The sequence below is a fragment of the Rhipicephalus sanguineus genome, chromosome 2 (assembly GCF_013339695.2).
Source record: "Rhipicephalus sanguineus isolate Rsan-2018 chromosome 2, BIME_Rsan_1.4, whole genome shotgun sequence".
Taxonomy (NCBI): domain Eukaryota; kingdom Metazoa; phylum Arthropoda; class Arachnida; order Ixodida; family Ixodidae; genus Rhipicephalus; species Rhipicephalus sanguineus.
This window is the reverse complement of record NC_051177.1, coordinates 52,261,390-52,405,568: the sequence shown is the minus strand read 5'-3', so window position 1 is coordinate 52,405,568 and position 144,179 is coordinate 52,261,390. Positions and strand designations below refer to the sequence as shown.

The following is a 144,179-nucleotide window of genomic DNA, read 5'->3' as shown; positions in this document are numbered from 1 at the left end:
GGTCAGGTTTATCTCTGGAAAGTGTTACGAGTGATGACCAGCATGTTCGAGCGGTTTTCATTGCCGTACTGCGTGCGATGTCTTGGATACACCAGCGTTGATCAAGGGACAGCGATTTTCTCAGCCCTCATTGTTCCATTTGGAGGTAAGTTGCACTTATATATTTCAAGTGTAAGTGAACATTTGTCCCGACTGTTTGTGGGCTTCGTTATCACGGTGTCATGTTACCCGGCTGTGTGTAATGTTTATATATGCGCGAAGTACACTACAGGCCGGTTTGCGTAAGCAGCCTTTGTCTCCGATGGCCCTGTGCCGTGCAATGCTTGTACCTAATGGTGCGCATGCGTCTATGCAACAAACGTCAATAATTACATATGTTCGAGTGAATTCATTGGACGTCTATTCGGAGTAGTTGAAGGTCGATATAAATAATCGTTACATAGCACCTAGAGTATAAACCGCAGTGCTCATCAGATCTTGTTCACCTTTGCTTTTTACATTGCATTGATTGTGTGTTGTGGTACTGTTTTTGAAAGCGGTATTGATGCTGTTCATGTGATTTGGTAAAACTACACGTTTGCTAGAATTGCGTTTTATGGGTCATTGTGGCTTTGATGTTCCCTCACTATGTATAAATATTCTTTTCAGGTGGTGTACAAGGACTCATTCCACATCTCAAGATATGTTCCAATACTTGCTACAAGCGCTTAAATAAATGCTGTTAAATTTCACCACCATGTTCTTTGACTGTGTGCAGTTCACTGGATGAACAGGTCCTGTAGGAACCGTGCTAAGACGCATGCGATAGCAGCGAGGTGAAATCTGGAAATTCTTCCATTTCCAGCTGGGTATGAAGAATTGCAACTGGAAATTTTGCCATTTCCTGCTAGAAATATTTGCTGGAAATATTTCCATTACCAACTGGAAATATTTCCATTCCCAGCTGGGTTATGGAACCTGGAAATTTTTCCAGCCAGATTATTTCCCAGCTGCAGCCTTTCTGCTTTCCAGCTAGATTATGGAACTGGAAATGTAATCCAGCTGGATTTTTTACCAGCTCCTTTCCCAGCTGGAAAAAGGTCCAGCTGGGCAAAATTTCCGGTTCCATAATCCAGCTGGAAGTAAAAACTTTTTCACGTGGGTTCAAGGGATTATAACGGTAAAAGCGTACATTTTGACAGTTGGTGTGAGCCAACCATCGCTCTAATATCTGGATCACACGAACAAGTACAACAACCTTTCTTTTTTTTTATTTTCCCGTCGCTTTGTAAATGAGATATGAATTATTAGAATGGAAGTTCCCTCTGACTACAACATCACTCCGTTATTGTGTAGAATAGCACTGCTTCTTTTAAAGACACTCCTATATTCTCTTGGGCTTGAACGACGGTGCCATCTTTCGGTGCCAGAAGGAACGCAGTCGCGCACGAGAATGTGGCAGCCGAGCACCACGTGGCGTGAATCCGCATTGATCGCGCTTACTGAAATACTTGCACCACAGATGGCGACTCCAGCGCGTTATCGGCGTGAAGTGAATTTACTCAAATTGTGACTATGCTTTTCGCGGTTCGACCGTAATTTTAGCTGCTGGAGCATGCGATATTACGTTTGCCTCGTCAAATTTGCAGGGCACGTCGTTTTATTAAAGGTTACCTGCTCGCGGGATCGAATCCCGGCTGCGGCGGCCACATTTTCGATGGATGAGAAAATGCTAGAGGCCCGTGTATTTAAATTTAGGTGCACGTTAAAGAACCCCAGGTGGTCGAAATTTCGGGAGCCCTCCACTACGGCGTCTTTCATAATCATTTAATGGTTTTGGGACATAGAACCCTAACAATTATTATTTTAAGGCGACAACCACAACAATTATTATTTGAAGGCGAAAGCCTTAGATGCCTCTACAATCGCGAAAATTGATCTTAGGCGTCCCGCGTCGGCGGCGTCAACACGAGTGACGCAAAAAATCATCACGTGATGACGTGTCTACATGACGTCATCTTCACGTCACAGATCGCCACATCTTATGACGTCATCATGACGTCGCAAATTTTGAGGCAGTGCGAAACCACTCTAGCTGCACAAAGCTGTCGGAGCCAGGATGGCGGGGCAGGATCAATACTCTGAATGAGAAGAAAACGAAGATAGCTTTTGCTTTCGAGTAGTCTTTGGTGACCGACTAAGGGACCCTTTGACATTTATTTAAAAGTTACATTCATTCGTCTGAGCACATTGGGCCCTGTGCAAGCTTATTGAGGAGCTTACCTTTGAGGCTCAGCTAGCAGACGAAAGCCAAGTTGGTCGACAAATGTAATACGGCACTAGAACTCATGAAAACTCGATATTTGTCGCAGGAAATACATCGGAAGACAGCTGTTTGGCGTCATTTGATAATGCGATCACGGTAAACGTGAAATGCACGCGTATCGTAGCAGTAATATGAGTACGGATTACACTGCTCACTTATATTCTTTAAGCGATGATCCCCGTTAACGCTGACGTCCAGATGAAAAAAGGAAGGAAGGAAGGAAGGAAGGAAGGAAGGAAGGAAGGAAGGAAGGAAGGAAGGAAGGAAGGAAGGAAGGAAGGAAGGAAGGAAGGAAGGAAGGAAGGAAGGAAGGAAGGAAGGAAGGAAGGAAGGAAGGAATAAACAGGCGGAAGCACTGATGGCCGGCAGCTGGTCGCGCTTAGCTGCTGGTCACGCCAGGGCAAAAAAAAAGAAAAGAAAAACTAATTAACGCGCGTTCGTGTACGTAGCCACGGTAGTGCATGATTCTACCGTAAATTAAGGTATAACTGCCGGGGCGGACTATCCAAGGTTAAAAGGGTTCAAATGAACCGGGCCTTCCGGGCTTGGGGGGCCCCCGAGGGCTCAAAAAGATGGCAGGCTTGAAGGTATGGTTTGAAAAAGTTTAAGCCTCCAGCTAATTTCCTCTGACTAAAACACAGATTATCAATTTTTGTAATGAATGCTGTCAAAAGGCTGTTCCTTGCATAATGTGCGTAATCCTGAAGTCAGCTTTCAGTTCTTCAGCCTGAGGTAAAGACTTTGCACCCGCCCAAAACCATGCATCGTGTAGAGTGACGGAGCTGGCCCTGCTGATGGACACAGAGCAGCTAGTGTCCAACAGTTTCAGAACGCGCAATGCGGAGGCGCATAGAGCGCGGTTTTTGTTTGAAATGTCATTTAATACACTGAAAAAAAAATAACCGGAAGTAATCTGACGCAAAGGTTTTTGTGCCAGGTATATTATGCGTTCGTGATAGTGTAAACAACGCCCAACGCCTCCAGGGAATTGACCTCGTGAAAAGCATCCTTCTGATCTGGCTGGAGTGGGTGCCAGCCAGATCAGAAACACATACGAAACTTAGACTGCACTTCTAACGGTCGTATTTATTTCTTCATATCGCCTTCTTCTCGCGCAGTTTACCCTTCTTTCAGTATGAACCAACTAGCCTGAAATATCTTAATGCTCTCGATGTGTCTTCGTCTCCTGGTATAGTTCACTTCCGACGACAATCTCTCAACGTGCTCTGTGAGAAAGTAGACGTCCACACGATGTTCATGAACATTCCGGCGATTCTTCGAGTAAATACGGCATTTGTTCTCTATAGCGAATTCTAAAAAGCATTCAGGTCCTTAAAAGGGCACTTAAGGCAAATGTCAAGTCGATGTTGACTGCTGTAATAAACGCTCCGGAAACCTCGTAGTGCTTGTTTCGTGCCAAGACAATGCTTATTTTGAAAGAAAATCCCGTTATGTGGTCCGCGCAGCGTTAAAGCACTTCAAATCACCCGCCTCAAAAGGCCTCCTGACGTAGATTTTGCCTTGCCCAGTGTTGCCCGCTTTTAGTGCCCGGCAGCCGACGCTGCGGTTTCTGCTCTTAAGGGAACTTTACAAGCGTTGCCCAAGTTGCGGTTGATCTCGTAATCCTCTGCACGAAATTGCAGCGAGCACACACGCAAATTTCTTGGTTTTTAACACACTCTCGTAGAGGCGCGGCACTCAGCCACTTCGGCGTGGGTTTATTTGCGACACCCATTGGAAAGTCACGTCGGTTTCTTTGCTGCAGCTGCTTTTGCTCAAGCGGCGCCCTGCGGTGCATTGATCCGGCAACGTAAGAGGGACGCGGCATTTTGTCGAACTTTCTTGTTCGAGTGAATTTCATGAGTGCATAGCACACGCAACAGTACGCGATAACGAAACTACCTCTGAGACGCGACCGCGTGAGCGAACAGGAGCCCGGCGAAAACGGAACATTTAGATGCGCTGTTCTCCTTGGTAACGCCAAGTTCTTTTTTCCATGAGTGAAACAGAAACGCATAAGCAGCAGTTTATTATGTCCCGCAAATGTACAGAATGTTATTTTTTTATTACAGGTAGTTTGAGCGCTAGTGATTAATTGTACTCGGGACTCTTGACGTCATCGCAATCATTCCAAAATACCCCACTGGTGTACGACAGCGGAGGACGACAGCGGCTTCCTCGGAGTTCTCACTGCAACTGACTTGATCGCACGACAACACGAGGACGCCGAGATTCGCGCAATCATCGACAATCTAGAAGGACGCAACACTCCCGTACCACGACACCTTTCTCGCAATCTCGTGTCATTCTGTCTGCGCAGTGGTGTCTTGTACAAGAAAAAGCCGACAGATCCCACGCATTGTGGGAATCGATGTAATGCGAAGCAGCCAGCAAAGAGCTGCATACATCGTCTTGTATGTCATTCAGGAAAATGCGTGTCATGGTTTTCATGTTAACTCCTATTATTTATGTTCGTCACACAGTAACGTCGCGCAATACCAACTTGGGGGTCGATCAACCTAGAGAAACGGCCGCCAGGGCACCATGAGCGTGGCACGTAAGTCATGCTGTACATGACATGTGTGTCATGACTTTCATGTTAACTCGTGTTATTTATGTTCGTCACACAGTCACGTCGCAAGATACCAATTTTGGTATATATCAAGCTAGTGAAACGGCCGCCAGCGCACCATGAGCGTGGTACGTAAGTCATGCTGTACATGACACGCGTGTCATGATTTTCATGTTAACTCATGTTTTTATGTTTGTCACACAGTCACGTCGCGCAAGACCAAATCCGGGGTAGATCAAGCTAGCGAAACGGCCACCAGCGCGCCATGAGCGTGGCACGTAAGTCATGCTGTACATGACATGCGTGTCATGATTTTCATGATAACTCGTGTTATTTATGTTCGTCACACGGACACGTCGCAAGATACCAATTTTGGTGTATATCAATCTAGCGAAACGGCCGCCAGCGCCCCATGAACGTGGCACGTAAGTCCTGCTGTACATGACATGCGTGTCATGATTTTCATGATAACTCGTGTTATTTATGTTCGTCACACGGTCACGTCGCAAGAAATCCATTTTGGTGTATATCAATCTAGCGAAACGGCCGCCAGCGCCCCATGAGCGTGGCACGTAAGTCATGCTGTACATGACATGCGTGTCATGATTTTCATGATAACTCGTGGTATTTATGTTCGTCACACGGTCACGTCACAAGATACCAATTTTGGTGTATATCAATCTAGCGAAACGGCCGCCAGCGCCCCTTGAGCGTGGCATGTAAGTCATGCTGTACATGGCATGAGTGTCATTATTTTCATGTTAACTCGTGTTATTTATGTTCGTCACGCGGTCACGTCGTTAGAGACCAATATTGGTGTATATCAAGCTAGCGAAGCGGCCGCCAGCGCACCATGAGCGTGGTACGTAAGTCATGCTGTACATGACACGCGTGTCATGATTTTCATGTTAACTCATGTTTTTATGTTTGTCACACAGTCACGTCGCGCAAGACCAAATCCGGGGTAGATCAAGCTAGCGAAACGGCCACCAGCGCGCCATGAGCGTGGCACGTAAGTCATGCTGTACATGACATGCGTGTCATGATTTTCATGATAACTCGTGTTATTTATGTTCGTCACTCGGTCACGTCGCAGGATACCAATTTTGGTGTATATCAATCTAGCGAAACGGCCGCCAGCGCCCCATGAGCGTGGCACGTAAGTCCTGCTGTACATGACATGCGTGTCATGATTTTCATGATAACTCGTGTTATTTATGTTCGTCACACGGTCACGTCGGAAGAGACCAATATTGGTGTATATCAAGCTGGCGAAACGGCCGCTAGCGCCCCGTGAACGTGGCACGTAAGTCATGCTGTACATGACATGCGTGTCATGATTTTCATGATAACTCGTGTTATTTATGTTCGTCACACGGTCACGTCGCAAGAAATCCATTTTGGTGTATATCAATCTAGCGAAACGGCCGCCAGCGCCCCATGAGCGTGGCACGTAAGTCATGCTGTACATGACATGTGCTTTGTGATTTTCATGATAACTCGTGTTATTTACGTTCGTCACACGGTCACGTCGCAAGATACCAATTTCGGTGCATATCAATCTAGCGAAACGGCCGCCAGCGCCCCATGAGCGTGGCACGTAAGTCATGCTGTACATGACATGCGTGTCATGATTTTCATGATAACTCGTGTTATTTATGTTCGTCACACGGTCACGTCGCAAGATACCAATTTTGGTGTATATCAATCTAGCGAAACGGTCGCCAGTGCCCCTTGAGCGTGGCATGTAAGTCATGCTGTACATGACATGCGTGTCATTATTTTCATGTTAACTCGTGTTATTTATGTTCGTCACGCGGTCACGTCGTTAGAGACCAATATTGGTGTATATCAAATAGCGAAGCGGCCGCCAGCGCACCATGAGCGTGGTACGTAAGTCATGCTGTACATGACACGCGTGTCATGATTTTCATGTTAACTCATGTTTTTATGTTTGTCACACAGTCACGTCGCGCAAGACCAAATCCGGGGTAGATCAAGCTAGCGAAACGGCCACCAGCGCGCCATGAGCGTGGCACGTAAGTCATGCTGTACATGACATGCGTGTCATGATTTTCATGATAACTCGTGTTATTTATGTTCGTCACACGGTCACGTCGCAGGATACCAATTCTGGTTATATCAATCTAGCGAAACGGCCGCCAGCGCCCCATGAGCGTGGCACGTAAGTCATGCTGTACATGACATGCGTGTCATGATTTTTATGATAACTCGTGTTATTTATGTTCGTCACACGTACACGTCGCAAGATACCAATTTTGGTGTATATCAATCTAGCGAAACGGCCGCCAGCGCCCCATGAGCGTGGCACGTAAGTCCTGCTGTACATGACATGCGTGTCATGATTTTCATGATAACTCGTGTCATTTATGTTCGTCACACGGTCACGTCGGAAGAGACCAATATTGGTGTATATCAAGCTGGCGAAACGGCCGCCAGCGCCCCGTGAGCGTGGCACGTAAGTCATGCTGTACATGACATGCCTGTCATGATTTTCATGATAACTCGTGTTATTTATGTTCGTCACACGGTCACGTCGCAAGGAATACATTTTGGTTTATATCAATCTAGCGAAACGGCCGCCAGCGCCCCATGAGCGTGGCACGTAAGTCATGCTGTACATGACATGTGCGTTATGATTTTCATGATAACTCGTGTTATTTACGTTCGTCACACGGTCACGTCGCAAGATACCAATTTCGGTGCATATCAATCTAGCGAAACGGCCGCCAGCGCCCCATGAGCGTGGCACGTGTCATGCTGTACATGACATGCGTGTCATGATTTTCATGATAACTCGTGTTATTTATGTTCGTCACACGGTCACGTCGCAGGATACCAATTTTGGTGTATATCAATCTAGCGAAACGGCCGCCAGCGCCCCATGAGCGTGGCACGTAAGTCATGCTGTACATGACATGCGTGTCATGATTTTCATGATAACTCGTGTTATTTATGTTCGTCACACGGTCACGTCGGAAGAGACCAATATTGGTGTATATCAAGATGGCGAAACGGCCGCCAGCGCCCCGTGAGCGTGGCACGTAAGTCATGCTGTACATGACATGCGTGTCATGATTTTCATGATAACTCGTGTTATTTATGTTCGTCACACGGTCACATCGCAAGAAATCCATTTTGGTGTATATCAATCTAGCGAAACGGCCGCCAGCGCCCCATGAGCGTGGCACGTAAGTCATGCTGTACATGACATGTGCGTTACGATTTTCATGATAACTCGTGTTATTTATGTTCGTCACACGGTCACGTCGCAAGATACCAATTTCGGTGCATATCAATCTAGCGAAACGGCCGCCAGCGCCCCATGAGCGTGGCACGTAAGTCATGCTGTACATGACATGCGTGTCATGATTTTCATGAGAACTCGTGTTATTTAGGTTCGTCACACGGTCACGTCGGAAGAGACCAATATTGGTGTATATCAATCTAGCGAAACGGCCGCCAGCACCCCATGAGCGTGGCACGTAAGTCATGCTGTACATGACATGCGTGTCATGATTTTCATGATAACTCGTGTTATTTATGTTCGTCACACGGTCACATCGCAAGATGCCAATTTTGGTGTATATAAAGCTAGCGAAACGGCCGCCAGCGCACCATGAGCGTGGCACGTAAGTCTTGCTGTACATGACATGCGTGTCACGATTTTCATGTTAACTCGTGTTACTTATGTTCGTCACACAGTCACGTCACAAGATACCAATTTTGGTGTATATCAAGCTAGCGAAACGGCCGCCTGCGCACCATGAGCGTAGCATGTAAATCATGCTGTACATGACATTCGTGTCATGATTTTCATGTTATGACTTGTCATTTATGTTCGTCATACAGTCATGTCACGCCATACCAGTTTTGGTGCACATTCGATTAACCAAGCGACCAGGAGAGCACGAAGTCGTAGGCGGCTAGATAGATAGATAGATAGATAGATAGATAGATAGATAGATAGATAGATAGATAGATAGATAGATAGATAGATAGATAGATAGATAGATAGATAGATAGATAGATAGATAGATAGATAGATAGATAGATAGATAGATAGATAGATAGATAGATAGATAGATAGATAGATAGATAGATAGATAGATAGATAGATAGATAGATAGATAGATAGATAGATAGATAGATAGATAGATAGATAGATAGATAGATAGATACGGTCAAAGTCGCAGAAGTTCGCTAAGAAATGCTTCGCATTTAAAACTTGAACGGCAACGGGAAAGCCTACCTGTTAGTCGTCCCTTCTGACATGCGAGACGACATTCTTCTTGCCTGCCATGACGAGCCTACATCCGGCCACTTAGGTTCTTCACGAACCCTCGCCTGAGTTAAACAGGCGTACTACTGGCCCAAACTTCCTGCATACGTGAAGCGCTACGTAAAAAGCTGCCGTGAGTGCCAACGCCGCAAATCTCCGCCACTGAAGCCTGCAGGCCTGCTGCAACCCATCACACCACCTAGGGCGCCGTTCGATCGAATAGGAATGGATTTACTGGGGCCATTTCCGCTGTCATCTGCCGGTAACAAGTGGATCGTCGTGGCGACAGATTACCTAACGAGATACGCCGAGACAAGGGCCCTACAACGAGCTACGGCTTAGGATGTTGCCCACTTTTTCATCGACCAGATCGTTCTTCGGCATGGCGCCCCGTCGTGCGTGATCACTGATAGAGGAACAGCTTTCACGGCCCAGCTTATTGATGACGTTTTCAAATTCAGCTACGCGAACCACCGCAAGACGACGGCGTATCATCCGCAGACTAACGGCTTGACGGAACGACTGAACAAAACCATCGCCGACATGTTATCCATGTATGTGGACGTTCAGCACAAGACGTGGGATCAGGCCCTGCCGTACGTAACATTTGCGTACAACACTGCCATCCAGGAAACAACAGGATTCACGCCGTTCCGTCTCGTCTACGGGCGTGAGGTACAAGCCATGCTGGACGCTATGCTGCCACACGACTACGACGCTTCGCTTACACCTGAAGCTGAGCAGCTTACTCAATACGCCGAAGAAGCTCGCCAGTTGGCACGACTCCACATCACGCAACAGCAAACTGCAGATGCCCGTCGCTATAATCTTCGCCATCGACACGTCGAATACCACCCGGGAGATCAAGTTTGGGTATGGACTCCGGTTCACCGGTTGTCCGAAAAGCTCCTGAGTCGCTACTTTGGACCATACAAAGTGGTGCGTCGCATGAGTGATGTGAATTATGAGGTTGTCCCAGATGGAACCATGTCACCCCAACGTCGAAAGCACTACCCAGAGATTGTTCACGTTCTACGACTCAAGCCGTACTTCACGCGTTAGTGCCACTGTGCCTCGGCCTTCTCATTTTTTTTTTTTTTTTTTACGAAGTGCCCACACTGTGCCCGTTTGGTCATTTCTGCTTATGCATGTCCGCTTGCACGAGCATGGGGGTGATGCTTTTTTTTTCAGTGGGGGAATAATGCCACCTGGATGATGAACTGCGGCGAGCACGAGCCCGCGTCGAGCAAAAGCAAACGAAGAAGTCGTTTGGGACAGCGTGCGCTCTTGCTCAGTCTTTGTTGGTTTTGGCGCGGCCATATTATTAGACCTGCGTCAGTCTTTCTGCCAGCGTGGTATTTCTTGCCCGGGGACCTCCTTTTCGCACGTGACAATATGAATAACGTGAAAATCCGGTCGCGTACGTCATCAAACCCTTTCCTCCAGACACGTGTGGCACATACCCTAGACCACAGGCCACAGTGAGTGGGTATGCGCCACAGGTGATTCACAGTTGGTCTTCCTAGGTTCGGCGAGAACAAACATCAGAAATTTAAATGCGATAGCATTAAGAAAAACCGGCATCGGCAGTGTGTACCCGACGAATACAAAGAATACAAATCACGATTCCAGCAGGAATCGAAACCAAGCATTCTACTACAGAACCAGGTATTCTACTACAGAGCCACGCCGTGTCTTGAAACTGCTTTGGAAAAAGACCCTATGCAGGCGTTATGTTGGTGCAGCGTCAATTGTGCTTGCAGTGCTGATAGCTAATTTTATAACAAAGGAATAAACATTGCATATTTATCCTATATATATCATACAGGCGTCATGCCAGGCTAACGTCAAGCATGGTTCCAGTGTTGCCTCCGCTTTTACAGAAGTCTAATAAACCTTACATATTTATTGCTATGATTCAACAAGCTATATTCAAGCGTTGCTCTACCCCGGAGGAATACGCTAACGAAAGTTACCTATGATATTCACATCCTCGCACCGTAAAGTGCACTTCGTTTCGATAATACTGACGTCAGTGCTCTAAACTGAGTGCGGAAGTTATGTCATACCATAGGTTACCCTTTTAACGCCCGTGTATTCGAGGTGCCTGGTAAAGCCGCGGTGGGCACAGAGCTACTGAGATAGACAAAAAAAAACATGGTTGATCCCTCCGTCATAGGAATCGGAATAACACGAAAGTAAAGCGTGCCCTTACATAAGTAACTGAATGTTTACTGTACACTGATATCAGAGAGTTGGCACAATGTATATTGATGTCTGGCAGCTAATGACACCGTTTAACGTGTATGCATCCGCTTTGATGATCGACGGTACATCTCCATCCCGACGACTAACGTCCATGTTAAATGATTAAACAAACCCTTGTGGTAGCTGTAGTAGTCACAACAAGGACTTTTCTCGGGGGGAGCACGTGAGCGGGAAACGCGGTGTCACAGCCAGGTGTGGCAGACGCGCGTCACAGAGCTATTTTTGGTTTGGGTTAACGTGATGCTATGAGCGAGCCCGACGCTTTTACCACGCTTGGGCCAATGTCGCCACCTCGCGGTGTGTTAAGGCATTGACAAAATTGAACTTCTATTGAAAACGCGCCGAATGGGACGGACGTGTAACGCGTTGCAGGTGTTAATCGCGGAGGTCATAGTAATGACGAATTACTTTACCTTACCGCTCCCAGAGGGCAACACCACCCCGCCGACCGGGAGAGGGGGTAGATATAAAAGGCGTGTTTGTAAAGCCTCTAGAGTCTGTGACGTACTGCAGCGTACTATCAAAAAAGATTTCCCCTTAGACCCCCCTGGAATTCGATATCTCTCTGTCGAAAGTGATGACGGGATACCTTTTGATCTGGTAATGTTGATTACACTCCACAGCATATGAAAGTGCAGGATGGCCATACGGCACGCTGATGTGGACGCCCGTCCGGCGCGTCAATACTTCAAAGAGATTGTAACCCGTTTTGTTGAAGAACAAAAACTTCTTGAAGATGTTCCTGATTGGTTAGATCGCGTAGAGCTTCTTTTACAAATGAAGGAGGTTTAGAGCGTCCTCATTAGTCCCAGTATGGCCTTTCCTTTTTTTCCTGTCGGTCCCTCTCCCTTTTTACGCAACCAGTGTTTGTACTGTAAATAGCGTTTCTTCCTGTGCTTGTTTCTTGTCAAAAGCAGGCAATAAAGAAAAAAAGACAAGACCGTGGCGCAGTGGATAGCGTGCCCGGCATGTGTTATTGCGGATCGTGCGGTTGCGGGTTCGATGCCCGGTGACGGAACCTTTTTTTTTCTTTGCCATCTGATTGTGTACCTTTTTGCGACGTTATTTCCGTGACGGAAATACGTCATTGAAATCTTGGTGGACCCCGGCATAAAACACTTTCGTGTTAAAAAAAAACAGCATAAGAACCTACTCACTGATTGATTCCCACACGGTGTGGGATCTGCCGAATTTCTTTTTGTTGTTGCTTAAAGGAAGCCCGCGAAATATGAAATCAAATGACTGCGCTTATGCGCTATCGTACTGCCGCATTCTCAACCGTGCTTTGAGCATAAGAACCAGGCGCGCGGCATATGCTTGTCAAAGACGGCGATATGTCTTTTCCACGTGCCGCCGTGGAAGGCGCTGACACCCTGTGAAGCCGATGCCTACAGCCGCGGCCACTCAAATCGCCACGGCCCGTGCGCTCGGTTCTTGCCCAAACTGTGAGCAGAGCGGAGGCTTTTGTTGAGCACTAGTCCTAGCGAACTTCCGCAACGTAACCACAAACTATGTGTCATTTCCTTCCGTTGGAAAACTTCACCTATAGGCATCGACTGATTTTGCGAAAGGGGTCAAATCTAGTCGTGTTCGTTCGCCCCCCCCCCCCCCCCCTCACCCCCAGACTCCACCGAATAATCCTTTGCTTGCTCAGCAGCGAGGAAACTATCGTACATATCTTGTGTCAGTGTCCTCAATACATATCGCAGAGCTCTCAGCACCGTTTGCGCGCCTCGATGACCAGCCGCTTTCTGAGCAATCCATTCTGGAACACCGGACAGCTCGAGCTTCACACCAGGAAGCCAAGATGTTCACTAGGGTAGCTGCATGGGCTTGTTGGTGCGACATGACACAGGGTAATTGCGCAGAAGACGAAGGCAGGGAAGAGGCCTGACACACACTAGCGTTGTGCACACACAGCGCTCGCGTGTGTCAAGCCTCTTCTCTGTCTTCGTCTTTCGCGCAATTACCCTGTGTCAAGCGACGTTTCTGCAAGCGACCCGCTTTGTTGAACGATTATGACTTTCGTGTGTGTGTGTGTGTGTGTGTGTGTGTGTGTGTGTGTGTGTGTGTGTGTGTGTGTGTGTGTGTGTGTGTGTGTGTGTGTGTGTGTGTGTGTGTGTGTGTGTGTGTGTGTGTGTGTGTGTGTGTGTGTGTGTGTGTGTGTGTGTGTGTGTGTGTGTGTGTGTGTGTGTGTTTGTGTGTGTGGGTGCGTGCGTGCGTGCGTGCATGCGGGCGGGCGGGCGCGCGCGCGCCTGCCTGCCTCCCTCTCTCGTTCTTATATTCCTTACTTATCTGTCTACCCTTATTACCCCTTCCCCAGTGCAGGGTAGCAAGCCGGATGTTAACGTCCCTGCCTTTTTGCGCTAAATCCCGCTCTCTCTCTCTCTCCCTCTTTCTGTACAAAGCAGAATTTCCTGGTTGACAGTGATCTGACAATTACTTTGTCGATAGTTGTTTATACGCAAATGTAATTTCATGAATTTTCCGAGTTTGTATTATACTTGAATTTATTGGGCTCTTATAAACTCATTTAATTTTTGGTGCATGTCCTACAAACCCGTTCTCTTTTTTTTTCACTTCGTTACGGTCATCTCGCAGGGCTTTGTACTTTCATAATCGTATTTTTTCTTTCCTTTTATTAGCTAAAGAAGTGAGATAACTGGTGCTTTCTTTTCTGTGTCCTGTGGCAAAGCTTCACCTGATTCTCGTGTAATAAGAAAGACCGGGTTAAGAAGCTTCCTTATTGGTGGTTCTTGCGGAAAAACTTGCGTGTTATTAAACGGAGGAGATTACATTGCCTCCTTCTGATGACCAACCTATAGCGGACCAGCCTATATTAGTACGCATCATGCATTTTTCTTCTTCTTTTTCAACGTGTGCTTTGAATGAGCGAGAAGCTAGTATTTTTTTCCAGTTGAGGCGCTGACTGACAGGCTTTTGTCGCGAAGGTCTTTGCCATGAAGATGTTCCTGCCTTCACTTTCTTCGTTCGTGTCCTTTGTACGCTGCAAGTTTCGCCATGTGTCACCACCAAGCCCATTCTTGCACCTTTCAAGATGTTCCCCTGGCCAGAGTCTGTAATATTCCAAAATATCCGCGAACATTCATGACTCAGCAAAAAGCACAGCAAGAAAAGAGTGCAACCACCGCAATATAGCTCTGTGGCGATACGGCGTTGCGCTGCCCAGCACGCGGTAGCGGGCTCGATTTCAGCCGAGCCGCGCTTTTCTTTGCAAGACACGCGCGTTCCATTACCGATGCGAAGTGCTTGGTTAAAACCAAGCACTTCCTACAAACGTCGCTGCAACATCGATAAGGACTCGTAACCACTAACGGCCGAGACGCGCTCAAAGCGTGCGAGAGCGCTCACTTCGTGGATGCACACCGGAAGCGGTACACCCGACATAGCGGTATGCGTATCGCAAGCAAACTTCCGCCTTGATTGTTACGAGGCACTTCCGGCGCTTCCGACGCCTGTTCCGGGATAGGACATACTTCCGACATGCCTTCGCTCGTCGCCAGTGGAGGCGTGGAGGCACTACGTTCTGTTCCTTCCGGCTGGCGAAAACGCTCTGCAAGCTACGAAAAGTCAGATAACAGGGTCGCACAAGAGCGTCTTTTCTCCTGGATGTCGCACTTGGTTGACAGTGCTGAATTTCAAAAACAGCAGTTGCGACAGTCTCCTATTATCACGCAGAGATTATTCGATGCGATTCGCTACTTATCAGTAACTGTATATGTTGATTTGGGTCTGTTGGTTCTTGCAGAGACATGTGTTGTTCATAAACGTGAACAAAATCAGCGGGTTTTGTGAATCCGCTACGACGACTCGAAGGCGCCTTCGCGCCTTTCATTTTTAATAAAGACATACAGACGCGAGCATAAGTATACGGACCACGGGATCGCGTGGCAGAATGGATCAACGCGCCATCTACCGACGCGGCGCATGTTGTCGAGAGCACCACTGAAGTTGCGGTGCGCATGCGCGTCCTGTCATATCAGGTGGCCTCTGGTGACGCCATACGGCGTCACCAGAAAACTCAGCCCTGCTTGCATTTGCCGCGTTAAGCGAAGTTAAGCATAGATGAGCAAGTTAGGCCAAGTATAGCCGATAATAATCATGCCTAGTTAAGCATGGTATCACCTAATAAAGCCAAGCATAAGTAAGTTTAATTAAGCTAATTCTAATCAAGCCTAGCCCAGCTTGCTGTTGCTATGTTAAGCAGGAATGAGTTGAGTCAAAGTAAGTATAGCCAAATCTAATTAGGCATAGTTGAGCATGATATATCCTAATTAATCCGACCATAACTAAGTCTAAATAAGCCAGATCTGTTAATATATAATTAATCCAAGTCGAATTATTCTTCAGCCTAGCGAAGCCAAGCTTACGTAGGTGCTTATTACCACTGAACGAGCCGATCATAATTAGGCTCTGTTATACTTAATTGGGGCTAATTAAGACAGATTTTGATCAGGACTGATTACGTTGTGTGATATTGAAGAAATTGCACTCGAGACTGATGAGTTTCATGCGGCATAGTTATGCTATTTACTCCTAATTCAGACAATTAGGTAGAGCCATGCTTATTATAGATAAATCCCAATTAGCATAGTTGAATATGGTATTAGGTATATAATAATCTGAATATATTGATGTCTAATTAAGCCAAACCTAACTAATCCCTATTATTCCAAGCAATCCAAGTCGAACGCTCAATGAAGCCAGTTAAGCCACGCTCACAAAGATACTGATTATCACTGACCAAGCTGAACCTAATTAAGCCCGAATAAGTAATTAGTGCTACTAACCCTTTTTCTCGCGCTAATTAATGAGGGTTGGCTTAATTCGATTTATATATGCTCGAATTAATTGGGCGATACTATTCTCAACTATAATAATTAGATTTTTCTGTAATTATCGTGGCTTCGTCTAATTATATTCATTAGGTTAAATAGCGTAAGTCTGTCAGACAAAACAGGTGTCTTTGGCGTGTTTCGTTTGATCTCGGACAACTTAATCAGACCTAAGTCAAATTTGCCTTAATTGGTGCTAATTAGACTTTATTTAGCTTTATTAGGCTTGGCTCGGTCAGTGCTAATTCGTATCTTCGTGAGCTTGGCTTCAGTACCTTCACAGAACGTTCGACTGGGATTCTTTTGGTGCAATCGGGATTAATTAGGTTTGGTTAATTAGATATAAATATGCTCGAAATAATAAGGTGATACTATTCTCAACAGTGCCTAATCAAATTTAACTATTCGTACCTTGGACTCGTTTAATTAGATTATTTAGGGAAATTTGCATAATTATGCCCCACGACGCCCAAGTATCTTGGGTGGATTTAGTTCGGTCTCGCACTATTTATTAAATTCTTATTGGGTTTATTCTTAATTAGCAATAACAGCTTAATTGACCTTAAACCATGCTCGATTCAGTTAGGTTAGAAGTAATAGACCTTTTTCAAGCAATCCCAGAACCCCCCGCGGGCGCGCGAAGCACTATGGGAAAAGTGTGTACGGTGAGCCCGCCGGCTGTTCCGTCGCTCGCTGCTCGTTGACGCCGTGGGAGCACCGAACGAAAAAAAAAATAACGCGTCGCCGCCGGTTGACTATTATTAAATCCTAAATACTACACATGTCTGAACGCACCTGTATGTATCTCTGAGCATGAAATGCGAAAGGAATGATGCAGTCAGTGTAGGTATTACCGAATAGATGTATACCAGATGTAGCAGTTAAGCGGCATGCGAGTTATCACGTGCCGATACATGCAGTCAAAACGTGTTATCGTGAGCAATGTGAGCTGGAACACCGAATTCGCATTTATTCAATGATTACTTGTTCACAAGCCGCTATGATATATAATGTCATAGCAGCTCATAACCTCGTTTATCCAAACCGAGAGCTGTTACAGTGTTCAGGTATACAGATGATTATTAATTTTAATTGACAAGTCACGCGCTGTATAGAAGTGAGCACATTCTAAACGTGTTTAAAGAAAAAGGGATGGGACTAGAATTCACTTGCGAGATGCCTGGCTCTGATAATTTGCAGTTTCTTGATATATGCTTTTAAGTTTCACTGCGGAGCATGTTTGTGGGCAGTACAGACCGCGTTCAGCGAAATCAGTGTTTAATTTCGCGTCGGCGCATTTGAATATTGTTAAACGAGGAATTGTGATGTCCTGATTACGCACGGCATTGAAAAAAAAAAAACTTGCGCACATAAGATGAGCAGTAGTTTCCAGCTGCAAAGTGATCAAAGAGGCGGGGTATCCTGCGTATCGTTGTATCGGTCTGCGAAAATCTGTTCGCATGGCAAAGAAAGATTAACACAGACGTCATCCATTCGTAAATAATGAAGAAACTATAAATACTGCAGTTATTCCACATAAGTCGCATGCCCTGAAGAACGCCCCGCCACGGTGGTCTAGTGGTTATGGCGCTCGACTGCTGACCCGAAGGTCGCGGGATCGAATCCCGGCCGCGGCGGCTGCATTTTCGATGGAGGCGAAAATGTCTGAGGCCCGTGTACTTAGATTTAGGTGCACGTTAAAGAACCCCAGGTGGTCAAAATTTCCGGAGCCCTCCACTACGGCGTCTCTCATAATCATATGGTGGTTTTGGGACGTTAAAGCCCAGATATTATTATTGCCCTGAAGAACGTAGGGAAGCGATGTAGGGGTGAAGTTTGTGTTTGCCGCCCCAAGTAAGCTTAGTCGCATTAAGGTCTCAGGGGTCTGTGATGGGCAAAGAAAAATGAGGTCAGAGGCATGCCAATTGTTTTGTAAATTGTGTAGGAGTTAACCGCAAATTTCTCTTTCTTGTGTCCACATGTACATCGGCCAGACTGGTCGATGTATTAATACGCGCCTCAGCGAGCATCGAAATTCATTGAATTGAGCCGTCTCATCTGGCATCGCTATGTCAGTCATGAAAATGTAATCCCTTCTTCGAAAGCACAGTAATTTTGTGCCATCAATCCAATCAGACAACGCGAGAAATTTTGGAGTCATATCATATCACAGACAACGCCACACTTTGTCAATCAACCTTCTCAGTCGTTACAAGACAAGGAATTCAGCTTTAATAATCGACTGTAAGCACGTGACTTGGTTGTTTGACTTTTCGTGCCTCGTTATGACACGCGCGATGAGCTCCCGTTTTTGTATATAGGATTTTTTTCACGCGTGCAATAACTTTCAGTTTTGTGTGAGCGCTGGTTTGTGCATTTCCTTCCTTGTACTGCTCCTTTCTTTTTTCACTCTAAGTATTATTCCAACATGTAGCACCAACGAAGGTTAGTGGGCACTTATCATTCGTTACATATATGGTGCGAGCGACGCAATGAATATATCTAATTTCCCCAAATGCCGACTACACTTTCTGGTGTACTCTTTAAATATCGGAACCTCACACTGTACTCGTCGACAGTGTCGATGGACGTTGATTCCAAATGCATCCGCGAATCATAGACCGCTTCTGCACTTCATAGGCAACCGAGTTGGTTTTTTTTTTTTCATTTATGCCGTAAGGAGCACTGGCGCGAAAAAAAAATTGAGTAAAAGGTGACGCTTCTGAGCCGCTCAACTGGTCCAACAGTGGGACAGATGGAAATCGTCGAGAGGCCGTCGCAGCTAAACACAGAAGTTCGTGATTAAATTGCGCAGTAACATGTTGCACCTTGCCAAGTTCACTGTGTCTAAGAGGTCCTGGCACGGCGCAAGCGGCAAGCTACAGCGCGAGGGCCGCGCGCTCGCCGCGGCGGCTGCTGCGGCGTACACACAATTCTCATGAGCGCTTGCGCGCCCCTTGGTGGCGCTCGTGTGCTTGAAAAAGGTCTATTATCGTCTTCATGAGCTTGGCTTCTCCGGCTCATGGTGAATTCGACTTGGATTAATGGGCCACAGTTAGGTATGACTGATTTTGACTTGATTATACACTGCTTAATCATGAGATATCATGCTCAACTACGCTTAATTAGATTTGGCTATACTGATCTTGACTCAACTCATCCAAGCTTAACATAAGAGCAAGCTGGGCTAGGCTTGAATAGGATTAATTTATTTAAGCTTACTTATGCTTGGCTTTATTAGGTGATACCATGATTCACTAGGCTTAATTAGGGTCGGCTATACTTGGCCTAACTAGCCTCATCTAAGCTTAGCTTCATTAACACGGTAAGGGCAAGCAGGGCTGAGTTTTCTCGTGACGCCACACGGCGTCATCAGAAAACTTAAATAAATATGCTTGGCTTTGTTAGACTATGGGATGCTATAGCTATGCTTAGTTAGGCTAATTAGCCGGTGTAAAAAGCGATGCGCGCCAGGCGCTCGAGCCGGCCTCGCAGCAGCCGCTACGTAAAACAACGGCAAAGATGCGATGGAGCAAGGAAAGCGAGACATTTTGTCTACGAGCGCCGTAACCACATCAGACAAAGCGTCATGAGAGGCCACCTGATATGACAGGACGCGCATGCGCACAGCAGGTTCAGTGGTGCTCTCGACAGCAGGCGCCGCGTCGGTAGGTGGCGCGTTGATCCATTGTGCCACGTGATCGCGCTCACGCCTGTACACACATAACGTACTTTTACCATCCACACTGACGTTGATGTCCTATTAACTATCACTAATATACTTCGTAAATTAACTTCAGTAATTAACGTTCGCTGATTAACTGTCACTTATTAAATTTCACTAATCACTGATGGCTTTGTAATTATTGTATCGATCACTGCGATCATGATTATGTGTGTCTATTGTGCTTTGGTCAGCTGTGAAGTGGTTTTTTTTACCTGCCGGAGACTCCACGTGACATTTTCTTTTTTTACTGCTTGGTGTCGTCACCTCGGTTTTTCGTTCACGGTCTCACGTTCGAACGAGACATACAAGTCCTTTGCCTTAAAGGGATGCTAAAGTGAATAAAGTAATCTCTCTAGATTGATAAGTTGTACTCTAAGAACTCTAATGATGTTAATTTCACCATCATACGTTTATCAATAGAGGACAAAATCAAGGTAAGAGCTTCATTATTAAATGTTGCACCGAAATCACCGCACCTGACGTCATGGATTTCAAAGCGCATTTTTCGTGTTTTCGCGACATTGCCTCAACGAAATTTCCACAGACTTGGCACATTAAGTATATGGAGGACAATGTACTTTATCTTTACTCGTTAGGAACTGCGTACGACATAGCAGGTGCCGTCAAAATATATTACGTCATGACGTTTGTTTCGGAAATTTCGTTTGCGACTGATACGGGAATGGGGGAATGCTCTCGCTCACCATGCGTCTTCTCGCGGCAAGCGTGGCTCATTTGTAATTGTGAAAAACTAATTTACGAATATGAGAAGAATCGTATTTTTTCTTAATGTCACTTTAACAAACGCGGAGACATAAGTAACTTGCGTTTGTGCTATTGCGGCGCAGTCTTTTCGTAAGAATTACTTCTTTTTCACCAAGATTCACGAAGCAACGACTAGGCGTGCGTAGCCAAGAGATGCTGCTCCCCCAACCAACCACGCGCTTCTGGCAACAACTCGCATTGTCGCGAGCAATGAAAACCTTTCAGTGGGCCAAATGGCAACCCCTGGACCGTTAAAATATGGGGAAGTTCGTTGAAAAATATAATAATAATTGATGAGGTTTAATGTTCCAAAACCACGATATGATTATGAGAGGCACCGTAGTGGAGGACTCCGGAAAATTCTACCACCTGGGATTCCTTGACATGCAACTAAATCTAAGTACACGGGCCTCAAGCATTTTCGCCTCCATCAAAAATGCGACCCCCGCGGCCGGGATTCGATCACGCGACCTTCGGGTCAGTAGTCGTGCGCCATAACCACTAAACCACCGTAGCGGGCCTGTGAGAAATAACCTTCGCAATCTGCATAATAAATAAAGCGTGTCGGAGACTTGCGGGACCGCTTGAAAGGATTTTCGGATTCCCATAAATAGGCACAGCCTTAATTCAATAAACGCACTTAATTCAATAAACGTAAATTCTAAACGTACGATTTTACCAAACCAAGTTAAATCAGGGTGATTACCTTGCGCACGCTGTGTTGGCTACATTTTTTTACCGCAGAGGCGGCGCAACGGTTAGGCGTCAGCTTACAATGCGTGAGGTACCGGGTTCATTCCCGAGTGCCGGCCGGATTCCCGCCCTTTTTTTACCAAGAGTACAAGCGGGATTTGGGGTGGTGCTAGGGCAATGAGAAGCTTTAATCGCTTGGAGGGCTCCGACATTTCTGGCATATGATGACTAGGAAACTATATCTTTCACGACATCGCTTTGAATCTCGTCGTCACGTGCTTGATTCATTTTATAGGCCGCTGTAAATGATAGAACAAAACATCGGTAGCACTGTTTGGGAGGGCAGAGGCTTATATAAAAAAAATTAACGTGAGTGAGTGAGTGAGTGAGTGAGTGAGTGAGTGAGTGAGTGAGTGAGTGAGTGAGTGAGTGAGTGAGTGAGTGAGTGAGTGAGTGAGCGAGTGAGCGAGTGAGCGAGTGAGCGAGTGAGTGAGTGAGTGAGTGAGTGAGTGAGTGAGTGAGTGAGTGAGTGAGTGAGTGAGTGAGTGAGTGAGTGAGTGAGTGAGTGAGTGAGTGAGTGAGTGCAGACACCAATTATAAAAAAAATAGAGACTAAAAAGAACCTGTAATATTTACTTCCGAATTATATACAGTCCAGAACGTTCCAAAGATTAACGGAATTAGAAGAAAATCAATATGTCTAGCAATATTCCATTAGCGTCGGTTGCGCGCGCCTTTTCCCGTACCTACATTTGGCTTCAGGTAGAACTGAATGCACATATACCGTGCAGTCTTGAACGATTTCTCCCGCTCTATTCTTTAATTCAAATATTTTCTGAAGATCTTCCCATGTTTCGTTTTCATAGCGACGAAGTTATTTTTGGTTCTGGATCCCATTTGTGAACACATGCTTTTTAATGTCGGGTTTGTACAATTCCGCTCTCGCTCCTTCTTCAAGAATGATTTCTGTGTTTCTGCTCTTCTTTTTTCTGTTTCCGCCGCTGAAAGGACACCTTGGCAGTCTGTAATTTTCTCATGCAGGCGACGAGCACACTTATTTGTTGTATGCAGTCATAACGTCATCTTACAAAATTTTGAGGCGATTTCTGGTCTTTGTTGCGAAAAAGCATTCCTATAACTATTACTTTGTGAAGTGCTCGCCTTTCTCGTAAAAAAGAAAGAAAGACCGCGTCATATCCGGTCTTTTTTTTTTGTCAGGCTGCCATCTCATTTTACGCCTTGAACTCAAAGTGCGATGCACACGTGTGGTACCCTGGATTTTTGCTTTCTTTCGGTCCGCCTGTATCCAGTTCGATTTTATATGCGCAAGAATACGAACGGCGCTCTGATGCGAACAAACTGTTCGCTCTTCGTATCAATTTCAGGCAACTTTTGCAGGCATATCACACGTCTCCTTTTGTGCCATGGGCATTTTTCTCTTGCGTTTATTTTATTCTTTCTATTCACCCCTGTTTCGTTCCTTAGTTCGATCGTTCTTTTTCTACTGATTCGAAATCGCACATAAAGAAACACACACACACTAGGAAGCTGCGGGAAGAGATATTTTTCTTTGCTGGCGTTTGCGTCAAATACGCGAATGGAAAGAGGGGAATGAGAGACGCCGTATTTTGCAACGGCAGCTGTTGACGGCAATCTACGGTCTGTCTTCCATATATAGTTTTTGAGGGTATACGATCTTCCTTTTCTCGCCGGCATGTCTCTCGAAACAGTCGACGAAAGAGACATCTGTTAGTGACATAAGCTCCAGGACAATTTCGCCTTCTGAAACAGCCTTTTAAACTGGCTAACGAAGGCAAAGGAAGATTTAAAGACCTTCAAACGTTTAGTACCGTTCAGCTGGCGCAAGGTTTTCAGCGAAGATTAATATTTTTTAGGGTACTCCTACTCCGTAATGCGCGTATAGGTAAACAAGCTGGTCACGTGTAAGATAAGCTTACTATACCTCAGCCGCATAGTTTCTCAAAGTGGGGTTCGCGGAACCCAGAGGTTTCGTGAAGGGCATCTTATAGGTTCCGCGAGCGACCAGTACGAATGCAACCCGCTCCTGTTTTACCCCGTTAGCACCAAATTCATTTACTTTGACAAGAAAATTTGCATTTCATTCTGTATTTAACGAAGCCATTGCACGCCGCATCCGCACATCGAGTGTCTGTGGGTAGCGAGAGACCCACGTGGTAGGCAGCACTAAAGACTCGTCTAGTGCGCGCCATGAAACTTGCACGATTTGTGGAACTGCGGTGACGGATCGATACCCACAGTTTTCTCCCTTCATTCGCGCAGAGCACGGGTAACTCATGCTCGTGAGCGCAGTCTCTATATCAAGTGCGCGGGAATCAATTCCGTAATTTTGCAAGCCAAGATACGGAAGGTGATATTGGCTTCAACGGGCACCTCGGCGCTTTATTCATGGCCCATGGCATATCGGCGTTCACGTGGCACAGTTTTCTTCCACGCGGATTTGCCACTGCACTATGTCGGTTCTGTAATCAAAACGTGCAACGAGCGCCTTGGTACGCGCAAGAGGCATCCCTTCGTGCCGGCTGTAGTTATACACGAGCATTTAGGCTTAGCCTTACGACCGGTGACGGCCATCCCGCAGTGCGACTGGCATGCCAATTACGTCTATGCCAAGTGAAATCGCAAGTCTATATATTATCGGGTGTTTTATATTAACGGCGATGGCTTTCGATAATAAAGATAACCGGCCAATGCCGGTAGTGGTAACGCTGTGGTTGCGCGCGTGGAGAAGCGTTATCACCTAACAGCAACCCCCCCCCCCCCTTCCCACGCGCGCGCTTACGATTGTTTTTGTGCTAAAGAAAGATAAGGGGTTCCGCGGCACTCTGGAAAAGAAGTTGGGGTTCCCCAAGGCCAGAAAGAGAGTCTGGGAACCCTCGCAGGGCCTAGTGGATACGTAGCACGTATGCGTACATAGTCTCTGATAAAATACTTCGTTTTTCGTTGTAAACGTCGAGGGTACTTATGCCTGACCAGAGGGTTCCGGGGGGCGTCACGAATATGCTGCTGCTGCTATGGGCAGACAAAAGGGTCTGTAGACCTCATATTGTTTAGAAACCAAGTTTACAGAGAGACTCTGGGGACTAACAGCAATACGGAGTCAGAACAGCCACCCGCACTCATTTGACTCCTATTCACGGATGTAATCGCAATTTTACATATCAACATTTTTTTCAGCTATGAATGCACATGACTCGCCCTGCGGGCGAAGCTCCCGTTTTTGAAAAAAATCACAGTGCCTGTGGTAACAAGTGGTTAGGCTCTTCTTGCTCGATTCTGGTGCGACGTAAACCACTCTCTTGACGTCTTTAATAGCCGACTTACACGTGGCACATCTGCGCGCTTTGCTGCAGCAATGCATGACTCCCGAACATAACAAAAATATCGAGCTAAATGCTCGCATAAGTATAGATATGCTGACTGCATACGTTACGTTTCTAGCATAAAGACGACTGGATTGTCCGCGAACGCAAGCACGATCGTTTCACTCACTTTCAGTTCTTTCAGCAGTTCAGCAAAAGCGCTATGCACAGCGTAACTCATGCGGTTCGTATAGCTGGCCTTTTCGTAGGCGTGGAACGTGTTCCGCATGCAAATGTCTGTCCCGCCCACTCTTTATTAAGACTACGCACATGTGGTGTGCTATATCCACTGGTGATGCTCTGCAGACACGGGTATACGTGTACGGAATATTCGAATGGTGGTCAGGGGCGTGGGCACCGTGCAGCTTCGCGAGTCGGCACTAAGTACAACGCAAATGAATACGGAGGCAGAGTGCCATGCGTTGCTCTTAATTATTGATCATGCAGCCATTACGCATTGTGTCGTTCGCCTGTTGTTCTGCGTCAAACGAAGAATGTATCCGATATTAATGAGAACTAACAGACAATAATGCCAAGGAAAGTATAGGGGGTGTTATTTGTAGCATTAGAATATAAATGTGAAAATAGTAAAATTGACGAAAAGATAACTTGCCACCGGCATGGACCAAAACCTGCAACCTTCGAATAACGCGTCCGATGCTCTACCACTGAGCTACGGCGGCGGTCATTCTCTCGTCCACTTTATGGGGTATATATGTGCATTTTAACCTAGGAGTGTTAGTCAGCGCCGATCGCAGCCATTTTTGCTGCCTGTTGGCGTCACGTAGCACGTGATCTTTTTACGAGCCGGCAGCTGACCAATAATCCCTCTCATACTACCTGAAGACATCAAGTCTGCCAGAACGAGACCCTCGCTATGAATGAAGGAAAGAAGGTGACTTTAAAGGGCTCGTTTTTCTTTGTTAGACACGATATTAATGAGAACTAACAGACAATAATGCCAAGGAAAGTATAGGGGGTGTTATTTGTAGTAATTAAAATATAAATGTGAAGAAAGTAAAGTGGACGAACAGATAACTTGCCGCCGGCAGGGACTGTAGCGAGGGTCTCGCTCTGGCAGACTCGATGCCTTCAGGTAGTATGCGAGGGATTATTGGGGCGCTGCCGGCTCGTAAAAAGATAACATGCTACGTGACGCCAACAGGCAGAAAAAAAAGTGTTCCACACTCGCCGCCATGGCTGCGATCGGCGCTGACTAACACTCCTAGGTTAAAATGCACATATATATCCTTTAAAGTGGACGAAAGGATGACCGCCGCCGTAGCTCAGTGGTACAGCATCGGATGCGTTATTCGAAGGTCGCAGGTTCGGTCCCTGCCGGCGGCAAGTTATCTTTTCTTCCCCTTCACTTTCTTCACAATCCTCTCTTTCTTACTTTTCTGTCTCCCTTTACCCCTTCCCCAGTGCAGGGTAGCAAACGAGATATGTTTTCTGGTTAACCTCCCTGCCTTTCCGCATTACATTTCTCTCTCTCTCTCTCTCTCTCTCTCTCTCTCTCTCTCTCTATATATATATATATATATATATATATATATATATTCTAATTACTACAAATAACACCCCATATACTTTCCTTGGCATTATTGTCTGTTAGTACTCATTAATATTGTGTCTAACAAAGAAAAACAAGCCCTTAAATGTCACATTCTTTCCTTAATGTATCCGACGACACAGCAGTTGTACGACGCTCTGTCCAGGCTAAGGTTGGGCTGTCTCACGGCACTTCAGCAATTAACAATTATTGCTGATCGTGCATTGCTGATCTGTTCTTTACAGCGAAGCTTTCTGAGCCTACCTTGTGCCGTCGTCACGGCAGGGGTCGTCGTCGTCCTTGTAGTAGTAGTTGTGGTAGTAGCAGCAGCGGTGGTGGTGGCCGTGGTGGTGGTGGTCGGCGTCACGCAGGTCACGTGAGCAGAGTGGGAAGTCAATAAAAATATAAAACGAAATTATGGTTATGTTGCTAAATTATTGTTAAGGTGATGATACTCGAAGTGATCATGACTGCGACTATGGTCATCATTTGGAGCGCTCTGAGGCGCTTTGACTTTGACCTCCGAACGCGACCGAGATCTGATCACGCGTCTCCCGCACCTCGTCTTTTTGCAACAGATTATACGGTGGTGTTTTTCCTCTTCCGGCCTGCGATTGCTCTGGCGAGAGGCTGCACGTTCAGCTCGGACACGCGTTCTGTGGCTCGGATCAAGAGCGTGCACCGCATTGTTGCAATATGAGTCAGAGCGTGGGGGCGCCCAGTCGAATGTCCCATAAGTGAGAAGGCAAATAAAAAAAAGCAAAAGAGAAATAACGCTTATGTTAGACTAGGGCGGCGCACATCGAATACAAGTACAGTGCATATCAGAAAGAACCACAAGCGCTTCGAGCGCTTGTCGTACTCGCACGGACGACTAGCCCGCTGGTAAAAGAAAGCTCATCTGCATCCTATCCAAGTCATAAAGAACGACGAGTGCCACTATAGGACTGCAGCGAGAATCCGCCCCCCCCCCCCCTCCGTTTTATCTTCTGATCACACCCACACCCGAGCCGTGGTAAAGTGTAATCCGTAATACCAGCCTTTAGGTACAGCTCTGGGCCGTACAACGAGCCGAGGAGGTAACGCCCAGGCACTGGCTGATCAATATTCCTCCGTGAAAAATACTTTTTTTTTCGCTTCAATAAAGTTGTTTCTCTCTCTCTCTCTGCGCAGTTGACGCTACTGACGTATAGCTCGCCGTAGTATAGCGACTGTTTCCTCATTTTAGCAATTTATTATTATGCATCTAAATAGAGCGACTTCCGCCGCTGCTCGTGATCCGGCATACCTTCGTGCAGTCGTCGCTTCCCCCTTGTCCCGTGTAGGGTAGCAAAGCTGGTGCAATCTGGTTAACCTCCCTGCCTTTCACTGGCCTCTCTCTCTCTATCTCTCGACAGTAATTGCTACCCAGTTATCAACGCCTGTCTGCTTTGCAGAACGCCAAAGAAGTGGCAAGTACTAAGTGGATCACCCATGCATTGTGACAGACGTTTTCATTTCCCAGGAGCCAAGCTCAACATGGGATTTCTACTGAGTGAATGACTTCTCCGGTTTTTTTCTTTTGATTTAGTTAATGTATATTGAAGAACTGAGGTGCAACTAGTGTACGCATACCTTTCATTATGTAGATACTTACCTTAATACTAATAAGTACAATTCTAACTAACTAAGCTTTGACAGATAGCTAGCACCACCTAAAAGAAGGAGCTCGTGCATTTGCGTAATCTTGCCGAATCGTTGCTTTCCCTCTCCCAGTACCTCTGTACTTTGGTGGAGCTAAGGGAGCGTTGGAATGGTTAGCCTCAGTTTCCTTTTGAGATGCCCTCAGCAATTTTCGTTTAACGAGTCTGTGCCCAAATGCAACACTTTGCCTCATCAGCAGAGAGCGATATGTATTCTGTCAGTGGAGATGATGCGCTACAAAAAGTGGCAGAATAAAATCGTGATGAGAACAGCGTAGCAGTGTGTATTGTAAGCGGAACACTGCAAAGAACTGGCAGCTCAGGAGAATCAATCAACGCCTCTTCCAAGCCAAGAAGGTGCCTGTTTCTTGCGACCGAAATAAACTATCCCTAGAACAAAGAGGTTCTCTGCTGTCGTATCCATGGCAACTAGTTAAAAAAAAAAAAGAACAAAGCAGCGCCGACGTTGCCGACCTAAGCTCTGCGGTACCCGAGAGAGAAAATTGCTACGCCAGTGTAATCTCGTGGAGGTGGATGGGGCTTCGCGAAGCACGCTTAGAGAGCTACGTGCAAGAAATGAAAGTTGAGTACTTTCCGTTCTCGCAGAAAGCACCACTGCGGTGCCTCTTCGTCGGAATTCGAGATTACCAAGTTGCACGACTGGCATTTTCCTTTAACTTCTTCGAACGGCCGTCGAGTTTCTACGGCGTGCTTCATACCATTGCGTACGTCTTGTAGCACGTTCGATTACCGGTCGCCACGGCCTCGATCCAGGTGGTTGGAAATTATAGAACGATCGAAAGTCGAGCTCCTTCGCGTACTGCAACGCAGGCGCATAGCGTATTGAAATATGGTTGGCAATACGTGTTCTTTAGCGTTGGTTGGGCGGTCTTTAGCGTTCTTTGAGCATGCGTGCGTAAGTATTCTGCCTTCTTTCTTATCCGGAAACGTACGACTTCTCAGCCGATGGTTGTCGTTTCCGTTGCTCTTCTTATTCGACTTATGTTCGTCTTCACACGTCCGACTTTCTGCGCCACGTTCCTAGTTCGTCTGCACTACTACGCTTCATTGCGTCTCTTAGACCCGTTACACGAAATATTAGAACACTGCAAATTACCGTAATCGCTATCATCATCATGATCACCACCACCAAGACAAAAACAAAATGCGCACTGCAGGCAGGCGCGTGACAAAGATGCAGTTCACAGCTTTATTCACACTTGAGGTTAACACAAATCCTTCCGCAGTTTCACCTGTATATGTAAATGAGGTTCCTTCTTGAAGGGTTTTGTGGCACATTTTTGATTAGCTCTAGGCTAAGGTGTGTCTGCCTGCTAAACGTTTTCTCTCAGCTCATAAGGTCATTTTGCTTGTGTGTTTCTCCAGGTGTCTCTCTCTCTCTCTCTCTCTCCCCCCCTTTCTTTTCTTTTGCGATGTAACGTCTCGCAGTCGAAGCTGTCCTTTTAACATATCTGGAGAGAGCACAATTGTCTATAACATGTTAACTTTTGCACGCGTGAACAATATTTGGTCGTTCACTCTAGTGAATATCAAATTACGGCATCTGCTAACAGCGCGGCGCTTGTGCGAGCTTTCGACAGGCCTACCTGCTAAATATCTACAAAGCAAAGATAAATTGAAATAGTGCCGATTATTAGCGACAGGTTGATATGGCGCACGTATTCAGCAGAACCATCCTTACGTGAGGTAACTTGCCTGTGATGGTCAGGACTTTCAAAGTACACAGCTTTGAAATAGCTGTATTTTGGAAGATGTGTTAGCCATGCAAGAAGCGAGAACTATTACGGCAGAAATCATGGCTTTCGTGCAAACTGTGAGTCGTCACAGCAATTAACCCTCCGCAAACACACCGAATACTTGCCTCCTAAACACGTGCTGTTCTGTCTTTTTTTTTTTTCGCGCAAGTACATCAACATCTACTGAATATCATCAGCATCTTCTGCGCTTTTCGGGATAACTCCGAATTTTCTAATACAATAACTGGATTCCGGGGTCTCCATGAGTTTCAATAGGCATATTTCGCTTTAAACGGTTGTTTGCTCTTTTCATCCTTTCATTTTCTTTTATGTGTGTTTAGAGACAGAATTTGTTGCGTAAAAAAACTTTTAGCGCGTTTCACAAAGGCGACGCGAAGCCGAACTCAAGAAGTCAGCGAGCAGAGCGTTCGTTTCTACATGCTGTTACGTAGTGCTGCATTCGCAGCAAATTTCGCACAACCTCAACAAGAAATGTTGCAACGGCGCTTTCTTTCTGTCTTTCTCTCCTTTATTTTCCGAGCCGACTTAGGAACTTGACGTAAACTTAGCAGCGTTATTCATATAATATATTACCATAAGTTAGCTACACTCAGTAGAAATGCGGCCCCGCCCCTATGCCATGATATCCCCCTATTCCGTGACCAATTCCATATCCCAGACCCGGAGCTACGCCGTGGGCAATGGGTCTGGCAAGAATCGGGGCCACGGCTTGCGTGGCTCCGTAACCGCCGTATCCGCGGTTCAGCACACCCCCGTAGCTGCCCACGCCTCCGTGTCCGTAGCCTCCGTATCCCTTGCCCTGCTGCGCTTGCGTCCCGTATCCGGCCGCGTGTCCGTAGTTGTTGATGCCCTGGGCACCTTCGCCAAACGATGTGCGTCCGTGCTTGCCGTAGTTGCCCTGGCCGTATCCCTTGAAGGCGCCGTACTGCTGGTTGCCGTACTGGTTCACTTTGTCTTGCTTGCCGAAGCCTCCCTGACCCGTGAAGCCTCCCAGGTTTCCGTAGCCCAGGTTGAAGGCGTCTCGGTTGCCATTCTGGAAGCTCTGGTCCACGGCGTACACCTTCTCCTTGGCGAAGATCTGTAGTACGGATGGGCAGAAAATATACAAAATAAAAGCTGTAATATTACCTTTCAATCTCTCTGTTCCAATCTCGCTGTGTGGGTGAGTGAATCAGGGACACGCTTGGTTAACTTCGTCGATTTAATTTTCTCTCGTCATTATTTTACATCTGATACATATTTTTTTACAATGCCAAGTCGTGTTAACTTTATGGTCCATTGAACGCTTTCGCGTACCACTGGCTCTTGCAGCACAGCACTCCAGAAGAGAAAATTGGATGAGTTGGTTGTAAATAATCTTTAACATACATAGTGCAGGCTTCGCCTAAGGAACCTGGTTATAGTAGAGTTCGAGGAGCCGGACCACAGATGATGGAACAACTATCACGTGGAACTCGCACTGAAGGCAGGTGAACTAAATTCACTTTGTATCATTTTGACACTGCAGACTACTGCTCGTAAATAAGCTTGTCAAGCTTGACTAGTGAAAGGGGTCGTTTATTTTCAGATTCCTACAGTACCCATTTTAATGTAAACTATGCGTATATTTGTGCATTATGTCAAATCTATTATAAATAATAATATCTGGGGTTTTACGACTCAGAACCACGATATGATTATGAGAGACGACATAATGGAGGGCTCCGGAAATTTCGACCACTTGGTGTTTTTTAGCGTGCACTGACATCGCGCAATACACGGGCCTGTAGCATTTCGCCTCCATCGAAATGCGACCGCCGCGGCCCGGATCGAACCCGGAACCTTCGGGTCAGCAGCCGACCAGTATAACCACGGCTCCACCGCAGCAGACATGAAATCGATTATGAAGAATCCCGCAGGCAGAGGAAAGCTCAGGAATGGTAAAAATAGTTATCAACCCGTTCGTAGCCTCAAGCTGAAGAAAATTCCGTACCGGTGTATGGCAATTATTCTTTTCAATTTCACGCTGAACTTACGAATTAATATGTAAACATAATACTGCACGAATATGTCGACATTGGCACCCCAATATTCTATGGTTGCACCCGAGAGCTTCTAGTCGAATTACTTGCTCTTACGTTTAGATGCTACATGACTCCTGCGTTAAAGGAATGTGACACAGCTGCCGCCGTAACCACAAGTAAATATGGCTCACGAAAGCTGACATAATTGGGAAAAATAAACAGCCGCCGCCGAGAAATTCAATGTTGGGCTTTTTTTCCCACCGGCGACAACTTGTCTTTTCGTCCGCTTTCATTTCTTCTTTGTTGTAACCTTAAAGCCACAATCCTGTCATTTCTTTGCTATCATTTTTTTGTTGGCTTGTCATAGTCGTGACTAAAAGAGAGCAAGCTGCTCAGCCTTCCCTTGATCTCAATAATTGTTTCCACGGTTTATTATATACTGACGTACCGTCCGTTGAAACTCAAGACTGTAGCGAACTAGTTCGCTCGCTCCTAGTCTAGTTTATGAACACCGTTCCACGTGCTTAAAGATGCGCATGTCCGGAGGAGCACTATGCCCGCCTAAGCTAACTCCGTCGATGCGCAAGACTAAAGCTCGCGCAATGCCTAACGTTCGCGTGTATCTTCTTTATGCCTCGGAGAGAGCACTCTCGCAAGTAAGGTAATCACCTCATTAACTATTCGGCGCCGCAAGTTGTTATGCCTTTGGGCATATACTCTCGGCGTGGCATCTTAGCTTTCGCTATCTTAAACGCATCCCTGATTCGGGTATGTAAAGGAAAACTCAATTACCTTTTCGCTCTCGGGCGCATCAAGGATACTGGCTGCGCCGCTCGAAATAAAGGCCGCAAGGAAAACAACCGAACACGGATAGAATCCCTGCCCGTTACTCATGAGAAATAGTCTCGTTAGCGAGATCGATATATCGACCGCGCAGTGCCTTAAGAAACTAAGACCTGTGGCTGCCTTGAATCAGATGCGAAAGTAAGTACGACGCAGTCCGTTCTTCGCAGCGTCATCTGTTTCTTAATTTTTGCTTATGCCCGCTATAAATCCGTAACGAGTTTGGAAAGAAAATGAAAGAGATGAAGAAAGTCGAGCGCAGCTGCTCATTATTGCTTTTCCGTTCTTTCCTTCACTGCAAGTTCGATCGCCTAACGATCGTCTGTAACGGTTGTCACTTTTTCAACTCGCTCGACTTTACTGGCGTCTTTGGCACGATGCATGGGCTTAGTGTTCTGCATATTCATACCTTGAAGACAGTGAGCTGGCTCCTTCCGTCTTATTAAGTCTTTCTCTCGTTTCTATATCTGCTTTCTTTATTATCGTAAGTTAGCGAAACTCCTCGGCACTGTTCGCGGTCACCGTCTGTCAGAACACATAAGATCTCAGTCGGTGTTTCTGATATGAGCGCATTTACTGACATAGTAGTAGGAATCGCTTATAGCTTTCTTGAATTGATCTTTCTTTTTCTCTTTCAATCTCTCTCTGTGTGTGCGGTAAGCAAGTTAGAGGAAGCTTTCTGAGGAAATCATCCCCAAGCAGAAATGAATTCGAAGCTTCCAAGGAAACTCGTCCGCATTTCTTCGAATGACAGCTCTCTCACCCAGCATCGTGGTTATCGGTGAACACTCTGCCGGAATACGTGGAATAGGTGTGGAGAGCTTTAGGAAAGCTGAAGACGTACTGGTGGGAGAGCCGATTATTGTTAACGGAATCTGGAAACACATGACGAAATCTAGGACGATACTCATTAGAAAAATGGGTAAGTGCTGAGTCTTTGCTTTCGATATGCGCGGTTTTACTCCAGGAAGAGCAGAACAATTGTAAGGAAAACCTAACACAAGCGACACCAAAGAGGAAAAAAAAATGATTTTCTCGCATTAGTAAACTACAATTTCACAATACCGAATACACCACTCTTACTGCGAGAAGACGCTTGGCAGCCGTGAAAACGCGCAAAAATAAAATGCACGTTTAAAAAAAAATATTTGTGGCACAACTGAAAAAAGGAAGAAAAACGAGAGAAGATAGAATAGGTAGGGTGCCAAAATACACTGGCTCCCTATCGTGTTTCTCTCATTCTTTTTCTTCCTTGTTCTCAGTTGTGATAAAAATATTTCGTAAAGCTGTGTACAAAGTCGCCCTATTTTTCACTCTGCTGAAGTTAACGTGGTGACGCCGCCTTGAAGTCCCCCTACCAGCTCACCGTGACGTCATAGACTTTGACGACGTCTGCTAGCGTCTAAGTACGCGTTTATCGGCAAAAATTGTTTACATTGTGTCCTGAAGGACCCAAAGTCTTAACATACCGAGTTTCAGAAAATTTCACTGAACCGTGGCAATGTGGGCAAAAGACGCAAAAAATACTGAAATTCGTGACTTCATGGGGACGTTGGTGCGCTGATGTTACGGCACGGATAACAAAAACGATACTTTCACCTTTATTTCCTCTTATCGCAATTAACCTACACGATGGCGAAACCAACAACAATAGGTTTCTGAAACGAATTACTTATCTCTCTAAACAAATTTAATGTTTAGACTTTGTATCCCTTTAAAGCAGAAGAAACCGTTGACGTAAAAATAGGCTTTGCGCTTGGACAACGCAATAGCATGACACATCTATACAATCTCCTATAATCAACATCATCTATATGTTCACTGCTGCATGAAGCGCTCTCGTAGTAATCTTCGATTACTCCTGTTTTGTACTGGGGATAAGCCGAAACGAACGCTTTTCCTTGGCGATAGCCTATAAGTACCTGAACTAGCCAAATGACAGTGCAAGATTGCAGCGCTCACAGCGCCCAAGGTTCATTCTGATCATTAGATCTCGAAGAATCCCGCACTTGCCTTGTTGTGTCCTGCGTTAAATTGGTCCCTCGCGGCTCCCTTTCCGGCAAATTGCTTGTTGACGCCGCCCTGGTGGTTGAAGCCCGTAGCGCCGGAGACGCCGTGCAGGCCGTGGGCGGCCAGGTTGTTGATGCCGCCCTGGCCCAGACCCTGGTTTCCGTATGCCGACACGACGCCGTCACCGTACGAGCCCTTGCCGAATCCGCCACCGGCAAGTGCCTGCGTGTTTCGCCAGTGGTAAAGCTTTCTTTAATTTTGCCAGCTTTCTTTCCGTCTTTTTCATTTAATTGCGTCGCCATGTATATTTGAAATCTCTACTGACTATCTTATCTGTTATTCCTCCTTTCCCCCACCCCACGTGTAGGGTAGCCAGCCGAGCCAAAGCTCGGTTAACCTCTTTACCTTTCCCCATCGTTTCTCTCTCCCTCTCTCTCTACTAAACAACATGACGATCCACACATTGTAATCAGCACGGCCTGCTGCAGCTGTTTACAAGCATGTTGCATTGTTTTACTTCATTAGTAATTTTACGTAAAGGATGATTGGTCTGACTTTTTGTTTGGAAATATTGGGTATCTTTAATATACAACTTGACCGCGTGGATAGGCGCACAATATCGAGCTTGATTATGACACACCCTGTTAGAGTCATTCCTTTAACTGGTTCAAGAGCCAAAACTGCTATTGAATAAATGGCTTTTCTTGTAACCTTTTCTTTTTTTCTTGGAAGTGTTGTAAATGTTGTCAAAGAGGTACCATTATGGCGGCCATGAAATTCGGTACAAGCCAGCTACACACAAACATGAAAATGAACTGCTACAGCCCTAAACAAGGCTGCAGTATATGCAAATAAATTAAAATAGAAATCTATAGGAAGAAACTCACCTTGTTGTTCCCGTAATTCGAGAATCCACCGTAGCCCTTGCCGAAGCCTCCATTACCGTAGCCGCTCTGGAAGCCGTTGACCCCCTGACCCAGGCCGCCGTAGCCGCCGTAGCCTCCTGCCCCGATCAGACCCGTAGCGGCGGGCTTCAAGTCATCGGACACCGCGGAGATTGATGCCTTTGCTTTCGACACTATCTCGGTCATTGCCCGCGATGGAATCGGCAGGCAGGCGATTCCCACTGCTGCCGCTGTCTGCACGGGAAGCAATACCGAGGAAATAGCTTGTTTGCAAATGACGCGTCTCAAGCAAAACAAAAAAATCACAGCATATCCACGGAGTGAATGATGATGAGTGGGCGAAGCTGCGGAGGTTCATCGGTAAACCGTGAATCTTCCGTGAATTCTGCCCAGTACATCATCACCGACGTGAGATCGGGCGCGTTTATACTAAAGGTTCGATGAGAGTTATGACGACTTGCAGCTCACTTTAATTTTACATGTACGCTGTGAATTTTCATTGTTTAATCACGCACAGGAGAAATCGCACACACTCACTACCTTGGAGGTCAAAATCCAGTGCCTATATATACGGGGTGGTCAGTGAACGGTTGTGCAGCGCGAGCGGTCGGTTTTTTCAATCAAGACGCTGCCGCGACGCTGCCTGCGTCGGCGCCGCTGCGCCGCGAGGCAAGATAGGGGGGGGGGGGTGCGTACGAGAGGAGAGGGCGATGTATCACGTACTGTCGCAGCGCATTGTCTTTACGGAGCCTTCATGTGTGCACGCCCCCTCCGTTTTTAAGACTGGTTACACACTACTACGAGACGAACGGGTGCCGCTATAAGGAGCTTCGCCCCTAAAAAAGAAAACATCGTACATTGTCATGGTCGTCATGGTGTAGGAATTCTCTAACTTGATCACCATCGTACATTGTCATGGTCGTCATGGTGTAGGAATTCTCTAACCTGATCACCATTTATTTCTCAAACGCACTAGATTATTTTCTTCACGCCGATTCTCCACATCTGTTGCAAGTTTTTTTAGATGCGAAGCATCTCTTGCTCGGGGGTATGTCCCGCGGTGGACTAGTCCGCACTCAGGCGAACCGGCCAAGTGAGTTTCCTCTGGGCTGCTGTCCGCAGGAGAGTCAGCGGGGGAGCAGGAGGGCGGCGCGGTGTGCTTCTAGGGGGGCGGGACGTCTGAGGCGGGTATGACCCGCGACTGCTTGTCTCACTCTCCTGCTGTGGGGGTGCGAACGGGTTTTAAAGACGATAGTCTTTCTTGGGCAACTTAAACGCAGGAATGTTGGTCTGCCTCTTACCTGATTCATCCACCCCGCCAAAATTGAACCACTTTCCGAACGCCCAGCCATCATGAACTGGTGGCCAGGTTCATACTTGTGTACATTGTCGATCAAAAAGCAAACATTACGCATATGTGAGGCGCAACATCACTAGGTAAGTATTAGGTGGTGTGTTCCTTTAATAGAAAATACATAGATACGTAATTCTAAATATCCTTGTTTCTTAACCCCTTAACTGCTTTGGACGAGCAGAGCTCGTCCTGCCCAAACTGTCCCCAAACTGCTTTGGACGAGCAGAGCTCGTCCTAGCGGAATAGGTACTCCCCTCTAGCGTTCAGAGCAAGAGGCGCTCTTCTACAGCTTAGATTGCGTGTAATCCACCAGATGGCAGCATTTACTTGGCAATTTATTTTTCTCCTGCGGAAAGAGCGCGGTTTTTGTGTGAAAAGATGGCTTGCGGTGGCGGGCACCTATGCATAACTGGCTCTTCAACACAAAAAGCGGCTTTTCGTTTTCGTCATCTTCTTCGAGTGATGATCATTCGGATACAGATGTTTATCTTGTGCCCGGAAGTGAAGACAGCGGAGGCGGTGAATTGAGCATCTCCTCCGGTGATGATGAAAACAGCTCGGCAGCGAACATCGCGAGTTTTCGCCAGTGGATCCTGCTTGATGCGGACAATCCCCCTGTGAAGCCTCCTCGCTTTCCATTCTTGGTCATTCCAGGCAAGACTTTCAACTTGTCATTGCCAGATGACCTTATGGAATATATTCAGCAGTTTCTTCAAATGTGCTTCGTTTGCTCTCGGAAGCGAGGAGGAAACGGGAAAAAATTGAGAAAAGAAACTGGCTTTTGGTGCAGGAGCTGCAACAGGCCGCCTTGCGTTATTCCGTGTTTTGATTTGACTAAGTATGTGGTACAAATATTTTTTTAACATCGACTAGCTATTTTTTAGTACAATCAGATTCGAAATCAGCAATAAAAAAAATAGGCACTTTTGGTTGGGAAACTTTCAAAAAAATAAAGCACTTAAGGGGTTAAGCTGTACTGAAAATACGGCTGCGCTGAAAATGCCACGCTGTGCACGCCGACGAAAGCCCTCTGCCACGGAGAAAGGAAAGAACCTCCTCCGTGCCCTCTGCACAACATGGCCTCCTAGATGGCGGGCGCGAAACCCGCCGCGCGCCCGCCATCTCGGAGGCCATGTGCACAAATTCATGTTTCGCGACGTATTGCCAGATGGCGTCCATATCCCACGCAGCGCTAATCTATCGTCTTTCGGCGACATTTGCAGCGAAGCACGCAGATAGGCGGCCAATTTTCTGTCCCGCTGTGTACAGCATTCCTCCCGGTTGCTGGTACTTGCCGGCTCCGGAAGCGGGTTTTGAGGAGAGGGTTTCTAGCTCTCTGGGTGCCTTTGCGACGAGGCTGGCGGCGAGATGGCCGCGGTTGTCTGCTGGGCCAACTTTCTTGAAAGGGATGAAGGAGGGGTATGGGGGAGTGCTGTCATGGCGCTCGCCTGACCCTTCCTGGCTTTGCCTGGCTGTGGTGCCTTCTTCGGGGCGGTCAGAGCCCTGGTGGCCTTTCGGGTGCGTGTGCGGTAAGCATGCGCCACTATCCTCGTTCCCTCTCTCCAACAGCTGCGCGTTACTCTCTTCACTTCTCCACCAGCCCCTGCTTGCGCTTCCCCTGCGTTCTCGCTTCTGCTTTCGCGGTGCAAGCGCTACTCTCCTCCTCTAAGCGGGTAGAGCGCAGCGCGAATTTCAAGATCCACCCACTGCACCGCTGAAGTGAACCTCACGGTTCACTTCAGTGACCACAAAGCCATCCTCACCAAAGCAAAGTGCACACCTCAAGTAGTACACGCTGCTCAATAAAGACCTTCATAAAGGCCTATCCTAGAATATGCTAACGTCTCCTGGTTTCCACATACTAATAAACTAATAAAAATGTTAGAGAGAGTACAGAGAGAGGCAATCAGATTTATTTACAATGAGTATAACCTAACTTCCTCACCATCACAACTAATCAACAGAGCCGGACTACTAACTCTAGAAAATCGTGCCAAACTAGCTCGTATGAAAGTAATTTATCAGCTTATGCATAACATGCTGTCTATAGATAGCTCCCGCTACCTGTCCAAATTTGAAACAAGACAGACCAGGCACAAACATCCCCACACCTTACAAAACTACCGTTTTAGTACCAAATGCTTCAGATTTTCATTCTTTCCACTCGCAACTACAGAATGGAACAACCTACCCTCTCATATTGTCCTTAGTCCCACGTTAGAAACTTTTTTGCACTCTTATGAGTTTCACTTAATCGCGTCGCAAATATGACTCTGTGGCCTTATTGCATTGTGTAACGAATTCTACTAATCCTTATTATCGTATGTTAAATCATTTACTCTTTGTAAAAATTGAATACCACATGTATTAAAAAAAATCTGTAACCTATTATCATATATCGCACCCACTGCGTTTTGTGTATGTTTGGTTTCCAATGGTGTACTGTTGACTCTGTAGTGTTGCATGTTTCCTTCTTTCTTTTTTTATATAGCAGTGTGTTACTTTCCCAGAATTTCAAAAATTTGGGTGCCTGTATAATTTTGCTTTTTGACTGTATTTATGTATTGTATATTCTTGCCCTCCCTGCAATAATCCCTCTTGGGATTGGCAGTATGATTAAATAAATAAATAAATACAACATTAATAACACCGTTAATAACGATCCGAGGTCGGTAGCATGCCCGATGAACGCTAACGGAACGCGATCGTGCAAGTGTTCCGGCTTCACATCGCCTCATGGTCCCCTTTAGCGGGAGATGGTGTAATTTTTTGTTTAGCTGTATCCTTGTATTCATGTTATTCTTATTTGTTTTTCTATTTTACTAATGTAGTCAGTGTTAATCCCTGAACAGCCTTACTATGTAAATCTTTCGGGCCCTTCAGGTGAAAGCAATGAAGCGAATGAACGTATCTATTCGGTCCAGTGCTGGGCAGTATCGAAGATACATGTATCTTAGATACTATCTTAGATACTCTATGGGTATCTTGTGTCTGTATCGCGATACTTCTCGAAGGACGAGTATCTGTATCTGTATTTCGGATACATTCGATAATGTATCGTGTATCTTAAGATACAAGATACTTCTATCGCAACACAACCGTTACTAAACAATCGCTGGCCAAGCTCCGCTTCTCAAGCTGGTACTGTTGTCACTAAGCCATCTGAATAAGTCTAAGGGCAGTGGCGTTATTTTATTTTTACGCCAGAGTCATCCAGTGAGGGTAGGAATTGAGGAATACAAGCACGCGGACGTCGACGCCTAGCCCAAGCACCTTTTGTTTTCTCGATTTCTTTTCTTTTTAGTTGCGCCAATGCCGTGACACTTGCTCTTAGCCCCTGCACATGCGCCGCGTACTCCACTGCGTGCGGCTTCTATCGCGCAAATTCTGATGTCGTTACAGTGTCGTTATTGAAGATTCTCTTGCGTCTTGCTCCGTAACGAAATGTGATGCGTGCAAGAATGGGGTTGCTTTGCGTCGCGTGGATTTTACATATCAGCGATTTGAAGGATCTCGTGGATGTAAGTTTGACTTGCGTGCAATGAATTAACTTATATGCAAATAAGACTCTAACAACTTTAGCACCATTGGTTCTCATGCTAGATCAAATAGAGCAAGCGTTTACCTAACAGAAAATATCTTGGCGTACCGTATTTTTCACTTCCATCTATATTTATTCAACGAATTTATGAAATCGTAGTTTGTTTATTAGCACAAGTGCTTTCTTAGCTGTCATTTTGCATCACATACATTACCTAGGTCTCTGTACTGTTTTTCTGGTCTGGTCACTGCAATATGTATTTTGTAACGCGCTTACAAAATAAGATTTCTGCTTTATTCTTCTGTCTGCTTTATTCCTACTACTGTTTACGCATTTAGACGTTGCCAAGACGACCTTGAAAAGAAATATATTATTATGTGGGCGTGCCTTGAGTGTAGAGTACAAAATATTCTGCTTACCGCTTAAGAAAATAGCGAAATTGCGTTTGCATTATAATAATGAAAATCATTAGGAGCCATCTTAAAGATGTTAGGAAGGGGATTCGTGAAACGTTGTTTTACTGAATGCTCCGTTTTACTCATGAGCGTCCCAACGAGCCGGTCCAGGCAATTTTCCGTAGGTACTGAATTTTCTATTGTCTCAACAGGTAAGTCTACGATACTTCATGATCTTAGCTATTAAGGGCGCCCTCTGTATTGTGTTTCTGTACTCATTCAATGTGAATCTTGGACACACAACCACCTCTCTATTTTGCTCATATTTGTTTTCCTGTTTTAGGCAGTCTTAAATATTTTTCCTATTACTAATCGCCACGTAATAAGAGAGAGAATAAGAATAAAAGAAAGGCGGGGAGGTTAACCTGGGCTGAGCCCGGCAGGCTACCCTGCACTGGGGAAGGGGGGAAGGGGAAGGAAAGTTAGAGAGGAGGAAATGGGAGCTATAAGCGCAATAGTGCGAATAGCAGCAGTGTCCTGCGACGCTTTGTGCAACTATAAAATACGTCTGAGACGTTTCTGTGTTGCACATGTTCTCTCGTTGAAGAAAAATTGCTAAAAGATTGCAGGTTAGTGAGCATATCAACAAAGAATCCCTTACGCCAGCAGCTAAGTAGAACTACGGAAATTCATTGAAGTTTTACGTCATCTACGTATACACCAGGGGTCTCGCGAAATTTAGCTCCAAGGGCCGGGACAGTGAAGATGGTGGGGTCGGAGAGAGTTTGAACAAAATGACGTTGCCATTTGAAAGGATCCCATATCTCATATATAAGTCATTTCTGAAGGAGATTCGGAGTCAGGATTCGAGAAACATCGATACCGTTGTACACAACGAGTGAAATCTGGACGCGGATTGAAATGTAAATTTTTTGTTCCAAGGTGTTTCAGCACATGGTGACCACATGTTCCTCACGAAAGAAACGCTTAACAACTTTCATTTTTGTGTAGCTCACGAACATACTTATTTGGAAAATAAAAACAAATGGGACGGAGACGGTCATGTATGCCGGCCGGGCCGCAAGCGAACGGTCTCAAACCCCTATTATACACCATGCGTTCCCCCCTCCCCCCTCCTCAAAAAAAAGAAAGCCGTTACCAGCGCTATTGCTGCTGGTGTACGCCTGTTCGGATATACGGTATTGTGCAAACCTCCTTTTACGGACAAGGTAAAAGTCCACACCGGTATTTGCGCCGTCGTGCGAAGGCTTCCTATTGACGTTATTGTGATTACATGGCAACCCGCTAGCTGGTCGGCAAGCTGAGCAGCGTCTCCCATCAAATGCAAAAATGACAAGCAAGAACCGCTGTCAGCGAAGTGTATAAAGAGTTGTCCTGTGAAGAAGCTAAAACAAACCCCAATAAGTTGTTTTGGAAGGAATCTAATTCACTTTGAGCAAGAAGTGCAAAACTTTTGAGGTAATAACAGGCATTTCATTCAAGTGAAACAAAATAGGTCACAGTTAAGAAATTTTCGAGCAGACATTTTCGTGCATAGGCGTTTGCTGCTGCATTATATGGATCTATAATAACAAATTTGAGAATGTATCGAAGTATCTTAAGATAAAATTACCAAGTATCGTATCGGATACAAATATTGCGGCAGTATCTTGTATCTGTATCTCCAATACTTTTTGCCCGAGTATCTTGTATCGTATCGCGATACAATTTCAAAGTATCTTTGCCCAGCCCTGATTCGGTCATCAGGCACCGTTCACAGAACAGACAGTCGATTATCTGTTCTTTCGCTTTCCAAGACCAACTTGTGCATGTTATTTTTTCTAAATCAAACATAAGTTCCGCCTTGTGAATGCAGTGGACAGAGCTATATTATGATCTATATTATGATATATTATGATATATTATGATATTACAATGCGTACCATATTCATTGTATATACTTTGGTCATGCAACACCCGACACCTGGAGTAGCAAGCAGAGCGATGGACTTCTCCGGGGTGAATTGGTTGGTTGAAAAACTTTATTAGGGTCCTGCAAAGGGCGCGTGGTAATCCTTAATTAAATAATATATATCTATATATATCCTGATTGGTCGCTAAGTTTATTATGTCATTCTTGTCTTTGTTTTATTTCTCATATGTGTCATATCTTATAGATTATTCCATAACTTTTTGTATTTTTTTTTTGTTAATTTCCTTCGACTGCAGAAATGACAGCTCTCGGGAATTAGCTCAAGTTTCCTTTCCTATAGACTTTTTCATGGGTGCTTTTTCCAACGGTTTGAGCTCGCATTTTTCACCTACATCAGCTGCTCTTCTGCCCCATTTCGAAACATGGTACACTTCTGCGTGTATATTCGTTATATCTTTATAATGATTTAATTAACCAATGGTTCTAGAGAGTGATAAAATAACCATTGCAAATACCTTTTCTCACTCCATATGAAGTTATTTTTATACGATCATCATCGGGATTTCATATCTAGTATTAATCTATCCTTATGCTATCCTGTAAATTGCGTCACAGCCAAGATTAATCACCACGTAATCGTTTTGTACAGTAGTGAAACAGACTTTCATATGCAAAGGAGTTAATGACGCTCTGAAGTCCCAGCCTCAGAGACTGATTGTACCCCTGTGCCCGCGCCGGGCTCTCCTTCTATCTCTTCCTCTTTCTCATTCCCTTATTCCCAGTGCGGGATAGCATACTGGACGTTCGCGTGGTTAACATCACTGCCCTTCCTCTTCTCGCTTTCTCTCTCTAACTGAATGTTGTAAAGTTGAGCATTTTTTTTTTCTTTTTACTCCCGCCAATTCAAGTGTTCCTTCGACCGGTCCAAACTCTCATCCACTTCTTCCCACCAAAAAAGCTTGGCATTGACAAGGCCCAGTAAATAATGGCACGAGAGTTACTTAGCAGACTTAAAACAACGGCAAGTGTGCTGCGAACGATGCTAAGTGTTCTCCCTTTTACAAAGGATGGATAACTATAAGTTCATGTGTTCCATTTATTTTACAAAACCAGTCGCAGAGCTAAGAGAAGGCGCACACATTCCTGCCAACAGCGCCGTCACCTAAAGAGCGCTCGCACATTGTCGGTAACGTTTGAGCACTTTTCAATCCGACACACCTCGTCTTCTTTAATCCCGTATCGATTCGTTTACGTGTTTTATAACCAAACCTAAGTCGCGCAAGCCTTGGACACTCTCAGGACACTTTCTGTAAAAAAAAAAGATTATTTGTTACTTTTTCTGATGAGCCCTGACTTGCCGCGTATATAAGTGTCCTTAAAACACACGTTAGCTCTTTTTTGCAGCTCATTATACCCTCTTCGGGGAATCTTGGGAGGACTGATTCTAGAGAGTTCATATGTATCTTTAAAGGGTGTTATATGCGTGTCAAGTCATGACTCATCTAACGAATAACAGGTAAGCATTCTTTTTTTCCCCTAGAATGCAGATGGTTAGAAATAATGCCTCTCCTATTCGCCTCAGTCACTTTGCATCTAAGAAATCTCGCGCGACGACAAGCTGCGGTGCTCTGAAGTTTTCCGCGAACGGCGGCATTTCCCAGGAAGCCCCTTGCCAGAAATCACCGCGCTTACGACTGTCTCTGCAGGTACGCAGGGCTCCAAGGAAATAAATTGATAGAAGGAAAGTAGGCAGGAATGAAAAAGAACGAAGAAAGAATATGCGGACAGAAGAAAGAAACCCAGCAAGTAAGAGCGGCGTAAAGCTGCTTCGCCTGCAACCTTGCAGCTGTTGTTTCGTTTTCTGCGTGCTACCCGAGTGGCTGCGCGTGTGTAGGGCCATATACGTCCGCCTCCTTGAGACATATTGACTGGTCATACAGCACACGCCATGCAAGGACGTACTCAACCCTTTTCCAGATTTCTATGGCGCATCTGTGCGTCGTTCCTTCAGCCGGAGCGTCTGGAAAGAGCCGTCATATTTCAATGTTACCTGGCTGCCTCTACCCACGGATTTCGGATTCCTCTTTTTTTTGTTCGGCATTGCTGTACCGAGCTTCCGACCCACGAATTCTTCCAGGAAATAAACGTCCACAAAAACAGTATAATGAAACAGAGGAAGAATGAAAATGACGACTATAAAGCACCAGATAACAAAGAACCGAAACGTAACAGTACACCTTGGGAACGTAAATCTCACTCGCTTTTTTTTTCTTATATCCCGTCATCGTGCATAAATCATGCACGCTTTGCCCACGCCAAAGACTCGGGCGAGGACGATTCAAATCCTCTCCTTTCATGCACCGTTTCCTTCGCCGTCGTCTCAGCCTGGTGGAGATTTGTGCTCGCGTATTTTTTTTTTCGTTTTTTTTTTGGGGGGGGGGGGGCAAACTTGATGGTTTTCAACCGGCAAACAAAGCGAGAAGCAATCTCAAATGCGATAACGACAGCCCGTTTGAGTGCATGATTTAAGTCTTTCGACTGTGCCGCTCTCCTAAGTGCGACTGAATGCTCGAGTGGAGCTGCTCCGTAAATTTTCCGCTGCCAGACACGCATTTTTTGGAACGCTTGCGTGGAATGCAACTATAGCGTTACGAATAAGTAAGCTAATAAATAATCGCAGTATCGGCCTTTAGAGTACGTGGCGCACAAAGCGATAGTTTTATAAAATACAGAGTCTGGACAGTTGTGAGCTTTAGTGTCTTTCAAAATGTGCGCCCAAAATTCTCAAAAGTCAGGAAAATGCGATATTTTTTGCTCGCTGTATTCACAATTGCTTTTTCTGTAGCGGCAGGCATCTCAATATGGTTAAAGACATCACATAGAACAGTAATTAAGAAAGTTAAATTAATGATATTTTTTCATTGGTGGAGTTAGGCAGTTATGCCAAATGGGAGAATTGAAGTTCTTCTTGCGAAGAACCCATCGCAGCTTTGAGATATAGAAAAAGCGGCAGAAAAGGGAGGCATTGCAAGCTTTCTTCACTTCACCTGGTTTTACACTGCCTCCGAGATCGGCCCACCTTTGACCGAGCGCCGATGTCATGTGATGGCGTTATTATGTGACGTCATAGTGACGTCATGATTACGTCACGAATTTTGGCAATTTGTGACGTCATCACGTGTTGATTTTTTTGCATCACCTGTGTTGACGCCAACGCCGCGGGACACCGACGGTCGCGTTTCGCGTTTGATGAGGCATCTAAGAGTTTTGCTTTAAAATGATCGAGTACAGTGTTCGGTGTGAACGTTTAGTAATCCAAGGCGCATGAAACAAATGCCGAATCCTTCCCTACAGCGCGCCCAACAGCCTGTCTGAAACTCATACATACATATATATATATATATATATATATATATATATATATATATATATATATATATATATATATATATAATGTGTGTGTGTGCGTTACGGACGCATCTAATTGAACGAGTGGTGCCGCCTGAGGCGCGCTTCTAGCAGCCGTCAAAGAAATCTTGAACGCATTAATTTTGTAGGGGACGTATTTTTTGGACATTTTCACCGGCTTGTCCGCCTTCTGCTTGGCGACGAGAAAACGGTTCTCAACAGCAGCGTTGGAATAGAATATTTCAATTTACCCCGAGATCAACGTTGCCCCGACTCTGATATTGCTTCGTAGCTTCGTTGAATAAATGTAGGAAGCTAAAAAAAACAAAAAAAACAAAGAAACTTCGGCATCTCTTGCCTCGGCTGCACATTTCCGTAGAGAAGTCGTTCTTGCTACTTTTTAATTAGGTGTCCGTCAATTACGGTCTTCCCCCGCTATCTTCCTTAAAAAGGCTGCTGCAGCGCGTCGACTTCGCCACGAAGCCACTTATTACCCGGAGTGATTTATGGAACGCGCGCTAATTGCGCAATATCTGGGCGACGGCGGCGGCGCGGCAGCCGATGTCAAACATTGGCGCCCCCCTGCGTGCCCTCTCGTGGTGGTTAGCCGTATGCGGCGACGCTTAGCCCTCCCCCTCCTTCACTGCCTGCCATTTTGGTGTGCGTGTGAGTGCACCATCCATCTCTCTGCCCTTGACGCAGGTGTGCCAGCTCGGCCCCGGTCGTTGTTTGCCGTTATGTGACGTGTACACTTCCCTTTTATTCATTCTATTCTGGTTGCGTAGATATATTTGGCTGACTTCCCTGTGTGCTGTCTTCGGTTGAAACGATACTTGCGGTCCACATGACAATCGCTAGGAATATTGTAGTTCAGTGTTTATAAAAGCTGGCGTGATCTCTAGCTTTGAGACACCGTCAATCTCGAGCGACGGCGTATGTCTTTTAACCCTCTATTCTTTTAGGAAGAAACTTATTGAGTAAACAGATATGCTTCTGAGACTCCTTGTGCATAATGCTGCGCATTGGCAGCAATCGTTTTGAACGTTAACTCGTAAGCAAGGGCGTCCGCAGGGGGCGCAAAAGGGCACTTGCACCCCCAAGCCACGCCAACACTTGCCATGCACACCTGCAGCACTAGCACCCCCCTCCCCACTGATAGCAACACGAGTTTCCACCCCCAAAGCAAAATCCCGCCGACGGCCATGCTCGAAAGTTATTACGGAATAATTAAGTTAAGTGAAAACGCAACGTTGAACAATAATAAGCAAGCCTCAGTGTGTGTGCTATCGAACCGGCTTTTCCCTATACTGATGTTTAGTTTCTGGTATGTTACCCGCCACGGTAGTCTAGTAATTATGAGGCTCGACTGCTGACCCAAAGGTCACGGGATCGAATCCGGCCGCGGCGGCCGCTTTGTCGATGGAGGCGAAAATGCTTGAGGCTCGGGTGCTTGATTTAGGCGTGCGTTACAGAGCCCCAGGAGGTCAAAATTTTCCGGATCCCTCCACTGCGTCGTCCCTCATAGTCATATCCTGGTTTTGGCGCTTAAAACCCCAACAATTACTATACAGTGCTATAGAACTGGCGTTTCTACGTACTCATGCTCAGTTTCTAGAATATACCACGTTGACTTTAATTGCTCGGAATGTTCTGCATCGACCCATCGACGCCACTTTAATAACCCGGCTGTCGTTCCAGACGCATAATGCCAGTCAATAAATGCTCCTGAATAGACGACTGTGTGCAGTCTGATATCTCTAAAAAAATACTCGGGGTATGCACACTCAACTTCCGCTCCTTCCGGAACCGCGTAGGTCTATTGTGTTCGTCGATCAAATTGTGTCCGAGTCTTTTCTGCGCAGCCGGAATTCCTTTGTGCTGTCGTCATAGCAACGATATGCCCCCCGCTTAATGTCTTTCTAACCATCTTATTACCGGGTTGTCTTTTCTTTACCTCGTTCTTCTTTATCTTTTTTTTTTCGCGAGGAGGTTTCCTTATTCAGACAGCTCAATGAATCCAAGGTCGGGTGACACGTGGCCTCAGAGATCAATAATGCTCAGCGAGATGAATTGGCGTCGTCGATGTGAGCACTGCTCTTTCTTTCCGGCCTAAAATTATGCGAGGAAATCGAAGACGGGAAATAGAGTCGGCATGGTTTCCAGGTATGCGGACGGGTTTGGAATGATAATCAGGCCAGCGGTTATTGTCTAGAACACCAATTTTGATCGATGTGTCGTGAATGTTTGTGCATCAGGTACATCAAGCCGAATATCTGAAACATGTAACCGCCGACGTCTGCACTTGTAACTTGACCGCTGTTGATTACGTTCAACAAGAGCAAGGATTAACGCCGCTGTAGCATCGTCAACCACGGGGCATTTGACGTTAGTTACACGTGGATTTCATTGCCTCGTAACCGCCGAAAACTAAACGAATGAGTTCTTTTAGAACAAAATTAAAAGAACACGTTACAACCATACTACGTTACCTTGGATGCAGTACACGGTCTGTGTTGCATTTATTGATCCAATCGGCACATATTATTGAAATTCTTCAAAACTGTTTAGCGATTCCCACGCTGCAGACTCGCTCAAAGTCAGCTGCCGTGACCTCCTTCAGAGAATGTGACAGTCCGTTCGGCGGCGGGAACACCGTCGAAACGGCGACATTTAAGGCCTCTCTTGAACTTTGGGAGCAGGAGGAAGTATTCTTGACTCACGTCAGGGTTGATGCAGTCCTGACACAGCCCTCATGTGAGCACGGCAGACTACTTCCTGCTTCCTAATCTCAAGAGAAGCCTGAAAGGTCAACGTTTCGACCAGGGCCGTACCCAGGAATCTTTTTCGGGGGGTGTTTGTGTGTAGAACTGCTAATTATGGCAACTGGTGGTCGCTGTGAAGGCGTGCAAGTATTTTTGTATCGCCCGAAAAGTTAAAGCATGAAACAATTTCGGGTGGTGTCAGAACCCCTTCAACCCCCTCTTAGTTACGGCCCTGGTTTCGACGGTGTTCCCGCTACCCAACGGGCTATATACCACAGTCTCTGAGGGAGGTTACGACAGCTGACTTTCAGGGAGCTTTTGCAGCGGGGCGGTCGCGTTGTACTCGGTGTATCGACGGCAGAGGAAACTATTTTGAAGAATGTAAATAATATGCATCGATCGTATCTATAAATTCATTTTGCCAGCCCGAGTCTCATTACTTTACTGACAGACCCTGTTTGACTTAAAGTTATGTTCATAGTTATTACTTTACGATTATATATCTTATTAATACTTTATTGATATTCTTTATATTATATTATTTGATTCAGATAGTAAGATATGAGGAAGACCAGTGCATATGAGTAAAATGTACGTGTCAGAAACAGCCGAGTGGGAAGAAGATAGTAAAGGAACAAGATGAGACCAGAGCGTGCGTTGAACGAAGATCGTTGAATTCGATAGAACGGAAACGGAACGGCGAGTACGTGTCAAGGGTGCAGACGAAACAACAATATTGACCGTACAGATGTAAACGAAAGCATCGTTTCTCATCGATTCACACGTATACGCGTGAGATACACGAATGCTTGGCTCACCTTACACTCTAAGAAAAAAAAAAGAGTATGTGTTACCCTTTTCAGTGTGTCCTGACTCGACACATATGTCTTTAAAGAGTCACGTTAACTCCCTTCTTAGTCCCACGACTCTCCGATGAGAGTATATGTGTCTCCATTCACGTGTGTCTTTAAAGGGGCCATGACACCCAATTATCGACTATCTTTCTTACGAGGGTTAATCCTTGTGCGTTCACAAACAATATGGCAAAACTTTAGTGCATTTGGTCGCAAGCTTAATTTATAATTGAATACCTTTATAAACATGCCAGTGGCCTGAGATCCGTGACGTAGCACTCGCGAGCCATGACGTAACAAGCTGCTTGCTTTGCGAATGTCTGCATTCCGTCGAACGACTTTGCCCAGTGGTCAGCTGCGCGTGCAGAAGAGCTGTTCCAGCTTTCTTCAGCTCGGCATTAAAATTGAACGATTTGCAGCTTCTGAAACTACGGTAGAAGACGACGGCTCTGATCCGTGTAGCACATGACGTCACACACGCCATGGCAAAATGGCGGTCGCCTCCGGTAGGTGGGGTTTACAACCGGTGACTACTAGAAATTATTTTGCACTGAAGTATACTTCTACAGTTCATTTTTCATATATGTACATGCACGATAGGACCTCGGCTTCTACTTTTCGCTGAAAACCGCATATTGTTAGATGACCGTGCCACGGCCCCTTTATAGAGAATCATATACGTGGCAAGTCAGAAATCACAAGAAAGAGTCCAAGGACTCTTTCTTTTTCCTCTGTCTGAGAGTGTAATGACAAATTGCCGTGTTGATGCCTGAGCAACTGTTGGAGTGACTTCTCCATGACATAAATAGACAGTAAGCTGCCCTCTTATCAATACTCAAGGGTTGAATAACAGAGCTCAGCTAGCTGCTTGGTATTCATGTTAAAGAGACAGGAAGTGTAAACGCGGACAAAAGAGAGAAGTCAACATACCACAAACGCTGGTCAATACACCACGGCGTTTGTGGTGTCTTGACTTCTCTCTTGTGTTCGTGTTTGCACTCAATGGTAAATCAATGCCTTGTCCCCCCTTTTTTAAAAAGGTGATATGTGTGCCTACGCTTGTCACTTCTTTACTTCCGTGAAAACCATAACATTGCGACACTTGGGCGCATCGAAGTTCTTTCTCTCGACAAGGCAATATCTTTGGATATACTACGGCTTTAAAAAATTCAGGGATTCTTGTATTTAAGATTCTGGTTTTTGAATCGTTACGGTGCGTCGTTACTTAAACGATACACATGAGAAATAACAACCGAGACGTCGAGGAGCAATATAAACACTTAAAAATACAAAGTTGCTGATCAAGTCAACATTAACACTGTAACTTAGCAATTTCTCGCTGAAAATTAGGTGTCCATAAAAGTTAGTGAATTCATGCTTTACCACTGATGGCCGTTACACGTAATGCCATGAGTATACAGCAAAATCTACCGGTAGTTGTTGATTGTTGGCTTAACAGATATAATCTGAAGCACTCGGCAAATTGCATTTTATTTTGTAAGGTTTGCTAAAGACAATGCAAAAGTTCAACATAAAAAATTATGCCACTGTACTTAAGCGGGTTGCCATATTTTTGTCTTACATTGCAGTACATCGTGAGGACAAAGCAATACAAGTAATAAATATATAAAGAGATTTTGTATATTGAAAAATTCCTGCATTACGCATGCTATATTTCTTTGCCTTCGGGAGAGTACAAGATCAGAGATGGTGCGGTGTTGAACATAGTTAGACTGATAACGTAACGATCGTGTTTCATCTCTTCGCAATTATCGTTGCGCCCTCGTTACCAACCCGAGAGCACGTTCCTTAGTGACGGCTGATAATAAAGGGTTACATTACAAAAACAAAACGCTATCGTTACGCTGTACTGCCAAGTAGTGCTAGTTTTGTTACGAGGGTAGGACTAATGATGTATGCAAGTAATTTTAGAGCAAATGAACAGAAAGAAGTGCTACTATCACCGGTATTTTGTAGCTTTGCGTTGTGCTTTAATCACTCGCCGCTCAAGAGCGCCTGATCCCGTTCATAGCTTGGGCAGTCCATCGCCCTGACCAGTGGCTAAGGGCGAAAAGAGAGAGAGAGAGAGAGAGAAAAATGTAATGCGGAAAGGCAGGGAGGTTAACCAGAAAACATGTCTGGTTTGCTACCCTGCACTGGGGAAGGGGTAAGGGGAGACAGAAAAGTTAGAAAGAGAGGGATGGGATAGGGAGGGAGGGAAGCACAAACGCACACACACACACACACAGGAGTGTCACAATCGTTCAACGAGTCGGGTCGCTCGCAGAAACTTCATCAGCGCCTTCGTTGCTTTCTGGCGTGAAGCTCGATCGTTCCGACATTCCAAGATTGACTGCTCAGAGAGCGGCTGGTCGTCGAGGCGAGCAAACACTGCTGCGAGGGATTGTCTCTCAGAGCTGTATTGAGGGCACTGACATAAAATGTGTTCAATGGTTTCGTCATTGCCACAATATTCACATGCAGCGCTGTCTCTCATTCCGATGCGGCACGCAAAGGCGTTCGTAAAAGACACCCCAAGCCACATGCGGCAGAGAAGGGTCGTCTCGGATCGGGGCAGGCCAGATGGAATGCTGAGTCGTAGGCATGGATCCAGGCGGTGAAGACGGGTGTGGAGAAAACCGGGCGTGTTCCACATAGACCTTGCGACATCATGCGCAAGCGTATTAATCTTTGCTGCTGCGTCGCTTCTTGACAGTGGGATAGGTTCTATCACGCCATTTTCGTGAGCATTCTTAGCTGCATCGTCGGCATGCTCGTTACCGATGATGCCGCAGTGGCCTGGCAACCACTGAAAAGTTATAGCATGTCCTTCGTCTATTAGTTGATGGTACAGTTGTCGTATTTCCAGCACCAATTGGTCTTGAGCCCCACGACGTAAAGCAGTTCGAAGACATTGCAGAGCTGGTTTCGAATCAGTAAAAATGCCCCATTTTTGTGGCGCTTCTCGATAAATCCTGCGGAGTGCGCTGCGGAGTGCCGCAAGCTCCACGGCTGTCGATGTTGTCTTGTGTGACGTTCGAAACTGTATGTTTTCGGCTCTTGCTGGGAAGATCACAGCTCCTGCAGATCCTCCAACAGTTGTCGAGCCATCCGTGTAAAGTTTAACATGATCTTTGTAATCTTCGTGCAACATGAGTAGAGTCATCTGCTTCAAAGCTGGCGATGAGAGCTCCGCCTTCTTGCGAATCCCCGGCACTGTCAAGAGCAGTTTTGGTCGGTCCAAGCACCAAGGGGGTGTTAGAATCCGTTCCGGAGGCGTGTAGGCTGTTGGAAGGCACTCTCGGTAAGTCAATATTCTCTTACAGAAGGAGGTACTCGGTCGATCTTCTGGAAGCGAAGCAAGATGATGGGCAGGGGCGCGAGCAAGGTGCCTAATGTGAGCTCTAAGCACCTCCAATGTAATGTGCACCGTGGCCGGATGATCTTTGGCAATTGCGATGGTTGCGGCTGTTGATGTGCAGCGTGGTAATCCAAGACAAACTCTGAGTGCCTGGCCCTGGGCGTTTTCGATCGTGCGTATACTGCTTTTGCAAGCGTTCGTCAGAACCGGCAAGCTATACCGCAGGTATCCCAGAAACAGCGTTTTATATAGCTGCAGCATCGCGTGCACTGATGTGCCCCACGCTTTTCCTCCGAGGAACTTGAAAAGTTGTGCGATGGCCGTTAGGCGCTTCTTTAGAGTGGCCACATGGGGACTCCAGCAGAGGTTTCGATCGATCGTGACCCCCAAAAACCTGTGCGTCCTGGCGTAGCATACTTTGCGTCCATCGATGGCGATGGGATATGACGTCATTGCCTTCCGCGTGAACGCAACCAGCGCCGATTTCTCAGGAGAAATCTCGAGGCCTTGTTCTCGAAGGTACGCCGATACTGAATTCGCTGCTTTTTGGAGCCTCGCACGTACCTGAGGGCGTGTTACACCTGACGTCCAAGCACAAATATCATCTGCATAGAGAGATATCTGCACGGAATCTGGTATGCGTTCCACGAGACCGATCAGAACCAGGCTGAATAGTGTGGGGCTCAATACACCACCTTGAGGAACGCCACGGTGTGTGTAATGCTCAGAAGTCGGCCCATCATCAGTTTGCACAAACAGTGATCTCATATGTAGGTAGCAACAGATCCAGCGGTACACTCGTCCACCCAAACCAACCGACTCGAGGGCGTCTAGTATGGCTTCGTGAGAAACATTATCATATGCTCCTTTGACATCTAAAAATAGTGCGACAGATCGCCGTCTACTCATTTTCTGGTGTTGTACGTAGGTCACCAGGTCAATGACATTGTCAATGGAGCTACGAAGACGACGAAAACCGGCCATGGCGTCTGGATATACTCTGTAGCGTTCTAGGAACCACTCGAGTCTGGCAAGGATCATTTGCTCCATCAGCTTCCCTACGCAGCTAGCCAGCGCTATTGGGCGGTATGACGTAAGCTCTAGAGGTGATTTTCCAGGTTTGAGAAGTGGAACCAAACGGCTTGTTTTCCATTCTCTGGGGACCGTTCCGTCTCTCCAGGACTCATTGAACACGTCCAGCAAAGCGCTTCGTGCTCGATCACCGAGATTGCGTAATAGGCGGTATGATATGCCATCCGGTCCAGGCGACGACGATCGATTGCATAAAGCAAGAGCCGCATCCAGCTCTTCCATGGAAAAAGGCAGGTCCATGTGCGGGTCAAGGGAATGTGGCGTGTCATCAGCAGTAAGGGCTCCTGTGCAAGTTGACGGGCCTGCAATCTTCCTACAAAAATCTTCCGCTACCTCGATATCCCTTCTACGTTGGAAAAGGGCCAAGGCTTTAAACGGAAAGCGTTGTTCGGGAAAAATGCGTAGGCCTCGCACGGTTCGCCATATTTGAGAAAGTGGTCTGCGAGGGTCTAGAGACTCGCAAAACTTCGCCCACCGCTGAAACTCCAGTTTGTCCATACGACGCTGGATCTTCTTTTGCATGCGCCTAGCTATCCGCAGATCTTGAATGGATTTTGTGCGTCGATATCTGCGCTCCGCACGCCGACGAATCGCACGGAGTCGCTCTAACTCCACATCCGTTTCTGAGGGCCTTGTAGAACATGTCAGCGTGCGCATCGCACTTTGCGCTGCTTCTTTAATCGCTTGCTCAATGCCAGAGGATAAGCCCTTTTCACAAGCGTGTTCAACGTTAGTTGTGAATGCTGACAGATCGATCCTCCGGACGGTTTTCGGCGGGTGGCCACTAGCAAAGCCTTTGATGGTGAGATAACTGGGGATGTGGTCGCTACCATGTGTCTCGATGTCTAAAAACCACCTAACGCTTGTGGCGAAGCGACGTGACACAAACGTCAAGTCCAAGCAGCTGCTGTACGTTGATCCTCGTAGAAATGTAGGACTCCCATCATTAAGTAGAGACAGTTCATGAGCCGACACAAATGATGCCAGTCTCCGGCCCGTGGCGTTGACTTTTGAACTTCCCCAGATTGGGTGGTGGGCGTTGAAGTCCCCTGTAATTATCCACGGATCCGGGATGTTCGCAAGTATGTCATCCAGTCTTTTTCGATCAAAACGGGCTGAGGGAGATAAGTAGACACCTACTAATGTGAAGGTGAGGGTTTTCTGCTTCACAGTCAGGCAAACATATTGGTTCTCATCATGAGGCGACACAGGTTGAATGATGTATGTAAGCTCCCTACGAATATACACAATGACCTTGCTGCTTTCGTTGCTGGTTTGGGACGGGATTGACTCGTAGCCGGATAGCCTGATCGGGTTTGATAATTTCGGTTCACATATTACGATGATGGGGAAACGGTTGGAAAACACGTACTGACGAAAATCATAAATCCGTGATCTAAGTCCTCTTGCGTTCCACTGGATGACTGATGCTTCTCTGACCTCTTTGCGGAACGATTGTTGATCTCCTGCCATGGCTCTACGCGAGGGAGGCGAGGACTGGGCTCAGCGCGTCCAACACCTGTAGCCCGCTTCGAGCGGTTGGAGTTCCCAGGCTTCTTAGAAGGTCTGCCATGACAGCAACGAGGGATCGCAGCATCGGGATGATCTGTCGATCGACCCTTGACACATCCTCAACAGCAGTAGACTCGGTGGAAGGTGTAGGGCGGGGAGGCCTCGGAGGAGGCTCCTTCTCAGGCTGCGTACGCGGAAGCGTAGGCCATTCATCCGCAGCTGCGAGCTTCTCCACCTCATTTCGCTTCGTGCTTACTCCTTTATTCGTGCTCGAAGGAAAAGGGTTATGCGCAACACCCTGTCTTACATGCCTCCGTCGGCGACTACGCCGCCGCCGTACCCTTTCAGCAGCCTCTCTGTGGGTTGAATTGTCCCTAACCATTTGTTTGATAATTGCGATTTCCTTCTTAATCCGCGGGCATTCCTTAGAGGCAGCATCATGTGAACCATCACAGTTTCCGCACTTCAGACTTGTTGCCCGACATGCGTCTGCAGTGTGCGGCTCAGCGCATCGGGGGCATACTGTGGTGTTTGTACATACACCCTTGACGTGCCCAATTTTCATGCAGTTATGGCACTGAAGTGGTTTAGGGACAAATGGCCGAACAGGATGTCGGAAGTGTCCAACCTTGACATGCGACGGAATAGATTCTCCTTTGAACATTATCTTTACACAGCGGGTGTTTCCGAGGCGAAGTACATTCGCGATGACAAATCCCTCGTTCGCCGGCTTTATAAGAATTGGGAGGTCCGAGTTTGCTATGGCCAAATCAATGTCGTAGATTACTCCCGCCACGCAGGCACCGTCCATTGGAATGACTGGTCGAGCTTTGATGTCTCCCAAATCTGATATTTTGCGAAGCTTGTCTAACGCGCTGGCAGTCGTCGTGTCCACAGCTAGGATATTCTTCCGCGTGTTCACCCGGATATCCTTAATTTCGTTCGGTGCAACCCCCTCAAAGTACATAGAGAGAGCTTGCCTGTTTACTGCTCGAAGGCTGACGGTGGAGTCCTCGGGAATGAATAGGATGGTGTGCGGCCAGCGTTCTTCACTTGACTTAGACGTTAACGTCCTCGCTGGTGAAGACGGCTTGATGTTTCTTCTTTTTGCCTTCCTGCTTCTCACGGTCTCGAAGCTGTCATCCGACGAGTCGTCGCCAGTGGCCGAGTACAGTTCCGTGTCCTCGCTGGTGCTCGAACAGGTGCTTCGTTTTCGCGACGAGCTTGCCAAAGGTGATCTCTGGCCGGACAGCGCCGCAGAAGGCTCCGCGTCTACAGCCATTAGGCAGTGACTCTCACCGTTGGCCTCATCGGTTCTGGGCCAGGCGCGCTGATTTAACGAGGAGCTCGCCATGGCAGACCTCTGGCTGGGCGGACCAGTGGAAGACTCCGCGTCCGTCGCCCTGGGACAGGGAGCAGCGCCTCCCGGAAAAAGCGAAAAACTTGATAAAAATGCTCGGAGCAGAAAGCAGAAGCGTTCTATGAAGAGACACTTCGTCGTCGTCCGGCGAAAAGTCATTAGCTTAGAAAAGTGTATCGATACAGAAAACCGGCCCAACTCGCGTTCAGCGCTTCCCGTTGGCAATGCAGATAGTGTTGTAATTTATGTGCGGAGTATTGGCACGATTTGATAACACTACTGGACGCAGTAACGCACACGAGTGACCTTTACGAGCACACCTTGCATGATCCGCTATTAGGAGGGAGTCCAGACACACGATTCCCGTTTTATTTTTCTTATATTCCTTCTCGTTCGATCTGATTAGCCAGAATAGAGGGCGTGTGTGTTCCACAACTACATACTTAGTTTCACACAAAGGACAAAAAAATTGTGAAGTCACAAGTCCATTTCAGAGCGTATTCCTGGCGATAGGATTGCAGTGAGGAAGAAATTCGCTACGAAATACCGCTTCCACTTTTTGCTTTTTAAAGGGCGCCTCACCACCTCACGTTCAAAGACGAGGGAGTGGTTTCCTCCTCGCCTTTGCTACCCTTTCTACAAGCCATATGTCCCTCTGGCCACTTATTTCTTATAGCATCTTCGACTGGTCGTTTGAGAGCGCTCTGACTGTGTTTGAAACTGTTGAATTCAACGGCTTTAAACCTTTTCAACGAGAACAAGCAGGTATGGAAGTCATGTTTCTCCTTCCTGATCATGTTTTGACCCGATAATGTTAGCAGCAATGGTTAGCTGCTATTTTACATACGTTTTTCAGCACGTGCGGAGCACTTGGAAACGACCAGTCGAAGATCCCATTAAAAGCACGTGTATCATGTCAGCACTAAGCGTTGCCCTATCAAGATTCCGCGCTTGTCGGTTGCACGCTGTTACCTCCGTTTGCGCAGTCGCAAACACAGAAAACAAAGTAAAATCAGTTGATCGCGCACGATAGCCATGCGAGTCAAGGAAGAACGGATGGGCGGCTGCATGGCAAAGCAGTGCAGGAAACAATTCACATATGATATTTCGCGTATATGAAGCAATCGAGAGTATGTACTATATAGACGTCACGGGAATCACTGTTCTGCTTCACAAAGTGCGCCAGAAAGACGAGAAACGCCAACAGAGAATATTGCGCTCGTTTTCTTTTTTTTTTTTGTATTTTCAGAGGGTGGTGAGGGGCCCTTTATTATTACTTATATAGTTAGACTAGGGTAGTGCTGACCTCTGATATTTTGGAAAGCTTACTCGTTTTAACGCGATAACGTTATAGAGCTCGTTTCGCAGAAATTTCGGTCTCGGCGACGGGGACGATGTCGTTTGTTGTGAGCTAAAAATCAGCGTTGTCCGTAAGCGAAAATTCGAGGTAGATGCAAGTAAAGAAATATTCAAAAATATTTGGTACGAGTGCGACCAGGAATACGAACCTGCGACCTCTCGCTCCGTGGTGCCATGCGTTCAGCCGCTCGGCCACCACACATGCATCCTCGAGTGTACTAACGGCGCACTATTTATACAGGATGTCCAAACTATCGCCTAGCATGATTTTAAAAAACGCCAGGCCTGCGCTGAAACCGCAGCACAGTCACAGCAAAAGCTGGAAGAGCGGCGTTTCTAGAGCCCGTCAAGCTCTCTTGGGGCTACAATACAAGTACACTAGAAAGGTACCCACCACGCCATAAATCATATATTTTGTGAAGTTGGGAATCACCTACTAAGCCATTATTTGTCATTCTGCGGAGAAGCGATCGAGGCGCCAGCTAAACGTCTGTAAGGCATTATGTGCACTTTGTTGACACGACGACTGATGACGATGAAGAATTATGGCTAAGCCCTTTGTAATGGGTTGGAATCTTTAAACGGCCCGCCAGTTATGTAATTTGCATTGGGTAACGCCCGGTCGCTATTTCCCTCTCCTGTCATGCTGTATAACATACGTTGACGTGGGAGAGAGACGGGGGGGGGGGGCGAAGAACTTTACTGAGACCCCGAGGAAATGGTTCATGCGCTTATGGGCTTCATTGGCAACCAATACAAGTGCACTTGCGAGGAACCCACTACGCTATAAATCATTGTAATATAACTGAGACCCCGAGGAAGTGGATCATGCGCTTATGGGCTTCCTTGGCAACCAATACAAGTGTACTTGCGAGGAACAAACCACGCTATAAATCATTGTAATTTTTGAGAAGTAGGGCAGCAGGCACTGTGCCATTTTTCGTCATTCTACGGAGAGCTTTGGTACCTGCTAAACGCATATAAGGCAATATGCACACTTTGTTGATGCTGTACCTGATGTCGATGAAGAATTATGGCAGGGCCCTTTGTAATAGGTTGGAAGCATTCAACAGCCTATTCGTTGCGCAATTCGCATTGTGTGACGCCTGGTTACAGAATTCGCGTTGTGCGACGCTTGACGCTTATTTTACTCTCCTACCACGCTATATTGCATATGCTAATGTGGTTCTTTCCCGACATGAAGCCTGTATAGGACCTTTTTGCAACGCAGTTTCAAGCACCGGCATGGCTCAGAGGTTGAATACTGGGCTCGCACGCGGGGGGACCAGGTTCAAACCTCGTTCCATCCTGGAATTTTTTTCTTCTTTCGTTTTTTTTTTCTTATTTCGAGTGATACTGGTTACGTACACCGGCGGTGGCGGCGGCGGCGGACACCTACGGCGCCAAAAACGGCCGGTGAAATGATCTCATAACAGCTTTCGCTGTAAAAAATGTTGCAGTGGCTTAGCTCGGCTGTGCCAGGATATACGTAGCGTTAGCAAAGGTTCAGCTGATTATTCTTAGCTTTTCATGTCTCCGCAGTACGTTTAGCCTTCTTCTGTTCATTCTTCCTACGCTCAACCGCTAATTGCCAGGCAGCTACTTCGGGATCCGATGAGTTATGCTTCTCCGCTCTTCTGCGCCGTTGAGCAGCATTTGCGCTCTCCTTCTCCATGGCTATACCACACTGGTAAACGCCAGTCAGAATAGCTATCAAGCGGCTCCAGCGCAGTGTCAGACGGCGACTGCACAGCGAAGGCGAATAGCTGCGCACGCGCCGGCGCCAGTGTTTCTGCCACGGCTACGACGTGGCAGAATGCGCAGACCGGCGGTGGAGTGCGCGGGAGGTGCCGGCTCCGGTGCGCCGTCTGTGTGACATCACTGATCCTCGCGCATGCGAAGCACAGCTCTTGAGGAGGCGCGCGAAACTGGCTCGGCTAGGCCAGTGTAGCTAACGCTACAAAAAAGGGAGAACGGCGTTGCGCGAAGCAAACCTAGTGGATATTGTTCCCAGTAGACTGGAGTAGCCGCCACTAATTGTTTTCTGTGATAAGATATAATTAATTAGTTATAATTATATTGATAACTCGACAACTACTCACGTAATTATCAAAATGTGAATAAGGCATATGTGGGCATGTTCAAATGGCATCTAACTGCGCTATTTTCAACAACGTACTAATTGCGTGGTCATTTTTTCTGCCTGATAAAAAAAGCCTACGAAATATGAAAAAAAAATCACAGCATATCCACGGGGTGAATGATGATGAGTGGGGCGAAGCTACGGAGGGAATCATCTGTAAACCGTGAAACTCTTCCGTGAAATGCGCCCAGTACATAATATAAAGAGTGTGGAACATCGTGTATATATTAAACATCAAACTTTTATTGTACTGTTGGTTTACGTGGTCCCTTCATTATCACTTGTGATCGGTGAAATGCAAGGAAGAAGTCCGCTCCCGAGCGAAAGAGCGCCAAGAGCGACCGCATTCCCCGCTCGCCCTGTGCGAATTAAAGGCAAGGCTAGAGGGAAGTCAGGACGCGCGTTCCACGACGCGAGGTCGGTAGCATGCCCAACGAAAGCCAACGGAACGCGATCGTGCAAGTGCTCCGGCTTCGCATCGCCTCATGGTTCCATTTAGCGTCCCGAAACCAAATATATTGCTCAAGGTGTGCCTTGCGTTTTTCGTAGAAATAATTTCTTTATCATGTGCATTAAGACGAAAAGTTGAAAGCTCACTAGAGTGTATCGCCCGCAAAGTATGTCTTTTAGTGTGATTTAACTCTCGTACGGCAGGGTCCTCGCGCCGTTGCCGGTCCACCTCGCCCGTTGACGATCGGGCGAGGTGGCTACATGCAACTACTAATACTACACTTTAAGAAAAACATCTGGCGTTCTTTCGTTCTGCTTTTACAAAACATCTGGCGTCTTTCGTTGGTTTATTTCATCAATCAACGGTGTTTTGAACAAAATTTTTATTGTTTAATCACGCACAGGAGAAATCTCACCAGGCACTACCTTGGAGGTAAACAATGGCTGCTAATGGCAATGAGAGACAGAAGAAGTCGGCTTTTAGCTAACACTTACACTTCTACTTCTACTAACGTTTCCTACTGGAACATGCCAATGGCTGCTAATGGGGAATGAGAGACAGAAGAATTCGGCTTTTAGTTAACGCGCACGCTGCGAATTTTTTATTGTTCAACAACGCACAGGAGAAATCTCCCACCGGCACCACCTTGGAGGTCAAAGCGTAAGACTTGTTACTCACTACTACGACCACGACGAGGGACGAACGGGTGCCGCCTTAAGGAGCTTCGCCCCTAAAAAAAAAAAAACGCCAGGCCTGCTCTGAAACCGCAGCACAGTCACAGCGAAAGCTGGAAGAGCGGCGTTTCTAGAGTTCATTGTAAGCTCTCTTGGGGCTACAATACAAGTACACTAGAAAGGTACCCACTACGCCATAAATCACAATTTTTGTTAGGTTGAGAAGCACCCACTAAGCCATTATTCGTCATTCTGCGGAGAAGCGAGGCACCAGCTACACGTCTGTAAGGCATTACATGCACTTTGTTGACACGACGACTGATGACGATGAAGAATTGTGGCTCAGCCCTTTGTAATGGGTTGGAATCTTTAAACGGCCCACCAGTTATGTAATTTGCATTGGGTGATGCCCGGTCGCTATTTCCCTCTCCCGTCATGCTGTATAACATACGTTGACGTGGGAGAGAGGCGCGAAGGGGGGGGGGGGGGGAGAACTTCACTGAGACCCCGAGAAAATGGAACATGCGCTTATGGGCTTCCTTGGCAACCAATACAAGTGCACTTGCGAGGAATCCCACTACGCTATAAATCATTGCAATTTTTTAGAAGTAGGGCAGCAGGCACTGTGCCATTTTCCGTCATTCTACGGAGAGCGTTTGTACCTGCTAAACGCATGTACTGCATTATGCGCACTTTGTTGATGCTGTGCGTGATGACGTTGAAGAATTATGGCAGAGCCCTTTGTAATGGGTCGAAAGCATTCAACAACCTACTCGTTGCGCAATTCGCATTGTGTGACGCCTGGTTACAGAATTCGCGTTGTGCGACGCTTGGTGCTTATTTTACTCTTCTACTACACTATATTGCATATGCTAATGTGGTTCCTTCTCGACATGAAGCCTCTATAGTACCTTTTTGCAAAGCAGTTTCAAGCACCGGCATGGCTCAGAGATTGAATACTGGGCTCCCACGCAGAGGGCCCAGGTTCGAACCTCGTTCCATGCTGGAATTTTTTAACACGAAAGTGTTTTATGCCGGGGTCCACCAAGATTTCAGTGACGTATTTCCGTCACGGAAACGACGTCGAAAAAATGTAAACGATCAGATGGCAAAGAAAAAAAGTTCTGTCAACGGGCATCGAACCCACGACATATGCCGGGCGCGCTATCCACTGTGCCACGGTCACTTTTTTTTTCTCTTTATTACCTGGTTTTGGTACTGTGCCACGGTCACAGACTCTACAGGCTTTACAAACGCGCCTTTTATATCTACCACTCTCCCGGTCGGCGGGGTCGTGTTTCCCTCTGGGAGCGGCAAAATACAGTAATTCATCATTAATGTGGCCTGCGCGATTAGTACCTGCAACGCGTTACACGCGTTCGTCCCATTAAGCGCGTTTTCAATAGAAGTGCAATTTTGTCAATGCTTTAACACACCGCGAGGGGTCGAGCTTAACGCAAGCGTCGTAAAAGCGTCTGCCTCGCTCATAGCATCATGCTAATCAAACCAAAAATAGCTCTGCGACGCGCCTGCCTCGCCTGGCACTAACACCGCGTTCCCACCCTACGCGCTCGCCCCGAAAAAAATTGCGGCCGGGCTACCGGGGCGGCACGACGCTCTTTGCGTTTCCCTCTAGTGCGGCCGTGGTGTTCAATCACATTTGAACATGCCGCAGGATGGCGACCAAGTTCTGCGTCCAATATGCGACGCTACTCTGGCTATCACAACTCGTTCTCTGATTACGCTTTCACCGTTTACTACAGCTACCACAAGGGTTGCTTTATTCGTTGAACATGTACGTTCGTCGCCGGCATGGAGATGTGCCACCAAGCATCAAAGTGGGTGCATCCACGTTAAACGGTGCTATAGCTGCCAGACATCAATATACATTGTGCAAACTCTTATATAAATGTACAGTAAACATTCAGTTACTTCTATAAGGGCACGTTTTACTTTCGTGTTAATCTGATTCCTATGACGGAGGGATCAACCATGCTTTTTTCTTATTTCGAGCGACACTGGTTACGGACACCGGCGGCGGCGGCGGCGGCGGACAATTACGGCGCCAAAAACGGCCGGTGAAATGATCTCATAACAGCTTTCGCTGTAAAATAACAGGTGACTACGCTCCCACCCACAAAAGAAAACAGCGCCCTCAAATAAGTTTACTGCAAGCAGCCGCTTTGCCTGTTGTCAGTTGCCAGAGACAGCGTTTTGCCCTTTGGCAAGGGTACGGGTTGGGCGCCAACATGCGTCACAATCTTGCAGGGATTCATGCCACTTGATTGTAACGGCACTATCATTACTCAGATCTCATGACAGACTGTTCTCAGTGATAACACGGCAAGAGCGCCCTTCTGATTACGGCCTGACTCTGTAAGATCAAAGCAGCGCATTTCTTCGGCCGGAGAATAGCGGATAGGGCGATCCATATCTTTTCGTTCTGCGGTATTTTCCTTTATGCTGGCTACCTCACAGTGAGCCTGTTCGAGGGCGCCGCTTTCTGATGCCCACAACAGTCTAGACACGTGTCAATTTTAAATTTTCGCGGGCTTCCTTCATCAGCCGAAAAAAATGAGCGCACAATTAGTACGTTGTTGGAAATAGTGCAGTTAGGTGCCTCTTGAGCGTGCCTACATATGCCTCATTGACATTTCGATAATTAGCAGAGTACTTGTCGAGTTACAAATATAATTATGGCTAATTAATTAAGCTTTATTAACGAAAGAAATAGTAGTGGCTGCTCCAGTGTACTGGGAACAATATGAGCTAGGTTTGCTTTGTGTAGCACCGTTCCTCTTTCTTTAAATCGCGCTGCGTGATAGTTGGGACGCCCTGTATACATGATTTACCGTCGGTGGTACGGACGTCTAGGAGATGCTTCAGCATGGCAGAGGCTTGACTATCACCCGCGAGATGGCGCAAAGGGCCCACGGGCGCGCTCGCCCAGCCGTGCTTCGTCGGGCCGCATGCGTGGATATCGATGCCGGAGGGCGTCCGTACTTTGGCTTTCCTTGCTGCGCAGTTTAGGTGTCCACTGAGAAGCGAAGCGAGGCTAGCGCTTGGGAAGGCGATACGAACACGGTCTGATTATGCTATCACGTTCTACTCTGGAAAGCGAAGCTCAAACGTTCTCCAAGATTTTCTTGTTGCTGTACATATAATAGCCGGCAACATGTACGCTGTAGGCTAACAATGAATCAAGAGCAGTAAACGTTGCCTGAAAGGCTGCAATAACAAAACTCGAATTTTAGCACTATACATCTTATTAACTGCAGCCACTTTTTCAGCCACTGCTGCATGGCAAGCAGTGGCTGAAAAAGTTGACTTTCCACTCTGCTTACTTGTGGCGTGGCGCTAAAGTGTGAAATCACAAACATCCATTGGCTTTCAGGTCGCATATGTGGGATTACAGGGCAATTTAGATCGAGGCAATCCGTAGCTTCCAAGCGATTTCCTTACTCCCGATAGGTGGAAAGGGAGGTCAAGCATTAAGCGAGCGCTGGTGGAACACCAACATCTAAATCACCTCTCTCGGTCGTTAATCCTCTATCGGGTCTCTTCTTGCGCGCATTAATCCGGTGGTTAAGTGCAGCGCGTAATCCCGGGATCACAACGCGCTTCGTCGAAAGTCCCGGGTGCGGGCTACTGCAGCTAGGCACCAGCCGTCCACTCACCAATATCCTGAGCACGTTCGCTAGCATCGCGGCGTAGGAGCAGTGGCTGCCCGCTGCCCAAAACACACGGCGGGGAACCTTTATCCCCTCGCCGGGGGACCCAGTTTTGCCTTTATATAACCGACCGATTTTCTTACGTCTCGCCATCGCCCTCTCTCGACGCGCGCATTCGCGATTTCTTCACCGGAAATTTCGCTCTCAACCACATAAACCCAGCTCTGTCAATAAACTCTTTAAAAAAAAAATGTGTGTCTGTGTGTCCTCTGGGGCGAGAGGGAGGGGGAAAGCATCGGTAGAGAATCGAGAGGGAAGTGGTATTACGTTAACATCCCGAAGGAATCTTTAGCGGCTCGTTGTTCTGCAAGCTGGGGTTGGTGAGTGCGCGGATGTCGGCGGAATTTTCACCCTCTACGGCACCTTACCTGAAATCCAATGCGGCTAAGGATGAGGGGATCAAAGTTAAAGGAAAAGAGAGAGGACAAACTGGGCCTCAGGCATTGCGGCACCAAAGGCAAGGAGGAGGTGAGTGATGCGGAAGGAGGCATGGAAGTGGTCTTGCGTTAGTATTCCGCGCGAATGCGTTATGGCAATGGATTCCAGGACTGGAAGCCGAGCGGTCTAGAGGTTGGTATTCCGCAGTGGCGGCGACCGCGTTAGAAGCCTTTCGTTTGTCCCTGCTTGCGGAGGAGGCCTTGCTGCATCGCTCTTTTTTTTTTTATTTTTCCCCTCTCACTGGCATTGAGCAAAAAGTCGGCCGTTCCCGGACCTTCTCAAGTTCAGGTTGCTTCCGCACTTGTTTGCACTGCCAAGTGTGCGACATTCGAACGAGTTTCTCGAATGCCGTCCTTTCCTGCTTTTTTTATTTCTGACTCAGCGTCCACATAGGTTCTGCCCGAGTCCCCCTCGCGTCCCCGGATCTTCGCTCTGGAGGGGGGACACCACGTCCGCGTGACCACACCAAACGGCCGCGCGAGGACGAGGCGAAGCCGCGGCGCCCACAGCCAAGTACGGCGTTTTTTTCCCTTTCTTTCCGTTCCGGTTGCATCAGCAGTCGGTTTCGTAAAGTGAGAGTGCAATCCGAGAAACGGCGCGGAGCGGAGCGGTAGACCGGGAAGGCGGACAGCAGGAAGCGGCTTTATAAATGAGCGGAGATTTTTCTTTCGTGCGCTGACCTCCGTGAAGCTTTTCTCTGTCCCACGTTGTTCTTTTTTCCTGTCGCTTTGTCGTTCTTTCGTTATTCCGCGCCTTTACCGTTTTGCGCGTACGCCTTTCGCCTTTTGTGATAGTTCAGCGCGGATGGAGATGTCGGTGTTCTCGACGCGGTCAAGGCTGGGTTTCGTTATCGTTTGTTATTATTGTTTCTTTTTTCTTTCACAGGGCGTGGTTGACACAACCTACGAAGCGGCGCAACAGTCTGTTTTAAGGACCTACAATGGAGTACTCGACCGAATATATGTATGACATACGTACACCACGCAGCGTTTCGGTGGCGTCTGAGGGTCGACCATTGATTGCAAGAAGTCATTCCCAGATCGGAGTTGCTTTTTAAAGCGTGTTAATTATATGAAAAAGTCCGTGTGACTGACTTTGTCCGGAGCGTTGAAGAAATGTTTTGCAATAACAATTATCTATGCTTCATGTGTTTAAACACTGTCAGTGAATCATTGCTTCTCAGCTCACTGAAGTCGAAACGAGAAACACGTAAATGTAAAATTCGGGCTCGTGTAAAGGGCAGACGATAAAAGAAGGAAGACAAGACCGAAGATTCAGTACTGTGTGACATGGAAGTGTAGTATCTGACCAAATTTATCTTACACACACGTGCTTAGGTGGTCCTGTCGCGAGGCTAATAAAACGCAGACCACAGAGAAATGAAGACAAAATCAGAAGTTATTTAAAGCCGAGTAGAGAGATTTTATGATGAAATCTTTGTAGGCATTCCATGCATAGCCATAGCCTTAACTTAGCTGCATGAAAACACCTGTTCAGTGTGAATGCTTCGTGTTGGTTCATTCGTTCGTCTAAGTGCTTACCATAGGCGGGGTTAACCTGCCTGTGTGGGCCAGCAGTTGCTTCACGGCGGTGTGTCTCTTGCTCTGTTCGTGAACCTCCGAGCAAATGTCCAAGTTCAATGTCGCGTAGATATTCCACTAGAAGTCGTGAGACCTCGTCGGGAACTATTCTCGGTCCTTCGGAGAATGCTAGCTGTAGCACACACGCGTTTGAAAATTATTTCATTTGTATGTTGTCACGCACAGTATTGAAAGCGGAGACCCGTACCTGGGTATAGCTACAACATAGGGTAGCGTTCAGTCAATTCGCTCAAAAGCAGATCGGAATGCGTTTATCCGTTTACTGGTCGGTCATATATAGCTGCAACCACAAGGTAGACCCCTACTCCCACTCAGGAAGAAAGGAGGTTGTGGAACTATGCCTGTGAGCAACGTTTGCACTCTATGGCTAAACGTCATATAGCAGTTCTTGATGATGCAACTTCATTCCCGACTACCTGTCTCACTCTGGTACTTAATGTTCGGTATTTGTGCGCGTACTCATACTCTCTACTGTATATCTCCTTTCCCTTCCACAAGGGATCTATGGTAACCAACCTGGTGTGACTGTGGTTAAGCTTGTTGAGGGCACAAAAGGACAGGAAAACAAAGGAAACAGGACCACGATCACAAAGCAATTCGCCGTTTCGTATCGTGGTTGTTTTCTGTCTCCTCTTTTGTGTTTTCTGTTGCCGTCAGAAAGCCACACTAATTGACTAACCCAAAATAATTTTTTGTTATATCCGCTACATCATGATATTTCCGTTGACTTATTTCTGTGAGTAACGTCATACCTGTTTCTGGCGTTTGAGCGCAGTCACGGACCAATGTTCTAGATACAGAGATGTTGTTTTAGAGAGAGAAAAAGAAGAAGAGAGAAGGTAGGGGAGAGATACGGACTTTATTGTGTTGGGAATCTCGCCTCGACTGATCACCTAGAATAGGAAACTGAGGAGGAGGGTGGAAAGGCAGGAAGGTCAAGCAGACGCGCACCCGTTTTGCTACGTACCTACGCTGGACTTGCAACTTCAGCTACTTGGCTATAATTACGGTTTATACGTTGACCACATAAACACACGAATATCATACCCATACACACGCACACTTATACACAAATGAGTTATTCACGAGATTTCGTGTCGAGCTGTCCAGTTCAGAATTAACAGCAACGCTATCTTGGCGCGTAACACGCAGTTTCTGCTTTCCCGTGAGCCAAGAACGTGCCGCAACTCCGAATCGCGTTGTAAGTGTAGTCCTTTCTTAAGAAAAAGTCAGAGGCTGCTTGTAAGAGGCTGCCTCTCTGACGAGCACAGACTGCAGCCTCTTACAAGCAGCGCCTGAAGTGACACGGAGCGTGGAGTAGGTCTTCTGAGGCATTGCGTACAAAACACATTGGCGAGCTCATCTGGTGAATTTCGCTTTTTGAAACCGTTTTGTGTAGACTACGTCAAGTACGGTGCCGTCGAACGCGTACTATATATTGTTTTCTTTTTTTTTTTCAGCCTCGGGACAACTAAATGTTGCAAAATGAATGAAAACATGGTTGTTAACCAGAAAATCAGCTCCTTGGCTACTTTATGCTGAACAGGGAATTAGCAAGCGAAAGAAAGAGATAGCTAAATACACATATTCACCGTCCTCGTTATTTAAGAATAAAATTCACCGACGCACTTGAACTATATTAGCAAAGACTGGCAAGACATCTAGACTTAAAGAACCAGCAACGTTTTCGTAGAAAGAAATAAACATGAAGGAGGGCCTTCTTTCTTGGTTTCTTCCATTATTACGAAACTCCGTCAAGAGATACAAGGCGCTGCCATCGTTTTAGTGCACCTTTTCAAAGGAGGCCACACGACTCTCGAGCATGGACAAAAAGGTTTCTCTCAATCACGCCATTGAGTAACAAAACTTTCGATCGTCGCCCGACGACTAAAAGATTGCTCCACGATTCCATCTCTCAACTCTCTAATTAGGCAGAATGGACGAGTTATTGCTTGCTAAAAGCGAGTCAGAAAAAGATGAAAAGAAGGCAGCATCGAATTTTCGTCGGAGCGAGTCCGCAGAAGCGTCAGTGTGACGCACAGGTAACGCAGAAGCGTCGCCGCTGGTGGTGAGGGCGGGGAAGGCTTGCAGTATTGCACGGGGGAGGCAAAGCGCGCTAGGTGGAAAGCACAACCTTTCGGAAGTATATGGGCTGTGCGAAAGCGGGAGATGGGAAGGGTGGGTGGCGGAAGTGGCAGTGCTGGTGGGCAGTGGGGGTGCGGTGGTTGGGGGAGGGAGGAAGGGAAGGGGGCTGTGTATGCGAAGGAGAGGCGTATAACGCAGCAGGCACGGTCCCCCGCACTGCCTAGATCTGGCCGGGGTTCCGCCAGACGCCTGGGCTCCGGCCGACCCATTATCGATCCCCAGAAGGGCTGCGCGCGCAGCCACCAGGCTTCTTGCTCGGGGACCACGCACTGAAGAGTGTGAGGGGAAAAGGGGGTGGTCTGCTTTTTTCGCGCGCGCCACTCCGGAGCAGCGTCGTCAAACGCGAAGAACCCGCGGAGAGGCGCAGCGCGGTGAGACGGCCCAGCGAGCAGCGCGACAACAGCTGGCGACGACGGCTGCAACAATGTCTTCCTCCTCGGCGGTCGTCGATCTGAACGTGGGCGGTACCACGTACAGCGCTTCGCGCGAGACGCTGTCCCGCTGCCCCGTGCTAGGCGAGCTGCTCGACGGCGGCCCGCGTGACTCGCAGGGCCGCGTCTTCGTTGACAGGGACGGTGCCCTGTTCCGCTTCATCTTGGACTTCCTCCGGTCGGGCCGCCTGCTGCTTCCCGAGGAGTTCCGCGAACTGGCAAGGCTCAAGGCCGAGGCCGAGCACTTCCGCCTCGATGCCCTGGTCACCTGCCTGTCGGCCACGTCGGACGTGCCGCCACCGTTCCCGGGTCAGCCGGGCTATATCACTCTCGGCTACCGCGGGACGTTCGCGTTCGGCCGCGACGGTCTGGCGGACGTCAAGTTCCGCAAGCTGACGCGCATCCTCATCTGCGGCAAGGTCACCATGTGCCGCGAAGTGTTCGGCGACACGCTGAACGAGTCTCGCGATCCCGACCGCGGCCAGGACGACCGGTACACGTCGCGCTTCTTCCTCAAGCACAACTCCCTGGAGCAGGCGTTCGACTGCCTCCAGGAGTCGCGGTTCCGCTGCGTGTGCGCCTGCGGCACCGGCACCTCGTGCGGAGGCGGGAACGAGCCGCTCAAGCCGGGCGTCGACTCCGAGGAGAACCGCTGGAACCACTACAACGAGTTTGTGTTTGTGCGCCCCTAAGGAACACAGGAGAGAGTGTCCAGGAGCGAAGGGGTGCTGCGCAGTTGGGTCACAGTGACGGCGCCAGCCGATTTCCCGACCAACGGAGCATATCATTTGTCTTCTAGAGACAGCGCCGCCTGTTGCGCCTTCCACGGTCACCAGCGCGTGGTGCAATGACGGATGGCTGTTGTTTCATGCTTTGTCGTGCGGATACTATTCCGTCGAACGCGATATTTTATGGCCTTTGATTCCAAAAATAGGTGGTTGATCGAGTGATTCGCATCAGTGGCGTAACCAGGATTCAGTTAAACGGACGGTCTTTCAGCCTGCCCTGATGGTTTTCAACGACCTAAGTCTCCTTCTTATTTTTTAGCAGGGATTGCTAATGTTATCGTGAATACTCTAGCACAGAAATGCAATCTCTGGCTGCGCCACTGATCAGCGTATCGATTGCTCTTAAACAGGAGTCTTTAAGATAACGTAGCACTCATAGTTCCCACAAAACGTGCGTAATTTACGGAACCAGTGGCTTTTTAGTTGTTTCATTTACGTCATTTGTCAGTAGAATAGGGCGATTATGGTAGATATTTGTGTGCAAACCTACCGCCACTATGTTTTCGTGTGACGTGATTCAGTTGAACGTGTACAGAGAAGTGAAGTGTGGTCGGAGTATTTCCTCGGAGATTAGCTGTTGCCAAATGTATAATAACGTGGGTTTTAGTGTGCTTCAACCTGACGTCCCAAGACAGGATGCACCATGTTTAACATTCTGGCAGTTGATACTTTCGTCAGCACTGTGTTGAAGTACCACACTCAGAAATAAAATTCATGAACTGTACGCCTCTGTCAGAACTTTCAAGCCTTCTCTGCCACCTTTCTAATGCAAGATAATTCTGAATGCTGTGAAACTTGCGGGTGACGTAGCGGCAGTTTTTCCATGTCTGTGTTAGGATTACATATTTTTTTCGGTAAGGTGTATGTCTTCGGGCTTGTGCTCAGCATTGGCACTGAGTGATTGCTGGGATGGAGGCAACACGGAGGTTCGCGCTGGTACTCTCTCAACAATGAGGGTTGTTGTATTTCATTCAAAACTGATGTTTTCGTGTCATTTCAGCTGTTCGCTTTATCCACATATATTGAGCAAAACATTTTGCTTTCTGGTCAAAAGAGAGCGTTTAGCATGCTGCTTATCTCTATATACAGCCACCAGCGTAATCATTGTGAATAACGGATTCCTAACTTTATCTTCAAAGCATCTGAAATGCTCATTTCACAGCATCCTTGAGACTTCTCCAAAGTACGCGCTTAGAAGAGTGTCTTACAAAACTGCTAGTTGGTACAACAGCAGCGGGCCTTTACATGCTTGTTGAAAGGGATTCAGTACGTCTGTAGCAGTAGTTTTATTGTAATACATCACAACGTATTGCCTAACATACGTATCCGCCACTCATTAGATTACCTATTAGCATTCCTAGTTTCGAAATCAGATGGCGATCCACGAAGTGTGCAAACCTTTCTTTTTTTTTACGAAAACAACTCCCTTTTTTGTTTTTTGATGTTTTGTAGCCGAAGAAAAGAAGGAGGGGATAAACAAAAATCGAGAATAACGAAACGTACTTGCTAACAATTATTTCAGAGGAATTCGCAGAAGTAACGGAGCTCTTCGATTCTCTCTTGTACTAACAGTGCACATAACTACGCACTGCCGCGAACAAATCGTACGAGAAACCTGTCGGTAATGTAAGCATTACTCCATATGATGTTCAGGTCTTACTTTTTTTTTTTGCTTGTTTTATGAAACACCTGTCTCTTCTCTCCCTCGTTGTACGTAAGGAATGTTTGTTATCAAACTCGAATAGTTGTTAACTGTAAGGAAAGGTTGTTAACCGTCGATATGAATCAACCAGTCCTTCAAAGCGTTATCTTCAAATATATATCTTAGACATCTGTGTCCTTCGCCGTACACCCTCAGCCCTTAAGAAGAAGGAACTAGCCCTTCAATATGTAAATGTTGATATGCACTTTAATGATATTCTGGGGATGTTATCCCAGCTGATTGCTTGGCATGTTTCTTCATTTTATGGATGATAATTATGACAGACACATTGATGAAGTTCTTTTTCTGAAGTGTGTAAAGGTCATTCCTTTGGTCATTCATATTAACTTTACAAAAGTATTTCGCATTTTTACTTAAGGGCAGGAAGCAACTGCAGCTTTTGCCATAAAGGGTTTGTTGCTACCCTTTTCGAGACTTCTTGTTTTGTTACGCCACCAGTGGTGCTAAACATCCGAATGTTTTGTTCATTTTTGTATGTCGTATTGCGACCTGTTCGTTTCGTAAATTAAACTGCTACCAATATTTTTGGTTCGTTAGTTTCAAAACATAGCAGTTCTCAATAACTATTCTATCCGCCATGGTGGTCTAGCGGTTATGGTGCTCGACTGCTGACCCGAAGGTCGCGGGATCGAATCCCGGCCGCGGCGGCCGCATTTTCGATGGAGGCGAAAATGCTTGAGGCCCGTGTACTTAGATTTAGGTGCACGTTAAAGAACCCCAGGTGGTCAAAATTTCAGGAGCCCTCCACTACGGCGTCCCTCCTAATCATAGCGTGGTTTTGGGACGTTAAACACCGTAATTATTATTATCAATAGCTTTTTTGTAAAAGCGTTCCATGCCGGCTTCAAGTTAGCCAACCTCGAGAAACGGCCTTAAAAAATCAAGGACCATTAACCCGCTTTCGCGATTGAAGTCGTCACCATCAAATTGAACGGCGAAAGACAATCCGTTTCAACCGAAATATAAGAGCAAAAATAAATAAATAAAGACAATGACGCCATTATAGCCCCGGATCTCGCACTTGCCATATCTGTAACAAGCGTATCGTTTGACAATTATATACACACTCCGCATGCTTCATTATACGTCATTGTTAATGCGATGCAACATTTCGAGATTTTGACAAGAAAAAGAAAAGAAAAAAAAGGAAAGAAAGGAAGGAAAGAAAAAGGAAGAAAGGAAAGGAAAGGAAAGGAAAGGAAGGAAAGTACGCAGTTTTAACGCAACTGGGAAAAGCGAGCGAATCTGGCAGCCCTCTTGCGTCGTTCAATAGCCAGGCGCTTCCGGTGCCAAGCGGTGTCCGAAGTGGCGTGCTTGTACACGTCACTCGATCATCTGACCCTCTTTGGCCGTGATGGCAGCGTGTCCCGCGAAAAGAGCCTCGTTACCCTCGTCTCTGTCTTGTCTGTCACGTTTCCTCTACGGCGTATAGCTCTGTTCCCTAGAAACCGAGCGTGATCTTTCTTGGTCTTCCACGGCTTGTATTGTCTTTTTTCCCCGTGGATGGAGGATGTTAATTGGGCTCCAAGCACTCTAGCAAAGGGCTGCGCTAGAAGTACGTATATGGTCCATATCGTTGCCTCTGTCCTTCAGCTCGATTTAAAAACGTTTGTCGCGCTGTCGCTCGCTTTCACTTGTAAGTTGAAGGCCGAGGTTTTCTGTTAAGCGAACGTCTCATGCTGTCTACAAACAGTTATAGATAATATCGATCGCTTTGTGAGATCATGATCTTTGTCTTATGGCGGTCTAGTTTATCGGCAGGGACAGTATAGGCGGATAACTCGTTTAGAACTGGCTACTATTGAATGCGCAACATTTCCAGAGCACATACCACGCGAAATTCTTTAAAATGTTTCAGCCATGAAACATGTGCTGTGCATAGAAAAAAAACGAAAAAAAACGTGTGACTCTGTCTAATTATTTGCTACACGCACGTATCATTGTTTACCTATCGAAATTTTAACTTTGGCGTAAATTTGTGCGTTAAACGTAGCAATGTCTACGCGCTGCGTCTTGCTTTCTATATTCCTTTTTCGATGCTTAGGAAGAAACTGGTGCAGAAGCTATTGTTAACTGTCTTAAACTTCTGCTCAGGCAAGTTCAGTACTTCTTTTCAGATAAAATAAACAACCGGCCGCTTAATCTAAAGGCACTGCACTGCCGTGAAATGGGGATTTGCAGGAAATTGAAAAACGAGGAAAGAAAAAAATCAGAGACGATCTTTCATGAACATTCCCTCATTTCTGCACCTTTAGTCTTTTTTCGTTCTTTACTTCGTACGAAAATACGAAATAGAGAAAGGGAAAGTAAACAGTCGTTGTTCAATAAGAGGAATAGAAGGAAAAGTAGTATTGAACGTTGAAAAGCGTGGCTAACGCAGAAAGGGCGATCAGGAGAGTGCGGACGTGGAGACGTTTCGCGAGATGAGATCCTGGAATCGATGGAGGCAGAAAGGCGGGCCGGAACCCGCAGACGTGTGCCATGCAACCAAAAAAAAAAAAGAAGAGAAAATATGGAGCGTCGCGTTGATCAGTCCCGGATCCAGGCTCTGTCAGGACCGGTATTTGTTTTCTCCTCGATCTCGACCATTTTCTGGATAAGCGCGAGCACACTGGGAGCACGACGACCGTGCCGACAACCAGGAAATCGTCGCGTCGAATGCACTACGCGTGCACTGAGTCCTAAAAATACGCGTGCGATAGATTTTCGACATTCTCGGAGCAGCGCGAGTTACCAGATGTCTTGCGTTAAAGGGCTGCTGACGAAGCGAATTTTGTGCTCTCTGTATGTTGTTTTCCATTGTGTTCTGTATATTTGCCTCATCTTATCTACTTCTGCGAATGTTCTTGCTTTGTTACGATATCACGATGGTAGTGTAAAGGTGTGCGTTTTTTAATATATTGCAGCAGCGCAGAGTTCTGAAAAGAAAGGGAACAGAAGAAGCAGAGGGAAGACAGGCGCTGCTTTCTTTCCTCTCTTTCATCTGTTTCCTTCTTTTTTTGAACTTTGCGCTACTACAATGTCTTTAATAAACATCAACTCGCCCCAGAAGTTATCCTGATGTGTGTTTAAGTTTGCACTGTCAGAAAACTAACTTTGTTTGCAACGTGAACAGTGTGACTGTATTCTCAAATTCGTGATGTTCGTTTATTTGATGCCATTTGTTTCCGGCGGTGCAGAGTAAATGGCTAGACCAAAATTATGCTGACACAAGAAGGAAAAAAAAAGCAAAAGAGAGTTGATAGATTCATTGTTGAAGTTAACGAGTAATTGCACATCATAGCAAGGAAGAAAACAGCTAACTGTTTTGACGTTGATGTGGTTGTTGCGCAGATAAGAAAAAAAAACATTACAAGCATAGATACGCTTAGGGTGTTTATATAAACCAGCCCCACTCCCATATCTCATGTTGCACGGGGCTGGCGATACCTGCGGTTGCCGCTAGATAATTCCGTCGCGTTTTCACGCTGGGAAATATTTATCCTGTCTCCAACACTTTCGTGAAAATAGCAGTGCACACGGAACAACCAGGGTTGAAGCTGTTGTTTTTAAAGCTGCGACGGAAAGCCAACGTACAAAAGCGGATGTTTGAGCGCGCACCCGAAAAGCTTTCTTATGTGCTAAGTCAATTAGACTCTATAGAAACGTTCGAGTGAAGCCAGAATCTCGTTTGATCTGGCAAGTTTAACAGATGCGCAAGTTTTAAATGGCTGTTGAAGCTTCAGCTTCAGAAAGAAAAATGAAATGGTCTTTAAAGCGGAGAATGGTTTATGTGTACTGTTGCGAACGTTGATGAAGCTTGCAGCGATGTAATTTCGTGTACATATTTCCCGACAATGATCGTACCTGCTGATGAAAAGCAAGCTTACTTTTGGCGTATTCCAAGGCAAGGTACATGAACTTAAGCGAGATACAAGAACTTAAGTGTTGATTTGCAAATAGTGTGGCGCTTTTAATTAACGAACATGTTTTGCATCCTGACTCAAAGGTTTTCTTAAATTTAAAGGAATTCGTTGCATGATGAGGTGTTCTTAAATTCTTTTCGTCACGCTTAATCAGTTTAATTATAACAAACACGCTTTCTTCTTTCGATCTTCTCCGGTTGCAACATGAAATTCAGTGTTTTGTGCCTGGTCTCGCAGTTTCTCGGACAACTCCTGTACACGCCCTAATGACGTAGTACATTGACATGCGTTGCTTCCCCGTGTAAATAAGACGTTGTAACACGGTGACGTATGTACCACATGTGACGCCACTTTTATCTCGATGAACATGTATACTGATGATACTCATGTGCAACTGTGAACAGAAGCAAAATGTGTAATAAACCTTTAGAACATTGAAATGCTCCACCTGTCGCTCACTAACTCGAACTTCGCGGGATCGAATCCCGGTCTCTCGGGGCCTGCATTTTCGATGGAGGTGAAAATGTTTGAGGCCCGTGTACTTAGATTTAGGTGCACGTTAAAGAACCCCAGGTGGTCAAAATTTGCGGAGCCCTCCACTACGGCGTCCCTCACAATCATATCGTGGTTTTGGGACGTTAAGCCCCAGATATATTATTACTCGTCGCTGACTACAATATTTTTTTTCTGAGGGGGGGTGGGGCAGGTAAAGTTCTATCGTGAAACACCTTCATTACAATTTCAGGGCGCGGAAGCGCTCATGGAGAATTTTTAAAGACGATAGTCTTTCTTGGGGAACTTAAACGCAGAAATTTTGGTCTGTCTGTCTTTCTGTTTGTCGGCACGTCCCTCGATTCAGCCACTCGGCCAAAGTTGAACCACTTGCCCAAGGGCCAGCCGTCTTGAACTGGTACGGCTGTTCATACTTGTGAACGTTGTCGATCAAAAAGTAAATATCATGCATATCTGAGGTGCAACATCACTAGGTAAGTATTAGGTGGCGTGTTCCTTTAATAGAAAATGCATACATACGTAATTTTAAGGATCCTAGTTTGTTAAGCTGCGCTGAAAATGCATAAGAATGGAAGCTCGAGCGAGTTGGTATGCGTTCATCTTTGTTGAAACAGCGCTCACTAGACGACGACGAAGTAAAAGAAGGCACAGGACAGGCGCTGCCTGTCCTGTGCCTTCTTTTACTTCCTCGTCGTCTAGTGAGCGCTGTTTCAACAAAGCTGAAAATGCGACTGCGCTGAAATTTGCCTTCCTCCGTGCCCTTCGCACGAGCTCATTGTTGTGTTTCGGTTTCGGTTCTGTATTGCACTGTACGAATGCCATGGGTTGGTGTTGAAAAACTTTAGTTTTGAGAAGGCCAAGAAGGTGAAAAAAAATATTTAAAAAATGAAAAAGCAGCGTTGTGGGCGGCCTTCAGGCTGCCGGTTGTGGGCGCCGCTCTGGCGTTCCTGTTTTACCCAGGCGACGTGTAAATAAAAGAGTGTGTGGAGAGTACTCGTTGAGTGCGGACGTTTCTCTGCAAAGGTCTTCGCCTGCTGCTGCGCCGGGACTACCAGCACGCAACACAGCACTCATGTTTCCCGACGTATTGCCAGATGGCGTCCATATCTCACACAGCGCCTCTTCTATCGTCTTTACACGACATTTGCAGCGAAGCACGCAGATACGCGGCCAATTTATTTTTTGTATTTGCTTTAACACAGTGGATACATGTTAGCCCGGTGCTATTTTGAATAAAGGCATTTGCGCAATGGTATCTTATACTGCGGTTCCTACAAAGGGAACCAGGGAAAGGAGCTTCGAACATCATTTACAAATCATTATTAAATGTTAACGTTAATCAATAGATGACGCAATCATAATGAATTTTACGTAGAACGCAATGCTTTGTTATGTCGATATCGCTCACTTTTTCAGGAATAAGATAAATGACCTCGCAGAATATTTACTGTAATATTGTGCATTTTTAATTAATAAGTACATTCGACGGTGTAAATACGGATGAACACTTGCCATGGCTTTTATGCACGAAGTAAACGTTTCCTTCTTAAGGATTCTGCTGCCGTGGGCCGGCCCTTTCGGTAAAGACATGTCTAACATTACGATACGCTGCCTACAAGTCAGCACCATTCTCAATGACAAAACAATCAATTGACAAATTCAGCTAATTGCATAAGTCGCTTCATAATTAAAATTTTATGCGAGATATATATAAATTCATTAGTAAGTGCAAAGTGTTTGCCGTAAAGCTCATGTTCCAGGTTGATATTTGTACACCGACATTCGTGACACCAAATTATTTGTTCATTTTGCCCGATTACAAGTATGTACAACACTGCGAAGCGCGTGCCACGGCGGATCACTTATCTGACGCGGATAAGGAGGCGTAAGTCAAGAGCTACACCGGACCACGTGATCAGACATTTTGTCTCTCCCGTGTCGCTGAAATGTAGTATACGCCCGATCGTGAGTTGCGCAAACCTCCCGTCGGAATCAGCTTCTACGAAAGTATGGTCATCTCGAGCCATGCATCGGTCTATCAGAACAACTCTGATTGGAACGCCCTTCCTGTGTGTGCATGTGTGCATTTTTAACAGCGAAGCTGTTTAGCAAATCGTTCCTTGTGAGTCGATCGCAGAAAACTATCATCATCTTAACGGGTATGTGCCTCCGTGCGGCTACCTGAGAACGAGTACAGAGAGAGCGAGAGAGGGGGGAACAAATGGAGATACGGAAAAAAAATATATAAAGGAAATTGTTGCCGGAAAATAATCATGAGGCGGGATTCGAACCCGCGTGCCCTCGATCCGAAGGCGGGCGTCCTAACCACTCGGCTATCCAGGCACGCTAGCAGAACATAGCACAGCCTTGTATAGTATATTGTAGCAAGGAGGTGGGAAACGGAAGTGATGGTGAGGAGGAGAGATGGGATGGGGAGGAGGGGGAAAAGGGTAGGAGAGAGAATAAAGCGTAGCACAGAAAGAATTAGAAAGGGAGAAATAGAGAGAAAGAAATACAGAAAGAAATAGAAAGAGGCAGAGAGAACATCAACGAAAGAGAGAAAGAAGTAGAGAGAGAAGAAAATATAGAAAGAGAAAGGAAGCAAGCATCGCGTCGTCTAGCGACCAGATACCCTACCACCTGGCCAAGCCGCGCATGCGCAGTAGCCAAGCCACGCCCACCGACGGAGACATCGCACGCAACCTCCGCGCTACAGTGCATAGCCTGGCTGCGTACTCCCGGGTGAGGAAGCCGCGCATCTCGAAGCTAGACGTGTCGGCCGACGGGGAGTACGAGCGGCGACGGGTCCGTGCTTTGCTGTGCCAAGCTTTGCGCGGCTTAGCGCAAACTGCCCGCATTTTCTTCTTTTCCGCTTTTTATTTTAGCTCTCTCTCTATCCTCTTTCCGGCCCGTATTTTCTCACCCACGTGCAGGGTAGCAAATTAGTTACTGGTACCTGGTTGACCTCCGTGCCTTTCCTTCTCATCTCTCTCCCTCAAACAGTGTTTTTACCTCACAAAGGCGTTGCGTGGCGAACCGGGCTTCACGGTGCCGCATGGGTAATCAGGGTCCTCATATGCAAAATGTTTCGATCGTATGTGTTCTTTGCCGTTGACTGGCAGCGGCTGCCTTTGCGACATACCCCATCAAGACTGCCGCGACAGTGTTGCACTCTAGGGTCTGCAACAGCAACTCAACTGAGTCATATAAAGATTGTTGCTTTAAAAAAGAAAAAAGAACTCCATTTATTGTTAGCATATCCTAACAACGAATTGGTAAGATGACATGAGCCTTTATTAGTACACTGTGTTGCGGGACTGACCGGGTAACGAAGTGAAGATCGCCTCAAACAAGTAATTCATTATTTCTGATCCGATGTCCGGGTGTTTCATTCATTATACCTATAGTGATCCCGAAGAGCATGTTACAGCTTCTATCGTGCTGGCTTCTTTTTTATTATTATTATCATCGATTAGCCGGTGCATCAATCACATTGGAACTAACGCCTTGGTATATAGCCGCGCTGTTTACCGGCGACTCTGCCAGGCACTCTTCAAATGCTGGTAAATTAATTTGATTTAAAAAGAAAGACCTTACAGGGCCAACTGAAATAGTTTGCTCTTGTTTGGTGCAGTGCGCTAATAAACATAAAGTGGAGATGAAGGGAAATCGAGGGGCAGTTGTCAATAGTACAATTTGTGTGCAGTAAAAGACGTATACATACACGCGAACCGTCGTTGAGCTCTGTTACTCGCCCTCTCCCGCTCTTTTCTTGTTGCCCCGCCACGGTGGTCTAGTGGTTATGGCGCTCGACTGCTGACCCGAAGGTCCAGGCCTACCAGCCTCGAAAGCCTATACCTCACCAACGTGAAGGGTGACTTCAGGTTCCGACATGTCGCCGGCTCCATCGACAGACAAATTGTCGACGAAGTGACCGAGGCATCCTCGATTTCCAACAGCTGTACTATACCTCATACTTCACTACACATGAACCCCTCGTCTCCGCGATCGCGACCGGATCCGATAACAAGTCATGACCAGCTGCTGGTGCTCACTGATCACGGTGATGATGCCCTTGTTCAGGAACTCTCAGGAACTTCTTGCACACATGGACACGGGTTCGTGAAACGTGCGTGCGTTCTCGGGACACGTATAAGCACTACATATCAGCTTACCGCTTCTGGTGTTGGTAATACCAACGTTGCCATTGGCAGCGTTACCCAACCGTAAACAACTGGTTATATAACACATATGCGGCTCTTCAAATTATATTTGTGTGCGTATCAAATTTATACTAATCTTTAGCGTCATTTTGTAACGTGTCGCTCAGTAAAAGGTTACGCCACAGTCACCTACCCGCCGCATGCTTCGCATAACATCGACTCCCACGGTACGTGGGATCTGCCGAATTTTATTATTACTCTTGTTGCTTTCTTATAAATAGCGGAGCTCTTGTTGAAGGGTTATACCAGAGTGCATTTATCAAGGCGTCGTTATACCTGTCAGAAGTGGGGCTACATCCAAGCCCCGACTAGACCATATAGTCATATACGGGCGCAGGGTTCTCCATTGAGGGGGGGGGGGGGGGGGCAATCCCTCCCCCCCCCCTCTGCCTGGGTTTCCTGTGCCCACGCCTATGACCGTATTTATGTGGTAAGCGTCGTAGATTCGTGCTCGATTTCATCGAAGAGACTCCATATAGGTGCGCACGTATCAGACGCTCCACACATCTCGCAACACTGAATAACTGTGTAAATACATGAAGAAATATCTGCGAAGGCCGCTTGATAAATCTCTCCTGAGCCGTTTGGGCAGAAGTTCTAATTTTGTGCTGTCTCGAAGCATATAGGCATAAATATGCATGCTTAGAATAAAGGTAAACTGACTGAGGCCTTCTGTGTCAGCATTGAAGTTCCAGTGCAAGAAGACGACAATAAGCAGGCCAACTGCGCTACACGTGCGCTCATGTTTTGTGTTCTTTGCAACATTGTCTAAACATATTTATCGCTCAAAGCTCAGCTTCACATACTTTAATGATAGCAAGGGATAGTAATTGTATTGGCTGCGATTAATTAGACACCAGAGAAGATAAACACATTTTAAATGCAGCAGCGCAAACCCCTTCAGACGATAATTATGATCGGCATGTCAACGAATGCGCGAAAATTTTCACTAAATTGTTAGAACGTGCTGGACATAAATGTCGTGAGAAAGTTAATGAAGCAGCACGCTGTTTTGTTCATTTGGAAGACATAATTATGATAGTAAGCTATCACAATTACGTAGCAATAAATCCCCTGTTTTCGCGTTGTTGTGTTAAAAGGACAGAGCGATTCGCATGATTATGTGCTTATCAGCTGCACGCATTATGAGAAGTAACAAACAAGTAGATATGTACATACAGTTTCGCCAAAGCTGTCGTTAGCGGCACGTCGAATTAGCCGTCAAAAGTGCCTGTGTCTATAAATGTGGTCTTCTTTACAAGATGGCAGCCCATGGCAAGTTAAATGAACGCATATTGATCATGTAGCGCGTTAAGTTCACCGCGGATGCTGATGATCTGTTGCTTCTTTTACCTCATCGCTGGTAAGAACTGGTGAAAGCAGCTCGCATGCGCTAATGCGTGCGCAGCGAATGCATTAAGTATAGGCAGGAATTTGAGCCGCAGTCGCCGACACCGATTCGATTTCGTGCTCTGCCGTTTCATTTTTGCGTTGTCGCTGTCTGTACCGAATATGGCATGTCAGCTGGCAATCCTACTGTCGACGCTAATTCCACGTATGCAACGCTTGCTTCGGACGCAGCGTCGGTGGTGGCGCACCGCGCACAATCCGCTTATGCCGTTTAGAAGGGCAACACGAAGCGGAAAACGCCCGAGACCTCATGACATTCACGCGAGAGTGGTCCCTCCCACGCGGAAATAAAGCCAACCAAAGCGTGTAGCGCTGCGCTGGTAAAAACGTCGTTGTACTTTGGCAGCGTGGAAAAAGGCAAGTTCACAGTCGTATGCACTGGCGCAGTTTGTCGGTGCTGCTGGTATTGTTCTATTGATAGCGGTGGCGACGCTCTCGGATCGACTGCTGGGTTGGCTCACCACATCTAATGCCCTGGGGCGCTGCAGTGGCGACTTATTGTACTCTTTTACGTCCTCTATTGGCGAAGCCTCTTTGCCTGTCCCTCCGCATTGCCGTAATTGCAGCACATTTCCCTCTTACTTCCACGCTGTGGACTCTAGTTCTCGTTCTCTGTTTAGATAGCCATAACCATAATGTCACAGCTGCAGGGAAAACAAATATCACGTATGAAAGTGTGTTCGTCTTGTAAGTGGGATATATGTAGTCTGCGAATGCGGAGCTATTGTTGAACTGAAGTAAGGTGGCAAATTGGGCTAGTTGGAACATACTCGCCATGTTCAGCGCAAAAAAAGGAACACGAAAACACAAGGAAGTGCACGACACAAGCGCTGTCTAACAACTGAAATTTTAATGGAAGAAACGTGTCATATATAAGCACAAAAAAAACAAAAACAGAAAACAAAAAAGCCACAAAAACCAAACAGAAAATCTTATCCCCCACCAGGCATGTATACTCACGTATGCTGTAGATAGGTAATCTCAGCCTCCGTGAGAGCGATTGAAGGCTGGCTCACGCATCTGTCTCTTGCTTTTATAATTTCAAACGCTTCAGCTATTTCACGCGTGCGCTGGTCCCTGTGCCTCATCATCACGGTGGTTTTGTTTAGCTCGGCTGCGCATCCGCACTGCCGGCAATGGAGGGAAAGATGCGTAGATGGTGTGCCTTTCAGAGAGCTAGCGTGCTCCCTTAGACGGACGTTGAGACAACGACCCGTCTGCCCAATGTACGCACCACCACATGACAAAGGGATGGCGTACACCACTCCGCTCGCGCATTCAGTGAATCGCTTAGAGTGCTTCATGGTGCAACCTTCAGTGCTGTCAGCGGCCTGCCTCTCCTGCGCTCTTTTTTCAACTCTCGCGCAAACAGCGATTGCTTCATCGCTTGAAAAAAGAAAAAGAAGAGGGTATAGATCCAGTGGTTCTACCCTCGGATAAGGGAAAAAAATTCGTTGTTATCCCTTATCTGCACTCGGTATCCCACCGTTTGAAGAAGATTGGTGGTCATTATGACGTGAATGTTGTTTTTCGCGCCGTCAAGAAGCTAGGGAGCGTTTGCGCGAGAGTTGAAAAAAGAGCGCAGGAGAGGCAGGCCGCTGACAGCACTGAAGGTTGCACCATGAAGCACTCTAAGCGATTCACTGAATGCGCGAGCGGAGTGGTGTACGCCATCCCTTTGTCATGTGGTGGTGCGTACATTGGGCAGACGGGTCGTTGTCTCAACGTCCGTCTAAGGGAGCACGCTAGCTCTCTGAAAGGCACACCATCTACGCATCTTTCCCTCCATTGCCGGCAGTGCGGATGCGCAGCCGAGCTAAACAAAACCACCGTGATGATGAGGCACAGGGACCAGCGCACGCGTGAAATAGCTGAAGCGTTTGAAATTATAAAAGCAAGAGACAGATGCGTGAGCCAGCCTTCAATCGCTCTCACGGAGGCTGAGATTACCTATCTACAGCATACGTGAGTATACATGCCTGGTGGGGGATAAGATTTTCTGTTTGGTTTTTGTGGCTTTTTTGTTTTCTGTTTTTGTTTTTTTTTGTGCTTATATATGACACGTTTCTTCCATTAAAATTTCAGTTGTTAGACAGCGCTTGTGTCGTGCACTTCCTTGTGTTTTCGTGTTCCTTTTTTTGCGCTGAACATGGCGAGGAGCTATTGTTGACACGTTCGTGGACAAACATGTGCGATATGCTAGTTACACTGACTGTTTATTTACCGGGTCAGCTATACCCACAATGACGCGCTTGTAGTGAAAACAAATATCGCGAATGGAAGGAGGCAGGTCTTGGAAGTTCGATATCCTCTGTCTGCGCAGAAGGAACTGGGGTGAGCGGTAGCACGTTATTGTACATATATCTACAGCAAGCTAGTTTTGATTGATTGATTGATTGATTGATTGATTGATTGATTGATTGATTGATTGATTGATTGATTGATTGATTGATTGATTGATTGATGTGCGAAAGCACCACATTGTCCAGGAAAGACACCGTGGTAAAAGCTTCGGATGATTATGTAATAATGTAATAAGTAAGAAGACGCAACACACGGAATAATTTCTTTATAAAACCGCCTTACGACTCTCCTGCTTGGAAATATCGCGTTAAAGTTAATGGCATCAGGATAAGTTAATGAAACTAGGCTGATCATGTAGTTACACAGTATACCAGAATTGTCAGGCTTGATCAAGACAATGGACGGAAAGACAGGGTAAAAATGATAAGCTGTAGCTCTGCACGACATCCTTTATCATATTATGTAGACTTATAGCTACCACGTCAACACTTTATATAAGATACCTATCTTTTATGCAATGGCAAGGCGCAGAAAGGAGTTTCTAATTATTTGAGGAACCCAAAGGCTGGCGACAGCGGCTTTTGTCCGTAGAAGCTAAGACGTGATGCGGCTCAGGCGAGCGTATTATTTACCAGCCTACGAAGCTCAAGAGGATTTCGTTCTCGCCTTAATCCTTCGAGTGGCGAGACACGGCGCGTTTCGCAAGACGCTGGCTCGCGTGATTAAGGTTAGAGTCCTTTGTGCCGCATTATAAGGACTTGGTTTAACAGCGGCTCCCAAGTGACTCGTTCCTAGCTCGTTAGTGCATCATCGAGTGCAAGCGAGGCGCTTAAAAAGGGAACAAAAGAAGGAAGCGTAATCCGTATCGTGCGCTAAGGAGATTTAGCACTGTAATACCGAAAACGATATCTGGATTCTGCTTCTCTGGTGGTGGCAACAACCATGATTCATTAGTAAAACAGCACAGATTTCTCTGCTTAAATTTTAGTGCCCGCTAAACAGCACAGCCTTTAAACAGTTGCGCTCGGCGGGAAAGTGGGCAGTCGGAGCCTGCAGCTTGTCCTCTTCTGGCTTCGCCTGGGTTCTTGCTCTCCTCCCACACTATCTATCTATCTATCTATCTATCTATCTATCTATCTATCTATCTATCTATCTATCTATCTATCTATCTATCTATCTATCTATCTATCTATCTATCTATCTATCTATCTATCTATCTATCTATCTATCTATCTATCTATCTATCTATCTATCTATCTATCTATCTATCTATCTATCTATCTATCTATCTATCTATCTATCTATCTATCTATCTATCTATCTATCTATCTATCTATCTATCTATCTATCTGAAATTACTGCGCCCATAGAACTATAGAAACATATCCGTCATGCTGTCAAGGCTGTGCGGAGTCGATTGATCGGAACAAACTGTGGAGTAATTCTTCCCGGAAGCCTTCCGCCGGAAGCCTCATCCTGTATGCCTACAACAGCCGGTGGAAGTGTGTGCTGCTCGAACGCAAGAGAGACAGCCCGACGCCAGCTGCCGCTTTCTGCCCCGCTCCTCGAGGGACCAGATACATACGCTCGTATACGCGATCACTCAACGTCGATACAAGGCGCCGTGCAGAGTTGCGGGCCAACTTCGTCTTCTTTACGCTAGGGTGATCTACCAACGGCACGGCCCGGCTTGTATGCACATTCGCATACGCATTGCCACAGAGTGATTAGGGGGAAGCACTCATGCCTTGTGGCTGTCGGAGCGCGCGAGGAGATGCTTCGTTACCATTCAGGTTCACCGACCATTTCGAAATCGATGAGCCCGGGTTTCGCAGCGGCGCTATAGCAACTATGGTGCACGGGTGTAGTAGGGGAACGCAACATCGTTACGGACTGGAGCGAAGGAAGGGTCGTTCGCGTGGTGGCTGCGGTTGCGGCCGCAGTATAACCGTGGCGCTGACGTGTCGAGGATTCCAAATGACCTCCTTTCAATCCTGTTGCTTTCTTCGCCACTACGCTCACCAACCCGCCTTCCTCAGTATCGTTCAGAACAACCCTTTCATTGCTCCAACCGATCTCTCTCTCTCTCTTGTGTGTGTGTGTGTGTGTGTGTTTCCGCTTGTTCTTCGTGTCCTGACCGCAAGTATAGAGCACGCGCTAATGACATGTTACAAATGAAAATAGACGTATCACACTTACTCCAGTTAAAACGGTGCAGTGAGCTGGAAACGGAGGCTGAATGCGCGCAGTCGACGTTATTTCTCGGCGTTGACTGCGTTGTAGACTGCGCTGAAGGCTGCATTGACTTCACATTTTTCATAAACACATTTCTCGGAGACGCTGATTGTTTGTATTCAACTTTGGTGGTAAACGACCAAGAAGCCAAGTCGATGCACCTGCACGCTCAGCAAAGTTGTCTCTATAAGGGTTCATTCACATTTGCGACTAGCATTGGTCGCGCGACCTACTCGGTACCGAAGCGACCTCTCGCAAATGGCCGCTTCGGTCGAAAAGCGACTGCTTTTGTTTAGACGCTCGCTGATTCATTAACACGACGTACGACTACAGCCGCAAGCCTCTGAACTAATCAGATGCTCAGGTACAGGGCTTCTACTCATTTTATGAGATGACCGTAGTGGGTGGAGACGCGATTTTGACGTGGCGCCGTGTAGGTCGCGGTAGCCAGTGTGAACATCGGTCGCTTTGAATCGCTTCTTAGTCGACCGGTGCAATTCTAAACTGTGAATGAGCATTCACAGTGCTGTGTATACCACTGCCGTTATGAGCATTTGGTTGAAAGCTGGTTGAAGGTTGAAAGCTGCCAAACCATCACAAAGGGCTCAGCCGTAATTTATCGCCCGTAATTTATCATCACCATTATCAGCCACAACATCAACGAAGTGTGCAGCTACGTAGGTGCGCGTATTGCCTTACAGACGCTTAGTGGGTACTTCGCGACTGTAATTGCAGCAGGCGCCCATAGGAGAATGTACAACGGCCAATTACTTCGCAGAGTAGCAGGTACGAGTGCGCACAAAAGTGAATGCGCGAGCACGGCGTAACCTTTTTGAGTCGTTACCCCATGAACCGAAATCGAGGACATCTATAAACTGGTGGAACAAATGTTTAATGAAAGTCACGGCGAAGCTTAGTTCTTTATTGCATGCGCCCACCTATATCGGTGTATATCTCCATGACTCCTGCACTTTAAGCAAAAAAAAAAAGAGTCCTTAGACTCTTTTAGCAGCGGAGCTGTTTAAGGTCGAAGGTTATTACACTCTGACGTCACACTCTCAGCAGCTTCGGCGGCGGCGGTTGTCGGCAGCGCTAGTCCGCGTCGGGGATGCGAGCAATGGAGCGTTCACGCCCTACGGATCGCGGGTGGCCGCGCTAGACTGCAGAAAAGGCTCACGCTGCTGCGTGTGCACGAAAACCATGGCAAAGGCAAAATGATCCCTAGTTGCGAATGGGCAGTCTGAGAAACACAAGAAGGCGGACAAAAATGTGCGCAAACTTGAAAATAACATACACAGACAAACGTACTCGCATGAGGCGTTCAAAGGTTCCACTTAACGCAAAACATAAGCACTTGCTCGCTGCGTCTCATTTCTCTTACGTAAGTGCATCTCGGCTTTAGCCTTGTTTACAAGCGATTTTTTTTTTGCATACGCCAGTAGCAGACCATGATTGCTAAGGCTGGTATGCTATTGGCCTTATTCAGGCGTCTTACGGACTAGTTTGCCTCCGCATGCAGTTTCTTTTTTCGCTTGCGCACTTACAGTTTGTAGATGCAATAGCTGATCGTATTTATATGGTGCGGTTCACAATTCTAATAATAATATCTGGGGTTTAGCGTCCCAAAACCATAATATGATTATGAGAGACGCCGTAGTGGAGGGCTCCGGAAATTTCGACCACCTGGGTTCTTTAACGCGCACCTAAATCTAAGTACACGGGCCTCAAACATTTCGCCTCCATCGAAAATGCGCAGTTCACAGTTCGCCACCAACGTTGTATGAGTGTGCGCAACAGACGTTATTGTCTCGGCTTCCTAATACACCCACTCTGTCTCTACACAAAGTGTTCGTTTTGAGATACGTGTAAACGATTATGTCTTTAACTATTGAAAGACAAAAAAATTGGCCGCGTATCTGCGTGCTTCGCTGCAAATGTCGTGTAAAGACGATAGAAGAGGCGCTGTGTGATATATGGACGCCATCTTGCAATACGTCGGGAAACATGAGTGCTGTGTTGCGTGCTGGTAGTCCCGGCGCAGCAGCAGGCGAAGACCTTTGCAGAGAAACGTCCGCACTCAACGAGTACTCTCCACACACTCTTTTATTTACACGTCGCCTGGGTAAAACAGGAACGCCAGATCGGCGCCCACAACCGGCAGCCTGAAGGCCGCCCACAACGCTGCTTTTTCATTTTTAAAATATTTTTTTTTCACCTTCTTGGCCTTCTCAAAACTAAAGTTTTTCAACACCAACCCATGGCATTCGTACAGTGCAATACAGAACCGAAACCGAAACACAACAATGAGCTCGTGCGAAGGGCACGGAGGAAGGCAAATTTCAGCGCAGTCGCATTTTCAGCTTTGTTGAAACAGCGCTCTCTAGACGACGAGGAAGTAAAAGAAGGCACAGGACAGGCAGCGCCTGTCCTGTGCCTTCTTTTACTTCGTCGTCGTCTAGTGAGCGCTGTTTCAACAAAGATGAACGCATACCAACTCGCTCAAGCTTCCATTCTTATGCATTTTCAGCGCAGCTTAAGAAACTAGGGTCCTTAAAATTACGTTTGTATGCATTTTCTATTAAAGGAACACGCCACCTAATACTTACCTAGTGATGTTGCACCTCAGATATGCATGATATTTACTTTTTGATCGACAACGTTCACAAGTATGAACAGCCGTACCAGTTCAAGACGGCTGGCCCTTGGGCAAGTGGTTCAACTTTGGTCGAGTGGCTGAATCGAGGGACGTGCCGACAAACAGAAAGACAGACAGAAAGACAGACAGACCAAAATTTCTGCGTTTAAGTTCCCCAAGAAAGACTATCGTCTTTAAAAAATTCATACAGTACGAGCTTATAATTCGCAAATGCGTCTTTTCTCGTCTTTTAATGCGGCACCACTGGCGCACTGTCTCTGTTTATTATCAAACGCTACACTGCCTGAATGAATCAGTCACACGGCGAACTCCTTGGCTATGGGGGTGAAATGCAAGGACACCGGCGTATATAGATTTGGGTTCGCCTTGAACCGCAGATTGTCAAAATTCGTCGCGAGTACCCCGACACGGTGTGCCGCATCTTATGTCGTGAGTTTGGCACGCAACATCCCATAAATTAATAAAACTTTTTGATGCGCTCTGCGATTCGTTGTGTGGGCGCGCAAGCCTCGAACCCGTCTATTATTCCTCTGTATTAAGGCGAAAGCCTTAGATGCCTCATCAAACGCGAAATTGAACCGGCGTCCAGAGTCGGCGGCGTCAACACGAGTGATGCAAAGAATCAAGTGATGGCGTCACCATATGACGTCACAGATCGCAATATTTTGCGACGTCATTATGATGTCATCGTGGCGTCACGTGTTGTCACATGATGATGTCATGACATCGTAGCTTGGTCAACGGTGGGCCGATGACGGAAGCAGTGCATAACCAGGGGAGGTGCCTCCGATCCTGGAGGCAATACAAAACCTTAGGTGCTGAATGCTTTCGGAGAGTGGCGGGGCAGGAACAATACATCGACTGAAAAGAAAAAGAAGACAATATAATAATGTCTGGACTTTAACGTCCCAAAACCCCGATATGATTATGTGGGACGCCGTAGTGGAGGGCTCCGGAAATTTCGACCACCTGGGGTTTTTTAAAGTGCACCTCAAACATTCTTGTCTCCATCGAAAATGCAGCAGCCGCGGCCGCGATTCGATCCCGCGACCTTCGGGTCAGCAGTCGAACGCCATAGAAAACGATGGCTTTCGCCTTCCAGTTGTCTTATTTGAATGCTTAAGGGACCCTGTGAGCTTATTGCTGATCAGTTTTCTCATCAACATTTTCCTTTCGCCACAAGCCAACCAAGGTTACCTTTGTTAACCCCTTCACCTTATTCAACTTTCTTTCTTTCCTCCTTTCTTTCTTTCTTTCTCATTCTGCATCTCTCTACATGAATCGGCAGCCAGATGATATTACTCTTTCACAGCTAAACTAACTGCAAGCCGAACCGCCATGATAGCTCGGCGGCTATAGCACGAATTCCCAAGTTTCGATTCCTGGACATCATGGCCGCTATTCGTTGAAGCCTATAAAAAATGTTCATGCACTCAGACACATGGGCATGACAATGAGACCTATACGTAATCAAAACCCGATATTCGGGCTCGATAATCCCGAGTTCTGCATTGTGGCGTAAGCCTCGCGCGTAGTTTCTTTGAGTCGTTACCCCATGAACCGAAATCGAGGACTTCTATAAACTGGTGGAAGAAATGTTTAATAATAATAATATCTGGGGTTTTACGTCCCAAAACCAAGATATGATTATGAGAGACGCCGTAGTGGAGGGCTCCGGAAATTTCGACCATCTGGTGTTCTTTAACGAGCACCTAAATCTAAGTACACGGGCCTCTACCATTTCGCCCCCATCGAAATGCGACCGCCGCGGCCGGGATCGAACCCGCGACCTTCGGGTCAGCAGCCGAGCACCGTAACCGCTATACCACCGCGGCGGACTGGTGGAAGAAATGTTTAATTAAAGTCATGGCGAAGCTTAGTTCTTACATGCGCCCACCTATATCGGTGTATACCTCCATGACTCCTGCGCTTTAAGCAAAAAAAAAAAAATAAAAAAAAACAAAGAGAGTCGTTAGGCTCTTTTAGCAGCGGGGGTGTTTAAGGCCGAAGGTTATTATAATCTCCGGGGAGCGTTCACAGTTTCTAGCTGGTATGCGCCACAGAAATAGGGTACGCCCACTACTCACCACTGGTCTGCTGTCAATGAATTAGTCCGTTGGCAAAAGTGTATGTGCCACATGAAAAGAAAGAAAGAAAGAAAGAAAGAAAGAAAGAAAGAAAGAAAGAAAGAAAGAAAGAAAGAAAGAAAGAAAGAAAGAAAGAAAGAAAGAAAGAAAGAAAGAAAGAAAGAAAGAAAGAAAGGAAAAAGAAAGAAAGAAAGAAAGATTTGCGGAATACGTTTGGTTGGGAGAAATTTGTGTATGACCTCATTTGTACCGATGCAGACCACGCCTAGCTATGTGACGCCACCAGCTATATATGCTGTTTAACCAGCCTTCGCGACGTTACGTCAGTGAAGCTTCTTCTTCTTTTTTTTTAATCTCTGACTTGCGACGTGTGTGAGTCTCTTCGGAGATCATTATACTCTCTTCTGAGAGTCGTAAGGACCCAAAAGAGAGTTGACGCGTTTCATTAAAGACTGTCGCGTACGCGGCGAGCCAGGACTCGCCGAAAGGAGTCACACATACTGTTTCTTTTTTTATTGGAGTGTTGCAGCTCCTTCAGCTCGTCGGCCAGTGCACAGTTCTACCTACCCCGCCGTGGGCACCGCACGGCGTCTCCGCACGTGGCCTGGATGAGTAATGATGTCACTAACCGGAGTAACGACAGGATGGGGGCCCGCGAGTGTTGTTGCGTCGGCGCGCAGCAGGTCCCACAGGCTGGCCCAACGCGAGTCATAAGTGCAGTCGCCGGCAGCCGACCCTCGTTAGCCTCTGCGCAGGACTGGCCTGCAACATTTCGCGCGCCACCGACGCCGTCACCTGCGGCAGCTTGCCAGCAGTTTCGTCGTTGAGGCGGAATTAATGCGTTGTGGCGTACAGGCTGTCTTCCTTTCCGCTTCCTTTTTTCCTTGCAGAGCACGTAGTCAAGTCCATCCATCCGTCCATAAAGACCCAGCTCCAGTTCTGCGGTTCGCAGAAACGTGACGCTGGAGTAAGGGGCGCAGCTGGCGTCTGGTGGCTAATCAAGAGCATGATTGTGGGAATGCACGCGCCCCCCTGCATTCATGCTCCCTGCTTCTTGGCGTCAGAACGTGGTCAGCTAAACCTAGAGCACACAGTCAACGCCAATTAAGGCACGTGCATTAGAGGGCCATAGGAACGACTAAAAAGTGCGAATAGGGTGGGGGGGGGGGGGGGGGCATACATAAGAAGGGCACATGTAAACACGCGCACAACGTACACACGGGCTCGCAGGTCGTATATATAATTTGAAATGCGACTAGCATTTCTTTAGTTAACGCCACGGGTTCCGGATGGGTGATATATCTGGCCTGGGACGTCACCGCAGAAATACAAGTGATATCATCATTCGTATTTGACTCGTTATGACTCGTTTGAGTGACGTCACCGCGGCGAATTCGTGCACCAGAAAATCATCGCTAAACATCAACTAACGTTATTAAAAATGCCTCAGATGTTCTGACTTAAATACTTGAGGCCTGGTCATTTAGTAATGAAGCCTCTCGCTCTCTTCGAAGCAGATATCTTTTAATTAGGGCAGCACATTCCTACGTCTATCATTTAGCACTGATTGTGTAACACATTTGTGATTAAGCCATTTCCTGCCTTAACGTAGCCTACCTTTCTGCGTCACGGCTTGTAAAAGAATACAAGGGAAAATGCAAGAATATTCAACAGGTTTATCCTGGTTGCTGTCTGCCCTTAAAGGGACACTAAAGGCAAATTATTTGTCAGAGCAGGCTCGTAGCCGAGAGGGGGGGGGGGCGCCCCCCCTCCCCCCCGCGAAATTTTGGTGAAGTAGGTGTTCTTATCAAAAATAAATAACCAAAATATATGTTTTTCTCAAATAGTCAAGGTTTTCAGCAAGTGGCCCCTCCCCCCCTCCCCTTACACCGCGAAAAAAATTCCTCGCTACGGGCCTGTGTCAGAGTGAAAGGTCTATGTGTGAGAACGTCTAAAACGTCAATAGTATCAACAGCAGTGCTTTCGTAATCGAGAAATTAAGGTGAATGTAGGACACGATGTGCGCCACGATTGGGATATCTTGGAAATGATCCCGATGACGTCAAGAGTCCCGACTGCTATTAAGCAATAGCAATCAAACTAGTTGCGATAAAAAAAGAACCTTCCGTGCATCACAAGACGTAATAAAATGCTGCTTGTTCGTTTCTCTTTGATTCATGGGAAAAAGAACCTCTTGGCATCCCCATGGGGAACGGCGCGCATGGTTCAAAAGTTCTGTTTTCGCCTAGCTGCGCTTCTCCATGGTAGTTTCGGTATCGCGTACTGCTGCGTGTGCTTGGCTCTCATTATTTTCGCACTGATGATACTCTACTGCTGCTGCTGGCCAAGCTAAGCTTCGTTAAAGTGAACTATGCGGTTTCGGAGTGGCCCGTGGCTGCGTCTTCGCAAATTTGATGGCCGCCGTTGCTCAAAGAAACCGTAGCGTCGGCGGCCGGGCAGTAAAGGCGGGCGATGTTGGGCAATCGCTACGTCAGAAGGCCCCTTCAGGCGGGTAATTTGAAGTGCGCTGACGCCGTGCGGACGACTAAAACACGATTTTCTTTCAAAATAAGCATTTCCTTGACACGAAACAAGCATTACTAAGTTTCTGGAACGCTATTTCGACAATCAACGTCGACCTGATATTTGCCTTTAGTGTCCTTTTAAGTTGTCGGGCAAACGGAAAAGAAAAAAAAAAAGCCAGAAGCTATTTTTGCCGTCTTACCACGTTTCGCTGTACGATTTTTAAGGTGGTCGCCCAGTCGAAATGTCCTCCAAGAAAAGCTCTATTGGCGCTGAACGTTTTCTTTGTTTTGGACGCCCTTTATTAATACAGGAGGAAAATAAATAAAGCATAAGAAATGAATGACCGGCTCTTAGTTTCGAGGCATCGGTGGGGACTTGTAAAATTTTAAGGAGGCTTCTTTCTCCAAGCCGCCGGAAGCAATTTCTCGAGTCCGGCAGGAGTCTTTTCGATAAATTTGTCCGGCGTCACCTGGGATTGATGCACCTGCTCGTCTCGAGCCCCTGGTGGAGATGGCTGTGCCCATTCTTGAAGGCTACTCGGCATGTCTATTTGGCTCTGTCGAGTGGCGTGGCTCTGCGTTATATAACGCCTGCTTGCAAAAAAAGGCCCGGATTCGATTTCCCCTCGGATCCATGGTTTTTTTATTATTTGCATCTATCGCGATTTTTCACTCTCGGAAAACGCCGATTTTTCTCACACCGGAATTTGTGCGAAACGACCTCTTTAACGCTATTACAGTAAAAGAAACCATACTGCTATTTGCAACAGGCGCTGCCGTATCAAGCTGACATCAGCGCTATACGCTCCGCCTGTCATAAAAACAGAAGTGTGTGTGTGTGTGTGTGTGTGTGTGTGTGTGTGTGTGTGTGTGTGTGTGTGTGTGTGTGTGTGTGTGTGTGTGTGTGTGTGTGTGTGTGTGTGTGTGTGTGTGTGTGTGTGTGTGTGTGTGTGTGTGTGTGTGTGTGTGTGTGTGTTTGTGTGTGTGAGAGAGAGAGAGAGGGGGGGCCGACAACACTTCGCGGAAACCCTTTCTACATTATTTCTCACAGAGCCACCCGAATATCGGTCCAATTAGCGTTTGACGCTATTTACCACGCGCTCGCGAGTTCTAGCTCGTATTGGTCACGCTAAAGTCCCTAGATTTTTCCAAAAAGGAAAAATCTAGGGACTTTAGTTTACGCTAGTACATTCGACAGGCTCTACGCAATTGTTTATGTTCAACGGTCCACTAAACGTGTCACTGCCAGTTTAATTGTAAGGGCGTTCCGTTAAACCTTTTTAGGGGCGAAGCTCCTTAAGGCGGCACCCGTTCGTCCCTCGTAGTCGTCGTCATCGTAGTAGTCCGTAACAAGTCTTACGCTTTGACCTCCAAGGTGGTGCCGGTGGGAGATTTCTCCTGTGCGTTGTTGAACAATAAAAAATTCGCAGCGTGCGCGTTAACTAAAAGCCGAATTCTTCTGTCTCTCATTCCCCATTAGCAGCCATTGGCATGTTCCAGTAGGAAACGTTAGTAGAAGTAGAAGTGTAAGTGTTAGCTAAAAGCCGACTTCTTCTGTCTCTCATTGCCATTAGCAGCCATTGTTTACCTCCAAGGTAGTGCCTGGTGAGATTTCTCCTGTGCGTGATTAAACAATAAAAATTTTGTTCAAAACGCCGTTGATTGATGAAATAAACCAACGAAAGACGCCAGATGTTTTGTAAAAGCAGAACGAAAGAACGCCAGATGTTTTTCTTAAAGGGGTCATGAACCACTTTTCCAAGTAATGATCTAATGGCCTCAGTATCGGAGTGTACTGCCTCCCGAATCGATTGCCGCAAAAATTTCTCGAATCCGTCAAGAATCAGCGGAGTTACGGGGGTTTGGCGCACGCTCCCAGCGCTTTCTCTCTTTTCTCGTGCCGGCGAGCGCACTGGAAGCTAGACAGGGAGGGATGGCATGGGGGAAAGAAGTTACGCCAGCGCGCGTCATGAAACGTGATCGCTCTCCCGCTGTGATTCGCTTGCGCGAGTGCGGCTACCGTGTACTGAGGAGTGCGGCGCCGGCAAGTGGCGGCACCCCGCGGCAAGAAGCGCATCTGATCCGAACGCCGCTCTCGATTTACGTCGGCTATCGGCCAATAATCATGCTATGTCTCTTGCGACGTACAGCGGACAGACGCCCCGCCCACCGACGAGAGTGAGAACCGGCCTCTGTTTGAAAAGAGGGTGCCTGGGGAAACGGCAACTTCGCGCTCCGCTTGTGGCCATTACGCGGCGCGCACGACTGTAATATTTGGCAGAGCAGTTCATAGCCGTGTCAGCTTTCCGCAGGATGTGTTTTTTCAATCAGCCCAAGGGGTGCTTCATGACCCCTTTAAAGTGTAGTAGTAGTAGTTGTATGTAGCCACCTCGCCCGATCGTCAACGGGCGAGGTGGACCGGCAACGGCGCGAGGACCCTGCCGTACGAGAGTTAAATCACACTAAAAGACATACTTTGCGGGCGATACACTCTAGTGAGCTTTCAACTTTTCGTCTTAATGTACATGATAAAGAAATTATTTATACGAAAAACGCAAGGCACACCTTGAGCAATATATTTGGTTTTGGGACGCTAAATGGAATCATGAGGCGATGCGAAGCCGGAGCACTTGCACGATCGCGTTCCGTTGGCTTTCGTTGGGCATGCTACCGACCTCGCGTCGTGGAACGCGCGTCCTGTCTTCCCTCTAGCCTTGCCTTTAATTCGCACAGGGCGAGCGGGGAATGCGGTCGCTCTTGGCGCTCTTTCGCTCGGGAGCGGACTTCTTCCTTGCATTTCACCGATCACAAGTGATAATGAAGGGACCACGTAAACCAACAGTACAATAAAAGTTTGATGTTTAATATATACACGATGTTTCACACTCTTTATATTATGTACTGGGCGCATTTCACGGAAGAGTTTCTCGGTTTACAGATGATTCCCTCTGTAGCTTCGCCCCACTCATCATCATTCACCCCGTGGATATGCTGTGATTTTTTTTTCCATACTTTGCGTCGTCACTTGCTGCTCTGCCCATCCGCACGCGTGTGACCATCTGCTAGGGCTTGGATGCGCTAGGTCACGAACTCAATTGTCTATAATCGTCTACCTCATTGATCACTATGTCATAGTGAAACGGGTCATGCTATCCGCAGCTGAATGATGAGAACTAAAGAGAAGAAGAATGCAGAGGGGAAGGTAATAACGAGGAAGTTAGATTAGACACAGAAATATGCGGCATGTGCAGTTTCTAATCGCTTGTCAAATCCTTACGTTGGCGCAGTTCACAAGACACAATATACGATGCTGACGAACGTCTTCGTTCAGCCAGCCAAAGTAAGCCTTTCTTACATTCCTTCTGGAAGTACGCTCTCCTCTCCACACCCACAAGTCGACAGCGCAGAAGACGTGTCAAGTAAGTAGCCAAATGTCTATCGCTCTAGAGAAGTGCTCTTTGTTACTTGGACGAGGTCTTACCAAAGTTACTCCTCAGTGCCACTTCATAACAGCAATCGAATGACGTTCGCATGTTACAGGAAGTGAGGTGATTTGGATTAGGCTACTCAACAACACAAAGACTTGCTCTGTTACGTAACGTCCTCTCACTGCATGGAAATTCGGAGTGATCATCACCTGACTGTTGCTGTTGTGTTCAGCTTGATGGCCATTAGGAAGCCCGTTTTATTTGCTAGATTTACTTTGTTTTGTCAGAGCACCAAATTGATTGTCTCATTGCGGGAACGACTGCGAACTCCTGAGTTCTTTCTCTTTTTTTTTCCTGTCGCGTCCTGAAAGAAGTCGCGATTAGGAATATCCCCATACCCTGTTCTTTGTCTGCATGTTATTTCTGGATACTGCTGTTTCAGGAGGCTTGGAAAGCGCACGCTGTTTCCCTTTTCTTCCACCAAACCATCGATGGCAACTCGTATTCGGCACTGGCGAAACGCGGAGCCTCGATCAAATGGTCTCCGAATTCCAGTTTTTCTCATTTAACGGAATTGCGGCGGAAACGAGCCCTGATTACCTAGCCTCTCGGCACGCCAGCGACCGAAACAGAAAGAACGCGGGCAAAAAATCAAACCGAGCACAAGTCAACGAGCAAGCAGTCAAAACAGAAATGCGTGCGACGGCGAAATAATAGCCGACCACGACTGAAAGAAAGCGCGTGTGTACGGCCTGCGCTCATTGACCAAATCGACGGCCGGAGCGTAACGATTTTGCGCGCTTGCCGCGAAGGGCCAGACGAACGAAAGCAGCAAGCATACTTGTGTGAGCGTGTGTTGTTTTGGGGAGAAGCAGTAACAAAGAAATAGAAGAACACGCATGTAGTGGGCGGCAAACGACGGATCGACCAGAATAGCGGTGTTTTGGGTTGCGCTCGGACTGAGAGAGTGATAGAGGCAGGAGGCTAGGGGGGGGGGGGGGGCGTGCTGCGTGGAAAGAACGGAGTTCCAGGACAGATTTACGATGCTCTATTTTATTCGTGTTTTTTTGTGCGTGTGCGTGTGTATGTGTAGTTTTGGGTTGGTAGTAAAAGAGATGTGTAGAGAAAGCCTGCGGCCTGACACACGGCAATGCAGGTGTTCAGACGGCCACAAAAACTGGTCGCTTAATGATCACGTCGAGATACCAGCAACGGGTGAAGGATTGTGTGTGTTTGTGTGCGTATGCGTGTGTTAGTGCGTGTATGTTAGTGAGTGTGTGTACGTGTGTTCACAGCATAGTAGTACGCACAACCAACTATTCTGTTAGCAAATTCTAGCTCTTCCTCGCCAATCGACGGGCCTTGTTATAACGCCCTGTACGTGCAAGGCGATATCGGCTTGCCCGTTGTAATTGAATGACCTTCCCTGCCGAAAGCGCCTCTTGCGACGGTGTCACCGGATAGAGGCAATCGTTGCCGCAGTAGCGTTCCCATATACAGCGCCATTCCCCAATTTCGGCGCTCGCAAATAAAAGGAAGCGAGGTAATGCGAGTTTAAGGCCATTGTGCTATCTGCAGAGGCTATAAACGCCACAGAGATGCGAATCTGAGCGCGAAATTCTGGAAGGGTCTCACGTTGCCTCCGCAGTGCGTGCTCCAATCTAGGGATTGCGGGGACGCGAGGAATCCAGAATCCAATCCACCCTGGCAAGAGCGCGGAGCGCCTGCTCGTAGTCAGATTTCTTTGTGCACTCCGCGGATGGGTTGCGGGTATGCCTAGGAAAGCCTATACGTTCTGACCTTTACATCCTGATGCGGTATCGGCAAAAAAAAAAGAAATAAAAGCGCATACCGCTTCTCTGCCCAGTGTAAACTGAGATGTGTTTGGGCGACGTATTTGAGAAAGGGTTCCTCGCTTCGCAAATGCTCGTTTAAACTTTCTAAAACGACCGCTTTCTGTGTGGTAAAGTCGATGGCGAAAACTTCAGCAGAGACGGCGGGCGGATAATCCGGGTGAAATGTAAGTAATTATAACTAGGCACGTACTTGCTTCTTTAACTCAAATTATTTCACATTTGATTTACCTTTAACTGACGTTAATTCTTACCTGGACAATGCAGGTATGTGCCACACGTCACTTTCAGTGCCATTCCTGTTGTCAGCACCGGACGCCCGGATTTTTTTACTCACGAGCCATATGAGGTCTTCGCCTTAGTAGCCTTAGGCAAATTCATGTTAACACATACCTACATTTGGGAAGGTTTCATCACATAAATTCCAATGCATATCTAAACCAATGTCCGTGGTGCGAGACGAGATCGACGCTGCAGCGCGTCGCATGGAATGTCAGAGCAAACCTAACAGAGTCGCCTCTGACGCTCGCAATGGTTTTGGAGCCCTGGGAGGCTGTCCTCGGCCGAACTTTCCCTGAGACCCAAAGGCGTCTCCTGGATCAAGCCGAGCGAGCAGCAGCGGCCACAGATATCGTGGAATAGAGAACCCACCCTTCGAATTTCCTCCCCCCAAATGTTTTATTTTTTCTCAATAACTGTTTTATCCTCCTCCTCGTTTTATTATACATGAATGTGTTCACACTGCCTTATTGCATCTGTCGGTTGCAGGTTTTGCCACGTTGCGCTTACATATCGAAGGTAGTGTGCCTGCGACATTTCGTTTCGCTCACTTTTCGATTTTCATTCATTTCAATCAATCGCAGCACAGAGAGCGGTGAGAAGGAGGGGGAAGGCCATTGTGGAGGGAAAGAGGTGTTATATTTTGTAACCCTTTACGCCGCCTATTGCTCCCAACAATCACCCGTCGCGGTGGTCTTGTGGTTATGGTGCTCGACTACTGATCCGAAGGTCGTGGGACCGAATCCCGGCCGCGGCGGCCGCGATTTCGGTGGAGGCGAGAAAGGCTAGAAGCCCGTGCACGTTTAGGTGCACGTTAAAAAACCCCAGGTTGTAGAAATTTGCGGAGCCCTCCACTACGGCGTCTCTCATAATCGTACCATGGTTTTGGAACGTAAGACCGCAACAGTTATTATGCTCCCCGCAATCGCTTTCTCTTTCCTTGCGCTGAAAGGAAATGAAGCGAATCAAAGTTGGGTAGTGAATGAAATGCAATGCCGCCCGTCTTTCATTCGCTGTTTCACTCCAGAAAAGTGCGCGGTGCGCACCTTGCGTGAGAGACGCTCACCGTCTCGCCCGCCGAGCCGCCAAAATCGATCGCGGCGCCCCTCGCCAGTAGCACGCTGTCTCGCACCCTCGCTAGTACGGCGCGTGCTTCGTTATTGCGCTGCCGCTGCAGAGGCACGGGTCCTGCGCCGCGTGTATTTACAGCCCTCGACGTCGTCGTCCAACGGAACGTGCGTCAGCATTTCTTTTCCCGCGGCAAAGTTTATAGGAACCGCTCCTGAATTGGAGACTTTTTCCAGGCACCCATTATAGACTATTTCACGGATTGCTTTCTGTGCCGCCATATTGGGCTGTTAACGTTGCCGTTTCTTCTCTCTAGCAGCTAAACGGACAGTGATATGGCACCGCCACGGTGGTCTAGTGGTTATGGCACTTGACTGCTGACCCGAAGTTCGCGGGATCGAATCCCGACGGCGGCGGCCGCGTTTCGATGGAGGCGAAATGCTAGAGGCCCGTTTGCTTAGATTTAGGTGCCCGTTAAAGAACACCAGATGGTCAAAGTTTCCGGAACCCTTCGCTACGGCATCCCTCATAATCATATCGTGGTTTTGAGGCGTAAACCCCAACAGTTATTATTATAGCAGCCCAAGATGGCGGTGCCCATGTGTCGAAAGTAAAATCGTCTATAGCCGACGGTGACACGTGCGTGTGCAGTGCCAGTCATTGAATACATATAGACGCATTTAAGAGAATGCGACAGTTGGCACATCGCACCAACATTTCTAGTGCGTCGCATTCATGTATGCGCCGGTAATCCACTAGACAGGCGAATCGCATTATTGCGCCGGTAGAAGGTAGATCAAGCCGGCTAAGTCGACTTACGCAGCATCACCAGCCCGAGTATACGCCCACTGCAGTGCGAAGCCCTGTCCCATGTTTCTTCGAGTAAGCCTGGCCGTACTTGCTGCGGCCACGTTATCCCCGCAAACTTCTTAATCTCATCTGACCACCTAACCTCCTGCCTGTCCCTTGGCGCGCTTGCGTATTCTGGGCCTACGCGGTCCATGTAAACGCATAGGCGCATCACACTGAGGCGGAGAGGAAAAGTGAGGCGGCTCTTGGCTTGTGCCTTCTTCCGCTCACCAGCGAAACGCACGCGCGGATAACAGGTTCGGCCTTGTTTCCTACCAAATGGGAGGTAAACTCTGCCGCGTATGGTATCACTGTGATGCGCTAGGAAATGGGATGCGTTACTGTCGTACTCGTGCAAACGCGGCTAAAGGCCTTCCTAAGCCACTTCCACACACGTATACACTGTACCGGCATATGACACTGTCCGATTTCTAATGAGAAATATTGCATGATCCGGAAGGGAGTAGGGTAAGTTCACTTAGTCATCGGATTTACTCGTGTACTATATCACTCGTCCGCACGGGCTAATGACGGTTAGCGTTGGCTAAAGATGGCTCACGGTGGATAGCGGTCATCATCATCATCATTATCGTATGTTATGTCCACTGCTGGACGAAGGCATCTCCCAATTACCTGTAAGTTACCCCATCTTGTGCGAGCTGATTCAGTTTTATCACTGGCCTCTGGCTAAATAATGGCGACTGTGGCCTAATGTTGAATAATGTCGGCTACTAGCTGTTATGACAGCTACACGTGGACCGTCAGACATTGCGTACTATTTTGGGGGCACAGAATGTCGCTTGCTGTCACGCTTGATGAGACAACAAATGTCTGAATCGCTACACTAACGCCGTATTAGTGATTTCAACGAGGTAGAAATAAAACGTGGAAATGTGTGTGCCTCTGCGCCTGATTTCATTTCTTAGCTGTTACCCATTGCACCTTCGTACGTACACTCGTTTGCTTCTTAAAGCAAATAAGTGGCTTAGTGAGTGCTCGAACTGCGACACCGAGATGACTTAGAGATGTTAGAGATATGCCTCCGTAGTGTTTCTGTTCGAACTGTTTACATGAAAAAGTGCAACTTGTCTTCTACTGAAATTGTTAATGTACTGCGCGAAACAGTCCCCGTAATGTGCCGGAAAATCATGACATGGTAGGAAATAATCATAACGTTAACAATTTCAATATGAACCAATAGGCCTGCAAAGAAGCACCGCTTGTATATAACCCGCGCTACCGTGCACGTTTCGTTAAGCGCAACAAAAGGGGGCTAGATATTCCGATCAAGTCTGGCTCTCTCGAGAACAAGCGAAAGCCGCGACACAGTCCCAAGTGTTTGCGAACGCCAATGTGAGCGCGTGTTTTCTTACGCAAGGCTGAGTGCTTCGGGCCCGCCCACACACTGTTGTTTCGCATATATTTCTTTAGCGGTATAGTGCCGCTCCAACGCCTACGTACACGCGCTGCTCGCGCGGCTAGGGCAGTTGATCCTCGGATTGCGCGCCGGTTTGTCCGCTGCAGCTGTCGGGTCCCACCGTGTAGCGCGTACGCGTGTCGAAGAGAAAGCGTGCGCATGTCCGTATGCGAAAGACTCTGCGCGAAAATGCCGTCCGGAGTTTCGCTTGTGTAGCGTTGACGTTGCATCGAAAGAGAATGCCGGCATCGATACGCTCGCTTGCTGCTTTCGGTATGATGATTTCTCGGTCGACAGCTGTTCGATTTCAACGGCATGGGGAGACAACGTGTTCGTAGTGTTGATATATTCTTTTATTTATTTGGTGCCGCCTGTGCCACACGTGGATAGGCAGACAGCAGCAGTGCTTCTTTATTTCTTCGGCCTTTTCAAAAGGGCACGTCTAGACGGTATTGTCTCAGTCTATTGTTGACGTGGCTGTGGACATTCCGATCGAACAATATTGAGGAGGCTACTGGTTTGGCCAAGTTAGTAGCCTTCCGTAACTACAGACGTTATTGCGCACAGGCAGGACGACGAAGAGCAGTTGGCAGGCACACACGAATGAAACGACATCCTCGCTTGTGTTTGTCTACCGTTTGCTATTTTTGTTTCTTCTTCGTCGTGCCTAAGCGCAATAAGAGTCACAATTAAACTGAGGAACAACGCCACGTGCGGATACCTTATTTCTATTTGTTTAACCAGTTGAAGACGCCAGCAGAATCGCTCCCATCTGAAAACACAATATTTCGGAAGCCCTGCAAAAAAAAAAAAAAAAAGAAACGTTCCACCCCAAGTGAAAGCTGCACGAACTGCGGAGCCCTGATCCGCCTTTGTTTTTCTTGTGTTAATCTGCTCTTTTCTGTTCTTTCGTGTTCTTTTATTGTGTTTATATGCTCCTTTCATCTGATTTTGTGATAGATTATATGATTTTCTGTTCTTTTCTTGTGGTTATCTCATTTGTTTTGCGATGATCTATTTTCTCTTCTATAGTCTCCTTTCAACTGTTTTAACACGAAGGTGTTTTATGCAGGAGTCCATCAAGACTTCACTCACATCATTTCTGTCAAAGATGTGACGTCGATAAAACGCGCACGAACAGATGATGAAGAAAAAAATGAAAGAAAATGTTCCGGTGATTTGAATAACCTGGGAGTCGAACCCACGACCTCTCGGTCCGCGACGATAGGAAATGGGCGCGCTGCCCACTGCGCTACCGAAGCTGATGCATAGGGCTCGACGAACGCACATTATATCTCTCATATCTTCTCCCTTTCACAGCGACCTTGGTTGTAGTGGGGAGGGGGGCCGGTGCCGCCATCTGGGATTGGCGAAGTGAAGTATTGCATCATGACAGTACGAGCGTCGACAGCGAGCGCTTCGGTAGTTTCAGCTTTCCGTGCAGAGAGAAACACGCCAACGGGAAGCGGAACGCCTTCCCGCGTTCACGGCTCAAGCTACGAACTCTGCCTCTGGCGTTCCTTAAGCGCTGTGTGGCATACGCATGAGCACGGTTTTGGTTACCCTATTACTGGGGAGTGCACACCTTACAAATCCCTTTCCCAGCACCACCAACACTTGTGACGCCAACTTAGGCCCACACCTTTCTTACTTCAGCACGTCTTGCTGTCTTCCACCCCGGGATGTACTCGCCGGCCTGCCACTTATCTGGCGGCTCCACCGCCAATTATGACCGTATATTTTTCTCATGCCCGGCACACTTTCCTCACTGTCTCTTGTCACCTAAGAAGTACGCAGCAGTGGGAGGTGGCTTTGTCCAGCACCAGGCCAGATCTCCAACTTCGGCTGCTGACTTGGGCGGAGGACGTCGCGACTAGGCACGGCCTGGAAGCAACAACCGGCTGCCTGAAGGCAGCCCAAAACAGTGCTTTTTAATTTAAAAAAATGTTTAGATCTTGGTCTTCGCACAAGTAAAGCACCACCAGCACACCTTGGCGTTTCGTTCGTCAAATGACTACGCTTCGAATGAGTGCATATCGAGTATCAGTGTTACGTGCTTGTTGGTCTGTGCGCTGGATTCAGCATATGCTGTGTCTCGGTGTATGTTAACAGCCACCGCAAAGGCTAAGTCATGACCTTTGCCGTTAGTCGTCGGGATGAAGGTGTGCCACTAGGCGTCGACGTGGCTGCATGCATCCACGTCAAAGGGTGCTATAGCTGCCAAATACCAATAGAGATTGTGCGATCTCTCATACACAAATGTGCAATATACAGTTATCTATACTCCTGTGGAGACATGGTTCACTTTCATGTTATACCGATCCCAATGGCGGTGGAATCAACCATCTTTATTTAACAGCGAAGCTGTTTGAGCTAGCCGTAATTTGTGTGTGCGGCCTATCATAAAACTATCATCATCATGAACGGGTATGTGCCACAAAAATTGGGCAAGTTTCACTACTCACCACTGATTCACTAAGAGAGAGGAAAAGCTATAGAAAGAAAGAGAGAGAGAGAGAGAGAGAGAGAGAAATAACTTTATTTATAAAGTCCAGCGAACTTGACTTGGGGTAGGCCTCAACCCCGGCCTAGGCATCGGCCACGAGCCCTTGGGCTCGGGCGGCTTCCTCGGCTCGCTGGACGGCCCAAAGTTGTTCTTTGATTGCGGAGCTGAGCAGAGCCTCCTCCCAGCGCACCCTGCGGTTCGATACTGCCTCCTCATGGTTTCCGTGTGCTTCGTCGTCTAAGCTCGAGCACTCCCATAGTATGTGGCCCAGTGTTGCCCTTCCATCGCACATCTTGCATTTGTCTGTCAAATAGAGATCAGGGTAACAGAGACGAAAGATAACTGGGTTTGGGTAAGTGTGTGTTTGCAGCTGCCGCCATGCAACTGCCTGCTTTTTATTTAATCTGTTGTGTGGCGGTGGGTATTTGCGTCTTCCTAGCTTGTAGTGCTGCGTTATTTCATTGTAGCTAGTCATACGTTCCTCCCACTCCCACTCTTCCCCGCGTGGGACCCGGTCGAAGCGGCGTCGGCGTTCGCAACGGCTCGGTTCGTGAGCTCTCGAGCCGCCGCGTGTGCCGCCTCGTTGCCGGCCAGCGGGGTTTCTGTGTGTGCGGGGGTCCATATAACGAAAGTGTCATTTTTGTTACGGATTTTTTGCTCGTTATTAGTTAGGATTCGCAGTGCCTCTCGGGAGACCCGGCCGTTAGCATAGTTACGTATCGCCGCTTGCGAGTCACTAATTACTACTTCGGCCTCGGTGGTGGCCACTGCGAGGGCGATGGCCACCTCCTCAGCCGTCTCGGTGAGTGTGGTTTGCACCGTAGCACTCGTCTTGCATATTCCTTCGCAGTTGACCACCGTGGCCACATAGCCACACCTGCGCGCGTATCTGGCCGCGTCCAAGAATACCGCTTCCTTGCTATTCCCGAATTTCCTGTGCAAGTCCTGCGCCCTCTTATTTCTTCTGCCGGCGTGATGATCCGGGTGCATGTTTTTGGGCAGCGGCGGAACTACTATTCTTTCTCTCACCGTCGCGGGTACGTCTGCTTTTTCACCTTGCTGCGTGTGATAGCCTATGCCTAGCTTTTCAAGGATGTGCCTACCCGTTTTTGTCTTTGAAAGTCGTTCGTATTGTGCTATGTCGTGCGCTTCTATTAATTCATCAAGCGTGTTGTGCAAACCTAGTTCTAACAATTTCATCGTGCTTGTGTTCTTCGGTAACCCTAAGGCTTGCTTATAAACTTTCCTGATTAAACAATCTAATTTCGCTTTCTCGGCTACCTGCCACTTTAAGTAAGAGGCAACGTATGTGATTCTACTAAGGACGAAGGCTTGCACAAGCCTAATGGTGTTGCCTTCTTTCATACCGCTGTGTCTGTTTGTAATGCGTTTTAGCAATCTGATTGTCTGATTTACCGCTTTTTCCAACCTGCGAATGGTTTCACCGTTGTGCCCATTGGCTGCGAGATGCAAGCCTAACACACGTATAATGTCTACTTTGGGAATTTCGTGCCCTTCCGAAGTTGTCAGCCGTATCTCTTCTTGTGCGTTATTTCCGCTTTGTTCGCTTTCTTTGGGTTTGCGACCTCTGCGCGTAGGTTTGTAGACTAGTAGCTCGGATTTCTCAGCCGAGCAGGTGAGGCCCGTGCCCTCTAAAAAACTCTGAACCGTGTCGATGGCTCTCTGTAGCGTTTGTTCGATCTGGCCGTCACATCCCTGCGTTACCCACATGGTTATGTCGTCTGCGTACAGACTGTGGCAGAGCCCGTCAATCTCCTCTAATTTAGGCGGTAACCCTACGAGTGCGAGGTTAAAGAGCATGGGCGAAAGCACCGAGCCCTGAGGGGTGCCGGCGCTGCCCATCTCTATCTCTCCGGACTCGAGAACGCCCAGCGTGATCTTCGCTGTCCTGTCCGTGAGAAAATCGCGCACGTAGTCGTATGTCCGTTTACCGAGTCCTAATTCCATTATTCGGATCAGTATAGCTGAGTGCTTGACGTTGTCAAACGCTTTCTTAAGATCTAGGCCTAATACTGCTTTGGTGGATCTAGTCGTGCTGTCTATTACCTGGTGCTTGATTTGTAGCATGGCGTCCTGCGTGGAGAGGTTCCTCCTGAAACCCAGCATGGTGTGAGGAATCAGGTCGCGGTCCTCGAGAAAGTTGGTTAGTCTCGCGAGGACCACGTGCTCCATGACCTTACCGACGCAAGACGTCAGCGATATCGGTCTTAGATTTTCCAGCTGTAGGCGCTTTCCCGGTTTTGGTATCATAACTATGCGGGCGGTTTTCCACTGTCGTGGAATCCGTCCCTTTTCCCAGCATTCGTTAACGAAATTCGTGAGTTGCTCTAAAGACGCGTCGTCCAGATTTCTAAGCGTTTTGTTAGTAACCCCATCCGGTCCGGGTGCCGACTTTGTGTTGAGTCTGTGCAACACCGCGCGTATTTCAGCAATGCTAAACGGTCTATCTAAGTCTTCGTTCACAGCGCCTTTGTATTCGGGGTGGGCTACGTGTCTAGCCTGATTAGTGTATCTCGTTTTGAGCTCGTGCAGGAGTTCTTCGGTGGTCCCTTTGTATTCGTTGATAATCTTATTGACCTTTTGCCTATGTGCCGTTTTTGTCTCCTCTGGTTCTAGTAGGAACCTGAGGAGATTCCACGCCTTGGTTAACCCCAGCTGACTATCCATGCTGTTACACGTTTCTTCCCACTGTGACTTGCAGAGCTGTGACGCATATTCCTCGATGTCTCTATTTAGTTTGGCAATTTTCCTACGTAAAGTCCTATTGTGTCGTTTTGCCTTCCATCGGGCTTGTAGGCTACGTTTAGCCTCCCACATGTGCAAAAGTTTACTGTCTAAGACCTGGAGGTTCGCCTCGGGCGGGACCTCATGCGTTGCCGTCGCGACATCCCGCTTCAGCGTTTCGGTCCACCTTTCGATATCGTCAATATTTTCCAAGGAGTTAATCTTATCTTTCCTGATCTGTCTGAACTTATCCCACTCGACAAGCTTGAGTCGCTTGCTTCTCGTCTTGCGCGGCCCCGCGTCGACTTGAATTTCTACAATGGCGTGATCGCTGCCTAAATCCTCTTGTGTATTTGTCCACCATACGTTTTCTATGTTTTTAACAAACGCGAGGTCGGGTGAGGTGTCTGCACAAACGCTGTTCCCTCTTCGTGTAGGTGTAGAGGGGTCAGTAACGAGAGTGAGACCTTCCTGTTGCGCGTCCTCCCATAAATTCTTGCCTTTCAAGGTTTCATATTTGTAGCCCCATGCTGTATGGTGAGCGTTAAAGTCTCCCGCTACGAGGAGAGCTCGGTTACCTGCTATGCCAGCCGCTTGCTTGAGTAACGTGCGAAAGCGGTGCTTAAGTCGGGGGCTGCTGTACACGTTAAGAATGAAAAGACTGTCGTTCCGGTTCTTCGTGGGCACTATCTCCACCAGCAAGTGCGGTATCGTGTCGGCCTTAATCTCGTGTTGCGTTACGGTCAGGTTACGTTTGACTAGCGTCGCGACGGCCGGTTTGTCCCGAGGGGCGGTATCGTGAAATGACCTGTAACCCGATAATTTAGCCTTAACGTTAGTCTCCTGTAGGAGTATCACGTCCGGTTGCTCCTTGTTAATTAGGTACTGTTGCAGGTTCCCCGCTTTCTAGTGTATCCTCTACAATTCCACTGCCAAATTATGTAAGTTTTCGTGTCGTGTGTAGCCATGGTGCCAGCGAATGTTAGTGTTTTCCAGTGCTATCCCAAGTCTCTGTTTCCACTGATCTGTGGTACGGCTTCCCTGTCGGTTTGACGGGCCCACAGGTGCTAGCAGGCATTTTCCTTTCTGTGTTTTCGACCCTCATCTGTAAGGCTGTAAGTTGTTGCTGTATTTGCTGCATTGTTGCAGTTATCTGCTGCATCGCATTAGTGAGCTGGCTAAGCATTCCTTCCATCTCCAGTTTACGCGTGTTCTTTTCCTCCTCTATTTCTTTCCGCATTGTCCTTATGTCATCTTCGACTTGAGTGTCTCGTCTATCCTGTCTTTTCCTGCTCTTTTCCTCCATTTTCTGTGTTTTACTCTCGGCATGAGCCGAATCCACTTCTACTGCCCTCCGTTTCGTGGGTGTGGGCACCGTTTCTTCCCCAGGTAGTACCTCCCCTGTATTTTCCGCAAATTGGATGATGACGTCCTTCCTAGCTACCTCGTCCTTTAGTTTCGCATTTTCTTCTCTGAGTTCCTTTATTACGTTGATGTATCTGGTGTTATCGCCCTCCAATTGCTCGAGTCGTTTTTGGATTTGCATGATAATGTCGTTTTCCCCTTCACTGTTAGGAGCGGCAGTGCCGAACCGCGCGTGCGCCCCGGAGGCGGCTTTTTGTGCCCAGCTCACCTTGAAGGCTTTGGGTAGCCCGTCTTTATCTCCGGTTCCGGTAGCTCGCGTCGTTGCGGTGCCGGTACTGGTGGTAGACCTGCTCCGGGACCTGGGTCCAGCCTTGGCTCCGGCTCCGGGTGCAGGCTGTCGCTTGGCGTTCCGCGACCGAGAGATAAAAAATAGAGAGTAATATTGAGAATAAAGACAGAAAAAGATAGCAAGACAAAGAAAGATATAGAAAGAGATAGATAAAAAGAAAGAAAGAAATAATAAGCAACAAAGAAGGACCAACAGCTGCGCCCTTCCTTCAGGTTTGGCACGACCAGTGCAAAGGTGCCATACAAGGGAACGGGAAAGGTAGCGGCGGCGGCGAGAAGAGCCCGGAGCGATGGAAGCCCTACGCCAACGACGACGTGCCCTTAGCTCTACGAGAGGTGCGAACATATGTGTATTAAACGTGGGACCTTCCTGACGCCAGCGCGAGACATGACGACAGGGCGGTCTCGTAAATTGCTCCGCCGTTAAAACCGTGCCTGCAGATGATGTAGCCTCAGTTATTTTGCGAAGTTCCGGTAGTCTGACGTTCCAATAGACCAATGTGAGGGAGTAACGATATGCCTCGAGGCGGTTTGTCATTCATCAATATTCCGCGTTTATTCCGTTGACGGTCTACGCGGGGAGATCGTAAAATGAACGCAGCTGGCTGGCCTGAAATCAGTGTTCGTACGTTCGCGGTAATGTTTTGCGATTCTCGGGGAAACGCCTTTAATTAATGCGCGCCTCGAAATTCAAGTCCCGCTACGCAGATGGATGCATAAAACGAAGCTCGGTAATCAAAGAGTCGTACGCGGTGGACTGCGTGCAATTCATAAACAACCTCGCAAACAGACTTCAGCATCATCTGTTCTCATATTATAGTGCCGTTCGCTCTCGCTGTTGTGCAAGAAGATAAATGACCGCCGCGCTCAATTAATGATCTCGTCGGTTACCGATGGCGCTCGAACTCATCGCGAAATGTTTTCGGTGTCGAAATGCTTCGTCTGTCCCGCGTTAGTCGGCACACTCGACGCAGTTGTTTACCGACCACGTTATCAATCAGTCGTTATATGTACGTTGGCGTCTCTCGAAATCAGCCATGCGCGCACGCGTACTGAAATCCTGTCAACAGGCAGGACACATTACTAGCTCGCAGGCCAACTATATTTGTACCTTTTGCCGCGCTAATCTATAGTAATCTAGATTTGGTATGTTCGGCATCATTAATTCCGGTGACGTCGTGCTCGAACCCCGAGAAGGAAGATAACAAAAGAGATTACGAATTCACGTGAATTTGAACCAAGAACGCCACAACTCACACCAATACTGCAATGAGAGTAGTGCTCCCATTCATTGGAACGATAAACAAGTGAGTTTGGCGTCTTTACTACGGCACAAGCTGTTCCTTCTTTCTAGCAACTAAAATATGGGAATAAAGGAAACAAAAATGTTAAAAGAGATGTGGTATACACAGTACACCATGTGTATAACTCTGTACAAACCGACAGTTCACTAAATAATAAGCACAGTGCTTTTGGAGTTTTTTTCTTTCATGATATCTACACCGAAGAGGAAGACAGATGTACGTACATGAAGTGATACATAGCGGCCATAACTAAAGCACTAATGCAACAGTAAGAATGTTTGCAGAGAACTTCATTATCTACAAGCAAACTACCTGCCGTAAAGATCAGTTGTCCATAAACCATGCTGCCTCGTTAGCTCTGACATGTCTAAAGATGCATCATCGCTTTTAAATGACATGAGATAACGAACGGTACGCAGATAGAGATCAGTTTTCCTTTTTCAAGTTCTCTCTGGAGCATGCACACATTACAAGGCTCCTCCGTCGCAGATAAAAGAAAATGTTCTGAAGTTTTGGATGCATCACAGGGAGGACAGTTAAGCAGTGACACTAAAATGCTCTTCCTAAACGTAACCAGACTTTAACACTAAATGATTCACTGTGCACTTTGGGGAACGACACGATGCCTTAGAGACAATAGTTCTATGCACTACGTGGGATAAGCTTGAAGGAAACACAGGGGAAGAACCGAGCAAGCAACGACACGGCTTCTCAGGACCTGTCTAGAAGGTGTGCGTGCATATGCATAGACGCCCTTCTACTGTACTCTTAACGGCAGCGTACGTCAACCACGACATTGTTTATTTTTATTTATTGACGCTGAGCTCTCAACAGCACACAAGGGCTCATTTAAAAATAAAAAAGCGCCCCTCGTCGTCTGCTCACGTTCAAGCGGAGCTGCATCGCAACGGCTGTCTCTTCGATGCTTTTGTTTGTTTCGCTTCTATTTCGTCTGATTTTTTTAGGCGAAAGCCTTAGATGCCTCGTCAAACACGAAACGTGACCGTCCGCGGCGTCGGCGTCAAAAAAGTATCACCATGTGGCGACGTCACGGATCACCAGAATTTATGACGTCATCGTGATGTCACTATGGCGTTATCATGACGTCACATAACGTGACAGCTTTGAAAAGCGGTCAAAGAAAAGGGGGGGGGGGGGGAGGGTCAATGCAATCTACTGAGAAGAAAACGACCGCTTTCGCCTTCCAGTCGTATTTGGCAAATGCATCGGGAACCGTGTGACTTTTTTTTTTTGAAGTCATTAAAGCCCCTGGAGCCTTTTCTATCAACATTTTGTAACAACGTACGTTGACCGATATTCGTGAAATAATGTGCAGACCAATCCTACGGGCAGTGTATTCTAGCGGAGTATTGCACTGAGTCACGTAACTACAACGGTATTGTTCACTTGCGACCTGCCAGTCCTCGTTGACATTTGCTAATGTTGCCTTATGTTGACTAATTTCTGACTAATATCGGTTAGCGTTGCTTAACGTGCGGTAAAATTGACATGATTTCGAATGTTCGGTAATCTAGGCTAGCTGCTTCTACAACACCAACATCGTCTCCATTCAATGGCAATCCAGTGATTAAGTCCTCTACCTATTTGTTCTTTTGTTTGTTTGTTTGTTTGTTTGTTTGTTTGTTTGTTTGTTTGTTTGTTTGTTTGTTTGTTTGTTTGTTTGTTTGAGTGCAGCGGTTTTTTTAATACGCTTTCTGTAAGAAAAGCAAGTATTCCCCATCGTTGTAAAAAGAAATCAGCCGAAGCTCGCAATAAGCCGCGCAAGGCTTGAAACAGCGAAACTGGACGATTTTGAAGACTAATCTGGTTGCTTCTAGGTTGTTTCCAGGCCTTAGCTAGGCCTTAACTAGGTGATGCTAGGTTGTTTCTGCGTTGATTCTAAGCGCAGAGAGATTCTAGTTAAACAACAGACAGGCACAGACACGACACAGATGTCCAAAATCCAGAGACAGAACCTCGCGCTGAAACCAAGCGTTCTCATTTTTCATAGATCTACGGGCACGTCGTTGGCGTAAGCCTTCCATCGCTTCGGGGTCTTCTCGCAGCCGCCGTTGCCTTTCCATTCCCTTATAGTTCTCTCGTTATACGTACTCGGGGTATTCGGCTCGCCGTCGTCCCTTCGCAGCCATTTGTTGGGCTAATTATGCTGCCTTCTTCCTTCTTGGTGGAAGTGGTGAGTAGTGGGATTTACACAATTTCTGTGGCGCATACCCGTTTATGATGATGATAGTTTTTTCTTACTGAGTGAACAAGGGACTATTTGCTAAACAGCTTGGCTGTTAAGACTCTGATGCATCGTTGGCGGTTTCAGAAAAAGGAAAGTTACTACTCGGTAAGCAAAAGGAAGTTACTACTCGGTAAGCAATACTGCAAGCGCACCAGTGTAACTGATCAATCTTGTATCCCTTACAAGGCCACGAAACAGGCTCGTTCTGTGCACCGCATGTATCACACGAATTGCAAACCACACTCTACCAGCTCTAAGTGCTTATATAGTAATGGAATTGCTGATGTGCGCCTCGACATTCGCGGAGCATATCCGCAGGCAGTGGCGGATTAGCCATGAATATGAATGTCTTTGTTCAGGAAAACAGACAAAAGACCGGAACGGATTAGCTGTTTGAAAGTCGCCACTAAGAGATAAAGAAATCTAGGCAAAATAAAATCAGCGCACGACTTCTAATCAACAAAAGTTCAAAAAAAACAAGAATCCATTTGGAAAGCAATCGATTAGTTTGTTTAAGATAATTCAGGAGGTCGGAACAACACTAATGGAAATGTATCGGTCCTGAAGATTTGCTCCGGTGGACGTGACTTCTGGTAAAAATATATATCTAGAGACTAAGGCGACTGAATCAGGATCGTTGATTTGTCTTTTATTTTTATTTTCGTTACAGAGCGATAGAAATTATTTACTGTTCTTGGTTCTTGCTTCCCGTAGAAGGGAACGACGAAATTGATACTGGGGTGGTAGACGTGGGTATGTCACGTATCACAACCACGTGGCAACAGAAATGAAGCGTTTGGGAACGCGCAGTGTTCGCGTGATGGCCATTTCAAGCTTTCTTGTTCGGAAAAATTATCTGCAGTACTGACAACGATGTCCGTAAACCTCAGAATTAGTCAGTGCGTTCCGACAATGCTTGCTGCATGATATACGCAGAATCGGAATATATTCACGCATTTCGGGCGCCCTTTAAATATCCAGGTGCGGATGACTGAAAGCGTTCTCATAATACGATAGCCATAAGAACTTTAGGCGATCAACACGGTCTCTGTCGTTTTTAAGGACCTTTTCAAAGGCAGCGTTCCGTACGCACTAATTATCTCTCACTTATGCACCCTGTTTGACATCCTCCTGTAGTTAAAAAAAAAAACAAAGCAAAATGGGCAACACAATGCAAAGGAGGAGATGCGAACCTTCGACATTGGATCAGGCCCTCTCGCTGCGCTTCTCAGCGGGTGCCTCTTTATCGAATATCCTGCAATAACGCAATCGAGGGCACTCAGTCGATGTGGAGGGTCACGTTAAGCTCTGCAGCAAAAACTAAGGCTTCGGACTCCTCCTCCTCATCGTCGAAACCGTACCGTTCTCTCCCGTGGTTCGTTATTTAGTCGTCCCGTCCTCGTATTCTGACTTCACGGTCACTCAAAAGCTATAAAAGATTCCATTTTATTTTTTTTCTATTTTTTTCTGTGCCGTCGTTTTCTCGTCCCGCATTGAACGCTGGTTTCTGCCAGAGCTGGCGTCCGGCTCATTATTCATGCGGCGACCACGCGGCATTTGCGACGACGCGCGCCCCCAAGCAACAACGCGCCCCCGATGGATTCGCAAGGAGCACGTACGGCAAGCAGTGTCCTGCGCAGAGCCCTGTGTTCGCACCATGCAGCAGCATCAGCATCAGGAGCAGCTGGGGCGGGCGTGCAAGAACCAACGGACTGGAAGAATTCGGAGGAAAGGGGACGACGACAAGTTCACGAAAATAATTTGACAGCGGAAAGACCGTCGCCAGCGGCGGCGCTAACTTCCCTGCTTATTCGCATCTGGCAAACTCGAAAAGTGGTCGTCGTCTCTGATTCCCTTATGCATTTCAGTATTCGGGTCCTAGTTATCCTTGCTATTAGTTTTAGTATTATTAGCCCGTTTACTGCTTATGCTTCTTGTCGAGTTAAACTTACTGAATTCGTCTCTGGGTCTGGAACTCCGTGCTGATATTCACTTTCGATATGTTGTGCGTGTCCATAATCCTCGATCCTGTCATATTTTTAAGTACTTACAGCAGTTTTGTCCGCCACGTCATGTCTTGTTTTCATAATTAAATAGAGGCGCCGGTTACTGCTTTGTGGGGGGGGGGGGGGTCGAGGGGAACGGCCTGGTCTCAAGTAATGAATGAAGTATTATACATTTGAATTTAGGACAGACAGAGACAGAGATACAAGACAAGCGAGATAGCGGAAAGCCCACTAATTGGTGAGACCGGCCGCGCGTCTGAAACATTGCGAAAAGGTCGCATGCGACGTCCGACAAATTCGACGTATTGCCTGGCATTCGTCACGAATTTCCTTGAGCTTTCCTTGTCCATTAGGGGACCAGGCAATTAGCGAGCCCGAACGCAAGCGCCACGCTTGTTGTGGCTGCTTCTGTCCCCGTCTAGAGCGACATCTGTTGCAACACTATATGTATATACCCGTGCTCCCAAGGAGCGAGGGTTCCTATTAGGCATGCCGCTTTACTCAGAGGCCCTTAAACCCACCGTCAGGAGTTGCTAAGACGAGTGTCGTAAATATGCCGTCTCGAAGGGCCCAGGCTTGTTCGGAAGGCCGTGTATTGTTAATGTAACGCAGCCCGTATTTCCAAACCATTTGCATTGCTAATTATGACATATAATTGAGGCATGTGTAGCTGCATAGGCACTTCGTAGATAGTGTATAGACACATATGTTTCGTGATATACATAAGTTGTCTAGATCTACAGAATATGCTATTCTTGTTGACCAGAGAAAGTGAGCCGATGCCTGCAAACAATTAGTATGTCAAACGCCTTCAGTATGCAAAAAAGTAGAACTTGTTGGCTCCATTTTATCTATGCATATGGTCAATTCGAACACTTCATACTCACAAAATAGCGTAGAAAATACCTAATGTATAAAATATCAATACAAATATCGGCGTAGCTTGCGCTGGAGGCTCAATGTCACCCCCTAAGGGGGGTCGAGCGCCGCTTCCGGATAATAATAAAGTTGTTTGCCTGCCTGCCTGTACCGATAGGCAGCACTATAGCTGTTGCTGTTTTGCTAAGTTTTGCAAATTTTCTCTTTCTTTCTTCCTCTATTTATTTCTCTATTCTCTGTCTTTTTTTTTTTGTGTATGTCATTTTTGTCTCTTTCTTTCTTTCTTTCTTTCTTTCTTTCTTTCTTTCTTTCTTTCTTTCTTTCTTTCTTTCTTTCTTTCTTTCTTTCTTTCTTTCTTTCTTTGTACGCGTTCTCTCACCTATCAGGGTTATGACAGGCCACACTGAAGAAATCGGCGCACGTGCTCTGGGATATAAGGAGAGGATGAAGACAGCGCGTACCGGTCCATGATGGTGATCGTTTCTGATGATCATGTTTCGGGGAGCGAAGTAGAAGGTGAAGGCGACGACGACGAAGAAGAGGACGAAGAGAGCGCGGGCCGGTTCATGATGATGATCACTTCTGCTCTCAGATTACGGACTAAAGGCCGCCTTAAAGAGCTCCGCTGTTAAAAGTGTGAGCGCATAAAAAAATTCTATACAAACTCTCAGTACAAGCTGTAGAATATATGCAATATACTATATACCGTCAATGGGCCGTCTAAATTCGTTGGGTTGATTAGAGTGATAAAGAAAGTTCCTTAGAGTGACGGATGGATGGATGGATGGATGAATAAACTAAAAAAAATATTAAGGCAGCTTGTCACAAGGGGTGCCAGACCCCTTGTGAAGTGCGGAGCTGGCTGCTCTGCTTTGTTTGTTTAGCTTTCTCCTTCTTTCCCCCTCCCTTTCTTTCTTTTTCTTTCTTCTCTATTTTTTTCTTTGTCCTTTTTTTCTCGGTTTATTTATTTACCTGTCTATCCATTTCTTTCTATTTCTTGCTCTTTCTATCTTTCTTTCTCTTCCTTCACTTTCTCTCTCTTTCTCTGATTATCTCTATATTTCTCTTTATTTCTCTATCTGCCATTCTTTCTGTTTCTCTCTTTCTAATTAATTCTATGCTATGCTTTACTCTCGCCCTCCTCCTTTCCCTCCTCCCCACCCTCACATCTCTTCTCCTCATCCTCACTTATCTCCCCCCCCCCCCCGCCCTTGCCATATTATACGCTATACAAGGCTATACCGTACTAGCGTGCCTGGATAGCCGAGTGGTTACGATGCTGGCCTTCGGATCGTGGGTACGCAGATTCGAATCCCACCTCGCCAAGAAATTCTTTTCGTCAAGACTTTTTCCGTTTCCCTTTCTTTCTATCTGTTTTGTTCTCTTTCTCTATTTCTTTCTCTCTCTGTACACGTTCTCTCGCCCGTCAAGTTATCGCATTTCACGCCGGGCTAGTCGGTGCACTTCTTCTGAGAGCGAAGCATAATTGAAGAAGGCGACGGAGAGGACTAAGAGAGCGTGTGCCGGTTCAGCATGATGATCATTTCTGTTGACCCGTCACGGACCAGTGTTCGGCTGAGACAGCTCCGCTGGGAAAAATAAATAGCTTGTTTTTAGTATTGTGATTACACCATTAAAGGTTGTGCATTGCGCGCCTGTCTGCGCTATGCTCTGGCACAGCATACACTTCAGTCTCGCAGAGAAGGTCGCCTATATAGCGTTGTTGCTGTGCTGTTGTCGTGTTTTGTTTATTTACTTGCTGGTTGGTTTGTGCTAACAGCGAAGCTATTTACCAAATCGTTGCTTGTGCACACCGTTCCAAAAAACTATTACCATCATAAACGGGTATGTGCCACAGAAATTGGGCAAATCCCACTACTCACCACTGGTCCACTAAAAATGAAGGAGAAAACTATCGCCATCAAACGGGTATGTGCCACTGTGCGGCCTATCAAAAAATATCATCATCATTAACGGATAAACGGGTATGTGCCACAGAAATCGGGTAAATCCCACTACACGCAAATTCCACTGTAAAGGAAGAAGGCAACATAATTAGCACAGCAAATGGCTGCGAAGAGACGGCGGCGAGCCGAAGACCCCGAGTACGTACAAGGAGAGAATACTATGGAACGGGAAAGGCAACGGCGGCTGCGAGAAAACCCCGAAGCGATGGAAGGCCTACGCCAACGGCGACGTGCCCGTATATATAGATCTATTAGGGATGCGAACGCTTGGTTTCAGTGTGAGGTTCAGTCTATGAAGTTTGGACATCCGTGTCGTGTCTGTGACTGTCTATGCATTAACTTCATCCTCTCCGCGCTGAGTATCAACGTAGGAACAACCTAGCATCGCCTAGCTAAAACCTAGATACGACCTAAAAGCAACCTAGAAACAACCTGCATCACGTAGATAAGGCCTAGAAACAACGTAGAAGCGACCAGATGAGTCTTCAGAATCGTCCAGTTTCACTGCTTGAAGCCTTGCGCAATTTAGTGCAACCCTTACCTGATTGATTATTATCATTTTTTTTTTTTGCTCGCCTGCTTCCTTGCTTGATGTTGTTTCGTGTGGCTCTCACATCATGCTATTTGTTCCCTTCCGGAGTCCCAGCGTGCACGTATTCACGCTAAAGATCCAACGTGATATTTCCGTACTGCATCCCGAGCAGACTTGAAAAGCGTGACGTTATTCTACTACACTAATCTTGAAATCCTATGAGATGTATTTTATGCATACTACGTGTCTTTCGTATGTACTGTGCGCTTCACTGCACTTATCGTAACATTCGTCTAGACGATCGCGTTAGGCGTATAGTCAACAAACTTTCCCGGCATTCTTTAAAAAAAACCTCTCGCTCTCAGTCTCTAAGTTATGGTAAGGACAATGGCATATTGCGAAGCGCGCGATCTAAAACGATACTACGCCCACGCGTTCGTAATATAAGTTTTTATCTGCAGATCCTGTTTGCCCGTAAAAGGCTACCGTGTCTTCGAGAGCTTACTTTACAAGCACGACGCACTTAGTTTCTGTTAGTCTTCGCACACGACGAGGAATGATAGTAAGAACGTTCCTCGGGGGTTAAAGTTACTAGTCTGGTTAAGTGTTTTTGTAGTCGGACGTGCTGGGCATATATATAAAAACGTAGGCCCATCAAGTATGTCCACCTACACAAACCCGACAGGACTAAGCACTAAAGAAAGTTATTCCTTTTTTTTATCGGCGCCTCAGTGGCACTGAAGTTCTTATACGTACCGCTCGCGTGTGCAGTATATCGATCGATTTCTTTTTTGCGTGCCTTTGGCGAATTCATAAGGAACCCTGTGAGTTTTTTTGTTTTTTTTCTTAAGCTTACGGCACGTGATCATATATCACAAAACGCCACCGTCTCTACAATGCCCCCGTGAACCCGCACGAGGTACTTATTTTTCATTCTTCGTTCTTTACTTCAATATTTTTTAACCCGACCCTATTTCTCTTTCTTCAAATGAATTTTGGTTCCCATGACTCCATAGAGCGAGGAGGCGCAAACTTCTTTCTGAACTACTACATCATCTCATACAGTGTGCGAACAAAGAGCAACATAAAACAACATTACAGAACGGCATACTTGTTGCTAAGCGATTGTGACGGCACTAAAGCAAACCGAAATACACTGACAAAAAGATATCATCATCATCATAATTTATTAACCCTTAAGGACCCCAAACAGGGCATTACATAAGTTCTATACCTCGACAAAGAAAATATGCCTTCTTGAAATTCCCTTAAAGATTTTTGTTTCGAAAGTTTCATAATTCGAGAGGGATGCTTGGAGCAGTTGAAGCGACATAACAGACGTTGCATTAAAAAAAAAAAAAAAAAACACGACAAGGTGTTGCTTGAGTCGCGGTGATTAGTTGTTTGTCTGGTATGTTGAAAACGACGCAGCGACATATTTCAGGCGATGCCAGTAGAAAATGGGAGCCATTAGCGACTCGGTGGCTATTGAAGTAAGACAGCGTTAACTCTGCATACTCTCCCCTAACGACTTTTTGAGAAAGCAACCTACATCCACCAGTTTCGTCCTCTATAGCAAGTTATCGCGGAAGTTTTGTTGTGCTACTTTTTTTTCTGTGCAAGCGGGGTTTGTTTACACAGCTAATCTTTGCGAAAGCGTTCGGCGAGCTCACTTTTGTGCTTGTTTTTCTGAAGTCATGATGTATATGCTCATACGATGAGTCTCTACTCTCTTTCGACAATTCTGCACAGCGATGCGGCTAGTCCTTGCGCCTGTCGGTATATCTTTAACGATAGCCGGCTGCATGTTCCAGATAACAATGAAGTGGCTAATCCCTCTGTGAATAATCCGTGCAGCTGGTGTCGCGCCGAGCGCGATAAGAGCCAAACGGCGGCGAAAGCCCTCTCTATGGTAATCCATTTTAACTGACTGGCGTAATCCGCAGCGGTTCATACAGTGCGTAAAAATGGTGAGCTGAAGTGCCGTCGAATCTTGAATATAACAACGATGGATTGGCACTGAAATGATGGACGTTGCCATTAAAGACGGTTTTGTGACCGCATAGGCGATTATACACAGTCACTTTCATATGTTTCTCCGCCGTTTCTTATTTCGTTAATAATTGGAGACACACAGCCGTACTATGCAGTTAGGTGCGGGAGTTCTGAGCACGTGGTGTCTTCAGGCAACGTCTCGCCTGACTAAAGGCTCGTTCACACCGAAGACGGAGCGGCCAAAGCGGACGAGCGGAAAGCGGAGGAAAGCTCTTCACCAGGCGGCGAAAGCGGGCGGAAAACGAGGCGCCGAGCCAGATTGCTCGGGGACCGTTTTTTTTTCCGCCGGCGAAGTTCTTCGCTTTCCTGCAGCCGATTAGAATGCCATGCCGTGGTGGCACTGGTATAAACATCCGATTGAGCAGGAGATGGCGTGATATCTGCGCAGGCGGCTCCGGTGGCGAAGGTGGACAAGCAGTACAACGTGATGGTGACACGTCCGCAAAAGCGCGAAATGTCCCGCCTCCTCGGCCGCGCGGGCAACCCGGCGAGCCATGCGGTCTGAACAGGTGTGTGCACTCTATAGCTGTGCACGGGCCGTATTTCCGAGTCCGAGCCCGGACCGCGCTCGCTGATTGCGTCGTAGGCCCGCCCAAGCGCAACTCTAAAAGGCTGTGAGCCAGCCCGGTCCGGCCAGCTGCGGTCTGACTTTATGAAGGTTTTCTGCAGAGAAAATCGTTTTACGATAATGTGGCATTTAATTGAACACGTCAAAGCGAAACATAAGCAAGCGACACATGACAGTCACTGTATACACAGATAACAAGTTGTCGTGTAAAAATAACAAGCTGTCCAATGATTCGGGCTTCAGTGAACTGCGGCTCTCCTGCATCACATATTCGACTCAAATGAAGTTGCGTTTAAAGGGGCCCTGTAACTTTTTCAGCATGGTCAGAAAACGCTGCCGATCGGTACTGGAGGCTCCAGAGTACACGCGAGCCAAACGTTATAGCGCAGCACGCGGCCTGCGATTTACAATAAATTTCAGTCATGTAAAAATCGCTTCCTCTTCTCTCGATAAATCATGCTATTTCTCAAAATCACTGCGTCATTGACTCAAGTTCCACGCCATTGGCTGCTTTGAACATGCGCTCAGTAGTTACTGCGGCCGCCGCGGGAGGCCGCCACTTGCTCGCGCGCGCGCGCGATCGCACTGAATGTACGCCGCGCGTTCGAGGAAAGAAGTGCTCAAGGTCCCGAGGCACGCGTGACGTACCTTCTTCCCCCGTGCCATCCCTTCCTGCTTAACTTTCAGCGCGTTCGTCGGGACGAGAGCAGACAGAAAGCAATTACAGCGTTCGACAAATCTTTGTAACTCCGCTCGTACTGGACGGATTCTAAAAACTTTTGCGGCGGTCGATTCGTAAGGCAATAAGCTCCTTTAGCGAAGCCGTTCCGTGACTAATTGGAAAAGTGTCTTAGGGCCCCTTTAAAGTGGCTAAAGGAAAGAACTGAGAAAGGGGTGGGGGGGGGGGGGGGGGAGTCGCGGGGAAAGCGCTACGTGCTGGAAAACAATTCTTGTGCAGCGTCTATATTTTGGTCTTGATTCGTGCTTTTCACCTGGTCCGGCCCTCCCCATAAAAAACAATGTAGTCCAAGCCTGGCTGAGCCCGAGAAGAGGAAACGCCGGCCTACCCGACTCTGCCCGTCTCTGCTGTCGTGTTTCGTACTTCGTCAATGGGAGTAGGCAACAACATCGTTCAACAATTTTTTTTTTGTTTATGTGTGGGCAGCACACTGTTGTATGAATAAATTTAAGAAACATGTCTGAAATGGGAGCGTTTTCAACTATAATGAAAGGAGAACCTACTAATAATTTTGAAGCATCATACCAAAACGTCGTAATTTCTCCACTCGTGACAGTAAAAAAAAAAAAAAAAGAAAGGGGAAGAACACGGTAGCATGCCCTAAGGCTGCAGTAAATGTTCGTTTTCCTGCATGCATTGACAAAATATACATAAAACCTCTTCAACGGCTCTGATTTGAAGTAATGACAAACAAATATAATAATACGAGAAAAACCATTGCCATCCAGCATAGGATGTGCTTGCGTTTGTAACAGGGTTGCCTTCTTTTTGCAAAAGCCGGAAGAGAGTGTTACACAATACCGGCAGGTGAACGGGGTATGATGTCGGGTGTTCATTGTGTCAAATCAGCGGCACCGTCAACGTCTCACTCCTTAACTGTTATTCTTTCATTAGTAAGCGCGTTCTCACTCTTTCCTCATAGCAGTGAGCCGTTTTTTATTCAAAAAGAACAACCTGTACCAACACGCCTCGAATTATGCAGGAAGTATGATGCAGAAGACGATTCGTCCTGATATGGAAGCCTCTTATGAGAAGAGGCACCAGCTCCTTAAAACATCAAAGCATCCGGCTTCAATTACGATGCTGCAGCTCTTATCTTTATCATCTTCACGTTTAAACTAGCTTTGCGACAAAGAAAAGGCGGTGTGAAGTGCGATGGTGGTCGGCTCGCAATGCCAGAGCGAGAGAGAGAGAGAGAGAGAGAAGGGGGAGAATGTACAAAGTGTAGCGAAGCGTTGGAAGTCTGTAATGGGTCGTCCTCTCGAGTGCCTTCTATTGGGTCTTCCTCTTCAGCTCTTCTCGAAGAGCACGCCCCTCGCGCTCAGAGTCCGCGCTCTGTCTTGACTGTCGCCGTTGTGCTTCGTCGACTATTGCCGTCAATAAACGGCTTTATAATTTGGCGGAGGTGCGGGGTAACAAAAGAATAAGTTTTATATACGCCGGCGCTGTGCTCATTACAATTCGGGTCACGCATGCACCGCCCGCGGCGCTGAAGTCATTCAGCGTCGCACACAAATATAAGTATCGCCTGTAGCACGTCTCTCATGCACTAGCACTGGTGTGGGAGGCAAGAGAAAGTGCTCGTTCTCCCGTGCTTCCCGGGTTGCTACATATCATGCACCCTTCAGGTACATTACGCAACCTTTGCCTCCTTGAACACGCCTCTTACGAAACGCCAGCTGACGGTTCTCTTCCTGTCCTTTGTATCGCCATCCTGCGTGCCGCTAGTATAAGACACGTACGTCATACGCCCGCCGGCCTCTAGCTATGGAGCCGACGTCTACTACCACACTGCACTATCGTGGAAGAAAACGTAAATGTATATGTACGGGAATATGTGCAGAAATACCGCGTATCCGCGGATGCAGTTGGCACAGTCAAGACAACGGAGGTTAGTGGATAGCTTTGAGGGGGTTTGAACGTGTGGTCAGACCGGAAACGTGCCTTTTCCTATTGGTGACGGAATCCCTTACTTCACTTATTTGCTTGTTACTTCTCCATTTTGTCTACAGTTCTTTGTCTATTTGTCTATAAAAATGCAAACACAAGGTATAGTACCATCCGCTTTTCTAGACCACGGCGGTGACGTAGAGGTTTGCGGGAGACACTCGGAACTAATACTGGTGCCGAAGGAATCACACCGGTTTTTCTATTGGGCAAAGATGCCGCTTGCCTGTGCCTCAAATATATAGGAATATAGGGCTAAATGATAGGTGTGTGTAAAAAAGACTACCAGTGTCCGTTCCGTCTACTTCTTGTGGTCTGTCTATTTCTTCAGCGCTGCTAAAATGTCACATTGCACATTAAGCCTCAATGGAAGCGCTGAGGCTATTTCGCAGAGGTTGCACAAATCACTTCGCAAAAGCATGCCACGCAGTCAACGCGACCGAAAGTCCGGTACGAGTCACGCACACACACGCACCGACAGCCCACGTCATAGCCCTTCCAGCGCTGCCGCTACTGCACCCCCGACGCCCACATCCTTACTTCCCCAATTTCACCATCGCTGTCCGCTGGTGCGGATCAATACAATTGGGCGAACGGCTCCTGCAAATTTGATGGCCACGAGGTGCGTGCGCCAGCAGCGACCGCTTGTCAACGGCGGCGGCAAGCTAAGCCCCCCCCCCCCCCATTTCTCCCGCCGTGCTTTTGTTAAGCGCTTCCTGTGTACATCTCTCGTCGACGAGATGTGATGACGTCACAAGCCGCTGCACCTTGTCACGATCACCTCCCTAACTCCTTTTTTCGTCCCTTCCTATAACGCACGCTATCCCGGCCCCTGCAAAGCGCGCGCGCCGGTATTTCGGTGTGCCAACTCCGCCCAAGCGATATCAATTATTCGGCCGCCCACGCACTATACGGTGCGTTGGTCAGAACCCTCCCGCCCTACCTCAGTGTTTTTCCTTTTGTTTTTTCACTCCCTCTCTATAGAGATCACAGCGGGCAGCGCAATCTACGGACCGAGCTCTTGGCGCGATGGGCCCAGCCAATTTGCCACCACCTAAAGTGCTGCCTTCTCCGACCCTGCGTGCTCTGCCATCTTTCTCCCTCTAGCAGGTTTCTTTATTTCTGAACTTGTTTCTTTTTTTTCTTATTCTGCGCGTGCTTACCGTCGAGGGCGTCACTTCTGCAGAACATTGCTATGCGGCAGTAAATAAAGAATGCCGCTGGGTGGAAGCAAGCTTCGTAGGACAGTTGCCGCAGGTTTAATCGCTTGAATGGTTGCGCCTTTCATGAGAGCCTAGACGACCTCTGTATCTGTCTCTCGCAAGGCGAGATCCGCCGGTACGCTACAACATCATCGTCCTCCTCTATATCTGCCCCGTGTCGGACAGATTCGTGTTATTAAAGTATTGTGCCACAATATGTTTCTTTACCATAGTAAGGAATATGTAACTTTTGTGTATCTTTCCTACATTCCTTCTCTCTCTCTCTCTTGTGTATCTTTCTGTGTTCAACCGACGCATATCTTGTTTTGTTGTGTAATTGATAACAAGAGGTCCCGCTACAGCTTTTAACTGTGGGACCTCTTTCTGTATAATTTCTTCTGTTATGGAATATCGGCTTCGCTCAAAGATAAAACGCCGGTCGAAGGCCAAGAACGGCAGTCAAAGGGAGATTCCGTGGTAGGGAACTCTGTTGCCGTAAAGGTATATATAAAAATGGTAGAGTCTTCAAGAATAACACGAAAAAAGAAAAGGCCTGATAGAAATGCTCACAGTTTTCTTTGGTGAAGCATTCTCACACTCTGCAGTGAAACCCACCGCGCTGGTCGACTGGTTGTTGCTTCAATGCTAAACCGAAGGTCGCGGGACCGAATATCGGCCGCAGCGGCAGCATTTTGATGGCGGCGAAATGCTAGAGGCCCATGTGCTCAGATTTAGGCGCACGTTAAGGAACTCCAGGTGGTCAGAATTTCCGGAGCTCTCCGATACGACTTCTTTCATAATCATATTTAATTTTGTTCCGTAAAACCCCTGTAGTTATTATTATACAGTGCGTAGTGAAGAAGCCTCTGGTGCCCTCGATGGTATTTCCACTTAACCCTTTATTAACTACACTGACGCCTGTACTCTGACTGAAGGCCAACCATTTTTCTACTATTCCAACGAGCCCGCGACGCCGCAGAGAGGCTTGGTCTTTCTGTTCCGACGTGGTAGCGGCCCGCAACGGGGTAGAGCGTGTTCCGAGGGACCATAATAAAGTTTTTTTATCCATCCATCCTCCTAGTTAACTTGCTCGTTGCTGTTTAGCATGTTTAGGCTGGAGGAGTGTGAGCGCATTTCTTCATTATAAATCATGCGAAACACCCGGAGAGGTTAGAGACGGAAATAGAACGTGAGTGCAATTCTACCTGGCATTTAACCGAGACCCCGGACGTTCCTTCAAAATTGCAACAACTTCCACGCTGTCGTACAAAAGACAGAAATGCGTCTGACAGGGAGCGAGAGACTAAGACCGCTATCACTTTAAGGGCCACGCCGCGGATATAAAGGCACTAAGAAATAAAGAGAGCGCAGATTGGTACAGGTTGTTTGTTCTGTGCGTGGGCGTTGGCGCGTGTACGACTGCGCGCGACTACAATGCCCTTCTCTTGTTCCCATCTTTTGGCTCACTTCAAAGACAAGATGGGAGTCCCTCTAAAGCCCTTAGCACTCCGGCAATCAGTGTGCTTCCGCAGATTGTATTGTATTCAGCTGAGACGACTTCCAAGCAAGACGTCCCTTTCGTTTACTGTCTTCCTTCTGCCTGTCCTGTGGCGTTACTGTAACTAACGAACTTGACGCAGTGAAGCAAAAGCCATCGGGGGAGTCAGTGAAGTAGAACTCGCTGTCTCAACGTCTCGTTGTTGTTACTCAGGTAGCATTTAAAAAGAGAGGGAAAAAGACTTGTTATAAGAAAGCACTGTTACACAATCCTAGTGTGTCTATAATAAGCTATACGACAGTGCGTCTCCAGAATATATATATATATATATATATATATATATATATATATATATATATATATATATATATATATATATATATATATATATATATATATATATATATATATATATATATACACACAGGGTGTTTCAAGAAATGTGTCCAAAATCCTAAAAAATCACGCAAGTGAGATATTTGTTCGATGTCTTCACAATTACTTCTTCTGTAGCCGCAGCATCTTATGATGGCTAAAGACATTATCTGACACGGTAATTAATAAAGTTAAATAATTAACTTTTAATTAGCGGTGTTAGGCCGTTATGTCAAATGGGAGAGTTCAAGTCCTTCATGCGAAGAACCTATTACAGCTTTGAGATTTCGAAAAAGCGGCCTCTAGCAATAATTGCGAAGGAATGAAACTCATCCAAACAAAGTGGCGAAGCCAAAACCGAGACGCGGATGAGCGCAACTGCAGTATTCTTGTGATACGTCCAGAATAAGTGAGCTTCGTTACATCAACCATCAACCGACTCACTTGTGTGGGTGTGCGAGTTACACTTGCAATTATAGCACGCATGAAGCACGAACGTTAACAAACGCGCAAGAACTACACCTCTGTGATCGTTGTCTTAGACAGTGACGTCACTCTGGTCATCTGCTTCTTGCGCTCATCGGTGCTTCGGTTTCGGTTTCGCCGTTGAATTTGGTTGAATTTCATTACGCCACAATAATTGCTGGACGCCGCTTTTTCGGAATCGCAAAGCTGCAATGGGTTCTTCGCATAAAGCACTTCCATTCTCCTATTTGACATAACCGCCTAACTCCGATAATTAAGAAGTTAAACAACTTATCTTTCTTAATCCGAATGATGTCTTTAACCATCTTAAGATGACTGCCACTACAGAATAAGCAATTGTGAAGGCAGCGAACAAATATCACATTTTACCGATTTTTGAGAATTTGGGCGCATATATATATATATATATATATATATATATATATATATATATATATATATATATATATATATATATATATGCCGTATTTGCACGATTGTAGGTCGACCCTTTTTTTTTCAAATTTGACAGTCCAATGTCGGGGGCGTCGACGTAGAATCAAAATCAAACCGTGTGCCGCTACTAACTGCAAGAAAAAACGAGAAATCGGGGGTGCTACTAGGTGGTAAAAGCTTTGCACCCTTGTTTCCACGGTTACGGCTGAAACGTAGCGTATTAATTTACCATTGCTTAGATTTTGGCGTCAATACAGATGATGCCAACTTTGAAAGTTGGCGTTCCAGATCACCGCCCTTTGCCCACCGTACCTAGAGCGACTAACCTCTCACCGTCGCGTTCAGAAGTGTACTGAAAGACGTAATATGATTGTGGCTACGTTAGCGTCATGCATTGAATCAAGGGATTCGCTAATACTCATTTTGTTTATTAGAGACGAACGATACGCTTCTTGAATGCGAGTAACGTACACACGAATAAAAGGAAATCGCGAGCGACCGCTTCTATTAGCCGCCATGTTTTTTTTTTGTTTTTCTTTTGGTATCGCGCGGCAGGTTGCAGCCGGTGCCGGTTGCTATGCTAGCCGCCACACGGTATATCTTTGATGGAGTCATCTCGCCGCGAATGTGTTCTCATAACTGCGAATAAAGTGTCCTGCTCAACCCACAGCGCATGGTTATTCAGCGTTTTTTAAATCTTTTTCCTTTTTAACACCTACCTAGCGCACTATATGAGAGCAAGGCTCTTGTGGGAGTATCAGCCATGATAGAAGGGCCACTGTATGGGGAATATTGGTAGTTGACGGAAGAGCTTCTCCCTGCTTCTCTCTGTGATAAGATTTTCTAGGCGGTCGCTTTGCCGCGTGCTTCTGTCCTGCTACTTCTGTATTGTGGTGAATCGTCCCGTCCGTCATGAATGCTCTGGGCCCTAAGAACTCTCGGCGCGGTCGTTCGCGAAGTGTGGACTCGCACTAGATGATGACGTGCTGTGGGACCGCGGCAGCTATGACGATAGCAGCACTAGGGAGGTCGACTCCAGTGACGATGAGTAATCCTCGGCAACCGCGTGAATAAGTTTCCCGTTTGTGAAATTGCGCTTGCTTTTTTTAGAGATGTAATTTTAAGGGGGTCGACCTATAATCGTGTAATTACGATATATATATATATATATATATATATATATATATATATATATATATAGCATTTTCGATGGAGGCGAAAATGTTTGAGGCCCGTGTACTTAGATTTAGGTGCACGTTAAAGAACCCCAGGTGGTCGAAATTTCCGGAGCCCTCCACTACGGCGTCTCTCATAATCATATCGTGGTTTTGGGACGTTAAACCCCAGATATTATTATTATTATATATATATATATATATATATATATATATATATATATATATATATATATATATATATATATATATATTGTTAAGCTGTTTATTGGACAGCACTCGGCGACAATGAGCTATGGCGACAGTCAAGGCAAAGGCACGGGCTCCGAGCGCGAGCGGTGTTTAGAAGAGGGCGACCCACTAGGAGCCGCTGGAGAGCGCAACCGTTAAACAGTACCAATTGCTTCGCCACAATTACCCCGGGTACGAAAAGGGAGCCGTCCGGCGACCTAACAGCTCGTCACTATGAGTGGGTCATAGTAGGCCTTGAGGCGCTCCACGTTGACTATGTCGCGCCCTCGACGGCGCATGTCCGAAGCTGGTTCGATGGGTTCGATCAGGTAGTTGACCGGGGATGTTCGCTCGACGACCCGGTAGGGGCCTTCGTATTTCGGCAGTAGTTTTGACGAGAGACCACTTGCAGTGGTAGGGACCGAGAGCCATACGAGCGCTCCGGGGAGGAACATGGACTCAGAAGTGGTGGTGCCACCGCGAAGGCTCTTCTGCCGCTCTTGTTCGTGCGTTGTAAATGACTTTGCAAGCTCGCGACACTCTTCAGCAAGCCTGGCTGTGTCAGAAATAGGCGCACAATCAGATGGATCCGGCTTGTAGGGTAGTATCGTGTCAATTGTGTGCGACGGGTGCCTTCCGTACAACAGGAAAAAGGGTGAAAAACCAGTAGTGCTTTGAGGGGCGGTATTATAGGCGTAGGTGACGGAGGGCAGAATGGCATCCCAATTTGTGTGATCGGCGGCGACGTACATTGAGAGCATGTCGCCGAGCGTGCGGTTAAAGCGTTCGGTTAGGCCATTCGTCTGCGGGTGGTAAGCAGTAGCTTTGCGGTGAACAGCATGGCACTCTTTGAGAATGGCTTCGACGACCTCCGACAAGAAGACACGGCCTCGATCGCTGAGGAGCTCCTGGGGTGGACCGTGACGCAGCATGAATCGGTGTAGCAGGAAGGAGGCAAGATCGCGCGCTGTAGCCGCTGGGAGGGCAGCGGTTTCGGCGTATCGCGTTAGATGGTCGACGGCGACGATGGCCCAACGGTTACCAGCCGACGTCAGAGGAAGTGGTCCATATAAATCGATGCCCACGCGCCGAAACGGACGGTTAGGGCAAGGTAATGGTTGTAGACCGACTGGTGACACGTGCGTTGAAGGTTTTCGGCGTTGGCAATCGAGGCGGGAGCGGACGAATTTCTGCACGTAGCGGTACATTCCTCGCCAGAAGTATCGTTGTCGAATGCGCTGATAAGTTTTGGATACCCCAGAGTGCGCGCATTGCGGATCAGAGTGGAAGGACTCGCATATTTCAGCACGCAGACTTCGGGGTATCACAAGTAGCCATTGGCGGCCGTCGGCGTTGTAATTGCGTCGGTGCAGTAGGTCGTCACGAATGGCGAAATGGTGGGCTTGACGACGCAACGCGCGAGTGGTTAGTGTTGGCGATGGATCAGTGAGCAAGTCTATCAGCGAGGCGATCCACTTATCCTTGCGCTGCTCGGTAGCGATGGTGTGAACATCGATAGAAGAAACAGCAATACTGTGAGATACTGAGCAGGAGGCATTGTCGTCAGGCAAGGGGGAGCGCGAGAGGGCGTCTGCGTCAGCATGCTGGCGTCCGTTGCGGTACAGCACGCGGATGTCGTAGTCTTGCAGGCGAAGTGCCCAGCGGGCGAGACGGCCCGAAGGATCCTTCAATGACGACAGCCAGCATAGTGCATGATGATCGGTGACCACATCAAATGGGCGACCGTACAAATAAGGTCGGAATTTTGTAAGAGCCCAGATGATCGCCAGGCACTCTTTTTCCGTAACGGTGTAATTGGTCTCGGCTCTAGTAAGCGTACGACTTGCGTATGCTACGACATATTCGGGGAACCCTGGTTTGCGCTGTGCAAGAACAGCGCCGAGGCCTACACCGCTCGCGTCCGTGTGTACCTCCGTTGGGGCCGTAGGGTCGTAGTGACGTAGTATGGGAGGAGACGTCAACAAACGACGGAGCTTGGCGAAAGCGTCGTCGCATTCGGACGACCACGAATGTAGGGGCCCGTTAGTCCCAAGGAGCTTCGTCAGCGGCGATATGATGGTGGCAAAGTTGCGTATGAAACGTCGAAAATATGAGCACAGTCCGACGAAACTGCGCAGTTCTTTGACGGACGTGGGTTTGGGAAATTCGGCCACGGCCCAAAGCTTGGCCGGATCGGGAAGGATTCCGTCCTTGGACACTACGTAGCCTAGGATTGTCAGCTGCCGTGCTGCAAATCGGCACTTCTTCAGATTCAGTTGGAGGCCGGCGTTCCTCAAACGCGTCAGAACATGCCGCAGACGTTGAAGATGCGTGGAGAAGTCCGGAGCAAAAACGACGACGTCGTCCAGGTAACACAAGCACGTGTGCCATTTCAAGTTGCGCAGAACGGTGTCCATCATGCGCTCGAAGGTCGCAGGCGCATTGCACAGACCAAACTGCATGACGTTGAACTCGTACAAGCCGTCGGGCGTGACAAAGGCGGTCTTCGGTCGATCATCATCAGTCATGGGTACTTGCCAGTACCCCGAGCGCAAATCGAGAGATGAAAAGTATTCTGCTCCTTGGAGGCTGTCAATCGCGTCGTCGATGCGCGGCAGCGGATAAACATCCTTCCGAGTGATCTTGTTGAGCCTTCGGTAGCCCACACAGAACCGCACAGAACCGTCCTTCTTGGCAACGAGAACAACAGGAGACGCCCATGGGCTGTCCGAGGGTCGAATAACGTCGCGTCGAAGCATATCGTCGACTTGCTCATTAATTACCCGTCGTTCTGTGGGAGACACGCGATATGGACGTTGCCGCAGTGGTGGTTGGGCGCCAGTGTCGATGCGATGCGTAACAGCGGACGTGCGGCCGAGAGAAGTTTGCCCGACATCGAAAGAAGAACGAAATTCTTCCAACAGGCACAGAAGCTGGGAACGCTGGACCGACGTAAGGTTGTCAGCAATGGCGGGACCAAATACATCCGCGGGTGATGAATCAGACGTGGAAACGGCACTGATGGTACGGGAACTGGTGCAGTGCGAGTCATCGGGTGCGTCCAGAACTTGTGCGTCTTCGAGGGGCTCCACTCTGCCGAGACATTCCCCTCGCACCAACGTAACAATGTGCGGGGATGGGTTGGTAACAAAAATAGCGGTGCTACCCTGAGTGACTTGCACAGTCGCGAAAGGTACCAGCAACCCTTTCCTAGTGCAAACGCGGTCAGATGGCGAAAGGAGTGCAATGGTGTCGCAGAGACCGGCGCAGTAAACTGGCACGGCCGTCGACGAGCTTGGGGGAACGTTGGTATCGTCTTTGACGAGGATCTTGGTGCATGCTGATGGACTGTATGCCGGCGTCGAATGTGAGAACGTTGAGAGTTCGAGGGCGGCTGGTGCGCAGTGAATTATGGCGTCGTGGCGGGAGAGAAAATCCCATCCCAGGATGACGTCGTGGGAGCATGCAGCAATTATGATGAACTCGACGTCGTACAGAACGTCCTGGATGACGACGCGAGAAGTGCATACTGCTGTAGGCCTAATACTCTGGGAGCTGGCGGTACGGAGGGACATGCCAGAAAGTGGCGTCGTCACTTTTCGGAGTAAGCGGCTAAGTTTTGCGTCCATAACAGATACGGCGGCTCCAGTGTCGATAAGGGCAGATGCGCGAACACCGTCCACAAACACGTCTATGACATTCGATGGACTTCGCTGAGGGCTTTTACAGTTCGATAGCGTCGCAGCCTTTGCCTCGTGAACTGCGACGACTAGTTTTCCTGCTCGCGTGCGACAGAACGTGGCCGCATTGGTGACAGTGAGCGACGTCGTGGAGACGGAGAGCGGCGAGTGGATTTAGCTGGGCGTGACGTCGGTGACATAGGCGGGTCGTAGAATGCACGGCTGGACTGGCTGGTGGTGGGTGACGCGACTCGAGGCGGCTGCACGCGATGGCAGTAACGTGCCACGTGACCGGCATAACCGCATGCAAAGCAGATGGGCCGATTGTCGGGTGTGCGCCATCGGTTCGCCGGGGCAGGTCCCGCCCATGTCGCAGGATGCGATTGACGGGGCGGCTGCTGAAACGACTGCATGGTGGGTTGCAGTCGGGGCCTAGGGATGACGGCAGTCTTGAAATCCGACCAAGTCGCAAAATCGGACGCGTGGTTGTTGTACCACAAGCTTGCTACTCCCGCGAGGTAGAAGACCAAGTTGCTCAACTTGCCTGCTTCGTCCCATTTGTTGGGAACGCTCACGCGCTCGTAAATTGCGAGCCAGTCCTCCACGTCGGTGCCATCGGCACCAGTGAAGATAGGTGGATCGCGGATGCGTGGGACACCGGGACATGTGGTCGGTGTGGGAGGCGGCGTTTGCTGAGCGGCGTCTTGAGGCATGGTAGACGGCAGAGTACGGGAACGAAGCTCCAGGGGCATCGAATGGGAGCACAGCACCTCCACCAATTTGTTAAGCTGTTTATTGGACAGCACTCGGCGACAATGAGCTATGGCGACAGTCAAGGCAAAGGCACGGGCTCCGAGCGCGAGCGGCGTTTAGAAGAGGGCGACCCACTAGGAGCCGCTGGAGAGCGCAACCGTTAAACAGTACCAATTGCTTCGCCACAATATATATATATATATATATATATATATATATATATATATATATATATATATATATTAGAGACATCAAAGGTAATCATTCAAAATAATAATATCAAGGCGCTCTACATTCCCCGAGAGATGGTCTTCACTTGTAAACCGTGCCATAGCGCTCGATATGTGATGCCTTTATAGCAGCACGGTGGAAAATACGGGACAGTGAACACACAGAACACAGCGCTCACTATCAAATGGTGATAGTCATCGTTGTGTTTCGTGTGTTCACTGCCCCGTATTTTACGCTGTTCTGCCATAATGTCCATTAACCCACTAGCTCGCCTAAGAACCCTACGTGACACCCTTCTTTGTTTCATTCCTTAGCAATAGCGCGGAAGACCACCGGACGTACGCCCTTCATTTCCCCTCATCCTTCCGTCGATAGAAGATAGGGACGTATATGATAGTAAGCTGCTCCGTGCGACGCAATCGGTGCGCTCTTCGCTCGGCGTATTGCTTCTCGACCTCCCCGAGCAAAAGGACCGTTCCTTCTTCTACACTTGCAATCTCTACCTTCGCTTCTTTTTTCCAGCACGGTTTTCTTTTTCACTTCTCCCCTCCGGTGAAGAGGAAGCACGGCCTGCTAGCCGCGCTTCCGCCGCCTTGTCCTCTGTGGCCTTCCAAGCTCGGCCCTGGGTTCCGTTCCGGAACGGCGGACATTCCTTCGGACGGTGGCGGCAAAATTGGACAGCTCGGCATTTCGGCTTTACCACCGACCGACCCACCCACCCGCTACGCCCGCCCGGCTTGCTGCCCTCCGCCTTGGCCATACTGTTACTGGCTCGAGCTGGCTTCTTTCTTCGTGCGCGCCCAAGGAACAAGCCAATTTCAGTCTCTCCGCTCATCCGAACCCCCACGTACCTCGCCCCACCAATGTCGTCCTCCTTCCTGGCCGCAACTGTCCCCTGTTCTGAACAAAAAAGAGCGCCTTATATAAATTCTTTCTGGCTCTCGCGGGGTCTCCCTTCGTTATCGTTTTCATGGTAGCTCTTCCGTAGCTGTGTTCTTTTCCAGCTGAGCGGGCGCAGGCCGGAGAGCCGAGCCGGGTCATAGATTGACCGTCTGGGTTTCTTTCTCCACCGCCTTCCTTGTGGTCTTTGTTCTCGTTCTATCATAGGCACTTAGGCGAACTTATTGAAGTCCGGGGTTTGCTGTGTGACTATTTTTTATTCGTTGTTTCTCTTTAAACTATTATTTTGAAACTCCAAGGCAGCTTTTGGGGGTACGTGACCGCCGCTTAAAAAAAATATAAAGAACGACGTTCGTTGAGTGACCGCTGGAAGGGCGTGAGGAAGAAAAGCAATAAAAAGCGGCTCTTCTCATGCTTGTCTAGTGTTTGTCTGTGTCGTTCTTTTTTATTTATTTATTTATTTATTTGTATGTAGGGTGTCTCTTTTTCCGGCGCTTCGAGACAGGTCATCTCATATAACGGAAGCTTTCCAAGAGCCCTTGTATGCGGAAGTGGTCGGAGTGGAGTCCAATTACTTGCAACTCTAACGCAAATGAGTTTTCGTACTGGTTATTCATCTTTTTATAGCGATATTCTGTTATCCCACTGTAAATCAGAAGGGGTTCGTGGGAACTCGCTCTATATGCTCCAGTTCCTATTAAATTTCAGCGCCCACGGCACACTGCTGCGTCGTAAACATATTTCCCGGGAAATGCTCTTTTTCACTGGAACGTAATACGCAGCGCTGAAACATTAGGCAGATGAAGACTGCAGTTTTTCTTCTACCTTTCCGGAGAAGGCAGGGTTGTTTCCTTGTAAAATGATTAGAGAACTCGCCAGTCCCTGCTTTGAAAAACCCGTGAGTTTCGTTTCTATGCCATTTATCCTCTTTTGAAGGACGGCACGGAGAAAAAGTGCCATTAAAGATCCATTTATTTATGTATTCGCTTGTTCCGTAACAAAAGCGCCAAGCCTTCATTCCTGTTTGCCTTCAGTTTTTCCGTTGGCATTTGCTCTCTAATGCTTTAAGGGCTTGCCCCCGACTGCAAGTAAATTTGACAACTGAAATAATTAATAATTAATTAATTATTAATTAATTAAATCATTCATTTCAGTTTCACTCAATCAGTTACAGAATGCAGGGTACTGTACATTGGTCACACATGTAAGCTACGAGGGCAGGGCTGGCAAAAAGGCAATTTAATGTTTGACTAAGTGCCGTAACCCGTCGCAGTCATTAAAGCGCACAAGGAGCAGTGATGTATACATTTTTTGATAATAATACATAAAACATCGTTAGAAGAACATTCATACTTCGAGACCTGTGTATTCGGGCAATAGTGTATTATAATTTTTTTTGAAAGACGCAAAGCAAGGGATATGTGAAAATACCTAAGTACAAATTAGTTGATTGATTCATTTCTTCATTCACGCATTTTGTACTTCATTGTTTCGTTACTTCGTTGCTTATTCACTCATTTATTCGTTTTTTGTTTGTTTGTTTGTTTGTTTGTTTGTTTGTTTGTTTGTTTGTTTGTTTGTTTGTTTGTTTGTTTGTTTGTTCACGGCTGTTTTGCACGCGTGGCACGTTGGGGAGAAGCTCCGTTTGAGGCGAACGCCCACTTTCATAATGTCACGCTCGGCGCTTCCTCCGCGAAATGCTTAACCCGGTTTTCTGGTTCAGTAATTAACGAGGTACTTGCGAGTATATAGTGTAGAGTATTCGTCATTGAGTTGCATTTCCAACTGTTCTCTCTCTCGCTCTCGATATCCGTAATTAAGCCGAACCTGTATCTCGAGCTTTACCCGTTAACTTTCCCGCTTTCCGCCAGAACTTCGCTGTCATTGAAAGGTGGAATGTTGACGAGTAGTTAAGCACCAACTGCTATCTATCTCGCCATTCGAGTACTGCGTGTGAAGAGTAAAGAACCCTTCCTTCCTTGCGGTTGAAGCAATTTGTGTTCAGTACGAACTTTTTTTAAAGTCGTTGTTATGGACAACATACTTGCCCGAGATGCCGCTTTGGTGATTCTAAGGGTTTCCTTTCCTGCATTTATTGAGGAACTGGACTTTGACTAACACCTAAAGGCAAATTGATTTTTTTATTGTCGCTTGCAAAATATTTCCGAAAAACAAGAAAAGTGGTATACACTAAGAAAAGAGGGCATATTAAGGGCATCTTTCTGCCACACAACAATAATGGTCATCCGTGCCCGGTACTCTTCGGCTATGAATGCCGTGCGCGCTTTAAGTTTGACATAGAATTCTTGATGGGAAAGTAGTGAGGCACCGTCTTCCAGAAAGGAAACGCAAAAAAGCCACATGACGCTTATTGTTGCTGACAGAAAGACACCCCAAATACGCCCTCTTTTTTTTAGTGTAGAATAAAACTTGAAGGACACTTGAGCTTCGCCTTCAAGAGTAGAACGCGATAGCGTAATCGGGCCCCATGCACTCTAAGAAAAGAGTATGTGTGACTCCTTTCAGAGAGTCCTGACTCGCCACGCATATCGCTCTCTTTAAAGAGGCACGTTAACTCTTTTGTTGGTCACACAACACCCCGAAGGGAGTACAATGACCTCCAAAGAGAGTTGACGTGCCTCTTTAAAGAGAGTCATATACGTGGCAAGTCAGCACTGTACGCAAGGAGTCAAAGGACTCTTTTTCTTCCCCTTAGAGTGTGCGCATCGCCTTCTAAACTGATGGCATGGTTTCGGTTCTCGGTGTGTGCCTCAACCGTGCCGCAAAGAAATGGACGTCTGTGCATGTAACATTGACCGTTTTAAGCTATCCTAGAATGGCTACGGCAAGTAAAGCTGCGCAGTACTCACTACACCATAATTATTTCTTTTGCGAATCAGCGAAGGGCCCACCACGCGTCTGCAAGAGAACACGCGAACCTACGCCGCTGCTCACTTTGTTGATGCTTTTGCTGGTGACGATGGTTAAATATGTCTGAGCGCTTTGTAATGGGTGGGCTTCTTAGACACCCACTCGTAGCGAAACTCACATGTTTTCACGCCTGGCACGATTCCACGCTTCTGCCACGCAATATTACATGCATTTCCGAGACTCCTCCTACTAAAGACATTTATATAGTGTTTTTTTTTTTCGAAGCTGTTTCAAGCAATGGCATGACTCTGTGGTAGAACACCTGCTTGCCACGCAGGAGGCCTGGGTTCGATTCTCACTCAAACGAAAGATTTTTATTATTTATTTTATTTGAATCTTTCTCCATTTTTCGGTCACGAACAACGCTGATCTTTCGCTCAAAACCAACGACGCCGACACCGACACCGGAATTTCTGCGAAACGTGCTCTTTAACTTCATTGCGGTAGGAATTAATTACACATGCAGAAAATAACTCGGTAACTCAAACCGCACAACACTTAAATATGTATTCTTCAAGTTTCATCAGTCACTGTCGAAAGCAAAGAAACGTACGTGTGATTTAGAACTCAAGTCAAATAGCGATAAGTTATACACGTGTCGCAAATGTCGGATTGAATTTTTAATGACCTAAGTCGCAACAATATTTGTTAAAACAGTCGTGGTCACTTAGGACGCTCCGAATTTCCGAGCTTCGCAACGACACTACTTCCGTTTTACTCACTGTCTTTAAGATTAGCGCAAAAAAACAAAACTTTAGGCTGGCGTAAAAGTCTCGCGGCAGTGAAAATGGTCACAACGATTATAAATTATCGTGTCATGAATGCACGTTGTTTTGATTTTCTGCTAAGCTCCAAAGACATCTGTTAAAGATTTAAGTGTCCTCACTGAATGCAGAAAAAAAAATCCGTTCTGTTGCGAATTCTCGCAGCGTGCTGGCATTTCGTAAATTGCGGCACTGCGTGACCATTGGTCATCTCTCTTCATGCGCTTATCCCGCAAATTTCTTTTCCTGTTACGCTGACCCCACATAGCTGGTACTTGGAGGGTTCCCTGCTTTTTCGCGTTTAGCGGATTCCGCTACCTTGATTATGTGATGACCACAACTTGCCGCAACGTCATCATTTAATGTGCGGTAATACACAGAAAAGTATGGTTTATATGTTGAGACAGGTGAATCCTTGAGAGCTAGCATAGAAGGTCGAAAACAAGCTTGCTCATGGGTAGGCCAAAAACTATATATTACTGGCTAGCACTTTTGGAACCTTTACATTATTTTGATGCGCAATATTGTCGCACAGCGAGAATCGCCATCAATCTGGCGTGTGTTTTTCTTTAACGCTGTTTGCCAAGTAGCTTCATATGAGTAGCTTCCAAGCGCAGCTGAGCGTGAAATGCTCCTAACCGGAAAGCAGCGGGCGCACCGCAGTAAATATAAAAAATGTGTGCGCGGTAGAAAGACTGATGACGATTTACGTAGCGTGGCAAACTTGATTCACACACACACACACACACACACACACACACACACACACACACACACACACACACACACACACACACACACACACACACACACACACACACACACCACACACACACACACACACACACACACACACACACACACACACACACACACACACACACACACACGCACGCACGCACGCACGCACGCACGCACGCACACACACACACGCACGCACGCACGCACGCACGCACACACACGCGCACGCACGCACACGCACACACACACACAAAAAAAGGAAAAACAAACTGCTCTAAGCAGAGTACACGCTTCAGAGACCAGAGTTTGCTATCCGACACGCGCGGCATCTCTCTACATGACAAATTTGTGGACGTCTAAATGATCGAATATGAGGGGCCTTTTGTAACGCGACATTTAAAATCAGGTTTTAAAACTTCACGTTTTAATTCGGCCGAATCTAACCGAAGGAATTCTAATGTAAGGTGTGCAGTCTAAGCAACAAACGAAGTAAAAAAAAAAAAATCTGCGGAAGCTTTCCACTCATGTAAACAAACTCCTGTCTGCGGTCCTTACGACTAAACTTTCACCAATCTGAGATCAAAGAGAGCTCGCAACTCAAGTATGCCCACTGTGACACCTCGGGAGAAAAGAACAGCGTTAGCGTATCTGCGGTATCGCGATTAAGCGATTCCCAGCCAAGAGGAAGACCCTTTGTTTAACGAGCTATTCAATCGCGCGTCCAAACTGGGCCACAGTACTCGAGCCTACAAAAGAACATCGCGAATACGCAAACATAGAAAGTAAAGCTATAGCAAAGAGGCTCGCTGAGTCAACGTCGGCCGTGAAATGGGAACATCGTAATTAATTATCGATCTCAGTCTCCTTACTGGCAAACACGAGGACAATGGCTTCGACAAGAGAGTATCGCTCAACTGAAAGGGAGCTAACTTTTATTTATTTATTCTTTTTTTACAGCCACTCATTCTCAGACCATTGTTCCGGGCGGGCCTTTCAAAGTGGGCACTCGGCCGAGCCTTCACGAGTGAAAGACTTTTGTAAGTTTTTTTTTTGTTTTTGTGTGTCTGTGTCTATGCCCTCTGCATTTGCTTCAACAGAGTTAAGCATGTATCGGCAGTGGCTTGTTCAGATCATTAATAGTCTACAAAGAGCCGGTGCTCCGCTGGAGCACTAAGCGTTCAACACAGAAGAGGACAAGTTTGTTGTATAGTAATTAAAACAAGGAAAGTTTGAAATGGGCTGCCTAGTTAGAGTAACTTCGTCTTTGTGCTGCGTCGCGGCAGGCGTGGTTACCCACGAGGTTAGTAGAAGAACAATACAAGAACAGACGAGACACACCAAATGAAGCATGAAAAAGGATGTAGTGTACTGCCTACGCAGGCTTGCTGAAAGAAGTAAAAACTGTATTGGCTGTAAGACCTGGTGTCGCAAAAAAGAGTGGTGTCTTCGTTCCTAGACAAAGCGGCCCCGGAGATTAGACCCTTTTCATAATCCGCAAGTGCGCTTCCCTGCGCTGCATATTCACCCAACTAATGGCGGCATCTGTCGTGCTTCAGGCAGAGATGAGGTCCTAGTTGCATGTGCTGGGGCTTGTCTATTATGCATGTTTATGTCAAGAGAGCCGAGTCTACATTTTACATGTCATAGCGCCAGCAAACTGCTCTATGACACGCTGTTTGCGGTAAGTGGCTAGCCGCCATTCGTTGGGCAAACTGCATTGCAGGAAAGCTAGCTCAACAATTATGAAAAGGGCCCTGAGAAAAAAAAAATAGAGAGAGAGAGGAAGATGAAAAAAAGGCGAGGTAGGAAGCTTAACCAGAACAAATATCCGGGTTGCTACCCTCCATTCAAGGTTGACAAACCACGTGCGCGCAATCATCGTTGTTCACAGCACAGCATGACACTCGTCAGCCCACATTGGAAGGAGGGAAAAAAAAGGCAGAATACAGGTTAACCAGAAACATGTCCTGTTCGCTACCCTACGCTGAGGGAAGGGCAATAGAAAGATTAGAAAGTGAGGAGGGATGGAGAGAAGCAAATTAGAAGAGAGAGAGATAATATTGTTTAATGAAATGCCCGGAGAGGTTAGCCTGGTTTGTCGCCTGGCTTGCTACTCCAGGTTTCGCGTGATTGCTATGGTATATACAGTGATCACATATACACCATATACACACAAATAGTACGTACAGTCACAAACGCACATATATACATAACAAGAGTCATTCACAAGCTTTGGTTAAGCTGAGTGTTCCTCAAGAACACCAACAGCGCTTTTGTGCTGAGCATCGCACAACTGCTGTCTTGCCACGGGCCGAGAAGGTGCCGCAGCTTCTAGCTCGAGCCGCCTTGCAAATGAAGTGCTGCCTTCAGAATCTGTCGTTCGGCGTCGTAACGGGAACAGTCGCAGAGTACGTGCTCTAGGTCTTCCCGAGTGTTACATGTGGTACACGTGGGTGAGTATGGCTGAAAACGATGCCGGATTAACTGTGGTATAGCAGCAATACTTGAGCGTACTTTGTGCGACTGTCATCGATCAGTGTTCCGAGAGAAACGCTTATTGACATTAGACCATTGTCAGAAGTCATTTTACAAGGCTAAACTTATAAGTCATCGCAGCAGATGGCTACGAATGCGTCAATGCAGTTCTTGCAACAAGCCTGCGTAAACGACTTGTTACGCGAATGAAAGCATTGAAGGTGCAAGTAGGGATATGCTGAGAAAAAATGACAGAGTATGTTGGAACATGCAGTATAGGTGCCTAAGGGGTCTCTCGCGCTCAAGGTAGAAAGAGCGCAGTACACCGTGCTGCAAACCATCAAAAGGACATTTGCTTGCACATTTCACATATTATGCGCGCTAGCGGAATTATACAAATAATAGCATGCCAATGCAGCACAGTCTATATTGTTCGCCGGTAATCTATCGCGAACAGAGGCGTATTATGGGGAACGGGAAGGAGTCAGCTGGATCGTTCCCGCGGACCTCCTCATCGCACACCGAGGGTCGACCAGCCGCCACGAGCTGAAAAGTCACCGAGCCAGAACGCCGTTCAACATGGCCCCGCGCATCCTCGCCGTGAGGTGGCGCCACAGAGGAAACAGTGGCGCCATCTCAGCTTGGCCAGTGCCTCGAGGCTTGAAGCAGCTTGAAGGACATGCAAACGTCGTGCGGTGAAAACACTCTGTCACGAGATGCGAGCATCCCCACCATCTCAATAGCAAGTGCAGGGTCAGGAAACATGGACGCAAGCTAACATTGAGGACAAGACAAACGCAGGCAGTAGAGGTGCCGAAAAAACAGCAGCGTCAGTCAACTTTGCATTACACGTAACTGTTCATTTGAAAAAAAAAAATCAACTGGCTGCATTATCTCTTTTGGTAATGTATTAATTGCTCGGTAGTTTTACACTGACAGCGTCGAGGCTGTGCATTGATATTGAGCTCGCTGAAAAGGAATGTCACACGACAGACAAGGTATGAACGAAACGGACTCGCCAGTAATGCGACCTTGATACACAGCCCAAACACATTGGTCGCGAAGACATTTTATGATTTTCACTTCATACATTTTTTGAGAGTGTGATCCAATGAAAGAGTTGAAATTTTTCGTTACTACAAATAAGAAACGTTTGTTTTATTCATCAATAGACCCTTTTCATATCCGCAAGTGCACTTCGCTGCGCCGCACATTCGCCCAACTAATGGCGGCACCTGTTGTGCTTCAAGTGTAGAGGAGGTCTTAGTCGCACGTGCTGGGGCTTGTCTATTATACGCGTTTATATCGATAGAGCTGTGGCTATATTTTCCGCGTCATAGCGCAAGCAAACTGCGCTTGAACAGGTTGTTTGCAGAAGTGACTAGCCGCCATTAGTTGGGGAACTGCATCGCAGGAAAGTTAGCATTACAATTATAAAAGGGGTCTATTACAGCTCATTTATGTATCTCCAAGTGGATTATTAGGGGAGGAGTACATTACATGTAGGAGTACTCGCAGATCGAATTAATATATACTGTCTCAGTAAATTTTGCTACGTTGTCGTAATGTTCAGGCACGTGAGCCGATTTCGATATTCAAGGAAGCCAGGGTCGTGATACGCA

At 47.1% G+C, this 144,179-nt stretch overlaps 2 protein-coding genes across 3 annotated transcripts; one reads left to right on the top strand and one right to left on the bottom strand.

Moving 5' to 3' along the window:
- Positions 1 to 29,669: 29,669 nt before the first annotated feature.
- LOC119381586 (uncharacterized) lies at positions 29,670 to 65,623 on the bottom strand. Its single transcript, XM_037649360.2, has 4 exons — positions 65,540 to 65,623; positions 35,646 to 35,897; positions 34,762 to 34,980; positions 29,670 to 30,980 (listed from the first exon to the last, which is right to left on the bottom strand). Exons 1-4 carry the CDS (start codon positions 65,564 to 65,566, stop codon positions 30,492 to 30,494), a joined length of 987 nt encoding a protein of 328 aa, XP_037505288.1. The 5' UTR covers positions 65,567 to 65,623; the 3' UTR covers positions 29,670 to 30,491.
- Positions 65,624 to 70,113: 4,490 nt separating this feature from the next.
- On the top strand, positions 70,114 to 130,037 carry LOC119382951 (BTB/POZ domain-containing protein KCTD16). 2 transcript variants are annotated; one of them, XR_007415078.1, is made up of 2 exons: positions 70,114 to 73,440; positions 129,948 to 130,037. XR_007415078.1 is itself a non-coding variant. In XM_037650888.2 (1 exon), the coding sequence occupies exon 1, from the start codon at positions 70,202 to 70,204 to the stop codon at positions 70,898 to 70,900; it is 699 nt and encodes a 232-aa protein (XP_037506816.1). In that variant the 5' UTR covers positions 70,114 to 70,201; the 3' UTR covers positions 70,901 to 73,511. The 2 variants fall into 2 exon arrangements, 1 of the variants encoding a protein (XP_037506816.1); XM_037650888.2 differs by lacking the exon at positions 129,948 to 130,037 and having other exon boundaries at positions 70,114 to 73,511.
- Positions 130,038 to 144,179: the final 14,142 nt, after the last annotated feature.

Coding starts and splice junctions, on each gene's coding strand:
- LOC119381586 (XM_037649360.2), bottom strand. CDS start 65,566: ATGCTAGCGAACGTGCTCAGGATATTG. Junction 34,981..35,645: donor CGAATTACGGGAACAACAAG/GTGAGTTTCTTC, acceptor CGAAACACGCAG/GCACTTGCCGGTGGCGGATT. Junction 30,981..34,761: donor TTAACGCAGGACACAACAAG/GCAAGTGCGGGA, acceptor TCCGTACTACAG/ATCTTCGCCAAGGAGAAGGT.
- LOC119382951 (XM_037650888.2), top strand. CDS start 70,202: ATGTCTTCCTCCTCGGCGGTCGTCGATCTGAACGTGGGCGGTACCACG.